The following is a 144,179-nucleotide window of genomic DNA, read 5'->3' as shown; positions in this document are numbered from 1 at the left end:
AAGTTTGGAAAAAGATGAGCTGATTCATAAACAAACAAACATAAAATGAAACATGCTTATTATATTTCATAAGATAATAGACGATTGTAGGCACGGTTACACATTGTGAAGCTTCCAGAGATATAAAAGGAAGTTTCGATGAGTAGAGTTATATTGTGGAATTTTTTTAAAGAAAAGAATATTCTGTTGGAGGCAGCTCAGGCGGCGCTTGGTCCCACATGTCTTTGCAGGTGAGCTTCCCCAGGCCGGGACAGCCTCCTGCGTTTTTAGGACCAGGGTTTAAGGGCAGCTGTTCTCCTTTGCCTCCCTTTATTTCACAAAAGAATAAATGAGTAAAATAATTGCACAGACCACTACTGACAGGCAGAGGACTTCTGATGTAGAAGGAAAGCAAGTTTTCTCACTTTGTAGGATTTCCTCCCTCCGACAGTTTAGATGCTCTGTTTCTGTTTCTGTTTCCTTTGAATCTGTGTCTCAGGGGCTCCCTTCTCGCCAGAAACTTGCTAAGGCCGTGGTAATGCTTTGCGAATGGAAGAAGATTTGTAAGGAAGTGAGTTGAGACGAGGCTTTAAAAATTCACCCCCAGGATACTTTTCAAGACACAGGGACTTCCTGATAACCGTCTGAGACCCAACCCAGCGGCTCCCGACAAGTGACAGAACATTAGAAACATAATTAAGCTTTTAAACTCTGAGTAGGTTGCATTGTCCAATTATTTCCCCTGGCCCTTCAAACTCACACACCACTGAACAAGCACAGATCCACATGTTCCAGACAAATACGTGAGCTTCGTGAGGAAGCAGACGAGACACGGAAAAGCCCTTGCTCAGAGCTGAACCCGAGAGCTGCTTGTGAAGCCCTGGGAATTAAGCAGAACAGAAGCTGAAAATGCCGAGAACGCGCCCCTGGAAACACAAAGGAGGTGAGGAGACCGAGGGCCCCTCGAGGTTCTTACCGTCAAGTGAGATGTCAATGAAAAGCAAAAAAGAAAGGAATGAAAGGCTTTTTAATGAACATTATTGAAAGTGTAAGAACAGTCAGTGAAGAGGCTTTCATTCCCCTCCTTTGGGAGCTGAGTTTACTGCAATAGGAGCCGCGGGATCCTTAGCGCTGCCCTCTCCCTTGCTGAATCCCTGGTTTTGGCACGTTGCCGCCAGGAAACTAAATTCTCTGTTTACCTTGGGTGCAAACTAACCAACCATGAGGTGTGGTGTGAAAGGAGTGGAAGGAGTCTCTTTAAACAGGGACCTAAATCTGCCCTCAAGGCACCTGTTAGGGCTGCATTGTCTTCCCAGTTCGTGTCCTCAGGCAGCAAAGAATTGAGAGTAAGCGCTTGGGAGGGAACGTACCTCTCTCGGAGGGCGAGCTGGGTGCGCTGTGAGTAGGCCTGGCCCAGCCTCACAGCGGGGTTTCCCTCTAGAGCCCCATGCTGCGGCTGCGGACCAGAGGGAAGAGCTGACTCTTCCCGCCCAGGCCCACTGCACATGGGTGAGGGCTGAGCGTTGACGGGCCTCCAGTGTGCGCCTCGTCTGCACGGAGCATGTTCAGTCTGCTGGTGGGTCTCTGACAAGACCCCTCATCTGCGCGGGGGGGGGGTCCCAGAGAAATCTCCGGACGGTACCTTGACTTTGCACCTGCACGCGGTCTCCTTATTTAACCACAGGCATCCTGGGGTTTGGTCATGATTAATAACCTGTTCTGATTCAGATAGGGTCCAGTTCCCTAGCCTATCCTCCCTGGCAAACCCAAGTCCATGGAACAAGTAATAATATGCCCCCTAAAATCAACTGGAGGAAAAAAATTCAGAGTAAATGAACACAACCTGAGAAACAGAATGAAGGGGGAGGGAATAAAAGTGTCTCCAAAAGGGTTAATGTATCCGTATTTCATAGTGGGTATTCACTAGATACAATCTCATTTCTAAAGGCGACAGGTTCAGAAATATCAGTGTTAACACTTAGTTGTTATAGAAGGTGACACTACTAGAATTAAAAACAGAATTATGCTTTTTCCTAATTATGCAAAACTACTAACCAAGCATAGACAATTAATTAGAGAAACAAACTCTTAGGAGTATGATACAGAATAAAATATCAAGAAATTGCATGCAACAAAAAAAAATTGCATATTGTTTAAATTGCTTAAAGAGTAAGGAGAAGGTAAAGTCTTCCTTGTCTATTGAACTTGTCTGATATAAGCTTGCTTTGTTCTCTCCTTGATGTCCTATCCGGGGTTCAATTCGGTATCGAAATATTTGGGGTTTTGTCAGTAATGAATCAATAACTTCCACTGTCCATCAAATCATTTAATACCTAGCATATTAATCACCCAGGTTCTAATAAAGTTGTATTTATATGACCCCCAAAGGGGGGGACATAGAACAGATAAGAGTCACTCAGGTGCTAAAATATGGTAGTAAAATGGTCTGGATGAAAGAACTATAACGGGAGGAAATCTGGGGCCTAAAGTCCAGGGAGGCTCTTTTCGGAGCCTGAGGGCTTTGGGGCTGGAGCCCGGGCTCCCAGTCTAAGAGCATCAGCCTCAGGCTGACTTGCTGAGTTCAGGATTGAACTGAAGATTTAGTTTTAGATAGACTGTGGAAAATTCTGCTATTGGATTATAAAATAGAAACAAATGCAATGCATTTCCATTCCGGAGGGTTCTAAAGGCTTCCGTGTGAATTGGCACACAACTTAGCGATGCATAGCTTAGGGTTTGGGGTCAAACGAAATGGAGTTTGAATGCCAGCTTTGCTGCTTAGAATGATTCTGAGGTAACGACTTAAATTTTCTGTGTTTTAGTTTCCTTAGCATTAAAATGGGATGATAATAATAATTACCTCAGAAAGTTGTTTCCGGGACTAAATGGGAGAGTGCAAGTGCCTGGCTTATAATGAGTCCTCAATAAATAGTACATGTAAATATTTAGTCAGTGCCTTGGACCTTCTGTGGATCGGTGCAATGTAGGATTTAATTTCTACCCTCAAAGATCTTCCAGGATTCCTGGGACATAAATCAGTTATAAACATCTGCAATTCAGTTATCATCTCAACAATGGGGCAGGGAGGTGCTGTGCCCATGGCATGTGACGTTCCCAGGCCAGGGATCAAACCCAAGCCACAGCAGGGACGGCCCTGAGTCCCACTGCCAGGCTTCCAAGGACGTCCTTTTTCAGGGGCAGGGGAACGCAACTCAACAAATTTTTATTGAACACCTAAAGCCCTCATACTTGCCAGGCGCTCTTTGAAGCTTGAGGGTGTGGCAGTGACCCCTACAGACAAGATTCCTGCTTTTGCACAAACGTTATAGCCTAACGTTTACTAGGGCACAGAGGCTGGGGCGGGGGAAGACAATATAAAAGTGTCCAGGTAAATGTTTAATTTCTATTTTAATTATAAATAAAGATGTTTAGGAAAAGGAGACAAAGACTGATAAAAAGGGATAAGGAAGGAAAGGCTATTTTTTTCTTCTTTTTTTCTTTTTTTTTTGTCTTTTAGGGCCGTACCCCTGGCATATGGAGGTTCCCAGGCTAGAGGTCCAATCGGAGCTGTAGCTGCCGGCCTCCATCACAGCGGGATCCAAGCCACATCTGTGACCTACACCATAGCTTGTGGCAATGCCAGATCCTTAACCCGCTGAGCGAGGCCAGGGATGGAACCCGCATCCTCATGGATGCGAGTCGGGTTGTTAACCCACTGCGCCACAACAGGACTTCCTAGGAAAGGCTGTTTAAATGTGGTCAAGGAGTAACTCTCTGAAGGACATTTGAGGAGAGACCCAATGATGTCAGGGCTATGAGGGAGAGGAGAATTCCATTCAGAACGAATATGTAAGGGAGAGTCTCCCGAAGTAAGAACAAGCTGGGTATGTTGACAGAACAGTAAGAAACCCAAGGACAGCTAATGCATGCTTTCTAATTGATTGAGAAAGAAACTCGAAAAGGAATAAAATAATATTATGAAATTGTAATTTAAAACTTAGGAGTTCCCATCGTGTTTCAGTGAAACGAATCTGATTAGTATCTGTGAGGATGCAGGTTTGAACCCTGGCCTCACTCAGTGGGTTAAGGCTCCGGCATTGCCGTGAGCTGTGGTGTAGGTTGGATCTGGCGTGGCTGTGGCTGTGGTGTAGGCCGACAGCTATAGTTCTGATTCCACCCCTAGCCTGGGAACCTCCGTATGCCACCCGTGCAGCCCTAAAAGGACAATAAATAAATAAGTAAGTAACACTCGCCGCACACAGCATTCATGAGTTCAGCATAAGCTATTAGGAATGGCTCCCATGCCAAGTCTTGAAGCAGGCTGTTAAAAATAGCTGACATTGCCTTTGTTTTCCGAAAGCCCATAGCCTAGTTTTATGTTTTCCTCGTCATTCATCTCTTCAGTTTATTTGTCCCCAATTTAGACTAACCAGGTAGACTCCATTTAATCCGGCCAAATCTATTAGCATAGCGGGGAATGGAGCATTACAGCCTCGATGGCAAAGAGAGCAAGGTGCGCAGGGGAGCGCACCGCCCTTCCGAAGTCACGGCCTTATTTTCAGCGGTCCGTAGGGAGGGCTGAGAAGGAAGCATGGTTTCCAAGTCTCAAGGTTTTAAGACAAGTTTCCAAGTCAATTTCAAACATTTTACAGTGAAGAAAAGTGTTATGAGGTAAAGACAGTTTAGTAGGCAATAAAACTCATGGCTGAATGAGAAATTAACGGAACGACAGCCTTCTCTGCTTGCTGCACCTTTATGCTTAGTTTTATAGAGTATTTTAGATATTTTTATGTTCTTTGTGTACAGTTGAGACTGTATGAAAAAGATGTAGGGAAAAAGAGAAATCAAGATTATGGGAAAAGGCACAGTCAAAAAGAGAATGTAATATTATCGTTAGCATAATTTAATAGTAATTATATGAGACCCATTTTATATCCTTTAATACCTTTGCTCCTTAAGATAAACTCAGTGCCACCAAAACACAGGAGCGCAGTAAAAACAAACTTAAGGCCAGAAATCCTGGCAGCTATAAAGGCTTAAAAACAATTTTAAAGAGACTGACAGATCTATAGGGGTAGATCCAAGAATCCTTAATAGCAGCAATCATTCATTCAGCAAACATTTATTGAGTAAAAGCCAGACAGTAGGTGAAAACCGAGTAGATGTACAGCCCCCTCTGTACAACACACCTACATGTATCATTTCATCTGATACTTGTTACAACCCTGCCAGGCGTGTGTTCCCCAGAGGAATGCACAACTCAGTGGGGCTCGTGCACAAGAGCGCGCTCACAGCAGAAATGCTAGACTGGAAACCCGGATTCCCTGCTCTTTCCCGTGTATCCCGGTCACCTTCCCGTTCATCGGGGCAAGGGCGATGCAAGGGCTTCTTTCAAGAACCTGAATTTTCGTTCAGAGTCACTTTCATCACAAAGGACATAGGAAGACTGACTATCTTGTACGAAGCCATTAGCGCCACGTGAGGAGCGACCTGCACGGAGAAGGGCGAGGAGGGTGGAGAAGGGGAGGGAGAACGGGGCTGAGAGGAGAAGTACCACGTTCGAGTGAGCGAGGGAGGGAGTGAGAGGAGGGAAAGGCGGTCACAGGGCGGCAAGAGAGGAGGCACCTCCGGGAAACTTCCTTCACTGCCACGCTTTTCAAGGGGGTTTGGTTCCGACCGAGTTAGTTTCTAAGGAGAAGCAGCAGCATCACCGACATTGCGTAATGTGCACCCACCATCCATTTGCCCTGAATTTTGTCCCGTCATCTTGAATCTGTTCTCACGGCTTCAGGTAGCACATCTAAGGTGCTAACGCCTTAATTTTTACCTCCAGGCCCAACTGCTCTCTGCCAGATGTCTACTGGGGAAAAAAAAATCAACTTTGATGCTGCCACCAAAGTTATAATCTCTGGGAAAACACCTCATTGTCCTTCTCCCTGAATCCTCTTGAATCTCTCTGGGCTCTAAGACGAAGAGAGCTCGTTTCCCAAGAATGGCAAGTCCAGCCCATGCGGCTCAGCACCCCTCCCATCGCTATGGCGGGTGTTACCACCCACACTTAGACGCTGTCCTCACTGCCTTGCCTCTTTCACCAGCCTCTCCTGAATTTACCAGAAGAGCCTCCTTCTTTTTCCTTTGGCATCTTCCCTTTCCACTCCAGTCTCTCCTCTGTCAGGAGAGGCCACTGTCCAAAGCACAAATTTAATCGCGTAATTTTCCAGGAGAAAAATTCATATGGAATACCCCACTCCGGGCAAGATCAAGCCCCAGATCATTAGCGTAGCTTTCAATGCGCTCAGCAAACTACATCCAATCTTTCTTAGCATCCTCAGCCCCTTACACTTTCAGCCAAACCGAATGTATTTAGTTTTGCTCAGTATTTTTCTCTGCAAAGCACTCATCAAGGCCCCGAATTATCTCAGGTATGCGTTGGTTGGTCTCCTCCCCGCCAGGAGGCAAGCGTCTAAGGTCAAGAACGCTGGTGACTGTGTTCCCTGCAGCATCTACCGTGCCTAGAACGTGACTCGTGATAGGGGCCCAGTGGATAGTTGGTGATTGTCTGACTGAACAAACATTTCTGAACAATTGCCTTTGAAGCCCAAATCCGTGCTGTCTCTTATTTATTATTATTATGCATATAATAAATTGACAATTACTTCCTTATTTTTCATCTCCACTTTCACTCTAAGCAGTAAAATTTAAAAACGGACTTGGGTTCCCGTTGTGGCTCAGTGGTAATGAACCTGACTGGTATCCATGAGGATGCAGTTTCGATCCCTGGCCTCGCTCAGTGGGATAATGATCCTGCATTGCTGTGAGCTGTGGTGTGGGTCACTGACGTGGCTCGGATCTGGCGTGGCCGTGGCTGTGGTGGAGGCCGGCAGCTGCAGCTCTGACTCGACCCCTAGCCTAGAAACTTCCGTATGCCACAGGTGCAGCCCTAAAAAGCAGAAAAATATAAAAATAAAAATAAAAACTGACTTAATGGGGGAGATCCCTGGCGGCCTAGTGGTTAAGGATCTGGCATTGTCACTGCTCTGGCTCTGGTTCTGTCCCGAGCCCAGGAACGTCCACATGCTGTAGGCTTAGCCAAACAGCAACAACAAGCTGACCTAATGGGGAGTGTACAAGGCCGGGTACCAGGGGGACTTGGGTTTGAATTCTAGCTCCGCACTGACCCAGTTACCTCGTCTAGAAGATGAGGAGATACGTCCTTCTCTGCAGAAATCCTAAATTGCGCGACGTACATGCGTTCTGCTGTGTATGCCCCTCCCTCCCCCCTTTCCTTCCTTCTGCCTCGTCCTCTTCTCTCTTTGGTGTAGAACCCGTTTTTGCAAGATGAAACCTCAGGTGTGAAGAAGAGGAAGAAAGGGGGACATTTCCACATATTATTATTTATTTTTGGGGGGTCTTTTTTTGTCTTTTTAGGGCCACACCCGTGGATGTGGAGGTTCCCAGGCTAGGGGTCTAATGGAGCTGTTGCTGCCGGCCTACGCCAGAGCCACAGCAACACCAGGTCGGAGCCGTGTCTGCGACCTACACCACAGCTCACGGCAATGCTGGATCCTTAATCCACTGAGCAAGGCCAGGGATCGAACCCGCAATCTCATGGTTCCTACTCAGATTCATCATTAACCACAGAGCCAGAACGGAAACTCTATCCACATATTATTTTTAAACTCTCCTCCTTACACAGCTAAAAACTCAAGTTCTGGTTTGGAAAGGGATTTTAGGGTTCATCTGTTCTCTTATAAAATCTGTCAGTTTCCTCTATAATTTCCAAGCCATGTGATTGTCCAACCTATGTTTAAATAGCTCTAGCAAGAAAAATTCTGCCTCCTGTTACTTTGTAGCCACCGAAAACCATTATAAATTACATACCACAACCATATATAAGTTGTAGCATCAGCTAATATTGAAGATAGTTTGCCCAGGACAATAAATTAATTAAGTCATCTTAGTGAGTCTATTTGAATGGAAACTTCAGTGTCAAGTTTCCTGTGATTTCTTTATCAAGGCCTCTAAAGTTGTATTTTTATTGGTATTTTAAAAATAAATTCCTGCAACATCAAACCTATAAAAGGTTCATCACAGACCAAATACCTCTCTAACCTTTTAAGCTCTCACAGTAAAAACTGTCCTTTTTATTTATCTAAGTTTGAGAAAGATACAAATGTAATCATAACCCCCAAGGCAAAATTTTATGGCAGTTTTCAGAACTCTTCACTATAAAAACTACTCAAACCTACAAACATAAAAGTTTCCAATAAAATTTGTTTTAGATACTGGCGATAAAACATTCTTTGCTTGCCTCTTAGCTCCAAATTTTGGAACCACAGCTGTCCAAATGCCAAAGATATATTCCATATTCTGCCAGCCACACATGCCCCAGACTTTAAACCTCCTTCGGTTGAAAAACACGAGCTACTATCACTCATTAAGTATTACTAATATTTCATATTTAAGGAATGTGTTGTTCCTGGGAATAAAGGAAAAATAATAGCTCCTATTGAAGAAACCACAAGAGCGTTACCTAAATGACCGCGGCGCCTAAAGTAACTATATTTTACTTTCAGAATAATGTCCTCATGTTTTCACCTAAAAGGTGGTTGTGATGTTTCACCTGAAACATGTTCCGTAATGAAACTTTCCGTAATAAGGGAGCAACGTGTGCCTAGAAGCCTGGAGGTGATGCTGAGCGCCCCGGGGGTGGTCTCTTGAGGGCGCTGGGAAAGGCGATTTCCGTTCCAGCTCCAGTGCCCTCCGTGCCACCCACCGGGAGGTGCTACCAGTGGCTTCGGCCCTCGCGAGGCCCGTGGAGGCAGCGCGCGCTGGACTCGGCAGTTGCACCGAAGCGTGTTTTCAGGCCCCCTGAAGTCAGTTCTTCTCGTCGGTTGCGGTTCTCGGAGGCGCCGCGCAAAACACAGAGCAGACCCGTCCTTGGACGTCAGCGCGCGGTCCGCGGTTCCAGGCGCGGCGCGCGTCTGCTGGCAGCGCCAGGTGCTCAGCCGGCCGCTTACACCCGGCGGCTTTGCAAAGGCTTGGACGCCAGACCCATCTGTGTCTGAACTTCAGCAAAGCCAGTTTCTGACTCTGTGCGCCCGGCAGGCTGAGAAATGTCCTCAGCTGTAAAAACGGGCACATGACCTTCCTCTTGCTCCTTCCCGACTCAGGGTGCCAGTGACCTCCCTGCAGACTCTTGCAATCTTACCCTTCGTTTTTCTCAAAGTAAATTCCTCCTTGTCATTCAGGTGCCGCAGAAAGCAGCCCTGAGTCGAGAGGTCAAGCCAGGGTCCATTTTCCAGCTCAGACCTGGCCTCACCTGACCCCTCCGAGGAGCTCTGCAGCCTCAATGACACCTGCTCCCCTCATGTGGCCAGATAAAATGTGACACCCAATTACATTTGAATTTCAGATAAATAAATAATGAATTCTTTTTAGTGTGTCTCAACTATTACACGAAACACACTTAACGTTAAAGAATTCTTTGTTGCTTCCTTGAAGTTCAAGTTTCGTTGACCATCCCGCGGTTTTAGGAGTTCCTCTGGGCACTCCGAAGGCCAGGCTGCTGGGCTTTCATCCTCAGGGCTGTGGGGCTTGGGCACAGGGATGAGGATGTGGGCGGCGGGGGCGCCCAGAAGCCGTCGGGGGGGCTTGCTTGGGATCCACGTCAATGCCAGCGCAGCGCCCCTCACACGTCCTTCCGCTGTGGAAACGTGGCCCACCTTTGTGGGTCTCCCACTGGAGCCTGCTTTCGCTCTGCACAAAACTGCCTTTTACAGCTCTTCCCTACGGCTTGCGGGTCGCACATCCGCTGCTCCGGCTCCCGGGGAACGGAACGTGCGAGCTCCGGCTCTCAGCCGAGGCCTCCCACCCCCGGCAGCTTGACCTGCAGCCAAAGGCCTCGACCCGTTTGCTGGTAACTGTGGCGTCTCAGCCACGGGTTTCCTCCTGCCCCAAGTAGCGGTCACGATTCTGTCAATGCGGTCGAGTCCCAGCATTGCTCTCCCCGCCCCACGTTCGCGGCCCATTCGCTTGCTTCCTCCTTGCCTGAGCGCTCACGGGCTTTCCTCCACCTCTGAAAGGCTTCATCCGCCCACTTGAAAATGCTGCCGTTCACCCCGTTTTCATCCCCCGACTCCTAGTGCATTAGGCCTGGGACTTAATGAAGACACTTTCCTAATTCATCAGCTCTGTCTGAATTTACCTTCTTCTCTCATCAGCTGCGCATTTCAGTCTTTTACCAATATTTAGAAAGATTCTCAACAGCCTCATCCTCTTTTTATCCTGCTATATAAGCTAAGACCCCCCCCCCCCAACCCATACCCATGCAAACACTTTCCTTCTCCATTCTTCTGAAATTTGATGAAAAATTCACGACGGGAACTCCCGTCGTGGTGCAGCAGAAACGAATCCGACTAGGAACCATGAGGTTGAGGGTTCAATCCCTGGCCTGGCTCCATGGATTAAGGATCCGGCATTGCCGTGTAGGCTAGAGGCTACAGCTCTGATTAGACCCCTAGCCTGGGAACCTCCATATGCCATGGGTGCGGCCCTAAAAAGACCAAAAAAAAAAAAAGTTACTGTGATATCATGTATATTGGGATAGCAAAACTTTCGCTTAGGACTATAAGAGCAAATTTAAATCATACTGAAATTAACTACATTATATATTGCTATAATGCATTCCCAGTGGAGAGTGTTTTAAGTGCAAAGAGGCTCTGATATATTGCAGTTTTACTTTAGGGATCATTAGGCATTTAATATGAAGAATGTTAGCTTGAAGAGAATAAAAGCTTGAATCTATATATTTAGTAATTTCTCATACTACAGTATAAATTAGAGGCACTATTCTTTTCAATGCTGAATCCATGTTAACATTTTTATATGGAAAGTAAGCACAAGGAAGAGATATAATTATTTTCATTAAAAAGTAGGTTTAAGATTAACCCTTGTTTCATATAATCTTTTATTACATTTACTTATTTTTTAATCAAAAAAACAAATGAGGCAGAAGATGAAACAAAATAGCAATTATCACACACAAAGACATGTACTTAACATACACATAGTGAAAAAGAGCAGTTATCACACACACATGTACATAAAACCTGAAATGACATGTTTACAAAGCGGAGCGGTTTTTTCTTGGAATTAAATAAAAATAACTACATGAGCAATTTTAAAACTGTAAACCATTTTCAAGTTCAACATTGTACAATTAAATGTGAGTTCATACTCATTTCAAAACAAGATGATGTTGGCTCCAGAATCCCGCATTGCCGTGGCTGTGGCGTAGGCCCTCGGCTACCGCTCCAGTTCCACCCCTGGGAGCCTCCGTGGGCTACGGGTGTGGCCCTAAAAAGACAAAACAAAAACAAAAAAGACGATTTTTACAGCAGCGTCTTAGTTCATTGTGCCACCATGATCAAAACCAACACAACCAAAAGCTGAAAACTGCGTCAAGAGTTCCTCCTATTCCACGTAGTGAAATCAAAGTAGAGCTTCATGGGTTTTAATCTGTTTTTCCTCCCTTGTCTTATTTCACGGTCTAAGCCATTTGGTATATTCATGCGGTGGGTGAACATAAATTTTCGTTTTCCTGTACTTGTTTCAGACATGCTTAAGCCGAGAGAGTTCGATTACTGCACACAGTTTAAGGTGCTAAATCATGATGCTTCTCCATTTAGTAGAATTGGATTTCACCAATCTTTTGCCTTAAATTTCATTTGCTGGCCTACGATATCCTCAAATGTTCCCAGTATAGTCAGATTTTTTTCAGGGAGGGTCCTGAGTCCTAGTGTAAGTTGTCTTTGTTGGGAGAGAGCCTCACACGATTTGGAAATTGATTATTTTAAACAGCTGGAATGAGAGAGCCCAAGGAATGCTTTCGAGATTAATAGTAACTAGTTGGATTTTCTTCTGGCTTAAAACCGAAACTAAAATTTCAGGAGATCGGAGAAGTCGTTTACAACTGGTGCTTTTTTACAGTGACTCAGAGGGAGATTCTCTTCCACAAATGGCCCTTTAGGATTTAAGTAGGACCTTAATGCAAGAAATTGGAGGGGGATCCAAGGGCCCCCTCTGCCTTTTGTATATCAGGCCTCAATAAGCATAAAGTTCTGCTGGTGAAAAGGTGTTTCTAAATCTGTTAATACTCCTAAAATATTTTCGAAAAATCTCTGTGTAGGTTAGGGAAGTGCTGGATCAGTTGTACCTTTGCCGTTTAAGCTTTTCACTCATTTACTTGTTCCCTCATCTAACACGCATGGATTGACTACCATGTGCCAGGCACTCCACTGAGTACACTCATGGATTGACTACCATGTGCCAGGCACTCCACTGAGTACCAAAAGGAAAGGAACTGTGCCAGAGATAAAAGTGCTTTAGCGGCACAGCAGGTCACATGTGCTGGTATGAGACCCAGGCTACATGCGCTCTGCCTGGCCAGCGTCCGTGTCTAAGAGCCAGCGAACACGTCTTTGACCAAGTGACCTTTGAGATGGGACCTAATTCCTGTGTCCAGGAGGAAGTGAGGAAGGGCAGAGGGAATCCGAAAGGCAAGATAGTATCTTCTTCGTGAAGATTAGCTTGGTGTTCATCCTTCCTTTCAACCTTTTCAAATAATCCTTTCGCAGTGGTCCAAAATAAACTGAGATAGAAAAGAAACCTCAAGCGCAGGTGAACTTAGCGTGCTCTGTGGTCTTTTTGCTGTTTGAAGGGCTCCTTCGTCTGGGTTTGACTTGGAAACAGATGGCATGTGGCAGGGACCTAATGAGATAGATGCTCCTCCCCATTTGGGCCTGTGACTTGGGGTCTTCTGTTCGTGAAGTAATCACTAAAGAATCAAATCAGTTGCTTGTATCTTAGGGCTCCTTAGGCTAAGAAGAGCCTAACTTCCTGATACCCAGTATTAGAATTTATGATGTCTGATGAGTAATGCTCTCAGTCCAGTCGGTGCTTGTACTTCTTATGGTTTATCTTAAAGGGACTCCTGTATAACTGCTTTTGTGCTGTTGCATTTGTTTTCTCTTGTAGAAGAAAAAAAGGCTGAGAGTATTAACAAGCCAGCTGTTAGCACTTCTTTGATATTTCCCTGTGGTCTGCTCCATTAGAGGAGCTAAGTTCTTAATATCAGTTGGATTTGTTAATCATTGGTAAACAGTGCTCTGTGAGTACCGGATAAGGGTTTCATTTTGTGCATTTATTTTACCACGGCAATTGGGATGTGCTCTTGTTTTTAATAGGTTTCTTTAAAAAAATGCCTAAAAGCACAATCTGGATTTCCAAGCCCTCCACCACATCAGGCAGAATGTTCCTTTATTGGCATGCTGAAAGCAAGTAAGATTTTCCATTTTTATTCCAGAGTTTCTTTCGGATGATCTTAGATGGTGTTCTCTATGCCGAACACCATGGGGAAAGGGCCATAAGAGGCCGCTGCTTCCACGACATTAACTGACACTTTACTCAATTAAGCATGTACTCAGAGTCTGCTTTATGCCACATGTTGTGTTAGGCTTCGCAGAAATGAAAGCAATGATAAGCAACGGGGGAAATGGCACCTAGAGGCTCCGAAGTGGTTGATCCTTCCATATAAAGTTCAAGGGCATTTGGTGTGACATTGGCTGTCCCCGAGGAGACAAAGGCAAGCTCCAAGAAATGTGCCATATTCAGCCACCAATGCCCAATTCCAGTCTCCTGAGTGGTAGCCCAAGTCTGTGATGGATCCATTTATGTCTTTACATCTCCCTCACAAGAAGGAACTATGGGGAGACCAAGAGAGATGGATCTAGATGTTTAGCCCTAAGGCAGAGACATGATAAGAATAATTTCTTTGGTCAAGGGTATCTTTAAAAGAATAAAGCTCTCCGCTCAGTGAACTCATTTAGAAAACGAACAGAACCCTCCACGGTCAGGTGTGGTGGCATCTGACGCGTGGCTCTAAGATCAGACCTCGAGGAGCCCGTGTCCCCCCAGAAGGCAGTTCATGAAGTGTGGGATGGCCGGAAACACGGAGCTCAAGATGCTGAGGGGACTGAAGCCTCATTTACCTGGGACAGGGTTGAATTTTATTCCTACTTCTCACTGGGGCAGAAGCACCAATGACATGCTAAGGCTTGCTTCCCAGAAGTGCTCCTAGAAGCCCCGTCAGGCAGTCCCAAGAACCTCCTAGAGAACTTGACCACTTCCTTGACGGGAAGATTTACAAGGCAGTAGATTTCTCTCCTCCTCCCTGCACATATGGGTCCACGGAGGACAACAAACCGAAACGATCCTGCTTCCTTGGAGCCCATGTGGAGCAAAGTCAGGCACAGGCAAATCCCCTGAGTTCCAAATGGCCTTCAACAGACATGTCCTGATGGAGCAAAGGTAGAAATCAGTAATAAATTAATGAGAATGTGCCTCTTAGTGGCAGTCACCCATCCGTTCCCTCTTAGAGCACCTTTTAATTATTTTCACTAGCGACAGAGTTTGGGGGTCACTGATTTCAGAAAAGAAGAAAACTTTTTCTGCTTTCGAGGCGGTAAAATACAGCATCTCCATTCTGCAGTTTGAAACAATCAGTATTCACTACCTGTGGTTGTTTCTTTTTTACATGCAGGGTGATGCCACTGCATCAGTGGACCGAAAAGACATTTTCTAAATTCGCCTTTTTTTCCCTCCGGAGGAGAAAGTGATGTGCCCTGCATGCCTCCTCTCTTCACAGGGCACCCAGTCATCCCCGAAGGAGGCAGAGAGGCGTGGATTACAACGCCTCGTTCCTCCACTTCCCGTCTTTCTGTTAGCTGGGCTTATGCCCAGTTTGTGCAGAGAGAGACTCATTGCCTCGCGGGTGATCTTCACAGCAGCTGGCTAACGCAGCCCCCTTAAGCATCTCTGCAAAGCTCTCAGATCTGCTTAGGAATTTGTCAGAATGACACATGTCACGAAAACCATGGACCGAATGTGGTACCCACTTCGCCCACCCCTTTCCTTCTTTCCCTCGACACCCATGACACCTTCCGAAGAGTGACTTTCTAGGGTTATACCTCTCATAGACGCTAAGTTACAAGTTGGGAAAATATACTTAAATTATGTCTCAAAGCAAATGAAGAACAACCAACGTAAGTCAATAATTCGTTGTTTTGATAGCAGCCCTGCTGTAATTGGGAGACAGAGGGTGGGGTCATCCTGCTGGACAGAGACAGAGCACAGAGCAAAAGCCGTTGTCGCAGAGCCCTTGGCTTGGCTGTGCGTGGCGAGCACATCAAATCCATCTGATCTCTCACCTGGCCTAGAAGGTCCAGACTCAGAAAAGGTGGGGGGTGCAGAAAAGCAGTCAAAGAAAAATAGACGGATGTGTTCTCATAGCAACTTACGAGAAACTCTGGCTCCATCACCTTGCGAAGGACTGCTCTGACTGGCCTTCTCCCTCCTGCAGCATAAAGGAGAAAGACATTCCAGGCAGCACCTGAAAACTCACGATGAGTGAGATAAGGATGACCGCAGATGCACATTTTTAGGGATTTTGTTGAACTTTACGTTTTCGAAGCTTCTCCTCACAGTGCCTCTTTCCCCTCTTTGAGGCTGTCAGGGGAGGTCTAGCACTCAGGAGAAAATAATATTGGCAGGGTGTTTAAACACAGTCTCGAGAGGAGGGAGACTGCGGGACGGTTATTTTTAAATGAATTACAGTGATCTGTGTGCACCAGTTTCTTTAGTGATGATTCTTGGCAGAGCAAAGCCTCAAACCCAGTTCAATGCGAAAGTCCCCAACAGAGGGAATGTGAGAAATCAGTGCAGGTAGCAGACTTGTGACGGAATACGCTGGTCATTCCGAGGTTTTCATGAGTCAAGTGCATCCGTGGCAGCAGATTTAGTGCGCACGTCTCAGTCCTGTCTTCTCATTTCTCAAATGTCAAATTCAGTCTCCAATTGAAAATGGAACCAGCTAAGTCCCCCAAAGGGCTTTGCAGGAAATGAACTCTTTCCCTTTTGCAGTGTCTTCTGAACAGGCTAAGGCAGCCCGGTTTGAGCAGAAACTCTTCTGGGGACAAAAGAGAACGCAGTCAAGCATATACCTGCTCTCACCAGAAACACGGACAGTGAAATAGGTTCAGCAGAATTTCTTTCAACTGATTAAGTTCTGAAAGGTCATGCACACAGACAGGAACCCAAAGGTCCTTCCCGTTCACGGGACCAGAATGTCACCGCCACCAGGTACAAGGCCAGGAGGCCACGAGGCTGGTGAAAGGCGCCTTCATTTATTTATGTATTTAAAGAAGACCCCCCCCCCCCATTTTTAAAGTGTTATTCTTTATTTTGTCAGAAGTCTGGAGGTCTTGAGAAGAAGGACACAAATTTAAGGCGCTCTGGTTTAGAGATTAAACAGGTTGCAAACTCAGAAGAGCTGCCCGAGGTAATTACGTGGGGTTTCCCTGCCCTGCAGTTTGTAAGCTCGATTTTGTTGCAGCTTCATCAGTATTTGTGCTTCACAGAGAAACAAACACCACCGCCCCATTTTTACTGTGTGTTTTGTTTTGATGCAACATTTAGCTCTTGGCCAGTAGGTAGAATATCAATCATACTTCTATTGGTGCAACCCAGCATGAAGGGGCAAAAATCCTAAGGTAAAGCTCATACATGACTTGGCTGATTCCAGCTTCTGTGATTGAAGTGCAGTTGACAACATACTTTTTTTTTTTTTCCTGGCCACACCCGTGGCATATGGAAGTCCCCAGGCCAGGGATCCAATGGGAGGCACAGCTGCAGCCTGTGCCACAGCTGCGACGGCACCGGACCTTATCCCGCTGCGCCAGGCCGGGGAGGGAACCTGCATCTCAGCAGCGTCCTGAGCCACGACGGTGGGATCCATAACCCACTGCACCACAGCAGGAATCCGGACAACCAAGAGAACCGGCATTGCTCCCCTAACTTCAATCCCAGTGATCTATTGCTCCTTACTGTTAACAGTCACTGCTGGTCTGCCTCTTGCAGCACAAGCAGCTTCAGCGCCACCTCTCAAGGTCTAAAGACCATAGCCATTTATCTAATGAGCCCCAGGAGGATCTCGGGTAGCTCAGCCCATTAAGCAAGCTGCGTCTCAAGCGAGGGCTGCTGAAAGTTGACCTGAAACTGCCAAAATCCTTTGTGGAGTTTTGTTATGAGTCATAAAACTCACTTCCTTCGTGGCAAATCCAAAGGTGTTTGTTAATTGTGTGTCTGCTCCGTGCCATAAGCTTCACCTCACCAGAGCATCTGCTCGAGCCTCATCCCGTTGCTAATGATCATTTTCTACTTTCCAGTCACTAACTTTGAGGAAGCACCTGTGTGACGAGTGAAGAGAGGCCTTTAGAGAGGGATCCTGAGAGCTGATTTCTACCCCCCATTTCTGCCGATTACTGTCCGAGGAACATGGAGGGAGGGCTCTGACCTCTGGAATTCACGTTCCTTATCTGCCAAACAGGGGCAGGGGGGAGGTCCTAGATAACACGAATGTGCCCCTGGCTTTGAATTCCAGTCACACTTACATATAAAGAAAAGCCTTTATTTGTATTATTTTACTCTAGCTTTTGGTGAAGCTGGACAATTTTGCATGACTTTTAAATCATTTATTACATATTCAGTTACCAAATCCTGGGACGACTCTTTAAAATTGGAGGAAACCCAAAACAACACAAAAAACTTAAAAAAAAAATCAAAAAACAAAAACCCTCGGAGTTTCCCAGCACCTTAGCTGACAGGATTCTGTAAGGTGCACAAAGTGGCCTCAGGCTTTATTGGTCATCCCTTAAAAGTCTGGATTTGCTGGGACTTGGCGTTTAATATTGTGTGGTTTCATTTTGTTTTGCGACAATACCGCTACCTAACGTATTGTCTTAATTTTCTAAATATGGAAATTAAGACATATTAATAACAATTTAATATGTTTTAAGCATGTTCCGTAGCAACCATATTGGAAGCTGTGGTCTGTTGTCTGTGCCGTCTTTACAGGATTTGACCTTGTCCGCTTCCCTCGTGCCCCTGCCCCTGGGCTTCTGGGTGTTCCCTCCTCCCGCGACTGTTCCTCGACTTGCGCTGGCCCCTCCTCTTCTGCTCACTTCAGGTGGGAGACTGTTCCTCGGGTTCCGTTCTCAGTCTTCCCTGTGGAATCTCTCTCTGGACACCTGTCCCATTAGTCATCGCTTTGGCTGCGACGAGCGCATCATTTTCAAAGTCGTTGTCCACGTCATTTCAAGAAGCTTTAGGGACTCACCATTACCTCTCGTGATCAAGAGCAGGGATAACCAAGTGTGGATTGTTTAGCGAGGCACCTGTGGTCCCAGCCTGCCTTGGTGGAATCGCTTCCCTCCTTCTCTGCCGCAAACATCTTACTCTCTAGCCTTTCCCGTGAGCCCTCAGGAACTCCAGGTTTCCCTTCCCCTCTCCTGTGTTATCTGCTTCCTCTGGAATGTCTCTGTCTTCCTCCCCTCTTAGAGATCTTCAAATGTCCTGTTCACTTTCAAAGGCCCGGCTCAAGAGCCCCTTTCTCTTTGTGGCCTTACTGGCCCAGCAGGCGACAGGAACGGCTCCCCGTACCCACCCCCTAACTCCATGTGTTCCTAGAGGGTCTTTATGCCTTTCCGTGGTAGGGATTGCATTATTTCAATTACATATCCGGTTGGTTAATTAATTAATATGTATTTAGTAGAGAAAAGCAGAAAACTATTTTATTACATTCCCTTCAAGCTGATTTGTTGATTGAATTAAATCTTAGGTGGATCCCATTATTTTTCTCATCTTTTTTCATGTGTGGAAAAGCTCAATGCTATTTAATATTTTTTGTTAACATTAAAGAAATATTTTAGGGCTGCACCTGCAGCATATGGAGGTTCCCAATCTAGGGGTCGAATCAGAGCTGTAGCTGCCGGTCTATACCACAGCCACAGCAACGTGGAATCTGAGTCACATCTGCAACCTATACCACAGCTCATGGCAACACCGGATCCTTAACCCACTGAGCGAGGCCAGGAATCGAACCTGCATCCTCATGGATCCTAGTTGGGTTTGTTAATCACTGAGCCACGAAGGGACCTCCTCCATTTAATATTTTTTAAGAAAAAAGAACATCTTTAATCTGCTATCCAGCGTGTAGTTTCTCTTCTCTAGCTTAGGCCCGCCTCAGCCTCAGAAGCCTGGGGTGGCAGGAGGTTCGGCTCAGACTGTTCCTCTTCCGCCTCTCCATCTCCTCCCCAACTCTCCCGGTGCTATGTCAAGCCCAGCCAGATCAGCAAGCGAGGTGGGATTAGATGAAGAGTAAAATCTTAGCTGCCTTCTGGTTTTAAGACGGTATTATCTCTCTCTCTCTTTTCTTTTCTTTTCTTTCTTTTTTTTTTTTTTTTGGTCTTTTTTAGGACCAAACCCATGGCATATGGAAGTTCCTGGCTAGGGGTTGAATTGGAGTTGCAGCTGTCTGCTTACACCACAGCCACAGCAAAACCAGATCTGAGCCACCTCTGGACCGAATACACAATACCTTAGTGACTCTATTTTTTTGAGCTACCGATTTTCGGTAATATATTCTTGGGGCAAAGCACCAAGGTAAAGCGTACTTGGCTTTTTCGAGCAACTGAAACCACTGTTGTGGCTGGAATGTAACTGGTAGAGAGGAGAGGGGCAGACGGTGAAACGAGGTAAGCAAACCTGAGACCACCAAGAGCCTTGGAGGTTGCGGTGAAAAGCTGGGTTTTATTCTAAACACAACGGGTAGCCGTTGGAGGTCTTTGGAAGGGATACGAACAACATCCAGAGATTATACTTTAAAGGCGTGCCTCTCGCTGCTACGTGGAGAATTTAAGATAAAGGGGGAAGCAGGGAAGCAAGCCCACCAGGCAGCAGGGGCTCAGGTCATCCAGGTGGGAGATGTGTGTGGTCGGCTTGGAGAGACGGCAGGAAGAAGGCGGCTGCTAGGAATGGTTTGGAAGGAGAACTGAGCGGATGTGCCAGCGGAAGGCGTGCGGAGGAGGATGGAGGGGACAGAGGTGAAAAGTGACTGCCAATCCGGAGGCCTGGCTGAGGGCGGTGTTGGCTGATGTGGAATCTACTGAACTAAGGGTACGTTTTGTTTGCGCTTCCGTTTTCTGATCTGTGTTGAGGACAGAAGGCTTACAGAGTTCTGTTTGGGTTACATTAAATTTGAGATATTCATCACTTCAAGCGGGGAGCTCAAAAGGCAGATCAGGAGTGCCTGTCGTGGCGCAGCGGAAATGAATCTGACTAGCTTCCAAGAGGACCCAGGTTCGATCCCCGAGCTTGCTCAGTGGGTTCAGGATCCGGCGTTGCCGTGAGCTGTGGTGCAGGTGGGCTCGGATCCCACATGGCTGGGGCTGTGGTGCAGGCCGGCGGCTACAGCTCCAATTCGACCCCTAGCCTGGGAACCTCCATGTGCTATGGGTGCGGCCCTAAAAAGACAAAAATAAACAAATAAATACATAAATAAAAGGCAAATCAACAAATATTTAAATTTGGAACTCCGGGGTCATGGCCGGAGATGGACGTTTAGTTGCCATGGGCCTGAATTCCCAGCCCGACGACTGAAGGGAGGCACCTGATGACAGGACCGGGACGGAGGACGGAGGGCCCAGGACCAGCTCTCGGTGCGGGGCGTGGAGAGGGCGGCGTCGGCAGAGGGGCCCGGGAACGTGCGACTGCGTCCGGGGCAGCCGCTCCTCCGCGTTTGCGGAGTGTAAGTAAGGAGACGGCCTCCGCCTCAGCCGTTTCTCACCCCAGCCCTGCTGAGAGTCTGAAGCAGTAAGACTGAAGAGGGAGGGGGTAGGTGCTTTTTTGAACCTATTGTAAGAGTTGGAGAAACGTCTCATGGTGCCGACATTACGGAAGTGGACTCCTCTGCATCGGTGGCGGCCACAACAGCCTTTGTTCGCCGTGAACGTTCTCGAAGGGAGGTGAGGCGCACACGCTGTTGAGCTGTGGGAGTTTGAGCAGGTTGTTTAATTTCTTTGCGCCCCAGTGTTTTCATCTGTGAAGCAGAGAGGACAAGAAGAAGACCTGTCTCACGGGACGAATCTAAGGGTTAGATTATCTAATAGATGTGGTACTTAAAACAATGCCTAGACGGTAGTGGCTCTGAGCTAAACATCAGCCACGAGCATGGCTGCGGTCATTATCTTCCGGGAGCTTGAGCCGTCTACAGCATACCCAGTGAAACGAGTGAAAGTTTTTTGTTTATTTGTTGTGATTTCTTTAATTTTTTCTTTTTTTTCAGGGACACACCTGCAGCATATGGAGGTTCCCAGGCTAGGGGTCCCAGCTGTGTCTGTGACCTACACCACAGCTCATGGCAACGCCAGATCCTTAACCCACTGATGGAGGCCAGGGATCGAACCCACATCCTCATGGATACTAGTTAGGTTGGTTACCGCTGAGCCACAATGGGAACGCCATGAGTGATAGTTTTAAAGTTCCAGAAGAATAGAGAGTTAAGTTTATTATGTTCCAGAGAGATCTAGTTGTGAACCAGGTAGAAAAATACGTTTTTCCTACGATTCTGGCGTTTACTAGAATGATGGTTTTGGAAGTCATTTAAATCACCGCGCTCCAGCTGTCCAGCTTGAAGAGTGCAGAACTGAAAGGACTAAAAGTTCTTAATGGTTTTCTCTAAATTTTATAAATGTTAAAATTTCTTTACTTCTCATGTCATATGATTTTCTTTCGTTTTCGTCTGCACATGGATGGAATCTACTGTATATCAAGCTAAAATCTCCACTTCAATAAGATCTGTGCAGGAGCTTGAGATCCTCCGGAGTAATTTTTGGGTTTTTTGTAGATTACAGATACCAAAGCTCTGATAAAACTGGGACTATAAATCTGTCCAAATATCCTGCTGGGAAGCTAATGCAAGCTCTTTAGGAAAATTCTAACTTTAGTGGCGTCTGAGGTAATTTATTTTGTCTATCACTCATTTGTAAGGTATCTTTAAGAAAATATATAGTGGTTTCAATATATTTTGTTTAAAATGGATAAATTTCAAACTATTTATCTGCCACTGCACATTCAGGGAATATATTTTTTTGGGATCTCAAGTTTGAAGAAATTATTTGGCTGAAGACACACAAAGTGTAATTTAATGTGCAGATATTGCGAGAGCAGAACCTTGTAAACCATGACCACTCTTTCCCTTTTCAAGTGTGTCACAGATAAGCTGCATGTAGGAACACACTTTTGGAGGCCCTGAGAACGCCTCTCGGTTAGGGGGGGACATCTGGGCACTTAGTCAGCCAGCCTTCTGAAGCCCTTGCTTCTAACTGACTACAGACAGCAAAGCCGTTTCCTCCCTCTTATTAGCAATGGGAACTTTTACCTAGAGAATTCAGAACAAAAGGTAAGAAGGACAGTTAATTATAGTCCAGGCCGCACATGCAGAGTTAATGAATTTTAATGCACATCAATTAATAACTAATTGGGTTTTGCCTGACTATAGATAGAGGAATTGGGAGATGAGGAGAAAAGAGGCCCTATTTTAATTGAAATACAACAATCATTCTGCTCTGGCTTTGTGTCCCTGGTTCTCCTTGTCTTTAAGTCAAAATCAGAAATAAAAAACTGGAAGCTTCTAAAAAGGTACACATGACTTTTCACATAAATATAAAATTCTTTATAATTCTGTGTGGAGCAGTGCTGTTTCAAAGCATTTTTATGTGACGTGTAGATGAGGTGGATGTTGTATTTTAGCTTCAAAAACAAAGGGGGGGGGAAGAAAATAAAGAAAGAAAGAGGAAGAGAAGGTAGAAGAGCTCAGAAGGTTTAAAATCTTGGTTTCATTTCTTACTTGTGAAATTGAAACGCATAAAATACCCGGAGTCTTATGAGTTGGATTCCAGTTCCCTCTCATCACAGCATAAAGCCCCATCCAACTTCCATGCACCACAGAGAAGAGCAAAGACAGGCAGTCAAGCTAGAGTCATCACTCCTGTATGGTATTGGCTTAAGGCTGGACAAGTATATTAATGGGAAGCATATGGAGGTCAGCAGTACACTGCGGCCAACTGTTTTCTCAGCAAAGGTATCACCATAATTCAATGCTGGGAGGAACATATTTCAACCACTGCTGCTAGAAACAACTATATAAGTATTTCGGGGGGGGGAGTTGAAGCTTCACTCTTATGTTGTACCACACACAAAAAATTAATTTGAAGTTAATCATAGACTTTCCACGTCTAAAATCAAGAAGCTCATACAAGAAAATAATAAGAGAATGCTTTAGTTATTGGAATGGGTGATACTTTTTTCAAAAGGACACAGAAAATATGAACCATAAAAGCTGATCAACTGCATTTCATTAAAAAAGTATTATCTTCCTCAATAATTAAAAATAAAAAGGCAAATCATAACCAGGGAGAAAATATTAGCAATGCATCTCTATGGCAAAGACTTCTATCCAAAATATGTAATGCACACTTACAAGCCAATAATAAACAAAGGTGGGGGGAGGGACCGACTGGGACCTCGGGATTGGTGTATGCACATTATTGCATATGGTCAGTGGGGACCTGCTGTGTAGCACCGGGAAGTGAACTCAAATGGGAATCATAATAATAAATATTTGCTCAAACGAGCAAAAACAATAGTGAATTTTTTTTTTAATTAGTGAATTTATTGCTGGCAGGCTATCCAGAAAAGAAATGTTCAAGAAAGTTCTTCAGGTGGAAAGAATGTAAGGAGTGTAGATTTACAGAAAATATAAAGAGCCTTGGAAATGGAATACACGAAGTCAACTAAGTTCATGCTTTTCTTTTTCCACTCTAAAGATAACTGAAGCAAAAGACAGTAGCAGTGTATTGTTTGTTCATAGCACATGTAAGTTAAATTATATGACACAGTACAACAAAGGATGAGGCGAAGACATTGGAAATATACTGTATTTACCCAGGAGACATCAAAATATAGGTCCACATAAATTTGTGAAAGTATTCTTATTGCAGCTTCCTTCACAGTAGTTCCAAACTAGAAACAAAAGCCAAGTGTGTATCAGAAGGAGAGAAGACAGGCTGGCGCATATTCAATGTACGACTACTGAGGAAGAATAATAAAAAAGGATGGCCTGCTGGTACATGCAGGTAGAGAGAGAAATCGCCGCAGTTTCTCAGAGAAGCTAGTGTAAGTGAATACATACTGGGTAGTTCCAATTATCTGAAGTTCAAGAATATACCAGACGGTTGGCAATGGAAACAGAAGAGCCTGTGGGAGAGGGCGGCTGACGCGGTGGAGGATGGGAAGCTTTCTGGGTTGTAGCCGGTTCTCTGATTGGGGTGTTAGTTACGTATTTGGGTGAATTTTTCAAAAGCCATTAAAATGCACACAAGAGCTATGAATCAAACTCTATGTAAACTTTACCTAAAAAAACCAAAAGAATGCTAAAATTTCCTTTAGCGAATATTTTAGAAATGAGACAACGAATATATTATGTACAAAAACAGCTTAAATAAATAGAATTTCCAATCTTGTATATTTTCCATCTTGTATATTTCAATTATCCATCTTCTTCATTCTGTGCTATAATTATCACCTCTTACCGTAATTGAGATTTACGTAAGTGTAAATAAAAGACACTGAATAGTACAGCTTAATACAAACTTACTTTTCATTTTCTGTTAATTTTTATAGAATATTTCTGAAGGGAGATATTTATATCTTCAGAATCTATTAAAAATTGAATGTTGGGAGTTCCCGTCATGGCTCAGTGGTAAAGAATCTGACTAGTATCCATGAGGTTGTGGGTTTGATCCCTGGCCTCGCTCAGTGGGTTAAGGATTCGGCATTGCTGTGAGCTGCGGTGCGGGCTGGCAGCTGTAGCTCCAGTTTGACCCCTAGTCTGGGGACTTCCACATGCCCTGGTCGCAGCCCTAAAAAGACACACAGAAAAAATGAATGTTTATTTATGACTGCTAACATTCATTCTTATAGCAGATTTTGACCCTGCTTAGGATTGTTTTTTAGTGGGACACTGTGTGGCGGATGTTGTGATTTTATTTATTCTTTCTTTCTTCCTCTTTTTTTTTTTTTTTTTGCTTTTTAGGGCCAAACCCTGCAGCATATAGAACTTCTCAGGCTAGGGATCGAATCGGAGCTACAGCTGCTGGCCTATGCCACAGCCACAGCAACACCGGATCCAAGCCTCATCCTCCACCTACACCACGGTTCCTGGCAATGCCGGATCCTTACCCTACTGAGCAAGGCTAGGGATCGAACCCGCATCCTCATGGATACTAGTCGGATTAGTGACCACTGAGCCACAGCGGGAACTCCTGATGTCATTTTAAAATTTGTTTTTACTTTCAGTTATTCATTTGATCACAGTTAACTTTCTCTTGTCGTCCTTGATGGGGCACCGCCTCGTGTGTTACAAACGGGTGACATCCCAAAGTGCAGTATGTCTTTCCTTCTTGGCTGTAGCTTCCCGTGTGGAAATATAAATGTTCGTAATTATCTGAAGAAGAGTGTTTGCATATTATTCCTTAAGCATATAATTATCTCATATTTTGGGAAGCATTTTATGTGTAGGCCTACAGCAAACTGTATGTTTTCTTTAAAAGGCAAAGTAGCTAAAAATGAACGTGTGGCAAATGTGCCAGTCACACCATGCTAGCTGTATTTGTTACTATGCCACTGTGCGACTCAAAAGCCACTGATGCAAAAGAAAAGTGCATGGTACTTGCTGTGTGTTTCTAATTGGCACAATTTGCTAATACAGTCCTTGACGCCAGAATTTTGTTGTTCACATATCTGATTTAATATAATTAAGCGGCAGGCACTTTTTCCTTGCAATTTTGGAACACCAGAACAAACAGAAAGAAAAGCTATGCCTATGAATACTAATTAATAGCAGTTCTTGCTAAATAGAAATTGTCTTTCTCAAAGGCAACCATGATAAAGACACTATGAAAAATGAATGCACGAAAAATCCACTTTTTAGAATTGATTCAAGGTCTCCTCTGATTCTCTCCTTCAACCCCCAAAGTATGCAGCAGCTTGAGCTTTGGAACTATGGATTAAACGAAAACCTTTTCTCTTCTCTCATCCAATTCCACTCCCAAGAATCAATAGCCACACTGGCCTTTTTTTTTTTTTTTTTTTTTTGCCATGACTGCAGCATCTAGAAGTTTCCAGGCCAGGGATCAAATCTGCACCATAGCAGTGACCCAAGCCACTTCAGTGACACTGTGGCCTCCTTAACCCACTGAGCCACAGGGGAACTCCCCCAGGCTGACTTTTAACGATTGGGAAGCTGCTCAAAAGAGCAGGTGAAATCTGAGCTCTGAGCTGAGACACACCCACCCTTCTCCAGGCACAGTGCTGTCTTTCCCCCTTTTCAACTTCTCCCCACTCAGTTCCCTGACCCCAAGCCCGTAATGACAAGGATTTGTCTTGGTGGCAAGACTTCTCAGTACAACCCTAAATGCACTTACTCATCCATTCACCAAGTAATAATCAGTGAAATGTCAAAGACCATGTTAGGTACTAGAAATAAAATATTAACCAAGATATGCCATGCCTTCGGGAAGTTTATAGTTTAGTGAGGAGAAGTCAGTCAGCTCTAACAATACGGAATGACAAGTGCCTCCCAGGGTGCTAGCAGAAAGCCTCAGGACGCTTAGAGAAGCCTTCCTCTCAGAGGTGACATTTGTGATGAGGCTTAAAGAGTGATGAGGGGAACTGAAATGCCGCGGGAAAGGAGAGCCTCTCGGAGAACTAAGGGCAGGTGGAGAGGCCCTGCCCACCCCACTGTGTACGACGTGATGTCACAAATCAGCAAGTGGCTGTGGAACTGGCCTGGGAAGCAGTCACGCTCCCTCCTTCTGAAATATCGAAGGAATTTCCAGCTAAATCCTGCCTCAGTCATCTGTGACCTGTGTCTTAAGAATAGGCTTCTTCCTCGTAGAATTGTTTGTATAATGATACTCTACCTTTTCTTGTTGGAAGATTTGGTCTGTTTTCTTTTGCTCTGTAATGAGAAACATGTTCTTATTTGACTTGGCAATCTGGAAGCCCAGAGCTATATTTAAATCTAAACCGTAGGGCCTTGTCATATGCTCCTGTTAGATTTTTCTTCGCCAACCATGTTTTGTTGAAGAAGAGTATGTTTTTTGACCTCTCCCTTTATTTCTAACCATCCTGTTCCGCTATGTGTCACCTCGGATCATTGCAAGTGTACATATGCAAATTGCAAACACTTATTTCTGTTGTACATTCCTGTAAGATATTCTCACATGGCCTTGATATAGTTTGAATGGCAATTGAATTACCTCAGTATCCTTGAAATAAAATGCACATTTACCTAATCACTCAAAAATCTCTTTGAAAATCACAAAGATGGCTTGTGGGCAACACTAACATTCATAAAACATACAAAATCATTATTCTTTACTTATCAAAAAAATAGCAATCTTTGCACTGATAGTGTTTATTGAAAAATCAGCATTACTGCATCCATGATGAAGCTTGCATGCAGAAAAGTTTAAAAAATTGTTTGCTACAAAGCACTCAGAATTACTCTTTGTACAAAATTTATTTCCATCCACTTATTTATATTATTAATGCATATCATGAATGAGTTATCTATAAGCTACATCCCATAATACATTTGCATTTCCAAAATAAAAGAAATATTCAATATGAATTTTAAAATATGTCCCCATCCTGATCATTCTTTTTTCCTCCACTTTTTATTATTTAAAACACATTTGTTCAATAGTTTAAAATCTGGAGAAGTTCAAGGAGCATCCTTAAAATGACTCAGTCTGTGCCACATCTTTTTGAGAATAAAATGTTCTAGGAGATCATAATGGAACAAACTGCTCACTGGAAGACAGCAATTACAGGACAAACGGTACAGTCATTGCGCTGCGTGCCGCCACAAATAAACTGAGGGTCCAAATGGCAGACGTAGTCCCAAATTAGAGTGAAGTCTTTTCAAAATCATAGTCTACAAGAAGGAAGAATGAGGGTTATGTTGAAAAATTAGATGTGATATTTTACGGTAAACCCTGAGAAAGAAGCTAGAATCATGTTAAATAAGCAGCTTGAGACGGAAAGCCCTTTTATTTATTTAGTTTTTCTATTAAAGTATAGTTGATGTACAGTGTTGGGTCAATGTCTGCTGTACATACATATATACATTCTTTTTCTCGTACTGTCTTCCATCCTGTTCTGTCCCAAGAGACTGGGTATAGTTCCCCGTGCTGTACAGCAGGGCCTCACTGCTTCTCCATTCTCAGTGTAAGGCGTCTACTAACCCCAAACTCCCCATCCATCCCACTCCCTCCCGCTCCCTTTTGTACCTGTTTCGGTTCTGATCACACACTCACCACTAATCATTCGCCTTCCTCCTTTTTCCCTCCCTCATTTTTTCCATCCTTATCTTTCTTTCCTTTACTCTTTTTTTCCTGCCTTCATTCCTATATCTCTTAGACTTACGAACGCATAGATACATGGGAATAAAAATTCAATAGTCAGTGTCACTATGACTTCGCGTTTTGTGCTCATTCTCAGTGTGTCTGCCTTCTATTTTTCCTACATTAGATAAGGTTAGACTCTTTCAGGCTTCATACATTTCTAACCGCATCCACATCGAAGACTCAACAGGCAGGAGCAAATCAATTCTAGTTAATCCCAGAAATAAATACAGAGACGTAAGACGCTCAAGAAAGAGCTTGGAGTCGTGTGCTTTCCCCTTAGTGACTTGAGTCTCACTGAATCCAACAGGAAGACATTCTTTGTAATGATCTTTTATTTTATCAAATCCTCATTTGTGGTGAAGCAAGAGATATTTACCTTTATCTATAGCATTTGCCTTATTTGCATCTTTTCCAGTTAATTTTCAAAGTTGCAGCTTGAAATAGATTTATTTTGTTATGTTGACATGTAATTTTCTTTATCCTGCTATCAAAAAAAAAAAAAAACCCCACTGGAAAATATGTTCCATCGAAATGGAGGCCCGTGGTCTTTCTGGTGGTTGAAGAGAAAATTTATATGCAGGCTTTCCCCATGCAACCTCTAAAATACATCTATCAGCAGTTTTACTGATCGACAGCCAAAGGTTTCTAACCCACATGGTGTTAATTTCTCGGCACCAGAGGACAGAGCCGGGATCCTGTGAAAAGAAAGAGTCATTTGTTTCCAGGAGAGCAGAGGGCGGCAGGTTCTGCACCCCGGGTTTCTGCCCATGCTCTCCCCGGCTGCTGCCCAATAAATAAGAAAAGATTAAAACCTTAAACCTGGAAAACTTAGAGAAAAATATTGGAACGTTTTATGTGAGCTTATAAAAATCCTCAAATGATTTACTTGGAGAGACACCTTCACTGCGTCCGTGCGCAGGGACTAACGCCGCCCGGGCCTGGGACGGGGGAAGCGCTGCTTGGGGAACAGGTTCCCCGGCGGCGATAAAGCAGGGCCCGGGCGCGCTGTCGCCTGTCACCCGCCCCGCTTTTGACGGTTCCTCACAAGGAAATGAGAGTCCGTATACATGTGTATGTCCTCGGACGGTTAGGACCCTGATTTTCTTTTTCCAGGACAGGTCTTTTTGTTCTTAGCGACTCCATTTCCCAGCAGGGTGGCTGCCACGAGTTTGTGTGTCTTGCGTTTAGACAAAATAAAAGAAGATTCTGATGAAAGGACCTGCTCTGTTGCCACTGACGTCTGCAGAGAGGAGATGGCACAAGGGCTTTGGCTCTGTCTGTACCCTCTCTGCCTTCTGCGCCGGCCGCTTGGAACGAGGACACCACGTCTGCGGAATCTCACACTCAGGCAGCCCTCCTTCTGGAGGTAATGCATCTCGGGGAGCTGCTCAGACGACCTTTTTCTCACGTTTGGAGCAAGTGGGCTACTGGGTTTTTTTAATTACTCGGTGAATTTTATTACGTGAATAGTTGTGCCATGATCATCACAACCCGATTTTGCAGCGTTTCCCTCCCAAACCCCCAGCCCATCCCCCACCCCCCAGCCTGTCTCCTTTGGAAACCATAGGTTTTTCAAAGGCTGTGAGCCAGTATCTGTTCTGCAAAGAGGTTCATTGTGTCCTTTTTTTAGATTCCACATGTAAGTGACAGCATTTGATGTTGGTGTCTCAGATGACTTTTGAAACAAGGTTGGCTGTGCCTTTTCTGAAGGTATATTTGCTGTAGTAGCAACCAGGGGATGAAGATGAGGGCTGAGTTTCAGTTTGGTCGCTTTTAAGTTTGGTTACTTATTTATTTTAGTAAATAAGCTAAAAGAATTATTGTCCAGAAAATCTGTGAAAGCAGCAGGCTGCACGTCTTCTTTATCAAGCCGAGTTGTTCACTAAATATTTCACACATTTTCATTTGCTCTTACAAACAAGTATACGGAGACGAGGAGCGGGAGGCAGAGATGTGGAAAACCCTCTCTCTCCCAGTGCCTGGCACACTTCTCCACCCATCCTCGGGTCACACACTGTGACGTCACTTCTTCACCCATCCTCGGGTCACACACTGTGACGTCATCTGTAAATGCCTTAAATTGTTTGCAACTGTGAATGAATATGGTGTCCCCACAAGCGTGAAAAAGAATGTTCCCAGGATCTGCCTGGCAGTGGTGTAAGTAGGATTCTGGATTCAGACATCTCTGCCTTCAGGAACCTTAGGTCCATCTGTGACCAGCCCTGCGATCTTAATCTCTCCAAGCCTCAGTTTCCTTTTGTTGCAAATGGGTCATTTTAAGATTTAGCTCGTAAGCTGTGATGAAAATGAGAAATAAAGCACTTAACATAATGCCTCACATACAGTGGGCACACAGTAATTTCTCTAAGCTTATCACTGGTTATTGATCTTCTACAATTTATTTTCTAGTCACCAGTGATGTATATTATATGCCCATTATGTCGAAGGTACCAAGAGTATAATACTGTAACAAAGAAAAAACTAAAGTAAATATGTTTTTAGGATCTTCCTAAAGATAGCAAAAGATAGTAGCAGTGGAATGTTAGGGAAAAGAAAAGACGGATTCTATCGATTGCTATTGGAAAGAAAAGAGGAAGAAGAGGGAATTCAAGAGGGAAGAAATCAGCATTTATCAACAGGAATTATTTTCCAAATAATATGTTTCTAAAGTAGAAAAAGGTTGTACATCTTTCACTTCACTTTTTTGAGCGTTAGAAGAATTGCGTCACGTGAAGGTGTTCATTCTTTTTAACCACAAGGCCATTGACACATCCAGGCTCTTAAAATGACATCTGGTTTACTGCCTATGTGGAATTCCTAAAAATATTTTGACACAAATGGCGGAAGAAAATTAAGTTGTAAGTTTGGGTGCCATTAACATTGTCTATGCTGCCTTGTTCACCACTCAGGCTCATCCATCCGTAGATCTGGCTGTGTACTCCAGAGGCTTTCGAGAGCATCTGAACACCTTTCCTCTTCCCTGTGACGTGTTTTGTGTATCGAGGGGAACTGCATCCCCTTCTTTTTTGCATTAACCTTTGGAGAGCTAAACAATGTATTGCCCATTTTGGAGAATTTTTCCAAAACGGGGCTCAGGTGTATTCTTTAGGCAACATGATGCAATGCCTTTGCTGTTGTTTTATTTTCCTTTTTTCAACCTTGTCTCTCTCTCTTCTCAAGATGCAGTAGTCTACATTTATCTTCATTGATCTCTAGCATTTACCTTCTTTTAGCCCAGGTGTGTAAGTGATCCAACTTCTGCTTCTGACTGTACAGTTCTGTATTATTTACTCTTCTCCTGACACTGTTATCATCCGCAATATCAGCTATTGCCGCTGTGGCATTTTTCCTCTGGGTCACAGTATAAAGCCAACCCAGTGTACAGCACAACTCTCTCTGGGGTGGGTCTTCTCTGGTAATTGTTGCATGTTTCCAAAAGATAAGCCTCAGTACTTTCTGTTGAGTATTTCTGTCTCTGAAGATAACAATTAGCCTCTTTAGGAGATAATTATCCTGGAACTTTAATTCTAATACTAAATGTAGCCGTCTTCAGAATCTTGTAAAACCAATCCGTGAAAGCCTTCTGCTTCCTCAGTCTATAAAACAGGATCAAACATGTGCATCATTTACTTGTGCAAATGCAGATGGTTTAGAAGGCATAAGCGTTCTTTTACCTTGGTGTGTATGTTTAAAAATCAATATCTGGCTGATAGTAGTAGCTCTAATTACTGAGGGTTTTAACTGGAAGGCCTAGAAATTTTGGAGAAGGTAAAACTTTAGGGAAGAGCAAAATTTTATAGAGTACTGAATTCTCTGGCCATGGGTTAAAAGGAGAAACTAAAAGAAAATAGAGGCGGGAGAATTTTGACTCTTAAAATTTTTGAAGGCAGTTCTAATAGTGTCTTTTTTTTTTTTAACTTATGGATAATTTTATTTTTATTTTTTACAGAATAAAATACATACATTTAAACAGTTACATTCACACAGATTATTATATCATGAGTCTTAAGAAACAGATTAAGTGACTCCCACTGGAGAGGTGGAATGGAAAATATGCTGAGACAAATAGGAAATTTATTCTATACTTTATCCCATTTTTATGGTTTTCATCTTTACTACTTAGTTTTATCTATTACATTTCAATTTTTCTTTAAAAATTAGCATTATATTAAAATTGTTATATTATGCAACTAAAATTTATAAAGAAAGCCTTATATACCATTAAATATTTTATATAGCATAATAAAAAGAACGACTTAACTGGGAAGAGTAACAAAAATAATACACCCTCTGAAAATAAGTAAAATGTAAAACGCATAAATTGTTTAAAAAATGGTGTAACTATATAAATATGTCCCCACAATTTGTTACATCTTATTGATTCTTCAATAAAGGCATTACACCATTCTAGGTGATGTGATAAACAAGACATTATAGACCTTTCATTGTACCATGGAGAGAAATGGTTATTAATAATACGATTGTAGACCTGTATTATTTAATTGTACAGTTGCATTATTTAATTATAATTATCATAAATTCTTTGATGGAGAGGAAATCAGAATCAGATGTAAGACTTCAGCATTCCAAGAATGATGTCAAATGACCCCCTTCATGGTGGATTATGCACTTATTTACTATGAGATATATTTCTTCTCCAGAGATTCCTTGTTTGTGTACCAAATGTAGATTTTTGGTTTGCAGTTATTCTGAAGTTTTGATATAAGAGTCTATATGTATATGAGATTGTTTTAAGTTGTTGGTCTCTTAATTGCAAGTGCATCTCCAGTGTCCCGCCTTTGTACCCACCTCTTCTCATGACTTCTGATTTTGATGGTATAATTGTGCAGGGATGATTTCGTATCTTTACTGTATATAAACCTTTACTGGTGAGCCTTGTCATTTGTGGCATTTTTGTTTCCTGTTGCTGTCTTGTCTTTTCTGCCTAGAGAAGTTCCTTTAGTGTTTGTTGTAAGGCTGGTTTAGTGTTGCTGAATTCTCTCAGCTTTTGCTTATCTGAGAAGGCTTTGATTTCTCCTTCAAATCTGAATGAGAACCTTGCTGGGTAAAGTAATCTTGGTTGGAGGTTTTTTCCTCTCATCACATGAAGTATGTCGTGCCACTCCCTTCTGGCCTGCAGAGATTCTCCTGAAAAATCTGCTGATTACCTTATTGGGGTTCTCTTGTATGTTACTTGTTTCTTTTCCCTAGCTGCTTTCAAGATTTTCTCTTTGTCTTTAATTTTGGTCAGTTCGATTAATAGGTGTCTCAGGTATTCCTCCTTGGGTTTATTTTATATGGTACTCGTTGTGCTTCCTGGATTTGAGTGGGTGGTTCCTTTCCCATGTGAGGCAAGTTTTTGGCTATTATCTCTTGGAATATTTTTTCTGTCCCCTTCTCTCTCTCTTCTCCTTCTGGCACCCCTATAATACGGATGTTGGTGCGTTTAACATTGTCCCAGAGTTCTCTGAGACTCTCTTCATTTGTTTTCAATCTTTTTTCTCTTTTCTGTTCTGCATCCGTAATTCCCACTAATCTGTCCTCCACCTCACTTATTCATTCTTCTGCCTCCTGTATTCCGCTGTTAGCTGCTTCTAGTGCATTTTTTAGTTCAGCTATTGTATTTTGCATCTCTTCTTGTTTAAGTTTTATATCTTGTATCTCTTTGGTCAGTGTTTCCTGTAAGTTATCCGTCTTTGCCTCCAGTTTATTTCCAATGTCTTGCATCATCTTCAGCATCAACAGTTTAAAGTCTTTTTCCTGGAGGCTGAGAACCTCCTCGTTGCTTAGCTGTTTTTCTGGGGTTTTTCCTTTCTCCCTCATCTGGGTTAGAGTTCTCTGTCTTTTCATTTGTATAGGTTTTTGGTGTGGTGACCTTTTTACAGATAATAGAGCTGTAGCCTCTCTTACTTCTGGTGTCTGCCCCCCTTGTGGCTGACGTCAGTATGGCAGTTTGCTGTAGGCTTCCTGATGGGAGGGGCTGATGCCTGCCCCCTGGTAGGTGGAGCTGATTCTAATCCCTCTGGTGGGTGGGGCTTAGTCTCTGGATGGGATTAGTGGCAGCTGTGTGCCTGAGGGGTCTTTAGGCAGCCTGTTTACTGAGGGGTGGGGCTGTGATCCCACCTGGGTTGTTGTTTGCCCTGGGGCTTCTCAGCAGCTGGCTGATGGGTGGGGCCAGATTTTCCCAAAATGGCCCCCTCCAGAGAAAGGCAACTGCTGAATATTCCCGAGAGCTTTGCCTTCAATGTCCTTCCCTCACAACGAGACACATTCACCCCTGTTTTCCCAGGATGTCCTCCAAGAACTGCAGTCAGGTTTGACCCAGATTCCCATGGAGACTTTGCTTTGCCCTGGGACCCAGTGCACGTGAACGTCTGTGTGCGCCTTTTTAAGAATGGTTTCCCCCAGTCCCGTGGAGCTCCTGCACACAAGCCCCACTGGCCTTCAATGCCAGATGCTCCAGGGGCTCTTTCTCCCAGTGCCAGATCCCCGCATGTGAGGGTTTGATGTGGGGCTCAGAACTCTCACTCCGGTAGGTGAGTCTCTGTGAACCAGTTATTTTCCAGTCTGTGGAGCTTCCCACCCAGGAGGTATGGGGTTGTTTATATCACGAAATCGCCCCTTCTACCTCTTGATGTGGCCTCCTCTTTTTCTTCTGGAGTAAGGTATGGGTTTCCGGTCCATTTGGGTGGAGATTGCTCAGTCTTTAGTTGTGAATTTTGTTGTTTTTAGGAGAGACGTTGAGCTCCAGTCCTTCTATTCTGCCATCTTAATCCCCTCTCTAATAGTGTCTTAATGAATAACAGACATTATTTCACAGGAAACACTCCATGTAGATTTGGATAAGTCTATTTATTTCCTTTATATATCTTACAACTGAACTGCTTGGTTTATTTCTAATTCTTTAGTAAAAGCTCTTTGTGTAGTAGGAGTAACCCATTATCATATGTGTTGGAGACATTTTAATTATATTACTTATCCTTTGATTCTATTCTGGTATATTTATTTTCTCTAAAAGACATCAAAAATAATCCAACCTCTCAGTCTTTTATAATACGTCTGTGTCATCTTGAATAAAATGTCCTTCCCTGCTCCCTATCTATGAATAGATAGATTAGACAGATAGACAGACAGATGGACAGACAGACATTGGTAGACAGGTGGGGAGAAGGAGGGAGAATTCTGGTTGTGGCAGAATAGAGAGATGAGTGGGGTAGGAGTAGGGATAGGATCAGTGTTAAGAATAGAGGTAGAGGAGTTCCTGTTAGAGCTCAGCAGGTTAAGAATCCAACTAGTATCCGTGAGGATGTGAGTTTGATCCCTGGCCGTGATCAATGGGTTAAGGATCCAGCATTGCTACAAGCTTTGCTTTGGCGTAGTTCACAGATGCAGCTCAGATTTAGCATGGCTGTTCCCTAGCCTGGGAACTTCCATATTCCACTGGTCTGGCCCTAAAAGGTTAAAAAAAAAAGGCAGCGATAGAAATAGACAGAGGTATGTAGTCCTTGGGAAATGTATTCTTGCAGGTAACTTTAGTCATAGGAGCTCAACTATGGCCGAACCATTCATTTATGCACTGATTCTTATGCCACTGTGGTATCGTTCTGGTTGTAGCTTTATAGCGTTTTATTAACTGATAGAGGAAGTTCTTCTCTCATATTCTTCTTTTTCAAGATTTCCTGTTTCATATTTATTATTAAATTATTTTGATCAGCTGAAATGAGATACCTTGACATTTCAATTGCAATTTTATTAAATGTGTATATAGATTGAGATTGTTTTACATCCTTGAAATATTGAGTCTTTTCAGCCAGAAACAATGTCTGCCTGAATTTTAAACGTTCTTAGTTTCAAATTCTACCTCTTAACTTGCTATTTAATATTCATCCTGTTAGTTTGGCTCCCTAAACATCAATTTTCTCAACTCATTTTGGCCTAAAATGACGTCTTACAGAATTATTAAAAACTCTAAGAGGAAAACATTTGATGTCGTTTTAGAAGATGAATTTAATGCTTAGCACAACAAGCCTATACCTTCCATCCAATCTTAGCCCCACTTCTACCGAAAGAAGGGACATGAGGGAGTGGGTATAGAAAGAGCATAATTTTAGACATTTATGAGCCACTTTCTACCCCATTAGTAGTTTTCATTATTACCCTAATACTGTGGTATTCACAAACTGTTCTGCTTGGATCTACCTTTGAAATATATCATTCTAGGAGTTCCTGTCGTGGCTCAGTGGTTAGTGAATCCGACTAGGAACCATGAGGTTGTGGGTTCGATCCCTGGCCCTACCCAGTGGGTTAAGGATCCGGTGTTGCCAAGAGCTGTGGTGTAGGTCGCAGACGTGGCTCGGATCCCGAGTTGCTGTGGCTCTGGCGTAGGCCGGCAGCTACAGCTCCTATTCGACCCCTAGCCTGGGAACCTCCATATGCCACGGGAGTGGCCCTAGAAAAGGCAAAAAGACAAAAAAAAAAAAGGATAAAGAAATATATCGTTCTATTTTTTTTAGTCCTTCTTACAAGGGAACCTCAAACCTCTGTAGAAAATGATGCAGCGGATGAAGTGACTGTGATGCTGGACAATGTTCAGTCACTCTCAGGCATGACCGAAATCGGCACATAATAGAACTTGAAGGAGTGGGGCTTCCAAGTTCTTCAAACAAAACAAACAAGTGACCATGGCAACAACACCCTTTTTTGGCTCTTTAATAAGTAGGCTGGGTCGTGTCTTCATTCCAGGCTTTGGATTTCCACTTAACTTGAACTTAAAATTATTTACTTCCTTTATCCTCCCCTAGCTCGAGCTCATGCTCCTGAGTTTCTCGTTGGGTCTGACCCGAGCAGGGGAGGCGTTCCAAGCATCCAGGCTGTGCCAGCCCGGAGAGGAGGGCTTGCTTTTCAGCCTGTCCTGTCGGGTCCTGCAGAGACGAGGCTACTGCCTCATCCTGTGGGCTCAGCTGCCACGATCAGAACTCCTCGCTACGGTCCCAGGATCCAGAGAGATTAACGGAGCTTTCTTGCTGGGGAAACTGTCATTATCACTAGTGGTTAATAAATAATGTCAGCAAAGGAGACTTACTTACTTCAGGCTCATGAAATGCCCAGCACGCTACCAGATATTGCACAGGTTTAAAGAAACCTTTTGTTATGGCCACACCCACAGCATATGGAAGTTCCCAGGCCAGAGACTGAATCCAAGCCACAGCTGCAACCTGCACTGCAGCGATGCTGGATCCTTTAACCCACTGCACCAGGCTAGGGATCAAACCTATGCCTCCACAGCAACCCGAGCCCCTGCAGTCAGATTCTTAACCCCCTAGGCCACAGTTGGAACTCCTAAATAAACCTTTTGTTTAGAAAAATGGTTTACTAAATTATTCCCATTGAGATGAAAAAATATATTACATTCAGAAAGGTTAAACCTTGCCCAAGTTCATAAAACTGAACTCAAGACTGTTAGTGTTGCTGCGTTTCAGTTAAATTCTCAGGGGTCTGCTTATTAATTTAGGTCAGGATATTTAATAGGACTTCTGCTTGCTGGAAGCTGGGAGGAGTGGGTGCCATCAGTGCCCAGTTCTTGATCTTCAGTTTTGTCCCTTGTTTTCTTATTACTCTACATCCTGCTCCAGAAACACCACACCCATTAGCAAGATCACTGTAGCCGTGATTTGCAAATTAATTGAAGCTGAGGTAAAGATGGGACGTTACAAAAACGGATTTATGAACTTTGAAGAGCATCTGTTTTGTGGAATGAGGTTACTTTATACAGCTTTCATTTGGGATACTTTAATAACTGCTGGGGTTTAGCTTTACTTGCTATTTAAACAGCTCACGATTTAGAAAGATTTTCACCATTGCATTTTTGCTGTTTTTCATAGATTTAATTTCTAGTTTACCCACGTAGATCTGATAGTGCCTCTTTAAATGTATGGCTGCACTTCACTGACAAGTGTTTATCTGTTTATGGGGGTGTTTATCTGTCAGTCCGTCAGCTGGTATTTATTGACGGCCCAAAGAGCATGGGCGTGTTTGTGAACAGGGAGCTTGCAGATTATTTAATTTTGAAAAATGGCACTTGTAAACCCTGGCCGACTAACTCTGTAATGAGAATATTGTTTCCCAAGACCCAGTCAGTGTAGACACTGTTGGAAACGCGTCTTTTGTCCTCCGGGGCGTTAATCACATGCGCTTGGTGACTCCCAGGAGAGCACGGTTGCATTTTTGTTGTTCACACGCCTATGGTGTGACCTGTAACAGATCACTCCCCTGCCACATGTGTGTGGGGAGCTCATGAATTGCTCCGTGTGGACATACTTGCCTCTGAATGTCAGAATGAGAATGAGGTCAAGCCTGGAAACATCCATCCACCTGCGATTCTTTACAGCTGAGACACTGGGCGAATCATGCAGCCTCACCTGACTTGGGTCTTCCTCTGAGAGAAATATTAACGGTCATTATATTCATAGTAACAGTGAACAAGGATTTGCTAAATTCTTACCATGTTCCATTCTTTGCTAAGAGTTTTAGGTAGATTATTTTATTTTTATTTGATTTTATTTTTAGGGCTGCATCCATGGCATAGGGAAGTTCCCAGACTACGGGTCCAGTTGGAGCTGCAGCCGCCGGCCTACACTACAGCCACAGCAACACAGGATCCAAGCCACATCTGCTACTTACACCATAGCTCATAGCAATGCCAGACCCTTAACCCAGTGAGCAAAGCCAGGGATTGAACCCACATCTTCATGGATGTTGTTTGGGTTTGTTACCGCTGAGCTGCAGCAGAAACTCCTAGATAGATTTTTTTTATTCCCCTTTTTAGGGCCACCCCCACTGCATATGGAGGTTCCCAGGCTAGGGATCTAACGGAGCTACAGCTGCCAGCCTGCGCCACAGCCACAGCAATGCAGGATCCGAGCCGTATCTGTGACCTACACCACAGCTCATGGCAATGCCGGATCCTTAACCCACTGAGCGAGGCCAGGGATTGACCCCGCAACCTCATGGTTCCTAGTCGGATTCGTTTCTGCTGAACCATGACAGGAACTCCCAGATAGATTATTTTAAAAGAATTCTGGGAGTTCCCATCGTGGCGAAGTGGTTAACGAATCCAACTAGGAACCATGAGGTTGCGGGTTCGATCCCTGCCCTCGCTCAGTGGGTTAAGGATCTGGCGTTGCCATGAGCTGTGGTGTAGGTTGCAGACACGGCTTGGATCCCGCGTTGCTATGGCTGTGGCGTAAGCTGGCAGCTACAGCTCTGATTCGACCCCTAGCCTGGGAACCTCCATATGCCGAGGGAGCAGCTCAAGATATGGCAAAAAGACAAAAAAATAAAAAATAAAAAGATAAAAGAATTCCTATAATAAGCCTCACTTTCACCACCATTATCATCTCCATACTCATCCTACCCACACCTGACTTAAAGCATTTCAGTGGTTTGTCACTGCTTTAGGATAAAAACTAAAATCCTTTGCATGACTTATGTGTTTCCATACCTCTGATGGTTTTTCGTTCCTGTTCCCCTTCGCTCTCTGTGCATCGGCCACACCAGACTTGCTTGCTTGCTTCCCTTTTTTCCATCGATTTCTTGAACGCCATGTTTACCTTCCTCCCATTGAAGAGACACTAAGGAGGAATATTTGCAACATGTACAACCAAAAGTTCCATATGATCAGACAGAAGAAGATTCTTAAATCAGTTGGGAAAAGAATATTATCTAACTTCTAAAAAAAGCAGGCAAGTCGCTACAAAGAAGCAACTCAAAAACTAGGAAACACAAGTAGAAATAAATATTAATGCTCAATTTCACTAGTTTTTAAGGAAATGCAGATTGAAACAATGAGATGGGATATTTGCCGGTGGGAGTTCCTAGCATTGACAGAAATCGTCAGGGAAAGAGAATTCTAGTATCTTTCCCATCCACTTGTATACATGTATACTAAGATGCCAGTGATGTGTCTTCATAGCATTATTTATGTATTATGAAGAAGATCTGCCACTCATGTAAGTGTAATGTATGTGAAAGCAAGAAAGAATCAGTGAATAACAGAACATTGATACGTTGTTTCAAAGTATGCTGGACATCACAGAGAAACACATTCCTGCAACTCCAGCATTTCCCTTTTTCTATTGTACTGGTGAAATATATAAAACCATATTCGCAATAAAGGTAGAAACCAGCAAATGTCACAGAAGTGTTTGGACCCAAACACTTGAGATATTCTGCCCTCTAAAGCAAAGTGCCAGATTGAAAGCTATGCATTCATCATTTAACAACAAGAGTACACGATGCAGTTGATGAGTTGATATGCCACCTGCGAGTGCTTGTCAAAAGCCCAAGTATGTACAGCTTGTAAATGGCATCATTCAAACTAGAACTGTAGAAAACCTTTACATGTAAGCCGTGAGGGAAAAAACCACACCACATACATACACGAATTCAAGTTTAACTCTGCCCATTTTTATACTTCTACTTTGAAATAATTACAGATTCAAAGACATTGCAAAAATGACAGAATCCTATGTATCATTCACCCAGTTCTTCCCAATGATTAGATCTTATGTAACAATAGGAAACTACCAAGACTATAACATTGATATTGATACAATGGTGGGTCATTTTATTACATGTGCCATTTAAAATATGTGTATTACATGTGTAGATTCTTAAAACCACCACCACATTCTTGATACAGCACTATATTCCATCACAACAATCTCCTCCACGCAGCCTTTACAGTAACACCCTTCTCTCTCTTTGAGCTCCTGTCTGACCCCTAGTAACCTCCCATATCTTCTCCATCTCTTGTCATTTTGATTTACTCAATCACTTTTATCTTTAGTTTTTTGAGCATTTGTATATATGAATCTTTCATGTACAAATTATTAAATAAGCATTAATATTTAATAAAACTTTCAGAAATAAGCATCACAACTCTCAAACCTTGTTAAGATGACAATGTTAGCTTAACTATAGCACAGAGAATTCTACCCAATATTCTGCGATGGTCCACGTGGGAAAAGACTCCGAAAAAGAAAGGATGTGTGTACACGTATAACTGAATCACTTTGTTGTACAGCTGAAATTACCACAATATTGTAAATCAACTGTACTTCAATAAAACTACAAAATGAACAAAAATTTGGTAATTCTAAACCAAAATTTGGTAATTCTATTGCGCTCATTCAACATATTGGATGAAAATGTTGACAGTGGCAATTACAGTCCTAACGAGGTACACATCCTCTTATTCAGTAAGTAAACCTTTTCAGCAGCTGAAATAGCTTTTATAATGAATGGATTCTATTATACTTCATCTATTAATCTATTTCCTCCAAAGACTAACCATCCATATATACAAATAAAACATGTATTTAGCAACTACTATGTGCCAAATGCTGCACTAATGTAGAATAAAGAAACACATAGCCTTGAAGAACCTAAAATACCAATAAGGGTATTTTTAAATATTCTCTTGTTACATTTTCTTTTTCTAGTCTCATTTCCTGAGAACAAAGTAACTACTGCATAACTGTTTTTGTATAACATTTCATTTTAAATATTGCGATGCCATAGTTTTTGACGGGCTGATAGGATGCAGGGGTGCCGCGAATATCCTCAGAAGTCTCCATTTGCCTCTGTTCATTAACTAAAGCTTAGACTATCTGTGTCCTGTTTTGGACCGGCGTTCTATTCCAATTATCATTGGATTTGTAGTTCAATTAAACCTTGATGGGCTGATCCACGGATGTATTCAATCATCCAGCCCAGAAAGCTAAACTCATTTTTGCACATGCAGTACCAGATAATCCAGATTTTCTCCATGTTAATAGATATTTGGGCATGGAGAGAAACATGCATCAATCTGTATTGGCTATATTAATACAAAGTAACCGGTGCCAGGGCTTCCTTTCCTGTGTAGATATGGCGTATGAGGAAGAAAATAACTAGGAAACAAATAGTCTACTCAGAGTAGAGGCAATATATTGCATTTATAAGTGAAAACTATATATAATAATGACCATGACATGTGTGCTCGTTTCATTCTATGAGGACATGTATAAGAAGAGTTAACATATATTGCAAGGATGTTACTGGAAATAGACTACTCCATAGGGAAATGGTATTATAAGATATTGAAGTGTGTTTGTTGTTTCTTTTGTATATTTCTTTGTTTTGTTTCTTTTCTTCCAAAGATAAGCTCTACAAGATAGTGGTTGAAAACATGTGATTTAGATTGATAGACAAGCATTTGATATCCAGCTCTACTATTTTTCCCATTTGTAAAATTTAATACTACTGTTATCTCTGTTTTAGAGTGGTCATAAGTGTTAATCAGATTTTCATTGCAAATGCTTAGCACAATACCTGGCATAGTGTAAGAGCTCAGTGAATGTTGGTGGCACTTATTTTAATTATTATTATATTTAGCACAAATATTTTGAGGAAAGCTTTAAAATTTATCAGTACAGAGTTCCCATTGTGGCACAGTGGTAATAAATCCAACTAGTATCCATGAGGACGTGGGTTTGATCCCTGGCCTTGCTCAGTGGGTTAAAGATCTGATGTTGCCATGAGCTGTGGTGTAGGTTGCAGATGTGGCTGGGATCTGGCATTGCTGTGGCTGTGGCTTAGGCTGGCAGGCTACAGCTTCAATTCTGACCCCTAGCCTGGGAACTTCCATATGCTGTGGGTGTGGCCCTAAAAAGACAATCAATCAATTAATAATTTATCAGTATGTAATCTCCATGGATATTCACAGTTCTCTCTTTAGAATTTCCGTAATGTTAATAATTCCAATGAATAACTTAGGTTATCTGTAATTAAAAATAATGGCCAGATCAAGGCATTTCACCCCATTCTTCTCAAAGCCAAGTAAAAACAATAAAGAGAATGGAAACCAGAGGGGAAACTCCATCTGCAGTAAAACTGGGAAAGCACAGAAAAACCACAAACTATGACTGAGCGCTGCCAAATCCAGTGGAATTTGTAGCAAATGAAGGGCAGTTTCTGAGAGGACATCAACACCTACCAGTCTTTTCAGCCTGCAGGCTCCCTGTGATCAGCCAGGCCTGAAGGGCCCCTGCTTTTGCCATAAGAATTGTTGATGACAAATTAATCAGTTGATCTAAGAAATAAATGGAAAATTTTAGTAGAGCCACATGTGAGGATTTTACCCAGAAAGCTCTAAGAGCTGTTCCACCCATTAGAAGTCAAGGAACAGTTAGTTTTTTTTTTTTTTTTTTGAGACAGAAAGATGTACATCAAATGATTTATTATTGACAGCTTACGTGACCCAAATCCAAGAGTCATCGTGGTAAGTCATGCGACCTTGTACGAGATCAAGAAGGAATTTTATCTTGAAGGAGTCGTCCTGCCCGTGCTAGGAGAATGCTGCTCTTTATGCCTGAGCAGGAAATCCTGCTGATGGGGGAGCTTTGGTCGACAGCGTGATGCAGAGACACAATGCACCATGTGGGGACAGAGGAGACCAAAGGGCAGAGATTTTTATGTGTAAGTTTCTCTTGCCTTGCCATAAAAACAGGACCTTTATTTCCTAGAATGAAGAGAGTGAAAAAGTGTGAGAGCTTCATCACAGCCCTTTGCATACTGGAGACACAGAAAGAAAAGGCAGAGTGAAGAAATCAGGGAAAAAGCCCTAGCGGAGGCAGAGGCTGTGGGCGGCAGTCCCTTGGACTTTGGACACGTGAAGATAAACAAACGCTACTGTGCACTGAATCTGTATGTTCAAGTTGGAACCCCCAATCCGACTACATTTGGGGATAGACCTTTGAGGATGTAAATAAGGTTAAACAACATTGTAAGAGTGGACCCTAGGACTGGCATCCTTATAAGAAGAGAGACGCAAGAAGTGTGACTGCACAGACAGAAGGCCATGGAAGGACACAGTGAGAAGACGGCTGTCTGCAGGCCTGGGCGAGGTCTTGAGAGAAATCACAGCTGCCCTTACTTTGATAGACTTCCAGCCCCCACAGTTGTGAGAGATGCATCTCTATCGTCTAAGCTGGTCTGTAGCATTTTGTTACACTCCCAATAGCCAAATTTGGAACAATTCGAGCAACCAAATAATGATAGTATTTTATCTGTAACCTACAGAATAAAGTAAATATCCCTGAGTCTATATTGGTACAAATAAGCGAGTAAATAAATAAAGGATACAGCTGCTCTCCAACAGAAGAGATCTAACTAATGAAGCTAGAAAGACCGAGGGACATACAGAATTATCATTAGGTAAACACCCTGGTTATAATTGCTACAGCAGGATCTACCTGTGGATGGAAAAGGTAATAGATGAAATTTTGAGGAGAAACAATATTTGCAGAGCCTCAAATATCTCTCCCAAGATATTGGTCAATTGCTAAGGGAAAAAAATAGTAAATTTGCATTGGAGAAACCTAGCAAGGAGTTCCTATCACGGTGCAGAAGAAATGAATCCGACTAGGAACCATGAGCTTGTGGGTTCAATCCGTGGCCTCACTCAGTGGGTTAAGGATCCAGTGTTGCCGTGAGCTGTGGTGTAGGTCACAGATGAGGCTCAGATCTGGCGTTGCTGCAGCTGTAACTCCCATTAGACCCCTAGCCTGGGAACTTCCATGTGCCGCGGGTGCGGCCTTAAAAAGCAAAAAAAAAGACAAAAAGAGAGAGAAAGAGAGAAACCTAGCAAACAGCCACACTGGCCATATGATTGGGGTTTACAGCACACGCTATAATGCATATAAAAGTCATTTCCCCTGACACAAGGCCGCGCAAAGGACACATCACCTGTGTCATTTTTCTGGCCAAAAAGCATAGCCTCCTTCTAATCATGAGAAAGCCTCAGACATTACGAAATAACGGACCATGAATATACGAAAATTGTCAAATCAAGACTTGGAAAGACTCAGGCACTGTGGCAGCTTGGTGAAGACGAAGGGCAAAACAACCATATGTACTGTGGGATTCTAACTGGATTGCGGAACTGAAAAGCGGTAGAAGGGGCACTGACAAGCAGGAAATTCCACCTTTTGAAATTAAAGAAGCCTCTTTGTCCTTACCTGAGAAACAGCACAGATGGATGAAGTCAATGTGGCGGTCACCATAGATCCTCCCTTAAAACAAAGGTGTTGGGATCAGACTCAGGAAATCTTAGAAGCTGAAGTATGGCTGGAAAATCTTATTCACTCATCTAGTCAACAACTGCCTACTGAGCACCTGCTGTATCACAGGCCTATTCTACACAGGGAAATAGTAAAAAAAAAAAACAAAACACACAAGTCCCTGCTCTCATGTAGTTAACATTCTGATGGAAGGAGAACGTTTGTGTTGAGAATACAAATAAAAGAGTTGCATATACCATTGAGTGCATTGAAGAAAGTAAAACAGGGCACTGGGTTAAACAGTAATAGTCAGGAAAGATCTCTTGAAAGAGTGGCGTTTGAATTAAGAGCTGGTCAGAAAATATGGAGAATGAGTACTCCAAAGAGGCATCAGCTGGTGATAAAGTCCTGAAAACTACTCCAAAGGATCTACCATAGCAGGTGCAAGGAACGAGAAGGCCGCTGTGACTAGAATTTAGGGAGAGAGAAGCAAGGTAAGAAAGAAGAAAAGATAAAATACCTGTGTCCAGTTCACTACTGTGACCTCAGATATGTCGGAATAAAAATATTGTATTGCCTTTTAATCTTTCCTGTAAATCTCTATGCTCTTTGAAAAGTATAAAGCTGAAGTTACCATGGATGTTCTTTTATGCTCTGGGGATTTTTTTTTCCCCTCTTAGTCACTGATCAGGATGGCTTTGAATAATTGCAACTCTCTCTATTCAGGTTTGAAGGAAGGTATATGTACGATTGGAAGTAAGGAGAATAGTTAAAACAACCTTTTATGGGATCTGGGAGATGTTGAGGGAACTGGGAGATATGTTGGCAAGATCAGCTGCCAACAGAGCAGGGCATGTTCTGCTTTGATTAGGGTGCTCTTCTTCAGGGAGTGTTTTCTTATCAATTGAAATGTATAAGAAACGTATGTGTCACCAAGGCTCTGGATGCAGCCATGGAAATCTGAGCACTTGTAAGATATCCTAGGAGTGGTATCGATGTGAGCGTAGCATTTGCCAACTCAAATCTCACCATTGAATAAACAGATGGAGAGAAAAATTATTGAATGGTATAAATGTCACCTTCACTTCTTAGATACAAGCGGAGAAATGTGTGCCTGCTTGCTTAGAAGATTTTTGCTGGACAGATGTATGCTCAGATCCAGCCTATTTATTAGGGAACAGTCTCTGCTCTCATTTTCAATTTTAATCACTGTGTCAATTTTAAAAGGGCAGTCCTCATTATATAAACATTTGGAAGTTATAAAGCTGAAAGGTCAGGGTGTAGGCAAGACAAGGATAACATGCCACCAGCTGGCGTACACATCCATGTGCAGAACTTTTCTCCCAGTAAACTCAGCCCTCGATACAAAGGCCCTAGGACATAGGAATCATTGTTTCGGGTTGTCTGTCTCTCCAGCAAAATGATTATACTTGCGTGCAGAGAGATATGTATATCTTTCTACCCAAGGACTATGGGCGGCGGAATTCTGCTGTAAAACCTTATAACAATCTGATCCGGTCAGACGTCTTCATGTAGAATAATAATCATAATTGCCACTGTTTATTTAGCATTAATTATGTAGTGACTGTTCTCTCTGTATTATCTCATCTAATTCCCAGCACATCTGTGAGGTGGGTTTTTTCATCACCAACATACAGAAACAGAAATTAGGATTTAGGGAAATTAAGCAGTTTTCTCAATTATTGTACAACACGTCTGTGGCAGATCTAACTTTAACCCAGGCCTCGGCAACTTCAGAACTACGTGTTAACCTCTGTACACCATCTCTTTTAATAAGTACTGCTTGAAACTCAAAATGGCTGAAAGACTTAAATATACGACAGGACACCATCAAACTCCTAGAAGAAAACATAGGTAAACACTCTCTGACATCAACATCATAAATATTTTCTCAGGTCAGTCTCCCAAAGCAATAGAAATTAGAGCAGAAATAAACCCATGGGACCTCATCAAACTGAAAAGCTTTTGCACAGCAAAGGAAACCCAAAAGAAAACAAAAAGACAACTTACAGAATGGGAGGAAATAGTTTCAAATGATGAAATGGACAAGGGCTTAATCTCTAGAATATATAAACAACTTATACAACCCAACAGCAAAAAAGCCAATCAATCAATGGAAAAATGGGCAAAAGACCTGAATAGACTGTTCTCCAAGGAAGATATACAGATGGCCAACAAACACATGAAAAAATGCTCAACATCACTGGTTATAAGAGAAATGCAAATCAAAACTACCATGAGATATCACCTCACACCTGTCAGAATGGCCATCATTAAGAAGTCCACAAATAACAAGTGCTGGAGGGGCTGTGGAGAAAAGGGAACCCTCCTACACTGTTGGTGGAAATGTAAACTGGTACAGCCACTATGGAGAACAGTTTGGAGATACCTTAGAAATCTATACATAGAACTTCATATGACCCCGCAATCCCACTCTTGGGCATCTATCCGGACAAAACTCTACTTAAAAGAGACACGTGCACCCGCATGTTCATTGCAGCACTATTCACAATAGCCAGGACATGGAAACAACCCAAATGTCCATCGACAGATGATTGGATTCGGAAGAGGTGGTATATATACACAATGGAATACTACTCAGCCATAACAAAGAATGACATAATGCCATTTGCAGCAACATGGATGGAGCTAGAGAATCTCATCCTGAGTGAAATGAGCCAGAAAGACAAAGACAAATACCATATGATATCACTTATAACTGGAATCTAATATCCAGCACAAATGAACATCTCCTTAGAAAAGAAAATCATGGACTTGGAGAAGAGACTTGTGGCTGCCTGATGGGAGAGGGAGGGAGTGGGAGGGATCGAGAGCTTGGGCTTATCGGACACAACTTAGAGTAGGTTTACAGGGAGATCCTGCTGAATAGCATTGAGAACTTTGTCTGGATACTCATGTTGCAACAGAAGAAAGGGTGGGGAAAAATGTAATTGTAATGTATACATGTAAGGATGACCTGACCCCCTTGCTGTACAGTGGGAAAAAAAAAAAATAAGTACTGCTTGAGCTGAGGGTTTTATTCAAGACACAGTAAATTTGTACTGCAGGAGTCAAGGAATCCTAAAGCATCTGAAGCTCAAAGGACATATCACAAATCTTTGACTTAACTTCATCCCTTTTACCTAAAATGTGCAATATAAATTGAAAACTGGACTCTTAGTTAAATATGGCAAAATAAAGATTTTTTTCTTATTACCTTTTGTAAATTCCTGGAAAATAATGAATATTTAAAATGCAGAAAATGTATAACTCAAAGCATACCTGCAGTCTAGAGCAAAAGATAGAAGGAAGATGAGATTTGACCTATTTTTTTAATTCTTTTCTTAAAATTAAGAAGCATTCTTTCAAGGGGTCTAACAGATTGAGAGAGACAAGAACTAGGGGTATATTTGTATCCTAAGAGAGAATGGATAAAACCCTATTACAGACCTTGTGTGAGTAAGTGTGTTGATCAGGTGTTTGTGCAATCATCATGCTTGTCTGGGGAGCCACTAGAGGGTAAAATAGGACCAGGGAGAAAAAGTATAAAGTGGTTGTCTGATCGCAGCACAGAGAACTATGACCTAAAGACTTTCTCTATTAGCCTCTTAAACACTAACAATGACAACAACAGCAACAAGAAAGCTATCCCTAGAGCAAGGAAATAAGAAATTTATTGAGTGTATTTGCAGCAGTAATTCCATGACAAAGCTGACTGGCTTATTTCACTATCTCCATTTCTCCCACTTGTGTCTTAACAATTAGCTTCATTCAAAATAATAATAACAAAAGTTACTATGTTTCATTAGGTCCCATTTGTTTATTTTTGCTTTCATTTCCTTTGCTTAGGAGACAGATCCAAGAAAATATGGCTACAATGTATACCAAAGAGGATTCTACACGGCAAGGAACCCATAAACAAAATGAAAAGACAACCTATTAAAGGGGAAAGATATTTGCAAATGATATGACTGATAAAGGGTTAATATCCAAAATATATAAACAGCTCATACAACTCAATATCAAAAAAATAAACAATCCAGTTGTAAAAGAAAAAAATAGGCAGACTTGAAAAGATAAATAAGATAAAGAGATGGCCAATGGGCACACATTTTTGTTCAACACTGCTAATCATCAGAGCAATGCAAATCAAATCCTCAATGAGATATCACCTCATACCACTCAGAATGGCCATCATCAAAAAGTCTACAAATAACAAATGCTGGGCAAGAATGTAGAGAAAAGGGAACCTTAGGACACTTGGTGGGGATGTAAATTGGTATAGCCGCAATGGAAACAGTGTGGAAGTTCCTCATAAAACTAAAATTAGAACTACTCTGTGATACAAATTCCACTCCTGGGTATAGATCCAAAGAACATGTAAACACCAATTCAAAAGGATGAGAGCACCCAGTGTTCAGAGCACCACTATTTACAACAGCCAACATATGGAAGCAATCTGAGGCCATCAACAGATGAATGGAAAAAGAATATGTGCTGTAATCGAACCCGCATCCTCATGGTTACTAGTAGGGTTTGTTACTGCTGAGCCACAATGGGAACTCCAGGGAAGTTACATAATAATGCACAGAAGTCAATTTCAAATGAAAAAGTGTCTACATATTTGAAAAAAGCAGGTGAGCATTCAAATGAACTGATGTACAGAAAAGAAACAAACTCATGGACTTGGAGAACAGGCTTGTGGTTGCCAGGGGGGAGGGGGAGAGAGAGGGATGGACTGGGAGTCTGGGGTTAGTAGATGCAAACAAATTACTGCCTTTAGAGTGGATAAGAAACTAGGTCCTGCTGTAGACCACAGGGAACTGTATCTAGTCACTTGGGATGGAACATTACGGAGGATAATGTGAGAAAAAGAATGTGTATATATATACATATATACATTCTATATATAATATAAAAGAACTGGGTCACTTTTCTATACAGAAGATATTGACAGAACATTGTAAACGGACATTAATAGACAAGGTAAAAATCTTAATTAAAAAAAGAATAGGTGGTATATATACATAAAATGGAATACTGCTAAGCCATAAAATGGAATGAAATTTTGCAATTTGTAACAACATGGCTTTACCTGGATGATATAATGCTTTATGAAATAAGTTAGAGAAAGACAAATGCTCCATGTTATTGTTTATATGTGGAATCCATAAAATGAATGAATTAAAAAAATAGAAACAGACTCAGATATAGAGAACAAACTCATGGTTACAAGTGGGGAGAGGAAGGGCTTGATAGAGGTAGGGGATTGAGAAATGCAAAATACTAGCCACAACGGGGGCAGACACCAGAAGTAAGAGAGGCTACAGCTCTATTATCTGTAAAAAGGGCACCACACCAAAAACCTATACAAATGAAAAGACAGAGAACTCTAACCCAGATGAGGGAGAAAGGAAAAACCCCAGAAAAACAGCTAAGCAACAAGGAGATTCTCAGCCTCCAGGAAAAAGACTTTAGACTGTTGATGCTGAAGATGATGCAAGACATTGGAAATAAACTGGAGGCAAAGACGGATAACTTACAGGAAACACTGACCAAAGAGATACAAGATATAAAACTTAAACAAGAAGAGATGCAAAATACAATAGCTGAACTAAAAAATGCACTAGAAGCAGCTAACAGCGGAATACAGGAGGCAGAAGAATGAATAAGTGAGGTGGAGGACAGATTAGTGGGAATTACGGATGCAGAACAGAAAAGAGAAAAAAGATTGAAAACAAATGAAGAGAGTCTCAGAGAACTCTGGGACAATGTTAAACGCACCAACATCCGTATTATAGGGGTGCCAGAAGGAGAAGAGAGAGAGAAGGGGACAGAAAAAATATTCCAAGAGATAATAGCCAAAAACTTGCCTCACATGGGGAAGGAACCACCCACTCAAATCCAGGAAGCACAACGAGTACCATATAAAATAAACCCAAGGAGGAATACACCAAGACACCTATTAATCGAACTGACCAAAATTAAAGACAAAGAGAAAATCTTGAAAGCAGCTAGGGAAAAGAAACAAGTAACATACAAGGGAACCCCAATAAGGTTATCAGCAGATTTTTCAGCAGAAACTCTGCAGGCCAGAAGGGAGTGTGGCATGATATACTTCACGTGATGAGAGGAAAAAACCTCCAACCAAGATTACTTTACCCAGCAAGGTTCTCATTCAGATTTGAAGGAGAAATCAAAACCTTCACAGATAAGCAAAAGCTGAGAGAATTCAGCAACACTAAACCAGCCTTACAACAAACACTAAAGGAACTTCTCTAGGCAGAAAAGACAAGACAGCAACAGGAAACAAAAATGCCACAAATGACAAGGCTCACCAGTAAAGGTATATATACAGTAAAGATACGAAATCATCCATGCACAATTATACCACCAAAATCAGAAATCATGAGAAGAGGTGGGTACAAATGCGGGACACTGGAGATGCACTTGCAATTAAGAGACCAACAACTTAAAACAATCTCATATACATATAGACTCTTATATCAAAACTTCAGAATAACTGCAAACCAAAAATCTACAATTGATACACAAAGAAAAATCAACTCAAATACAACACTAAAGATACTCATCAAACCATAAGAGGAGAGAACAAGAGAAGACGGAAAGAATAAAGAGCAGCAAAAACAAATCCAAAGCAATTAATAAAATGGCAATAAGAACATACATATCAATAATTACCTTAAATGTCAATGGACTAAACACCCCAACCAAAAGACATAGACTGGCTGAATGGATACAAAAACAAGACCCATATATATGCTGTCTTCAAGAGACCACTTCACTTCTAGGAACACATAAAAATTGAAAGTGAGAGGATGGAAGAAAATATTTCATGCAAACGGGGATCAAAAGAAAGCTGAAGTAGCAATACTCATATCAGACAAACTAGACGTTAAAATAAATAGTTTAAGGGATAAAGAAAGTCATTAAATAATGATCAAAGGATTGATCCAAGAAGAAGATATAACAATTTTAAATATCTACGCACCCAGCACAGGTTCACCACAATATATAAGGCAACTGCTAACACCCTTAAACGGACAAATCAACAATAACACAATAATAGTGGGGGACTTTAACACCCCACTTACAGCAATGGACAGATCAACTAGACAGAAAATCAATAAGGAAACACAGGCCATGAATGATGCATTAAACCAGATGGACTTAAGAGATATTTATAGGACATTTCATCCAAAAGCAACAGAATACACATTCTTCTCAAGTGCACATGGAACATTCTCTAGGATGGATCAGATCCTGGGCTACAAGTCCAACCTTGGTAACTTTAAGAAAATTGAAATCACATCAAGAATCTTTTCTGACCACAACGCTATATGACTGGAAATCAACAACAAGAAAAAATCTGCATAAAACACAAACACGTGGAGACTAAACAACATGCTACTGAACAACCAATGGATCACTGAAGAAATCAAAGAGGAAATTTAAAAATACCTAGCAGCAAATGACAATGAAGATACAACACTCCAAAACCTATGGGATGCAGCAAAAGCCCTTCTAAGAGGAAAGTTCACAGCAATACAAGCCCACCTCAGGATACAAGAAAAAGCTCAAATAAACAACCTAACTTTACATCTAAAGCAGCTCGAGAGAGAAGAACAGGCAAGACCTAAGGTTAGTGGAAGGAAAGAAATCATAAAGATCAGAGCAGAAATCAATGAAATAGAAACAAAGAATACCATAGAAAAGATCAATGAGACGAAAAGCTGGTTCTTTGAAAAGATCAACAAAATTGATAAACCCTTAGCCAGACATATCAAGAAAAAGAGAGAGAGGACTCAAATCAATAAAATTAGAAATGAAAACGGGGAAGTAACAAGAGACATCACAGAAATACAAAGGCTCATAAGAGACTACTGTATGCAACTACATGCCAATAAAACGGAAAACCTAGAAGAAATGGACAACTTCTTAGAAAAGTACAATCTTCCAAGACTAAACCAAGATGAAATAGAAAAGATGAACGGACCCATCCCAAGCACTGAAATTGAAACTGTGATTTAAAAACTTCCAACAAACAAAAGTCCAGGACCAGATGGCTTTGCAGGAGAATTCTAACAAACATTTAGAGAAGAGCTCACACCTCTCCTTCTGAAACTATTTCAAAAGTTGCAGAGGAAGGGATACTCCCAAACTCATTCTATGAGGCCACCATCACCCTGATACCACAACCAGACAAAGATACCACAAAAAAAGAAAACTACAGGCCAGTTTCACTGATGAACATCGATGCAAAAATCCTCAACAAAATCCTAGCAAACCGCATCCAACAATACATGAAAAGGACTGTTCATCATAGTCAAGTGGGATTTATCCCAGGGATGTAAGGGTTCTTCAATATCCGCAAATCCGTCAGTGTGATACACCACATTCACAAACTGAAGAATAAAAACCATATGATCCTCTCAATAGATGAGGAAAAAGCCTTTGACAAAATCCAACACCCATTTCTGATAAAAACCCTTCAGAAAGTGGGCATAACGGGAACCTACCTCAACATGATAAAGGCCATGTATGACAACCCTACAGTGAACATCATCCTTAATGGTGAAAAACTGAAAGAATTCCCACTGAGATTAGGAACAAGACAAGGATGTCCGCTCTCGCCACTACTCTTCAACATAGTTTTGGAAGTCCTAGCCATAGCAATCAGAGAAGTAAAAGAAAGAAAAGGAATCCAAATTGGAAAGGAAGAAGCAAAACTATCACTATTTGCAGATGACATGATACTAGACCTAGAGAACCCTAAAGACTCCACCAGAAAACTCTTAGAGCTCATCCATGAATTTGGCAACGTCACAGGATACAAAATTAATACACAGAAATTGACGGCATTTCTACACATTGACAATGAAAGAGCAGAAAGAGAAATTAGGGAAGCAATCCCATTTACCATCACATCCAAAAGAATAAAATACCTAGGAGTAAACCTACCTAAAGAGACAAAAGACCTGTACTCTGAAAACTATAAGACACTAATGAAAGAAATCAAAGATGACACAAATAGATGGAAAGATATACCATGCTTCTGGGTTGGGAGAGTTAATATTATCAAAATGACTATACTACCTAGGGCAATCTACAGATTCAATGCAATCCCTATCAAATTACCAAGGACATTTTTCACAGAACTTGAACAAGATATTTTAAAGTTTGTTTGGAAGCACAAAAGACCCAGAATAGCAAAAGACATCCTGAAAAAGAAAAATGGAGCTGGAGGAATCAGGCTCCCGGACTTCAGACTATACTACAAAGCAATAATCATCAAAAATGTAAAAATAAAATAAAATAAAAAAGTGCAAAATACTATGTATAAAATAAATGGCTACAGAGATAAATTATACAGCACAGGGAATATAGGGGGTATTTTATAATAACTTTAAATAGAGTGTAACCTATAAAATATTGAATCTTATGTTGTACAACTGAACCTAATGTAATATTATAAATCAACTATACTTCAATAAAAAATAAAATATGGTGATAACAATGAAATCAGCCTGACTGTTTTAATATCAAAAATAGACTTTAAAGAGTCTTACCAGAGATAAAGGGAACATATTACAGTTAGAAGAGTCAAAACCATTGAGAAGACATAAAAATCATAGCATATATGCACTTAGGAACAGAACTTCAAAATTCACAGAGGAAAAGCAAATAGAACTGAAGGAAGAAATAATAAGCATGGCTTCATAGTTGGAGGTTCTAGTACCATTCTGTCAGTAATTGATAAAACAAGTAGTTAGAAAAATCAAACAGGATAGGGAATATTTGAATAATACCATCAACCGTCTTGCTTTACTTGACATTAATAAACATTTAACCTAATAAATGGCACATATGTGCTCTTGTCCAGTATACAAAGGATGTGAAACAAGATAGAACATAATCTAGGCCAAGAAAAATTACCCTCAATAAATATTAAGAAAACAAATATTTCAGGGTAAGTTTTCTTGTCACAACAGAATTAAATTTCAAATGGCTAAGAAGAGTATTCCTAGAAAAGCGGCAAATAATCTGTAAACAACACACTCCTAAGTAATCTATAGATTAAAAGAGAAAGTCAAAATCCATAGTCAAAAAAGAAATCAGAAAGAAGTTAGATAATTGGAAAATATTTGAAAGTACCAGAATTTGTGAGATACAGCTGAAGTCATGAAAATATATAACTCTAAATTCTTACATTAGAAAAGAAGAAAGGTTGGAGTTCCCATCATGGCTCAGCAGAAACGAATCTGACTAGTATCCATGAGGACACAGGTTTGATCCCTGGCCTCACTCAGTGGGTTGAGGATCCAGTGTTGCCATGACATGGCTCTGATCTGGCGTTGCTGTGGCTGTGGTGTAGGCCAGCGGCTGCAGCTCTGATTCAACCCCTAGCCCGTGAATCTCCATATGCCATGAGTGTAGCCCTAAAAAAGATGAAAAAAAAAAAAGAAGAAGAAGAAAAAGAAAGAGGAAAGGGCTAAGTCATTGACCTAATATTTCACATTAAGAAGCTGGAGGAGAATAGCAAATCAAACCCCAATAAAATAGAAGTAAGGAAAAATAAAGTTGGAAAGGCAGAAATCAATGAAATAGGGAAAATTACAGTATAGAAAAATCACCAGTCATGAGTCAGTTCTTAGAGAAGATTAATTACATTTATAAACTGCTAGAAAGAATAACCTCCCCAAATGGGAAAGAACACAAATGGCCAATAGTGGTGATGAAAGAATAGCCAAGTTAGATTCTAGATACAGTAAAAATTAAGGATGAACTACAATGAAACAACTTTACACCAACAGATTTGACACCGTAGTTGAGATAAATGAGTTCCTTGTAAAAGCAAATTACCAATGTCGACACAAAAAGACACAGCTAATCTAGTGACCCCAAATCTATCAAGAAATCGAATCCATTGTTATGAGTGTCCCCGCAAAGAAAGCACCAGATCCAGATTGCTTCTCCAGTGAATTTTCCCACAGCGTCAAGAAAAATAATTTACCAAAATTACTTCAAAATTATAAACAAAGAATACTCACATTTGAGTCCGAGATCATCTTTATACTAAAACTGACTAGGATATGAAATGCAAAAAAAAACAGAGGCCATTCTTTTTCATAATCATAGATGCAAAACTTCTAAACATAATATTAGAAAATTTAATACAACAATATAAGAAATGAAGCTTACTTCAAAATATAAAATTGGCTTAATATTAGAAAATAAATTAATAAAAGGAGATCTATGATATCTCAATAGACAAAATATTTACCAAGTTCAGCATGTATATATAATAAATATCTCCCTTAATCTTTGAAAGATTATCTACAAAAATCTACCAAGCATTCTACTTAATAATAAATTACTGAAAAATTTTCTCCTAAGGTTGAAAATGTAATATGGATGCCTGTTATCACCATCTTAGTACTGCTAGACATTGTACTGGTAGCCCTAACTGCTGAAAAAAAAGGACAAAAAAATACAAGTTGTAAGTTGGAATGGAAGAATTAACTCTAACTTTTCAGACAACTTGATTGGCCATATAGAAGGAATCTACAGAAAAATTATTTGAATTTTTAAATTTCTAGAAATAGACATGGTAAGATATGTACAAGACCACCACACCAAAAATTAAGGCGGAATTAAGGAAGATTTAATGTAGGCAAGGTTATAATATACCATGTTCATGGTTTGGAAGAGTCATAATTATAAAAATATCAATTGTCATTTAATTGATCCATAGATTTAATTTACTGAACAGAGCGAAAACTGATGAGGTGATTATAAAGTTTATATGGAAATGTAAAGGTTCAGGAATAACCAAGTCTTCCTCGGGAGAGAACAAAGCTGGAAGTTAAAGTGCTAGACATCAAGATACATAACAAAGCTCTAAATAGAAAAATACGGTTAATAATGCAAGTAAAAAGAAATAGATGAATGAGGAGTTCCCGTTGTGGCTCAGTGGTTAACGAATCCGACTAGGAACCATGAGGTTGCGGGTTCGATCCCTGCCCTTGCTCAGTGGGTTAAGGATCTGGCGTTGTCATGAGCTGTCCTGTAGGCTGCAGACGTGGCTCGGATCCCGCACTGCTGTGGCTCTGGCGTAGGCCGGCGGCTACAGCTCCGATTCAACCCCTAGCCTGGGAACCTCCATATGCCGCGGGAACAACCCTAGAAAGACAAAAACAAAAAAAACCAAACAAACAAAAAAAAGAAATAGATGAATGAAACAGAAATGAGGGTAAAGAAAACATCATATCTTTTTTGAGCTACATGTCTATTTCTTGCGTTGCTGAAAAGATGCCTTTTCCATAAACGGTGCTGGCTAAATTGAATGTTCATAGTGAAAAATGAAGCATGACCACCACCTCACTTAACACACAAAAACATACTCAAAGACAAATGTTAAAGTTAAAACAATAAAGCTTTTAAGAATAAATCCTAGGAGAATATCCTTATGACTTTGCAGAGTATCTTATAATATCATATACTAAGGTAGACAAACACGAAAAGTGTTAACCATAAAGTAAAAACAATAAATTAGATTACTTTATAATTAATAACTTTTCCTGAAAAACACCAGTAGAAGAGTAAAAACAATAGAATATGTTTGAACTATATATATTTAACAAAATATTACTATCTAGAACATATTAAAAATCCAAAAATCAATATGAAGAAGATATACTGGAATAAATAGAAGCGAAAGTGTGCCAAATACCTGGAGCCACTTTACAAAAGAGAACATCCAAATGGCCAATAAACATACAAACTGCATTCACTTGTTAAATAACATTCAACCTAAAACTACAATATATCTTTACAGCCACCAGATGGCTAAAATTAAAAAACTTTTTTTTTTTAATGGAGTAACTGGAACTATCACACATTTTTGGTAGGAGTGTAAATTCACAAAAGAAAATTTGGAAACTTGCTTGACAAAACTGACAAAAACTGAGCACACGCACAGCCTATGATCTAACACCTGCACTGCTGGGTATTAACCCAAGTGAAAGGAATGAATTAAACACTCACCAAAAGACACATGCAACACTGTTTCTGGCAACTCTCTGCAAAATCACCTCAAACTCTAAACAGCCTCGTGTCCAGTTATCATAGGATGGGGACATAAATCGTGGTGCATTCATCCACTGGAAGACTAAAGAAGAAGAGTGAACAACTGTTAACTCAAAGAACAAGAAGGGTGCCTCTCTCACAAACAGAACACTGAATGAAACAAGCCAGTTATAAAGACCACGCAGACATTCCATTTAATCCAGAAAGCTACCTCGCGTGTCCGGAGTCAGCAATGGTTATGCTTGACAGGGCGGAGGGCGGGTACAAGGGGACAGGTGTCAGACCGAGTCCTCCAGGAAGCAGATGCTAAGATGGATTAGACGGCAATCATTTCTTGAAAGGAAACACTTGAAAAATGTAAGCGAATGGAAGCTCGGCGGCGAAGTGAAAGTCTCGATAGAGAGTCTGTGCTGCTCCAACACCTGGGCAAGAGAGCAGACCTGAGCCAGAAAGGCCTCCGAGTGTCACGCGGATTTGAGAAAGGCTGAGTCACTCTAGTGACTCACGGAGAGATCGCCGAAGAGATGAGTTCTCCACGGGGCAGAAATGGCCCGGCTCTAATGGCCCCACCGTGTCCCGTCGTTGGCTGGGGTTGCCCAGAAGACCTGAGCCTCCGCCGCCACAGATGCTAAAAGAGCTGCAGCTCAGGGCACCCAGCTCTCTGAACTCCCAGCAGCAGGAGAGCAAGTCTTTCCTCGAAGACAGACGGGGCACCGTCTCCATGGCTGCCCCGCCCAGCCCCATCGCTGCTGGGAAGGGGGCCTTCCCTTTACTCCAGTTCAGTTCCTCCTCCAAGTCAGTTCACGTTGAAGATGTTTTGAGCTGTGTGCTGGCAATTTGTATATTTTCTGTCATATGCTATGTTTTCATAGAAGAATTTACTAAAAAAATTAGTCTAATATCTTCATGTTTGCATAATATTTTATTCTTACTTGGGCCAGTTCTGGCTTATGACCTATTTTTGTTCAGCCCTGGATCTAAGAATGGCTTTTAATACTAAATAAGAAAAAGAAGGAGTTCCCGTCGTGGCGCAGTGGTTAACGAATCCGACTAGGAACCATGAGGTTGCAGGTTCGGTCCCTGCCCTTGCTCAGTGGGTTCACGATCCGGCGTTGCCGTGAGCTGTGGTGTAGGTTGCAGACGCGGCTCGGATCCCGCGTTGCTGTGGCTCTGGCGTAGGCCGGTGGCTACAGCTCCAATTCAACCCGTAGCCTGGGAACCTCCATATGCCGGGGAGCGGCCCAAGAAATAGCAACAATAACAACAGCAACAACAACAAAAGACCAAAAAAAAAAGAAAAAGAATGTGTGTACACACACACACACACACACACACACGAGTGACCGGGTCACTATGCTGTACAGCAGAAATTGGCACCACAGTGTCAATCAACCATACTTTAATTTAAAAAAAGACTGGAAAAAGACTGGATTATTTTTTCTTTAAAATTTTTTATTGAAGTGTAATTGATTAAAAATACTGTGTTATCTTCGGTTGTATAGCAAAATGATTCAGTTATATATATGTGTATATACATATATAATATGTATATGGTTTTTGTTTTTTATTTATTTTTTATTAAAGTGTAGTTGATTTGCGGCGGTGTGTCAATTTCTGCTGTATAGTATAGTGACCCGGTCATACATATGTATGTATATGTATATATATTCTTTTTCTCATACTCTCTTCCATCATGTTCTTTTTTCAATTTGTCGAGAGTCTGTGCTGCTCCAACCCCTGGGCAAGAGAGCAGACCTGAGCCAGAAAGGCCTCCGAGTGTCACGCGGATTTGAGAAAGGCTGAGTCACTCTAGGGACTCACGGAGAGATCGCCGAAGAGATGAGTTCTCCACTGGGCAGAAATGGCACTGCTCTAATGGCCCCACCGTGTCCCGTCGTTGGCTGGGGTTGCCCAGAAGACCTGAGCCTCCGCCGCCACAGATGTATTCCCCTGAATACACGCAAGGATGTGTGTGTGACAAAGAGCATGTGTGGCCCACAGCCTAAAATATTTACTATCTGGCCCCCTACAGAAAAAGTTTTTCCCACTTCTGCTTCAGAGGATTTCTCTAGAACTAAGATGTCATGGGGTTAAGGAAGTTTAAAATTATTAAAGTTCAGCATACTTTTAACTTCTTTTCTCCCAAGTAAAATTTTACTTATTTTAAAATATTACTATAGTATATTAATTCTGTTCTATCCTTTTATCTGCAAATATTCTATGTCTAAAATAGAGCTAATTTTAAGAAACCAGTCGATTTCTATGTATTAGGATTGTGAGCAACTTGAAAAAAATCTTCTTGGGGGTTTTCTGAGTTACATGACTTACATAAACTATGACTGCAGCATGCCATAGTTTTAGAAGTCAGCATATGCCACACACACATAACCATCCACCCCCATCACCCTGACACACACACACACACACACACACACACACACAGTGTTTCATGGGGTGAGGTCAGGCGCTTCCGTGGCCGTCTTGCTCTATGATGCTTTTCTTCGTCCTGGTCGCCCGCAGGAAACACAGCAACATGCGATAAAATAGCGTGATATGACTCATGAGAAAAATAGTTCATCACATGTTGGGCGTAGTGTACGCTCTTCTCAGCAAGAAAGAAAGAAAGGAGGAGGAGTCCCATGAACCCTGGAGGTTGCCACAAACCGCAAACTGCATCTCTCACTTTAGGAAGACATTTAAGCTCACCTGACCCCACGTGGCTCTTTCTGGCCCAGCAGCTCTTCCTGATGCTCGGCTCAGTTCCCGGGGGTCCTCATGTTCCTCACTGAAACACCCGGAAATGTCCCAGGCGCAACAGAGCCACAGCAAGGAACTCGCCCTGCGGATGTTTTGTGACTTCTCCCAGAGAATTTACCTCTGACTTGCCAACACGCTCGTGCTCACTTCTTCCAGACTTTTCTTTACAAAGGACACAATAGGAAAACATGTCGACCACATGGTCACAAGTCTTGTGTTAAAATACCTTGTCTGTCCTTGAGAAGACGAGGCATTAACGAGGAGTCGCGTCCCTCTTACGTACAATGAAATGAAAGTGCTTAGAGGATTTGTATCCATCTTCTGCTGCCGATACCACCAGTCACCTACTACAAACACGGGAACTCAGCACAACGCAGATCGACCCCGCTCACTGTCTAGAGAGCACACAAGACGGGTTCAGAGTTTCACCAGCCAAAACCCAGGTGTCAGCGGCATCTACGATTTCCGTCGATGGTTAAGCCTCTCGAGGGCACAGGGCTGTTGGCAGAACTGACACCCTCGCTGTTGCTGAACCGAGTCTTTGGTTTTCCTACAACTGCAGGTGTAGAACCCGCCCTTCTGAGAAGCTGGGCGCATTGCCTGCCGCGAGGCCCTTCGTGTGCAAAACCAGCAGGAAAGGGTCTCCTCCTATCAAACCCCCTCTTGCTTCCAATCTCTGACTGGCTCCATGTCCAGTCCCTAGACCCATATCTAAAGGGTTCAGGAGAGTAGATCTGGCCTCCCAAACAATCTCCCTTTCTTTGAGGCAATGGTGCTCGGGGTTCCCATCATAGTGCAGCAGAAATGAATCCAACTAGGAACCATGAGGTTGCGGGTTCGGTCCCTGGCCTCGCTCAGTGGGTTAGGGTCTGGCGTTGCCCTGAGCTGTGGTGTAGGTTGCAGACACAGCTTGGATCTGGCGTGGCTGTGGCTGCGGTGTAGGCCAGCAGCTGCAGCTCCGATGCAACCCCTTAGCCTGGGAAACCGTGGTTTATTCTGAATATGACCTTTGGGAGGAGGAAAAACAAGCGAACCACTAACTAGTCCTCTACTAAGTAGTCCACTTTTGTAGATCAAATAATAAGCGGCTACTTTTGTAGATCAATAGTAATACTATGTCAACAACCTCCTGTGTTTCTCTTTACAATGTCTGCTCAATATCACATTTCACACAACATTGAAGAAACACCTCTGTGTTCATTCTTCGTCAATAACGCATCCTTTCTCTTTTTCCCTTCATCCCCTGGGGTGGCGCGGCGCACAGAGGAAAGAACAAGACAACCCCCCCAACCCGGACACCTTTCGGGTCTCGTGGGACTGGCGTCCGCACAGGTTTTCACAGCGCAGCGGAGGCGAAACCAAGCTGCGGCCTCGGAGCCGAGAGAAGCCGTCCTCGCGGTGCTTGCGCGCGTCTAACCTCGTGTTGTTTACGAGCCTTTGACAAAACAAACGGAAACGATAAATTGAGAAGCAGCTCTGTACGACACAGGCTCTGTGACACATGGAGTTTACAGTCTTGGCGAGCAGCCCCCAAGGGGTTCCAGCGTTAGCTGGCTGGCATCTTACTTTGGAAACACCTTTCTTAGTCTCTCAGCAACAGTTAAGATGTCACAAACAACCCCAGTGTCTCCTTTTTTGGCTTCAGATAAAATCGCATAAGCATATTTAAACGTCTATCTTCCTCTGGCTTCTAAGATCCCCTTTCACAGGAGCACTTAATTCATGGCTCTGTGCTTCCGTAAGAGTCTCCTGTGTAGAGTTTTCCAAACTTTCCTAGAAACTCAAAAGCCTCCTGTGTAACACGATTCAGAATCCGGTCCCTTCCCAGGTTGTTTTCCATTATTTCATTGGTCAGAATGCGGGCGATTTTTGTTGCAGACACAGTACTTTCTGCTGTGCTGATGGTAACTTGTTTAAATTATAGTATGACGTAAAGACATCTCCCAAATTATTATTAACTTCATTAGGTTGATATAACTACAATAACAAACATACAAAAAATAAATATACAAAATACAAAAAAAATATATCCTACATACAATCTCATCTAATCCCATCACACTTTGAATTCTTTTTGTTGTTATACTGAACATACACTATTTGGTTAAAGTGCCAAACTTTGAATTCTTACTGCAATATCCTCAAGCAGTTGCCACTCGGTCTCTTCTTGAACACTGAGATGGAAAGAGAAATCACTAGAAAAGAAGTACTTCTCATACTTTTTTTCTTAATTTCCAAGCTTTGCATGTGCACTTCCCGTGCAAAACAGTGCATGACAATGCACGGAAGGTCTTTTGTGCTGGTTGTGAATTAGAAACCACGCAACTCCCCCTCTCTCCCCAGATATACACTGATTAGACTACATTCTGGATTTGGCCAAAGACACAAATAATTAACAGAAGCTAAGTGGACCAAACAAGGTAGAAACAGATGTAATATGTCTTTTTTTTTTTTTTTTTTTGTCTTTTTAGGGCCGTACCTGCAGCATATGGAGGTTCCCAGGCTAAGGGGTCTAATCAGAGTTGTAGCCACCAGCCTACACCACAGACGCAGCAACGCAAGATCCAAGCCACACCTGTGATCTACACCACAGTTCACGGCAATGCCGGATACTAACCCACTGAGCAAGGCTAGGGACTGAACCTTCAACCTCATGGTCCCTAGTTGGATTTGTTTCCACTGCACCACGACGGGAACTCCAGATGTAATTTGTCTTGATGTGACTTTTCCTGGGCCTCCACTTCCCAGAAAAGGCAGAAACTGACAGCCCTTCGAACCGAGTAGAATGATACCTGATCTGAGAAAACAGCCTGCTCGTTCTTACCACGAGCCTTTCTTATACTCGGGGTTTAACATCTGCTATGGGTGGAATAACAGTCCCCCCCATCCAGAACCTGAGCCTATGTTGAGTTTCCTGGGGAAACCGGAATTAAAATCGCAGATCCAATTAGGTTCGCTAATCAGCTGAAGGTAAAACGGGATATTGTTGATCATCCAAGTGAGCACGAAGTAATCACATGTCCTTTATTTATTTTATATTATATTTTTCCCTTTTAGGGCTGTGCTTGCAGCCTATGGAGGTTCCCAGGTTAGGGGTCGATTCAGAGCTACAGCTGCTGGCAGGATTGGAGCCACGCCTGCAACCTACACCAGAGCTCATGGCAACGCTGGATCCTTAACCCACTGAGCGAGGACAGGGATGGAACCTGCAACCTCGTAGTTACTAGTTGGATTTGTTTCTGCTGTGCCACAACGGGAACTCCCACAAGTGTCCTTCAAAGTGGAAACAACCCAGTGTCCATCGACAGAGGATTGGGTTAGGAAGATGTGGTATATATACACAATGGAATACTACTCAGCCATAAAACATGACATAATGCCATTTGCAGCAACATAGATGGAACTAGAGACTCTCATACTGAGCGAAATAAGTTAGAAAGACAAAGACAAATGCCATATGATATCACTTATAACTGGAATCTAATATACAACACAAATGAACTTTTCCACAGAAAAGAAAATCATGGACTTAGAGAATAGACTTGTGGCTGCCCGGGGGGAGAGGGAGGGAGTGGGAGGGATCGGGAGCGTGGGGTTATCGGATACAACTTGGAATGGATTTACAAGGAGATCCTGCACAGTAGCGTTGAGAACTATGTCTAGATACTCATATTGCAACAGAACAAAGAGGGGGGGGGGATGTATTCATGTAAGAGGAACTTGGTCCCCATGCTGTACAGTGGAAAAGAAATAATAATAAATTAAAATTTAAAAAACAACATCAAAAAAAATAATAAAAAAAAATAAAGTGGAAGAGGGAGCAGAACAGGAAGTTAGAATGATATGATGTGAAAAGCTGGCTTTGAGGGTAGACAGAGGCAGTCACCAGCCATGGAGTGCGGGTGGCCTTGAGAGCCCGGAAAAGGCCAGGGGACAGATCCTGCCCTAGACCCCTGACAAAGGAATGCGGTCCTGCAGCACCTTGATTTTAGCCCAGTGACTGGTTTCAGCAGTGACTTGGGTTTTAACTCCTGACAGACTTTTAACCTGCAGAACAAGATAATAAATGAATGTTCTTCTAAGCCACTGAATTTGTGGTCATTTAATTCAGCAGCAAATAGAAAATCAAGATGCCTCAATGAGGTTAGTTTAGGCTCTGAAATGGGAATTTCCGTAACAGTGTTTTATTAGGAAGTGTTCCCAGGAGAAATTGGCGAGGGGAGTAGGAAAGAGGGAGCAGGAAGGGAAGCAAGCCACACAGGGAGCCAGAGCCAGCCAGCTCCTGGGACCACCTTGGCTCAGTCCACACAGGAGCTCCCGAGACTGTGCAGGTCATTTCTCAACATCACCCTTAATCAGATGGCAACAGGACTGAGGTATTAGTCCCTCTCTGACCAGACGTTGCTCACACACTGCCCGGAGTGCTGGGGCCAGAGGAGCAAGCTCCCAGGCATGTTGAGATCTCTGTGCAGCTAAGAAAGTGGAATCTGAAAGGCTGAGCGCCTCTGCCTACTAAGGACACAGGTGCTGGCTGTTGGAAGTCAAAGCTGGCTGCCACCTTGTGTATATGAAATGCTGGAGAGACCTGAGGGGAAATGGTTTAGAGCTAACAGTGCCTGTTCCAGCTGCCTATGCCAGAGGGCTGTTTTCTTAAAATCGATGTATTTCCACTTAAGTGAAGGTAACACAAATTAGACGTTTCCTTGTTTTGATATCAAATTCAGCATCTGTAAGGCTCCATGTCATTGAGGAACGGAAAGCAGAATCAGTGCTCAAATGATGCTGAAAAGCATCTGCCTCCTCGGAGCTCTGCCTACTGCTAATAATGGAATCATCGTGGAACACTTTTTGAGTATCTTCAGCTTCCAGGAACAGCCCCTCTGAGAATCTAAGATAATATGCAACACACTTCTCAGACTTCAGTGGCTATAAGATTTAAACCAAGCTTTGGATTTTTAAGGATATAGCCTGACCATCCCACACCCCCCCCCACCCCGATGTCTCTGTAGTAACTGTTTATAAATGAAGCCATCGCATCGGGAGAATTAGCTGCATCACTGTTCCTCATGGGCATGCATCACCTTTTAGACCATGTGCTCAAACCCAGTTGTTCCCCCTGTAAATCTACCTCTTTCCCAACATCTTCCTTCCTTAATGACATCGCTCTATTCCGGCCTCCCAAGCTAAAGGCGCCAGACTGACTTCTTCTTAAACCCTGCATCGAGGTTGTCATTAAGTCTTGAGATAGCTTTGCTAGCTGTTTTCACTCTGTGTCCACAACTGTTGACCCAGTGTAAATTCACATTTTGTTTCTGTTGCTGTCATGGCCTAGTGTATTGATTTCAGCCTGACTATCAGAAAAAGCAAAAAACATCATTTTCTTTCCCCACGCCACTTCCTTGGTCAAGAATCTGCAAGGAATCATTTTCCATAGCACCAGGAATATGCCCAAAATACAGCTGAACACTTTCTGCATGAAGGGTCAAAAGCCCTGATCTATCTCTTATTACCGAACATTTTTCTGCTTAACGTCACCTTGTTTGCGTTGTAGCCTTTTCATGTCTCTTTGTTCAATGATGTATTTACTATTTATTTAATTAAACTATAAGCTCCCAAAGACAAGAGCTAGGCCTTCTCACTCACTGTATATCTTAGGCTTACTATAGGCTACTATAGACAAATAAAAGGTACTCAAAAAATAGACATTCCCCTCGTGGCTCAGTGGTTTACAAACCTGACTAGCATCCATGAGGATGCAGGTTCGATCCCTGGCCTCTCTCAGTGGGTTAAGGATCTGGCTTTGCTGTGAGCTGTGGTGTAGTTTGCAGACGTGGCTCAGATCCTGCATTGCTGTGGCTGTGGTGTAGGCCGGCAGCTGTACCTCTGATTAGATCCCTAGCCTGGGAACCTCCATATGCCACAGGGGTGGCCTTAAAAAGACAAAAACAAACAAACAAACAAAAAAACCATTGACTGACTTAATGGAGAAAGGAAGTAAAGACAAAGAAAGGGAAGGAGGAAGAAGGACTTACTCTGCTCTCCTCACTTGACCACCTGCTTCCTTCCTCACCCCCACCTCGCACACATTCGTCTAGATCATTCTTGTCTTTGCCTTTGTTTATGCTGCCTCCCTACCCTCTGTATCTCCTTGCTTTCTCTCCAAATCAGATCTGATCACAAGACAAGTCCCATCTCATCTCGGCTTTTCCTCATTCCTCCACCCATGTCCCTCCAACCAGAGACGGTTTTCATGTCAAACGTCTCCTGTAGTTTCCATGAGTATAATTTGGAGCATTGGTGACATGTCTTCTCAGGGTGCCATCTAACGGTTTGACGACTTGCTATTGCTTCTGCACACAGACGGTCCTCCACCTGCCACCAGAGCCCTTCTCCGCTCTTCCCAGCTGCTCCGCACTGTCCACCTGCATTTCCCAGGCTCCCTACCCTGAGCGCCCCAGAAGTTTAGCAAAGGGAGAGACTCATGGAAGATTAGGAAGGGGGGCAGGGGGCAGGGGGCAGGATATTCCTGTTTCCAGTGGCTCTTCTTGCAGGTACTCTATTTTATCCATGGCTCCAACTCCCGCCAGGCAGGTAGAGTAGCTCTACCTGCCCCTCAGATGCCCAGTTTCTGGTTTCCAGTAATATCATCTCTTCTCTTGTTTCTCTGTTCACTGGGAAAGTAAGGGCTTCCTGCCGTAGCTTATCTCTGGATCGCCCCCAACCAAAACCAGCTTAGCTCCTCAGTTCTTCTGTGCATATACCTGAAACGCCCTGAACTGACTTTCTTACATTTGAAGGACTTCACGTGGTTTCTTTTTCTCAGGCAAGACCCTGCCCATATGCTTTAACTATTTTCTGTGATATAAAATTTTCCTATATCCTTCTACAGCTGGTATGTTGGTTTTTGTTTGTTTGTTTGTTTTGCTTTTAAGGGCCATGTGTGCAGCATATGGAAGTTCCTAGATTAGGGGTCAAATCAGAGCTGCAGCTGCCAGCCTATGAACAACACACCACCACAACGGCCACAGCAAGGCAGGGTCCCAGCTGCTTCTGTGACCTACACCACAGCTCACGGCAACGCCAGATCCCGAAGCCACTGAGCAAGGCCAGGGATCGAACCCACATCTTCATGGATCCTAGTCGGTCGGGTTCATTTCCACTGAGCACCAACAGGAACCCCCTGATTTTTTTTTTTTTTTTTAATGAGCTCTCGGTGCTTATACCAGAAACAATCACCTGGAAAGTACTTCTCTGTTCTCTATAACCAAGATTCAAACAGCATATCCCCCCAACTCACTGGAGAACTGCAGTTTAGTTTTCTGCTGGGATAAAGCAAAGTCCTCAAACTGTGATTCTGACTAAGCCACAGCCATCAGGGAAAGTAAGTGTCCTCTGTGTGTTTCGCATTACACATAAAATGAGCTTGCTACCTTCCCTCCTGCTTTTGTGTACAACCATCTATAGTAAAAGCATTAGCTAAGACTCTAAAGATAAGAATTATATTGGAAGTTTGCCGTCTCTGCTTTCAAGCACCACAAATATAACCTGTGTATCAATTAATAAAGAAAATTCACTTAAATCATTTTACCCTCTTCACCAGGATGTGACAAAGCTAGAGCAGCACACATGTCTTTTAAGTGAATCTTTCTTCCTGCCCGGCCCACTACTGACTGCATCCCATATGTTGTATTTCCCACTGTCTTCTGCTTTTCCTAGTGGACAGTGCGGTTCCCGAGCGCCCGAGTATAAAGCGGAGCGATACCACCTCAGCAGAAAGGAAGACAAGCTTCTCGAAGATGGGAAAGCGTGGCCGAGAGGCACTCGCCCTGGGCTGCTCGGGAGTGGAAGTGTGGTCCTTGCTAAGTCAGTGAAAGGCTCAGTTTCCTCATTTTCAGCCTCCTCATCTTCAACATGCAGGACTAGACTGAAGGCTCTATTAAGAGCCTTCAGCTTAAAAAATAAATAAATACAAAGGAACAAAAAACCGGAACAGGTGACACTTCTTTTCTGATCCCAACACAAGCGCAGTCGCACATCCTCTGTGAACTGACAGAGGACTCGGAGGCAGAGATGTCAGCAGAAGACGCCAACATGTTTGTAATTCGTGAACCGCCTCGGTCATGGACAGCTGAGCACTGACCAAAGGGAGACACGATCCTGACAAGAGGTAAGCAAGTCCAGAATCCTCAGAGCTGCAAAAATGTAATGCTTAGTTAATGCTATTATACGATCTTACAGCTATGAGAATTCAGAGGGGTTTTTTTTAACCTTTCCAAGGAAATCGTTCTCTCGTTGGGAAATCATTTGAAAGCTACACAATCTCTTTCCTGATAAAAATCAAACAAAAATTAACCTGTGGCCTGCGAAAATTGTATGTATAATTTCTGGGTATCCATGAACCTAGTGAGGTCTATCCGTGCGACCCCCGACCAAGTCATTTGCCATCATTTAAAAGGTGAGTGACTTGGAGTTCCCGTGGTGACTCGGTGGTAGCAAACCCGACTAGTATCTTTGAGGATGCAGGTTCAATCCCTGGCCCTGCTCAGTGGGTTAAGGATCTGGCTTTGCTGTGAGCTGTGGTGTAGGCCACAGAGGTGGCTCAGATCTTGTGTAGGCCAGTGGCAACTGCTCCAGTTCTACCCCTCGCCTGGGAACTTCCATATGCCGTGGGTGCGGCCCTAAAAAGACAAACAAAACAAAACAAAAAAACAAGTGACAGACTTGATACTCAAATAATTTAAATGGATAGTTCAAAGACATCAAGATATTTAGGTTGCAAACTGTTCTAAAACACAGATCTCTCAGTTATTCTTTCACTTCAAACTGCCTCTTATTTGGCTTGGAAATGTTAAGATAATTAATATTATTGATAAAATAACTTAAAAGGTTATTAACTAACATTATTGATGTTAAAAAATTAAAAGTATCATTTGAACCCAGTGGTAAAATGTCCAAGACATAAGATGGAAAAAAATCACTAATGGAAGACTTGGAAAGCAGTACAGTACAGTACTTCCTTAAGGGTAGTATAGCTCAAAGAGCTTTCTAACAAAAGATCAGCAGATAAAGTTCATTTCAAAGTTCTCTTTTTCTACATAAACTGATCAATTTATTGAATATCCTGATGGGGTTCCACACCCAGACTGAGGCTGCTTTGAGGGGACAGCTCCTAAGATGAGCGCCCAAGATCTGTTCTGACTCAGCAAGTGCCCTCCCACGCCCTCCCGTTCCCCGGCTCTCCCCAGCAAACAGCTAGCCGACACTTTGGCCTGGGTCTCCAGAGAATCTACACATCTCCTATCAAATGGTTGTTGCCACAACCCCTGCTGGTTTTGAAAACACCCTGAGGTTTCCATTGCTCCACCCTCTGCTACAAATGAGGTCAGTTGTTTTGGGAGAAGACGCAGAGCTTTCTCACCGCCAGCCTGATTCTACTTCCAGGCAGAATGTATGAGCCGTGGCCCTGGAGCAGTGTGGGCACACTGGTAAGAGACACTGCTTTGAAGCGGAGTGCTGAGTGGAAGGGGCAAAGAGCAGGCCCAGCTTCCTGCTTTGCCTCTCTCGGCACGGAGACCTCCACCTCACAAGCAAGGGGGACAGGTCGAGTCTCTGTCCCAGGAGTTGGGGGCTGCGTGGAAGGGCCCCTACTGCGCCGGGTCATCCCTGCTCAGAACTTGGGTTCCACGACAGACAGCTGGGAGCAGGACGAGCCGCGCTGTTTTCGTGCCCCTCCTAGGACAGCAGCTCTGTGACTTGGAGCTGGAAGGAGAGGGAGCCCTACGTTCCTGGTCCCACACGTCTAGAGTGGCATCTGCATCTCGCACAGATGGGCGCACAGGAGAGCGTGGCTCTGGGTTCCAATACCACTGACCCTGGCTGTTCTTGCCGTGTTGCAGTAGCTTTTCCTGAGTGAATATGTCTTCATTTGCTGGATGCCTTGAGATCCATTACCAGAGACTTTAAGTGGCTGTGGTTTTTGTTGTTGCTTTGGTGGGTTTTTTAAATTAGTTTTGCTGGGAAGCAGGTCCACGGAGCTCCTTACACTGCCCCGCTGGAGGTGGCACCTCCACACTGTCTTATTTTATTTTAGAAAATTTTGAAATCCCTTGGGGGGAACAAAACCCTCTATAAAGGAAATAGTTTGGTCTTTATTTTATAGATAAAGAAATTGTTCTTATTTCACATCAAAATTCATTGATGAGAAGGGATTTGAACAGAGTCCTTACAAATGCAGACTTCAAAGCGCCTTCTCCTAATGCATTACACTATCAAATTTACTACTGAGATACAAAGAGAAATGCTCACTTCCGGAAGACAGATTTTGAAGTACGGAGAGGTATTATACTAGGCATCGTAGGGACCCGTCACCTCGTGTTAGTTTATGTTCTGAGTGTGGGAGGAGTGTGTGGCCACAGAGGTGACTGAATAGAGCTGTTGCTGAATTAACACAAGGGAGCTGCGGTGAGGGAAATTCTCCCAGCGTTGTCCTTTCCATTTTTAATATCAGTCCATGATCACTTTAAGATAAGACATAACAATTTTGTAGATCATGAGGAGAAATTCTGTGTGGAAATGCTAGAGGTAAATAGTCTGAAAAGCAAGAGTATCTAAGCAAAGATAAATGACACTTAAGAGCAGTTAGGTCACTAAGAGCGTTCATGGGTTGTATATCAACCTCTGATATTTCAAAACAACAGCGAGCACAAAAATAGATAAGCAACCAGTTTGCAAACACTATGTAACCACTTAAAACTTGGCTACTTATTATTTGCACATTTTCAAGAAATTTTTAATTAAGCTAGAGAGCCAAATTAAATTAAACAATGAGTATTTTACTTAATGTATAATTATATTGTTAATGAATTTGAAAACATGTTTTCTAGATAATGACAGCATAGTATATATCTAATATATATTTTATGTAATGAAATATAAAATTATCAGTATCATATAGAATGCATTCTGTGCTAAGGTGGTTGTATACCTGGAAATTTTGCTAAAATTATATATGTATATAAATATTTTGCATTTTTAGGGCTGCACCCGAGGCATATGGAGATTCCCAGGCTAGGGGTCAAATTGGAGCTACAGCCACCAGCCTACGCCACAGCCACAGCAAAAGGATCCAAGTCGTGTCTGTAACCTACGCCACAGCTCACAGCAATGCCAGATCCTTAACCCACTAAGCGAAGCCAGGGATTGAACCCAAAACCTCATGGTTACCAGTTGGATTTGTTTCCACTGTGCCACAACGGGAACTCCTAAAATTATATTTTAAATAAGAATTTAAAATAGTTCTAACAAATATTTTTGGTTTTGCTTTAAGGATTTCATTTTGAGCAATATTTTTAAAGTATGAAATTTTTTTTATTTTTTATTTTTTGGAAATGACACACTTTTAGGAGTTCCTGTCATGACTCAGTGGAAACGAATCTGACTAGGATCTATGAGGATGCAGGTTTGATTCCTGGCCTTGTTCAGTGGGTTAAGGATCCAGCGTTACTGTGAGCTGGGGTGTAGGTCGCAGATGCGGCTCAGATCCCGCCTTGCTGTGGCTGTGGCGTAGGCCGGCAGCTATATCTCCAATTAGAGCCCTAGCTTAGGAACCTCCGTATGCCAAGATGCAGCCCTAAAAAGCAAAAAACAAACAAAAAAAAAAACCAAAAAACAAAACAAAACAAAACAAAACCAGGAAGAAAGAAAGAACACACTTTTATGTGACTGAGGTCTAAACGCTTAGCAACTTGCAGTAAATGGCACCGTACTATCTGACGGCAGTTACTGAAGTTACTGGCATTGTCGTGAGGACATCATTTGTCCAAATACGATGCTCAGCCCACCTGCAAAAGCAAGTCCTAGAATCCTCCTTGTGGATGTAGATCTCTGAGCCCCATCCTGCATCCTTCAGATCAGGATTTCCGGCACTGTGACCTAGGAATCCACGTGTCTTTCTTCATCCTCCCCAGGTGATTCCTAGCTCTGTGAATACTCAAGAACCATGGATCAAACAACCAAATCCTACTACATGTATCCTGAACATCCAGCCTATTCCCCAGATAGCAAATATCATACGGGGATAAAGCAAAGAGCCTCTGAAGGCTCTTCAGAGATGAGCAGTCAGAGAGGTGAAGGGGTAGTCACGAATGGCAAACCTATGCCACCAGCGATTATCCACCACGGATGCCAGGATTCAGAGGCGATATGCAAAAAACTACGTCGGTGAAGCAGAATATAGAAATGGAGAAGCGCTTGTATTTGGTATAAAGAAAATACATGATCAGAACAAATAAAAAATGTTTAGTGTGTGAATGAGAGTAATTATAGTCCTCAATCAGTCCTGGCATATGATACAGTCGTTTAAGTTGGATATTTCTGTTTCGACAGTAGACGTATAAAAGGGATGAACGGCAGAAAACCCCCTGATTTCTCCTTTTTTATGTGAGGTTAAATGGGTAATGGCATATTGAAGAACCAGAATTTCCTCAAAGGTCATTTGGAGCTAAGCCCTCTAATTATTCACTTTTTACAGATACTAATTATATTTTCACTCATGCTTTTCAGTATTTCAAAATAAAATTGCTCTTCATTTTTATGCCAAAACATCTTTACAAAAGTTGTTACAGATTATTTCCAGTACCTTTTGCTCAGCCATTTGGCATCATCACTGTTCAGGCAACGATGCTCATATGGTAATAGTTAAGTTTGTTTTTCACTAGGGCCCTCTCATCCAAATTTTCCATTTCCAGCCTGCACATGCTGAACTCTAGAAAGTGTCTTAATTATTTTATTTGACTATGGGTATTTCTAATTCAATTAATATCAAATATGTTGGATATGTTGCTTTTTTTTTTTTTTTTTTTTTGCTTCCTAAAGAATGAGCTTTACTAATTTAAGATTCTTTAGAGCTTATTTTTCAGGTTATAGTTGGTCAGGCAGACTTGGGTTTGAGTTTCAACGCTGCCTCTTCTCAGCTGCGTGCCATTAGGAGAGTGTTATTAACCTCTTTGAAACTCACTTTCACCATCTTGGATTGTACGCTCCAGAGTTCCCCAGATGAAACTGGAAACTTTCCCCCACCCATGGAGGGAGGAGAGACCAAGGAAAGAGGCAGATCACTCTAGATCGGTAGATGGTAGATTTAAAAAGCAAGGGAACTTACCTGCAAGACTTATCTTGTGCGGCTGCAGAAGGGTCAATTTCCCCACCCGCCTGCCAGAATCTTAGAAGTTTATATTCAGGTCTTAGTGGGGTTCAGTCATGTGTACTGTCCATTTGGTCTTCACAACACATTGCTCTCAAGGGTCCACCCTTGAAAATGGCTCCCACTGTGGGAATGGTGGGCAGAACGTACATTCTGGGGACTGGGAGGGGGTGAGGAGCTTTCAATGGCCCAGGTGCAGCTTATGGGTCAACCATCAACCCCCAGTCACGTCTTCCCAATGACCACTTCCAACATCTCGTCCTTAAAATGAGATAGCACTTACTGTGCCTTGGTGTCAAGATGAAAGGAGTTGTTTGAAATAATGCACAGAGTACTTGGGACATAGTCATTACTTATTACTGCTGTCTAATAAGTAACCCCAGAACGATAGAACTAAACATTTCACATTGCTGCCCATTTTATAGATTAGGAATTTGAGGGATGCTTAGCTGGGCCATTCGCCCTGACAGTCCCTGATAAGGTTGCACTCAGATGTTGGCTGGGACGCAGTCATAGGAAAGGCTGAAGGGGCTGACTGTCAAAGGCAGCTCTCAAATGCTGACACTTAGAGCTGATCATAGGCCAGAGGCTTAGCTGGGCTATTGACTAGAGGGTCTACTCTTGTCTTCTCCAGCATCGTGGTATCAGGATAATCAGGCTTACGCTCTGGTTTCTGACTTCTCTCCAAGAGAGCCAGGTCTGGCCGTGAAGTTACAGAGCTCACATCTACAAAATTCTGTTAATTATATGATGGTCACCAAAGCTGGTCCAGGTTCAAAGAGAAGGAACTTTAGACCCCAAATCTTGATGGGAAGAAATTAAAACAATTTCTCTTAAAACTACCACTTGATCCTACAGATTTGAGATATGCATAGTTCATGCAATTTAGGTTAATTTTCTCTCAAGTTTTCACACTTATATACAGGAGTATTATATATATATTCCTGATATTAGTTATTATATATACTTCCACAGATAATTTATATATAAATTCTCCTAATGTCTACATCTATTGGTCAATAAATATATATACTAGAAGTATCTACCAATTATTAAAATAGATTAGTAGAGGGAAGGCAAGATGGTGGAAGAGTAGGGGGACACATCTAGAGGTTAAATGACTTGCACAGAACAGCATTAATCGCTGTCAGAAGAACCTGAACTCCAATAATGGCAAGAATCTTGTGACATAACTGGGTAAAACAAGAGCAAAGAGGAGAGTGAGAGAAGGGGATTTGGGGCTGGACAGGCGCTCCCGAGAGGGAACTGTGGAGGAGAAAGGGATCCCACACCCTGGAAAGTCACCTACTCGATGGAAAGATCAACTGAATCGGAGGGATCGCCAGATGCAGAGAAGAGCACAGCCTAAGTCTGAGATCTGAAGAGGAGAGTGAGAACCTGACAGATCACCTGAACTACTGGCACAGTCACCAAAAACGGAGATGCTTGGGTGGGGGCTGGGCACCAAGACCTCGGCTCTGGAGGTTAGTCCCAGGAGTGGTCTGGGGTGGGCGGTGTGGAGACTGCTTGGGGGACTAGGAACCAGTCGGTCGGTTTGGTGGGGCAGAGACTGCCTGGGAGACTAGGAAGCTGAGCATCACGGATGGAGGGAGCAATACGATAAGGGCTGGGGAATGGGAAGCCACATCAGATGGAACCTGGGAGAAGAGCTGGATCTGCAGGAGAGACAAGGCGCCAGTGTTGGGGAGGGGAGAGGAGGAGGGATGGGCCACCATAGAATACTCCCCATGCCACAGCGAGCTCACATGCCTGCCACCTATCAGAAAGCTGTGTTTCCCAGTGCATCCCCCCTCCCCCTCCCCCACATGCATGCGTGCTGGACCTGAGGCTGCCTGCCATCCCGGAGGGCTGGCCTCACCGTTTGCAGAAAGCTGACCACCGCAGGGGCTTTCCCTGCCCTGGCCTGCCTGCCCTCTGGAGGGGCTACACCCCCGCAGAGCAGCACCCAGCACCACCAGCCCCCTGGAAAAGGCCCACAGCCCAGAAAAGCTAGTACAACCTCAGCCCAGCTGTGCAAAATCTGCCTCCATTGCAGGGCGGTCCTGACAATTCCAGCTGCCCTGGGGAAGAGCCCCTTGGGTTCTCAGCAGCCCAGCTAGCCACTTCAGCCCTTGGGGGGTGCTGCACTCCCGTGGAACAGCTGCCCAGCACCACCTGCCCCCTGCAAGAGCACCCACAGCCCAGAAAAGCTAGAACAAGCTCAGCCTGGCTGTACAAAATCTGCCTCCATTGCGGGGTGGCCCTGCCAATTCCAGCTGCCCTGGGGAAAAGCTCCTTGGGTTCTCAGCAGCCCAGCTAGCCACTTCAGCCCTTGGGGGGGTGCTGCACTCCCGTGAACAGCTGACCAGCACCACCAGCCCCCTAGAAGAGCCCCACAGCCCAGAAACACCAGAGCAAGCTCTGCCCGGCTGTGTGAAATCTGCTTCCATTGTGGTGCAGATCTCCCAGTCCTGTCTGCCCTCAGGAAGTCCTCCTTTGCTTCAGAGTGACCCTGTCAGCCCTGCCCACCCCCAAGAAAAGCCACAAAGAAGATCGACCAACAACACCAGCCCTTGGGAAACATTCCACAGCAGTGCCAAGGCAAACCCTGCATGGCCACAGGGAGTACAACTCCACCAAGAAAAGGAAAACAACAAGCAAGATGAAGAAGCTGAGAAACCACCCCCAGTTAAACCAACAGGAGAACTCACCTAAAGCAGACAACAATGAAACAGATCTCTGCAGTCTGACAGACCTGGAGTTCAAAAGAGAAATAGTGAAAATACTGAAGGAATTAAGAGAAGATATGAACAGTAATGCAGATACCCTCAGAAAGGAACTAGAAAATATAAGGAGGAGCCAAGAAAAACTAGAACATTCATTTGCATAGACACAAACTGAACTAAGGGCGGTAAAAACCAGAATGAATAATGCAGAAGAACGAATTAGTGATGTGGAAGATAGAATAATGGTAATCACCCAATCAGGTCAACAGACAGAAAACCAAAGGAAAAAACATGAAAGCAATATAAGAGACCTATGGGATAACATAAACCAGGCCAATCTATGCATAATAGGAATTTCAGAGGAGTAGAAAAAAAAAAGGGGATGGAAAATATATTTGAAGAAATTATTGCTGGAAACCTCCCAAATCTAAAGGATACTGAGTTCAAGATACAGGAAGCTCAGAAGGCCCTGAACAAGTTGAACCCAAATAGACCCACACCAAGACACATTACAATAAAAATGGCAAAAGTTAATGATAAAGAGAGCATCCTAAAGGCAGCAAGAGAAAAGCAAAATGTTACTTATAAGGGAACACCCATAAGGTTATCAGATGATTTCTCTACAGAAACTCTACAGGCCAGGAGGGAATGGCAAGAGATATGTAAAGTGCTAAAAGGAAAAAATATGCAACCTAGAATACTCTATCCAGCAAGAATATCATTTAAAATAGAAGGGGAAATAAAAATTTTTCCAACAAACAAAAGCTAAAAGAATAGAGCTATACAAAACCCAGGCTAAAAGAAATATTGAAAGGGCTTCTCTAAACCAAAAAGAAAGGATTGAGGAAACCACAATCAGAGAGCAGTCACTCAAATAAGCCAGCATACAGATTTAATCATGAACATGTTTAAAACAAAATAAAATGAAAAAGGAAAAAAGAGTCATCAAAATCATAAAATGTGGGCAAGGGGTGTGAGGAAATAAATAGACTCTTTTTTTAAATTTTTTCTTTCATTTTTTTCTTGGTCTGTTTCTCTTCTTAATTTTAGTATAGTAAGGAAGTGTTTGAACCTACAGGACCATCAGGCTAAAACACATAACTATAGGAAGGGGTTAGCATACTTTAAAAAGAGGGCAACCAAAATCAAAACCAAACACTGCATTTGCAAAAAATGAAAAGAAAAACACTCAAGCAGAAAATAATCAGAGACCATCCAACCAAAAAAAGAAAGGAAGACTGGAGAATCACAGAATCAACTGGAACAAATGTTTAAAATGGCAATAAATAATCATCTATCAATTACCACCTTAAATGTCAATGGACTGAATGCTCCAATCAATAGACACAGAGTGGCTGAGTGGATAAAAAAGCAAAAACCTTCAATCTGCTGCCTACAAGAAACCCACCTTAGGACAAAGGACACATATAGATTGAAAGTGAAGTGGTGGGAAAAAATATTTCATGCCAATAGACATGACAGGAAAGCAGGAGTTGCAATAGTCATATCAGACAAAATAGACTTTAAAACAAAAGACATAAAGACAAAGAAGTACACTACTTAATGATTAAGAGATCCATCCAAGAAGAGGATATTACTATCATCAACATATATGCCCCAAATACAGGAGCACCCAGATACATACAACAAATATTAACAGACATAAAGGGAGATATGGATGAGAATACAATCATAGTAGGAGACCTTAATACCCCACTCACATCAATGGACAGATCCTCTAGACAGAAAACCAATAAAGCAACAGAGATCCTAAAGGAAACAATAGAAAAGTTAGACTTAATTGACATCTTCAGGACACTACATCCAAAAAAATCAGAATAACATTCTTCTCAAGTGCACATGGAACATTCTCAAGAATTGACCACATATTGGGACACAAAGCTAACCTCAACAAATTTAAGAGCATAGAAATTATTTCAAGTAACTTCTCTGACCACAATGGCATGAAACCAGAAATCAACCACAGGAAAAGAAATGAGAAAAAACCTACTACATGGAGACTAAACAACATGCTACTAAAAAACCAAAGGGTCAATGGGGAAATCAAGAAGGAAATTAAAAAATACCTTGAGACAAACAATAATGAAGACACAACCTCTCAAAATCTATGGGACACTGCAAAAGCAGTGCTCAGAGGGAAATTCATAGCAATGCAGGCCTTTCTCGAAAAAGAAGAAAGGTCTCAAATTGATGACTTAACCCTCCACCTAAACAAATTAGGAAAAGAAGAACAAAAAAAGACCTATAGTCAGCAGAAGGAAGGAAATTATAAAGATCAAAGAGGAAATCAATAAAATAGAGACTCAAAAAACAATAGAGAAAATTAGTAAAACCAAGAACTGGTTCTTTGAAAAGGTACACAAAATTGACAAACCCCTGGCCAGACTCACTAAGAAGAGGAGAGAAAGAACCCAAATAAACAAAATTAGAAATGAAAAAGGAGAAATCACAACGGATACTGCAAAAAATACAAAATACCATGAGAGAATACTATGAACAACTATATGGCAACAAATTTGACAATCTGGAAGAAATGGACAATTTTCTAGAATCTTACAGCCTGCCAAAACTGAATCAAGTAGAAACAGACCAACTGAACAGACCGATCACTAGAAATGAAATTAAAGAAGTCATAAAAACACTCCCTACAAATAAAAGTCCAGGACCAGATGGCTTCACAGGTGAATTCTATCAAACATATAAAGAGGAATTGGTGCCCATCCTCCTTAAACTCTTTCAAAAGGTTGAAGAAGAAGGAACACTCCCAAATACATTCTATGATGCCACCATCACCCTAATTCCAAAACCAGACAAAAATACCACCAAAAAAGAAAACCATCAGCCAATATCTTTGATAAATATAGACGCAAAAATTCTCAACAAAATCTTAGCCAACCGAATCCAACAACATATCAAAAAGATCATACAACATGACCAGGTAGGGTTCATCCCAGGTTCACAAGGATGGTTCAACATACACAAATCAATCAACGTCATACACAACATTAACAAAAGAAAAGTCAAAAGCCATATGATCATCTCAGTAGATGCAGAAAAAGCATTTGACAAAGTCCAACATCCATTCATGATCAAAACTCTTACCAAAGTGGGTATAGAGGGAACATTCCTGAACATAATCAAAGCCATTTATGACAAACCCACAGCAAATATAATACTCAATGGAGAAAAACTGAAAGCCTTCTCACTCAAATCTGGAACAAAACAGGGATGCTCACTCTCACCACTGCTCTTCAACATAGTTTTGGAAGTCCTAGCCACAGCAATTAGACAAACAAAAGAAATAAAAGGCATCCATATAGGAAGAGAAGAGATCAAACTGTCACTGTATGCAGATGACATGATACTATACATAGAAAACCCTAAGGACTCAACCCAAAAACTACTTGAACTGATTAATAAATTCAGCAAAGTAGCAGGATATAAAATTAACATTCAGAAATCAGTCGCATTTCTATGTACCAACAATGAAATATTAGAAAAGGAATACAAAAATACAATACCTTTTAAAATTGCACCTCAAAAAATCAAATGCCTTGGAATACACCTCACCAAGGAGGTAAAGGACTTATATGCCGAGAACTATAAAACTTTAATCAAAGAAATTAAAGAAGATGTAAAGAAATGGAAAGATATTCCATGTTCCTGGGTTGGAAAAACCAATATTGTAAAAATGGCCGTACTACAAAGCAAACTACAGATTCAATGCAATCCCTATCAAATTACCCATGACATTTTTCACAGAACTAGAACAAACAATCCAAACATTTATATGGAACCACAAAAGACCCAGAATCGCCAAAGCAATCCTGAGAAACAAAAGCCAAGCAGGGGGCATAACTCTCCCAGACTTCAAGAAATACTACAAAGCCACAGTCATCAAAACAGTGTGGTACTGGTATCAAAACAGGCAGACAGACAGACCGATGGAACAGCATAGAGAACCCAGAAATAAACCCAGACACCTATGGTCAATTAATCTTTGACAAGGGAGGCAACAACATCAAATGGGAAAAAGAAAGTCTATTCAGCAAGCATTCCTGGGAAACCTGGACAGCTGCATGCAAAGCAATGAAATTAGAACACAACCTCACACCATGCACAAAAATAAACCCAAAGTGGCTGAAAGACTTAAATAGAAGACAAGACACCATCAAACTCCTAGAAGAGAACATAGGCAAACACTCTCTGACATCAACCTCATGAATATTTTCTCAGGTCAGTCTCCCAAAGCAACAGAAATAAGAGCAAAAATAAACCAATGGGACCTAATCAAACCTACAAGCTTTTGCGCAGCAAAGGAAACCAAAAAGAAAACAAAAAGACAACTTACAGAATGGGAGGAAATAGTTTCAAATGATGAAATGGACAAGGGCTTAATCTCTAGAATATATAAGCAATTTATACAACTCAACAGCAAAAAAGCCAACCACCCAATGGAAAAATGGGCAAAAGACCTGAATAGACTGTTCTCCAAGGAAGATATACAGATGGCCAACAAGCACATGAAAAAATGCCCAACATCGCTGATTATAAGAGAAATGCAAATCAAAACTACCATGAGATACCACCTCACACCAGTCTGAATGGCCATCATTAAGAAGTCCACAAATAACAAGTGCTGGAGGGGGTGTGGAGAAAAGGGAACCCTCCTACACTGTTGGTGGGAATGTAAGCTGGTACAGCCACTATGGAGAACAGTTTGGAGATACCTTAGAAATCTATACATAGAACTTCCATATGACCCCGCAATCCCACTCTTGGGCATATATCTGGACAAAACTCTACTTAAAAGAGACACGTGCACCCACATGTTCATTGCAGCACTATTCACAATAGCCAAGACATGGAAATAACCCAAATGTCCATTGATAGAGGATTGGATTCGGAAGTTGTGGTATATATACACAATGGAATACTACTCAGCCACAAAAAAAAACCACATAATGCCATTTGCAGCAACATGGATGGAACTAGAAACTCTCATACTGAGTGAAATGAGCCAGAAAGACAAAGACAAATACCATATGATATCACTTATATCTGGAATCTAATATATAGCACAAATGAACCTTTCCACAGAAAAGAAAATCATGGACTTGGAGAATAGACTTGTGGCCGCCCGGGAGGAGAGGGAAGGAGTGGGAGGGATCGGGAGCTTGGGGTTAACGGATGCAAACTATTGCTCTTGGAATGGATTTACAAGGAGATCCTGCTGAGTAGCGTTGAGAACTATATCTAGATACTTATATTGCAATAGAACAAAGGGTGGGAAAAAAACGTATACCTGTAAGTGTAACTTGGCCCCCATGCTGTACGGCGGAAAAAAAAAAAAATAGATGATAGATTATTAAAAGATTGGTGCCAATTATTAAAATAGATTACTAAAAGATTGGTATATCTTTCAGAGGCTTAGTTCTTTAAACCTAGGTGTTAATAGACAAAGGCTCTAACGGGAAGAGAAGATCTTTAAATGTTAAGACGCTAATATCTATAGTAACCAAAGGAGTCTATGAAACTACCTTCTGAGAAGAAAACATTTAAACCAATAAACTTCACTTGTGACCGTATTCAGACATTGGTTTCCAAAAGAGCAAAGTGAGGCTACTTCATAAGGATTCCTGTCATATATCATGTGTGTTCTTTTTTGCTCAGCTGTATGTTAACTTTCAACTTTGACGTGTGCCTTGGTGTCCTAACACCCTAATTCTCCGTGGATATGCTACAGTCATCAATAAACCACAGAAAGTGAAGGCAGAATTGCGTTGATCACTGTACAGCTATAAATGTAATAAATTCGTGGAGTAATATTAAAAAAAATCGAAAGCAGAGCTCAGTGTTTCACGAGGACAGAGTCCTCACTAATGTGATGAGTGTCTGGATGGTAATTTAGATTGTTTATTCCCCATAAATTAAAAATGTGAGTATTCAGACCTGGAGCCTTACTGGGATGCCGGATGACATGGGGCCAGAGCTGCCCCCTCAGGAGCTGGGCATGTATCATCAGCCAAGCCTTGCGGTCCAGTGGACACAGCAGCAGTCCTGTGTGTGAATGGGGACAAAGACTCATGCAGGTCCAGACTTGAGCAGGTTCCGAGAGAATAAGAAAATTACGTGAATAGACTCCCATGAAAACCATCTCTGTTGTACCAGTGCCTTTCCCGTAAATCATGCCATCTAGAGGTTGGCTGCACTGGCACAGGCTGGTTGACTACCCAGACCTCCCTCAGCAACAAAGGACTCATTATCCCACCCACTGTCACAGCCTGCCTTCAGCTCTCGGCCCTTCAGGGGCTTTCCTTCGCTGAAAGGAGCCTTGTTTCCTAAGATCGCTCCCCTCCTTGAGCAGCCTACATTTGGCGACCACGGACCAAGGCATACAAAGATCTGGTTCGCTTGTCCCAGCTCAGGACGTCTCTCAGGAGCCCTCCTGGCCTTCGGGCTTCTCTGCAGGGCTGGCGGGGGCCCTCCGTCAGTACTGCATCACAGCTCCCTTCTCTCTCTGCCCAATCCTGCCTCTCCCCTTTCCCTTCCACAGACTCTGTTCTCAAGAACATGCTTCCGTACCTCTCTTGCATGTTAAATCCCTTTAACAGAGGCTGCCTCCTGGAAAGCCCAACCTGAAACAATTACCATCAGTTGACAGAGGAGGAAGACCCCAGGTCTGGTCCACGGATGGGAAGATGTGATACATCAGGACGTGTCGGAAATGTACAGCCGCCACCCTAGAGCCTTTCGCAGCGGTGGCCCCGAAAGATGGGGCGAGGGAAAGTCACTCAGTGTTCACAGGTGGGAAGAGTACAGTGTAGTGTTTACGTTTTGTGGACGCGGACTGCGGTTTGAGTCACGAATATGCACCGACTGCTTTGCCTGAAGGAGCAACAATCAGTGATCAGAGGCAAGAATCCGGAGAAGAGGCCAGCAGGCAGGGCACTGGCCGTGGCCACAGGGTGTGCAACGTCTACGTCTCACATGGACGCCCACTGACCTGCTTTCAGCACCAAAGAGGCACTCAGCAGCCAGCTGGGCAGGACGAGCCCGCCCGTGTCCATCAACGTACGTCCTCAGCCCAGGGCTGTGTTGGCATCATGCGTCACGCACGGTATGACCCTTGCTGCAGGGGCAGAGGCTGTAAATGGACTACCGAGCATGGCTTTCTCTCATCAAGAGTGACCTAGCTCCTGCCACGATGGAGTGCCCTCCCACCAGCAGCAGAGGGGCGCCTTCCCTGAGGAGACCGGCCAACCACCTGATGCCAGTGCCGACCATCGCTGGGGACCTCTTCCAGCTCGTGCCACCTACTCCAGAGTTGGCACCTGGGTTTTCCTCCTGTACCTACAGGGCCTCCTCCAGCACGACCGTTAGCGTATCTGCCTCCGGCCTGAACCATCGGCAGGGGATCCCTTCCGACACTGCCCCGTGCTAACAGGTCGTGTCTGTGTATCTTTCAAGATGTGCGGTACACGCGTGTTCAGGGCAGGCAGGATGAAACACCGAGCACGCGCTCCTGGGCGCTGAGCTCTGGTCCTGCGGGCTGCGCGGGCACCGCCTTGTGGGAGCAGGGCCTGCCTTCTCGCTGCGGCCGCTGTTAAGGCAGCACCTTCTTCCGACGGGTCTGTGGAAGGAGCCTCTCTTGGGTCTGGGTGACATGTTTGCGCTTCTAGTTCTAACGGCACGTTTTCCTCATTGTCCCTCTCAGTGATGTCACTGAAACATTCAGGTTTGATCCTCTCACCGGGCCAGGGGGTGGACACACCCTGTCGTAAACTGAGTGTCCAGAGTGTCATCTGTGGGGACGCCTTTCACCACCGAAAAGTGCTCAAAATCCAACACACCCTCACGACAGAGCACGCGAGGATCAGGCCGCAAGAGGAAGCTGTCATGTTTGCGTGCCGCCTCCCGAAGTGAGGGTCCTTAAACACACGGGGTTATTTTATTCCAGCGACTTGGAGGCTCTGGCAGCCCACCTGTTGCTCTGGCTCCTGGGTGGGTGGCTCCAGCGCTGTCTGAGCTTCAGCAGCAGCACAGGCCCCCTTCCTCGGCCTCCTCGGCTGGCTGTGCCCGGCCTGCCCTGGGCTGAGCACATTCTGCAGGCCGCTCCCACCTCCCTTTCTCTCTCGCTCTCACCCTCTCTTGAAATGTAACTAGTCTTTATTCAAAGTTGAAAAATGTACCATACTGCCTTAGTGCAGATTTTTTTCTGGTACAAAACACGTTGCAGCTGGTGAGAAGGCAATAAAAGATTTGATTCTTAAACTCGTAACTATAGATCATTCTTACAATATGTGCATATTCAGAATTTCGAAATGCCTTTTCTTTTTCCTAAATTTGCCCACAGTACTTGAGGTCTTGAAGCTAAGGCAGCTGTTCCAGAGAAGGAAGGAGAGGAGAAGCTAGCAAAAGTCAGGGAATTTCCAATTCTCCTTTGATGCTCACACACTGGGCCACCAGCCCGGCTACTTCTGTCATCAAAGAACAGCTTCTCGCTAGTCTGGATGGCTCAAAAGATCCCTACCCTATGACCCTCATTAACTATCGTAGCATTTGCATAGCAGTTTGGATTTACTGAATGATTTACAAAAAGAATCTTTTTTTTTACCCTTGTGGGTTGCATCCACTACAAAATCATTATTTACAGTGAACAGAAAGCTGTACCTGTAATTTACCATATATCTTTCCTCTTCTATCTGCCTCGTCTTGAAACGAATAGACTGATTTAACAGCAAAAGCGATATAAGAATGGGTACATATTCACAGAATGAACACCGCTTCTCTCAGCAGCCTGAGCGGAGTCGCTAACGATAGACTAGAAGAGAAGAAAGGCTTCGCGGAAGCCCCGCCGAGGTGTGGCCTCCCGGGAGGATGCCGTAGGCACAGCCTCCAAAACGTGGTGTTTATTCTGAACCTTCACTCCCCCAACCACACGACCAGACCGTCTTGCCACATACAAAGGGAATTCAGAACGGGCCGTGGAGGAGCGATGACACCGATTACGGCCTTAGGACTCGTTACAGGTCATGCCACGAATCCTCCTTGTTTCGCCCTTGAGAGTTTGGCCACTACCAGGGAACTGGAAAGGGAGTGAAAGAACCGAGGGGTGAAAGCCACGCACGGTACCGCGACGCCTCTCCACAGCCTCCTCCAGAACCGCCGTGGAGACCAGATCTTTGAAGGTTTCAGCCCGCTTCTCGCAGGTGCAACCTGGCAGCACTTGACTCAGGCCTGTGTTGCAAATCTCTCAGTTCCTGCCTGTTGGGGTTTGTTTTTTTTTGCTTTATGTTTGGTCGGGGGTTTGAGGCACTTACGAGTCTGTGAGTAATTATGCATCATTCAAAAGTGCAAGGGACTGTCAACGGGGACCTGCTGTGTCGCACGGGGAACTCTACCAGTGCTCTGATAATCTCCGTGGGGAAAAAGCTGAAAAAGAATGGATGAGTGTGTGCGTCCACCTGAATCACTTTGTTGTACAGCAGAAGTTGTCACGACATTGTAAGTCAACTCCACTTCAGTAAGGCTTTCAGTAAAACTTTTTTTAAGGAAGTTTTTTAAAAAGGTGCAAGGGGGAGGCAGTCTCTCACGGAGCGGCAGGTTAAGGATCCGCCACTGTCACTGCAGTGGCTCGGGTTGGAACCCGGTCGGAAACCTGTGCATGCCACATGCTGCAGGTGCAGCCAAAAAAACGGTGCAAGAGAGGCTCAGTGAACCTTCCCTTGACCAAGGGGAGGCAGAAGCTACAGAACAGATGTCCGCTCTTGTTGTCCAGCCAGTCCGTTCTGCAACGCGTCCCACAAGGGTCTGGGAAGGAGCCCCAGAACCGAGCGTGGCCACCTCAGTCCCCGCACTGGCTTTCCCTCCCTCCTGCTCATCCCTCCGCCGCCTCTTCTTGCTCCTCCAGCATCACCTGCCTCTGGTTGTACAACGACCCAGGAATCGACCCCCGAGGGAGAAAGCTTTGTCTTAGAGTCTGACTTCCGAGCACGTCTAAGACAAATTACCACCAGGGAAGCTGAGGCCGTGCTAAGCCGGAACGGAAGAGCTTCCCAAACGCGCAAGTGTGAGCCACTCTGAGGTGTCCTGTTTCTACACAGTCACCTGGGAACCGTTATGCGGTCAGGACTTACCCAAGTGAAATTGTATCTGAAGCTTTTAGAGAACTGCTTCGTTCCCGTCACATCGGATTCTCAGCCTGGAAACTATTCTCGGCTGGGTCTAAAACACCCAGCCTACGATGTCTCCAGGTCCGGAAGGATTTCACATTTGTGTCCTCGGGAGGCAGACAGGCAGCTCCGAGGACAGTGCTCGGCTGGCCTCTGAACAGAGGGAGGCCTCCGCGCTGCGCAGAGAAGCGCTGACGCAAGTCCCCTCTGATTTCAAAACACCTCCGCTCATCTCTGAACATTTCCCACCCAAGCTGAAGAACCTGCCGCCTCCAGCACGGCACACAAGATGGGTCCGGGGCTCACAAACGCGCTCCCGGCTCGCCCCGTGGTGCACAAATGCTCCCATGTGTGTCGGAAGACACAGATCCGAGAGCATCAGAGTCTCCACTGCCGCACGAAGGACTGGACAGGATGTTCCATGTGCATGTGATTGTCAACAAACCTTCGTCATTGGGATTTTTAGATTTGTCACAAATCAAACGTTAGCATGCCTGAAAATTAAACCCAGGCGTTTTTCAAATTTGCAGCAATTACCAAAAAAAACCCTCTCCCTTGGTATACATGACTCCCTTGCCAAGCGAATCTGGAGGGTGCTGAAGTCTTTGGACAGTTTCAAATGGACAGTAGTGATAATTATATTAATAATCGGAAGTTACAAGCTATATTCAAACATAAAATTTATCATTTTAAAATTACTGTGTTCTCTGACTAACCTGAATTTAAATGAGTAACGATGGTGAGATGATCAAGATTATTATTGCTGACCCTTCCTAAGCACTTTCTATGTGCCAGCATTTTGCTACGCAAGGCATATATTATTCCATTTAATTCTCAAACAACTGTATCAGGCAGATTCTGATGATCTCTCCATTTTGTAGCTATAATTACACAGCCTCAGAGGAACTAAAAAGTTCCACCGCAAGACCCAGCTTGTAAATCATGAAACAGCAATGAAGTTTATTCAAATAACCAGAATCGAAGGGGGACACAGTTTCATAGCTCTCCAAGCCACGATTTAGCAATGGTGGCTTTCAACTGAGAGGAATGAGATCAGATTAAATGATAACAACGGATGCTCTCTTAAAATAAATCCATTTCAGTTTATGGATCTGCTGACAATCTACTAGAGTCATTTTAATTTAGTTTTTTCCACTGTACCGACGCCTCACTGATGCACAACGTTCTGTTAATTCCCCCTATTCAGCTACACGTGTATATTCATACATTCTTATTCTATGCTCTTCCATCGTGAGCTATCTCAGGACATGGACCACAGCTCCCTGTGCTGTACAGCAAAGGCCTTGTTTACCCTCCTGCACATAATAGTCACCTCTGCTGATCCCCAACTTTGAGTAAAGTGGAGGATGGGGAGTCTGGGGTTGGGAGATGCGAACTATTACATGTAGAATGGATAAGCAGTGAGGTCTTGCCGCACAGCAGCACAGCACGGGGAACTCTATCCAATCACTTAGAACATGATGGAAGATAACACGAGAAAAAGAATGTGTGGCTGCATGACTGGGTCACTTTGCTGTATAGCAGAACTGGACAGAGTATTCTAAATCAACTGTAATAGGAAAATTTGTAAAAGGAGTCATTTTAGAAAGAGAGATTCATTTTTAAATGACTCATAATGTGTGCAGTGACACCAAACAACTGAAAGGGTCTTTAAAATATGTATTTCAATTATCAAAATACAGGGGGCCTCTCCGCATTTGCCGCGGGGCCTCGTGGCCTTTGGCTGAATCAAGAACATCTGCTCCTCGGCTTCAGTGAGCACGTCTGTGGCCCTGCTACCCAACACCAAGGAACAGACACAACTTTGAGCCTCGTGACACGTGCCTTTTGCCCTGCAAAGTGGTCACGCCAATCCACTTGCATTTGGCATCTCTCTCCTCACGCTGCCACTGTGTTTGATGCAAGTGCCCTCAGGCTCCTGGAGTTTACTCAGTGAAGGGGCTTTCTGGGCCTCTGTAGAATCCTTGGGGCTTTTTACAGTCAGCCCTTCCCAGCTGCTCCCTCTCCTCCTGGCCGGGTTCCGAGGAGATGATGCAAGGCTGTGAACTGGGAGTGCGCTTGGGATCCAGCTGCGGGGAAAGCCTGCAGGAAAGGTTACAGAGACTCTGCCGCGAAAACAGAGCTGTGCCTCCACCGGCTCTGGGCAGCAGGGTTAGAGGTGGGGACGCAGACAGCGCTCCGCGTGTTCTGTCCCAGATCTGCTTTCCCGTCATTTATGCCACACTGGGAGGGGCCTTTGACATTTTTCCCCTTTCTTGTGACCATGGTTCAGTGTCTCATCATAAAGTATTGCACCAGATGACTGTACTGTCTTCGGGACAGGCCCTCAGCGCAATTCTGAAGCGAGCCAGATGCTTCTGCCGAAGCCTCCTCCCTTTGGCATTGTCAATCCCTGTTGTCTTTTTCGTTTGGATTTTGAACCCCCGAACCTTGCCCTCTCCGGATGTCAGAGTGTCTCGCCTACGGCTGGTCTCCGGAGGGACCGGGCGCTGTCCCTTCCTTCTAATTCTGTCTCCTCGAATCTACAGACTTTCACTGGCATGTAAATCTCAGGAGGAGTCTGTCTGTTAACTGGGTTTAAATTTTGGAAAGGTTTTCTAGAGATAATCTATTACATCAAAAAACAAAGCTAACAAGCCACCTTTGACACGGGAAAAGATATATTTGTAATGTTTAGTTCCCCCTGACCCTCAGCCATCACCGCCCTGTCTGCCTTGCAGTGATGTCATTATATAATTTCACCACCCCTGAAGGCGGGTTTAAAAAAAAAAACTTCTTGGCGTCCCCGCTGTGGCACAGTGGGTTAAGAATCCACCCGCAGTGGCCTGGATCCCTGTGAAAGCGAGAGCTCCATCCCCTGCAGTGGGTTAAGGATCCGGCGTTACTGCATCATAAGTCACAGATGTGGTTCTGATCTGATCTGGCTGTGGCTGTGGTGTAGGCCAGCAGTGGCAGCTCCGATTTAACCCCTAACCTGGGAACCTCCATATGCCGAGGGTGCGGCCCTTAAAAAAAGAAACGAAATGTGATAACCTGACTGATTTTGAGTATCCTGCATTAGCCAGAAGTGACCCGTTATCCTACAAAACAAAATCGACTTGGCTCAATGTCTTAAACCAGAGGAAAAAGTATAGAAACGGGAGTCAGGGGAGAAAGCGTGTCTTGTTAGCAGCTCTGCCACCTTCAGCTGTGGGAGCTTGATCGTGTCACTTTCCTTGTGGGTAAGGCAGCTACGGTAAAGTCTCCCAGCGAGACTGCTACGCAGGCTAATAGGATTCTGTGACCGAGTGTATATAACGATCCTGGGTGGAGTTCCCCATCGTGGCACAGTGGAAACGAATCTGACTAGTTCCATGAGGACGAGGGTTCAATTCCTGGCCTGGCTTAGTACTCAGTAGGTCAAGGATCCTACCTTGTCATGACCTGTGGTGTGGGTTGAAGATGCAGCTTGGATCCGATTTGCTGTGACTTTGGCAGCTGTGGCCAGCAGCGTAGCTCTGATTTGACCCCATGAAAGTCTGGGAACTTCCATGTGCCACAGGTGTGGCCCTAAAATAAAATAAAGTTCCTTGTTTAATAGCATATATTCATGTGTGTGTTTAATTTTTTTGTCTTTTTTTTTTTTTTTTTTTTTGAGAGCCACACTTACAACATATGCAAGTTCCCAGACTAGGGGTTGAATTGGAGCTGTAGCTGCCAGCCTACACCACAGCCACAGCAATACGGGATCCAAGCCTCATCTGCAACCTACACTGAAGCTCACAGTAACTCCAGATCCTTAACCCACTGAGTGAGGCCAGGATTGAACCCATGTCCTCATGGATACTAGTCGGGTTCAGTACCACTGAGCCATGATGGGAACTCCCAGGAGCATATACTTTAGTTGTTTTTAAAAAGAGAGAAAACAAACAAACAAAAAAAGAAACTAAGAGAAAATCAGTAATAAAGAACCAGCCAGAGGCAAACAAATCTGTGCTCTTAAGTATCCTCTGATCCACGGCATGTGTCACAGTGTGTGTCCCCCATTAGGGACATACGAGCCTTCAGGGAAAAGAGGCAAGTCCACCCATTCGACATACAGAAGCTGGCATGGCGCGGTCTCCAGCCCCTTTTCAGCCTCTTCTCCCGAGGCTCAGCCTCCCACCCTGGCAATGTGTCTGGGCTCTCTGAACCCCCGGCCGTGTTACGTCTCGTTACTTTGGCATAAGCCATTCCTCCCACCTAGAAAATATTTTGCCGTCTCAATCTCCTGAAGAAACCAAGACACTTGCACACATGCATGTGCAGACCCCACACACACACACACACACAGACCCCAGCTCACTCTTTCCATTGTACCCACACTATGCCACAAAGATTCTAAAAACGGGCTAAAGGGTAAGTCCCCATATGGACTTTTATAAATGACCTTCGGGAAATAAAATCTCTCTTGAAATTATATGTAAAATTCTAAAAAAAAGGAAAAAAAGAGAAAAAACCCAAGGTGTTCCCACTGTGATGCAACAGGATCAGCAGTTTCTCGGCAGTGCCCAGGCCACAGGTTCAGTCCCTGGCCCTGCCATAGTGAGTTAAGGGATCCAGCGTCGTGGCGAAGGTCACGACTGCAGCTCCGATCTGAACTCCATATGCCACAGCCAATAAAGACAAATAAATGCAAATGTTTAAAGCATACGCTTTGGAGCTTTGGTCACAGTTTCATAAGGGTCTCTGACCCGAAACAATGCAGGAACACGTGTTGCCGTTCGGAGTGTGAGTCACCACTGTACTGTGTTCCAGGCGGCAGTCCGGTCTTACTCATCTCTGCTTGCCCAGCCTCTAATGTGTGCCAAGTGCTCCAGAGGTACTGGATGGACGACTACCTGCATTTGCAGGGAAGCGTTCTCGGGGTACTGGAAACTGCGGTCCCCATGCTATATGAGGAAGAGTGACGTTCGTGAAACGGAAAAGGCCATCTTTGCCCACCTGCCACGTGATAAATCCCGGTTGGTGCAATTTACAATTTGCTAATCATTAGTGCATTTTACGTACAAAATTAATTATAGCATAATAAAATCCAATTGCATTTGTTCTTAATTCTCCCCTGATCTGCATTCTGTTGTTTGTTCTCATTTGTTCTGATAAGGTCCATTGTCTCTAATGTTGCCTCATAAAGGGTAAGAAATAAATCAATGGTATTTAGCTTTTCTAACCATCTGGTCTGGCAAACATCCCAAAATTCACTTTTAAATCTGGGTGCAGTTCATGTATTTTTGTCTTGTCTTAGGGAACATCTCTGGAGATAGGAAATGAGAGGTAGGAATGCCCTTTAATTTCACTGAAGAATTTGACTTGTGGGGATATTGCTCTGTAAATACTGTGGGTTTTCATTGCATGTTAAGAGGTTCAGTTATACAACAAAGGCCAAGAATGGACAGTCTAAAAGCTCCCACTTAGAATCCTCCTTTGTGTTTTAGATTAGAGTTTTGCAAACTTTTCCCCGTAAAGGAGCAGAGAGTAATTATTCTAGACTTTGCAAGTCATACAGTTTCTGTGCCAGTCATTCAGCTCTGCCATTGAAGGGCAAAACCAGCCACAGAACATGTAAAGAAATGAAAGTGGCTGTGTTCTGATAAAAGCTCTTTACAAAAAGAGGTTACTGCTTAATCTCTGAGGCTGGGTCAGAAGGGATGATGCCCTCCCTCCGGGCTCTCCTGGGAGGGAGAGTTTCATGAAGAACAGCGCTCTCACAGTCTCTGTTGTGGCTCATCTGTTAAGGACCCAGTGCTGTCTCTGTGAGGATGCAGGTTTGATCCCTGGCCTTGCTCAGTGGGCTAAGGATCCAGCATTGCAGCAAACTGTGGCATAGCTTGCAGATGCGGCTCGGATCTGCCGTGGCTGTGGCTTGGCACAGGCCTGCAGCTGCAGCTCCAATTCGACCCCTGGCCCAGGACCTTCCATGCACCGCAGGTGCAGCCATACAATTAAAAAAAAAAAAAAAGAATGGTATTCTTTCACTCTGACTCCTAGAGCCTCCATGCACGAGAGTGCCGTCCCCGCTGATCCTGCTCTCCCGCTTCAGCAGCTCCTGCCCTTCCCTCTGTGACAGTGACACGGGGGAGGGTGCGAATGATGTGACGGCTGCTGTGTGGCAATCGGGTGCATTTGGAGAAGGACAGGAAAGAAGATGCAAGAGTGATTCCAGGTCTACCAAGCTGGGTGAGTAAGAGGTGATACCCTTACCAGAAAGGCTAAAATCAAATGAAGTAAAATACATTTGAAAGGAAACATGACTCTACAACATAAGACCGCTGCTACCATGAAACTCAACCCTAACGTACACCCTGGGTTCCCACGCTTCTTTCTTCTTATCGTGTTAGCCTGACGAACCCCCATCCTAGTTGAATTCAACTCTGAGTGTTCCGCTCCTGCACGCAGCTGACCGGCGCTGAACAAGTGCACAACTTTAAGTGCACATGCTCCCGTGTCAAACAGGCCTGATGCCAGGGACAACGAACCTTTCCGTAACCCGTTTACTCTCCCGCACATCCAGGGGACAGTTTCAAACACCCTCGGTCCTCATGTTCCCAATACCCCCGCCCTCTCAGCCCAGCTGGCGACCTTGCTTCCCGTTTAAATAGAAACGGAAGTTCCTGCTGTGACACGCGGGGATCAAGGATCTGGCATTGCCACAGCTGTGGCCTGGGTTGCAGCTGCTGCTTGGATTCGAACCCTGGCCTGAGAACTTCCATATGCCCAAAAAGTAAATAAGCAAATGAATAAATAAATACATGCATACAAACAATGAAAGAACAACTCTAGCAAGCTTGAAAGCAGGTATCACCACATCTAACTGCCCTGGGCATCCACGCTCACGCGCTGTTTCTAGGGGCTTCCTGCCGTCCTAACAGTTTGTACAACCTGGGACTATTCCAGGGCCTTTGTACAGGAAACCACATGTCCCTTCGCCTACGCCAGGCCGTAACTCTAGCAATTCTTTCTCTTTGTGGCAGCCCCCACGTCCCCCCTCCACTGAATAGTCTCCTCCAGCGTCTCTCCAGCGCCCACGAAAGAATCCTCTTGGGCCCTCACCCCTCCAGCCGCGATGCCACGGGTCTTCCTTTGAGAAGCGGTTAGTTACCCTTGGCCTCAGGGTCCGCTCCTTCGCCCTCGGGCCAGGGTCTCCTTAGCTCACCATCCTCTGCCCTGGAGTAAACCGCAGCTCCGTCCGCAGACCCCTTCTCTTTTCGGCCCACACACCTGCCTCGGTGATTCCCCCGGTTTCGTGACTTTAAACACCGCCTAGACGACGGTAAGGCCCCCGTTTACAGCTCAGCCCAGCCGCTCTCTGAATTCCAGACACGTGTGCAGCCTGCGGCCTAGTTCATATTTCCGTGCTGACGTCTACCCGGTCCCCCAACCTGCGGTATCCAGCACTGGACCCCAAACAGCCCAACCAGGTCCGAGCCTTCACCTCTCGCAGTGAGGAGCGTCCCCGCCTCCCTCTCAGCGGAAACCCCGACGTCGTCCCCACGCCGCTCGTCATGCCTCCCATCTCTCGTTGGAAAAACCGCCTGGTTCTACTTCTAAATACATCCAGGGTCTCCACTCATCTTCCTGCACCTACTGCTCCCAGCGTCTACAAAGCTGCTCTGATCTCTCAACTGACAACGGCGGTAGTTTCCGAACGGATGTCTCTGCTTCCACTCCTGCCCCCACACTTTCCAGGGAGGCTCAGCACCAGCCACACGTCCGCTCTGTTTTGAAAACCTTCCGCTAAGTTCCCATCCCATCAGCGTGCAGGCCGTCATGCCAGGGAGGCCTGCGGGGCTCTTGCCCTGGCACCATCCCCTCTCAGCTCATCTCCTGCTTTTCTTCCTCTCTGGCTCACTCTCCTCCAGGAGTGTGGGCTTCCTGAGCTACCCAGGAACCCACCAGCCATGCTGTGGCCTCAGAGCTTCTGGACTCTGTTTCCTGTGCCCATAGGGCCCCTCTCCCAGACAGACTCTCTCTCTCACTCCCTTCCAGACGTTGTAGCCACACTGTCGTCCCAGTGAGGTCTTCACTGACTGCCTTACTGAAGATTGCAACTCACCCCTTTCTGCACCTTTTCACCAGGTGGCACCCTTTCCGCCTGCTCTCCGCCATGGAGACACGGATGTGGCTGTGCAGTGAGGCCAAGTCCTGTCCCGTAGGAGCTGCAGCAGTGGCTGCAGTGAAAGGCAGCCAGGAGGGCATGAGGCAGGACCTGCGATGCACCCGACACAGAGGCCCACTGGCACAGCCGCACCCAAATGTAGCCTGGATTTTCCAACCTGTCTCCTTTAAAACACTGCCTCTCCTCTCCTTCTTTAAGGGAGCACGTGGAAGCCATTCCTTCATCTGTTTCAAGCCTTCACCCACCCCTTGATCTTCCATCCCCATTTCCCTCTTTTTAAAGTCTTTGAAAATGTGTGCTTGCGTTCCTGTGCCTTCAGTGCACAAGTGAAGGCTGTACTTGACTTCACCGATGTCTGTTTCCCAGTGCACCGGTTTGTGAGGCCTCTGGAAAGGGGACTTTTCCTGTGCAAGGGCCAGGACGTGCGTCATTTCGGTGGTGGGTTAGGTATGCCTGTGTTGGGATGTCTTAACAAGTGTGATTTTATAACACCTATTTTAACAACCCGGAATGACTAAGTAAATATGAAATAATATATCCCTCAATGTGTGCATTTGCATATTTACATGGTTTCAAAAATAAAGAGAAAATACATAATATTTGGGAATAAAATATGAAAATCATTTTTGCACATTACAGATGTCCTGATAACTCATAAGTGGTGAAACCATAGAAGGTCATATCTAATGAGCGAAAACATTTTTGATTTCACACTTCCCACATCTTGTCCTCTGTTTATAAGAATTACTTACGATGTTTGAAGATTTTAAGAATTTTTAAGTGGTAATTTAACCGTTGAAACTAAATAAATACCTCTTGGTACAGTTTGGTATCATTAAGCTTTCATTTGACAAAAAGGGATTCTGAAATCTTTTTAAGCTAATAGCTTAAAGACATGTCTCATAACACAAAGCCTGCATGATAAATTCTGTTGTTTTGTTTTTTAACCACTGTAAATAAATCCACTTTACATATTACCCACGTGACAGAGGGTGTTTTTTTGGGTGGGTTTAATTGTATATAACTAATTTTAGAATAAAAAATATTTTCAGGAATGTAATCATTTTTTTAGACACTTTCATGGACAGAGTAGAAGTGAATAATTTAAAAAAATATATATTTTTCCAACTTTCAAAATCCCATGTATTTCCAAATACTTTTAGGGAAAGTTCAAATTGTAAAGTCACCGCATTGGCATTAAACCACGCATGACACCTTGGCTTCCGTGTCAATTCAGAAAAGAGACAGAAAGCTCAGATAAGAACCCAGTTACTGGAACCCGGTAAAAAGTGGGACATGTGACCTTGACCTGACCAATCATGATATCAATCCAGTGTCTATGGCCACCAGTTCAGGTAAATATCCTCCCCAACATCCCTAGAATTTTCATGCAGAGGCTTCTGGGAACTTTTCCATTCCTGTAGGGCTCCCTGAATTAGGATGTGCATTTGAGGCTGTGTAACCACGTCACCTGCCACAGGGAGTACACCCATCTGTTTACAAAAACAAGTGTAAAATAATAAGCAGTATATAGTTACCCTCCAAACACTGTTCCTTTTATTTCTATGTTACAGCCTGTGCTGTGGCTGGAGAGCATGTGATCGTCGCAGATGGAGGATAATCCGGAAGAGTGAGAAAGCTGAGGGCCCTCCAGCCCACACAAACCAGATTACAGCCCAGGCTGGGCACACCGGAGATCCAGGGACCAACCCGCACATTGACATGTGGCAACCAGAGAGGTTCAGGTCCAAGAGGACCAGCTAGAGGGATCTTGAACTCACCGCCTCCTGCGGACAGACCAGATCTACAGCCACATATGGAAGAAACCTCAAAACTTTAGCTGAGCAACTCCAACAGGATGGATGAACAAGAAAAAACCCACCTCATGATGGGTAGGAGAGGCTGAGACACAATCTCAGAATAGACCACACCCCAAGCCACGCAACCCACAGTCAGAAGGGAACCTGCAGGCTGGAGCTTCTCCTGAGGAGCTGAGTGTTTGAACCCTGAATCTGGCAGCTCAACTCTTTTTTTTTTTTTTTTTTTGTCTTTTTAGGACCAGACTCACGGCATATGGAGGTTCCCAGGCTAGGGGTCGAATAAGAGCTGTAGCCACTGGCCTACACCACAGCCACAGCAATGTGGGATCCGAGCTGCATCTGTGATTTATACCACAGCTCACTGCAACACCAGATCTCTGACCCACTGAGAGAGGCCAGGGATCCAACCTGCAACCTCATGGATCCTAGTCAGGTTAGGTAACCGCTGAGCCATGACGGGAACTCCTCAGCTCAACTTTTCAGAGTTGAGAGGCACCTGAGATACAGCTCCCAAACATCTAGGTTTGAAAGCCAATGGGGTGCTTGTGTCCACAAGACCCCCCAGGCACTAGTCAACTGATAACCAGGTCATAAATGGCTCACGAGGCTCACTGTGGCCACACGCTAGAGCCAAGTGCAGAAGCAGCGACCGAACCACCCAGGCTCCCTGTCAAAGAGGTTACGAGCTTGTCTTCCCAGCTGCAGCCAAGGGGCAGGCTTCTGACTAAACGCACAGCCGATCCCCTTCCAATCCTCTCTAGAACCTCCGGAAAGCCGGCACTCTCTCCATGCTCCCTCTGTGCAAAGATATATATTTTGGCCACTTCTCTTGTTCCTGCTAATATTTGGTCTTTGACCTTGGTTCCTCATACAGAACTCCTAAAACCTCTGTAATTTCCTGAGTGATAAGAACATTTCTCATTTTAATGCGATGACTTTTGGTGGGCTTCGGGATGGGGCGAGCTCACTAAAAAGCCCAAGCCATTATTCAAAGTTTGGAACATTCAGCCCTGTTTCTCCATCCTCCAGGAAGGGGGAGGGACAGGAAAATGAGTTAGTAACCAGTCATGCCTACATGCTAAAGCCACTGTAAAAATTTCCAAAGTACAGTTGGTGAACACGCCCACGTTCCGGCAGAGCAGCGCTTCCCTGCTCTGCAGGGACAGACGTTTCTGTGCTCGCGTCTCTCCTGGCCCTCACTCTACGTGTCTCTTTACCTGGCTATTCATCTTGATGCTTTTGATCATATCTTTTATTATATAATAAGCTGGTACCTGCACATAAATGATTCCTTGAGGTCTATGAGTTGTCCTGGCAAATTATCAAACCCAAGGAGTTGGCTGTGACAACGCTGTTCCATAGCCAGTCTGTCAGAGGTACAGGTGACAACCTGGGACTTGCGCTTGGCACCTGAAGTGAGGGCATGAGCCCCTTACCTGTGGGATCGGATGCTAACTCCAGGTAGATGGTGTCAGAACTGGCTGGAGCTGTAGAACACCCAGCTGGTCGCTGTGGAAATAAACAGACACATCAGGTGTCAGAAGGGTGGTAAGTGTGGTGGTCACATGAGAGTGAAGAAGACAGTGCATTTCCCCCCGAAGGCAGGAGACCTGGAAAAAGGAGGTCTTGGTTACCTTGCTGGAATCCCGCAATCCTGGACCTGAATCTTGCAGAAATAAGAGCAGTTATAATCCCTTTGTTTCTAATGGGAGTTGGAGTTAGGTTTGTGTCACTATCAACTAAAAGAAACTTGATTAAGGAACAAGGTAAGAAGCTAAAGAAGTAATTAATTCATTATTAACTAATTCATGATTAATAATTAATTAATCAATGCATGATTAAGAAAGAACTCCCACCACCACAAGGAATCCAGAAGGGATCTGAGTTGCTTTGTATAGGGCGATGCCAGGTCTGCTCGATAAGCTGTCCTCATCCTCCCAGACAAGTCAGAGGGATTCCCAGGAGAGCCTGGTTCCTTTTTGACTGCCAAGGAGAGACACTCAGTCAATGTGTGTGTGATTCATTTTGAGCACATACGTTGGTCTTAGCTGGCTGTAGTACTGGATACTGCTTATGGGACCATTGTTCTCTGAATACAGGAAGTGGGGTCTGCAGTGAAAGGCAGATGCTTTCCTCAAGTTTGCCATCGTGACTGTCACATTCCTGAGGATAGAGCTGTACCTTTCAGACAAGTATGTTGAGGGTGGTTGTGGAGAAAAGCAACACTTAAATTACTGGATGAGCTCTCAAAGGCAGAGCTGTGAGTAACAGCTTTAGGGCATAAGAGTCGAATTCAATAGAGAGAATGACTCTCTAGCATTCCTCACCATTAGACGCGTTCAAGTAAGATTTTTCAGAAATACTTGCAGAAGATTCTTAAATTGAGAGAGGAGCAGATGACTCCCGTGCTGGTGTGGGAGAGTTCTACGCTGTTTGCAACTCTGAACTTTGAGTTTTCTGTCCTCCAAGAGTCACGCCTAAGTGTTCACTGGGCGAGTGATTTAGTAGTCACACAGAAATCTGAATAACTGGCATTTTCCTACTGTCTTGTGTTTGTGTAAATCACCCTTAGCTGTGTGAACAACTAGTATACTTCACCTCGATATACTCTATTGCTTTACCTTTAAAGACATCATGTCAGATGTTTAAACAAGTGGCTGCTATCAAGAAAATGGATCTCAAGACACAAGAAATAAATCATAATGACCTCCTTATTTGGGGAAAGTTTCACTTACAATAGAAAGAAAGAATAGGAGGGTGGGACAGTGCTTTTCTGAAAATTTTATTTTCCCAAAGACCCTTTTAAATTTGAATCGTTTAATCAACCATCTGATTCTGATCTCAAGTCAAGAGTCACAGAGGTCCATTTTATTACAATCAGAAAAACTCGCAGTCATTGAAACACTGATGGCAGAGAGTAAGGCTGTGCTGGGCGGAACGCAGGAGAAGAGGAGAAAGACCCCACTAGGTCCCTCATCAACTTAAGGGTGTTTTCCTTGGCCAGGACCATCCCAAGGCCAACATTGGGGAGGTAGCTCCTACTTTTGCACCTACAATCTCTGTTCCATCCCTTGCATGACCTGTGTGTCACTGAAACTCTTCCAAGTGTCTAAAGAAAGACCTTTTGGGAGTGAAATACATTTTTGCAGGTACTGATGTGACCCATGGGTTTGGGGTTACCAGCGACCCCAGTGAAGAGACCCTCGGGAAGGGACAGAGAAGGACAGACAGGAGAGCCTATAGCTGCCCTACCGCCGTTGCTCTGTTCGCAGTGAGGATTGAGCCATGCTGATCCCCTTGGGTTTTTTATCTACCAAAACAGCTTGGGCCCATCAGCAAATTGCAGTGGCATATGGTCCAGGTTTACGAGTAATCTGGCACATGATTAAAGCAAGGGGGATGTTATTTCAGCAACTACTGAAAGTATTGTAGGAGAATTTGGTGGGGTTTTTAAAAGTCAAACTGATAAAATTATAATTATTAGGGACCTCCAAGAATCAAACAATGTGGATTTCGTTGAATTAAAAGTTCCTTTAGAAATAGGAAGTTACTTTGGAAAAGAAGAGCCGGTGCCCTGCGTGCTAAGCAACAGTAGTTTCGTTTCTCTGTGGCCGAATCAGTAGCTTGTAAGCTGATCGTCAGCATCTCCGGGGCTGCACCTGGGGCCCGGGTTTCCATGAGGACACAGTTTCCGCTGCCCTGCAATCAGTTCAGCATCGCCTTGACCGCTGTCCCAAGGTTCCAGTGATGAGGGCATCGATTTCCAAGAGAGGTGTGACCGGAAGACAGGATCTATGGTAGAAGGTGTCTGGAATAACCTCACCCATGTTTCTCCAGCTAAGTCTGCAGCTGCGGCAGTGGCCCCGCCCCTGGGGACACAGTAGACTCATCTGTGGGGACGAGGAAGTCTTTCCCGGAGACTCAGATTTGCTTAAACTTGAATGAGGCTCTCGGGCAAAGACATTTTCAAGCAGGCACTCTGGTGTTTCCACAACCTCTGAATTAGAGCAACAACCACTGACTTAGGCAACACCCTGGTGTGCCCAGGGGTGCAAAAAAGTATAAGATGAAAACTGAACACATCTTCCTGGAAAATCCGTATTACTCAAAGATTTGGGGAGGGAAATTTTTCATTGTTTTTTGTTCCTCTTGAAAGTTTGTTATAAGATATTGCATTTATAATTCTAAGACAGATATGAATATACAGTAAAATAGAAAATTCATATGAAATGTTCAGGTAAAACCATTCCCCAATGCCCTAAGAGGAATAGAGTGTTCATTCACTCATCTTTTCATCTTTTCCTTCTTTCATCAGATGTCGTGAGACATGTTTCTGCCGTATTTTCTCAGCCTCTTTGCTGAAAACTCCGTCTTGTCCTGCTTTACTTTACCCCATCTTCCTGCTTGAAAAACAGTCACAGTGCTGCTAAGTGACTTAAGCTTAAGCACAAAGACCTAAAGGCATAAGCTGTTCATAGGGTCAGCTGAATGAGGACATGATGTGTTGGTCTGGGCACGCGGGACCTGTGCAGATTGGCACGCCGTTTGCACAAGCACATGTCCTCTAAGGAATAAGACAAAGAGGAACCTCATGGCCCCAAGGGGTTCATGAGCGGTCATTAGCAGAATATGCATCAGCAAAGAGAACCAAGGTGCAAACCTAGGCACAGCGGGTTGCTGCAATCAGGCAAGCCCTCTGCGGAAGCACAGGGAGGATTCTCCGGAAGGCTCTGCATAGCTAATTCAAATGCTAATGATTGTTAAGTGCCTAAAGATCCGAGTAAAAGCTTAACCATCTACCAGCTAAGTGACTTTTAAAATAATAAAAGAACTTATGACATAATAAAAACCACCCTATATCCTCCACCCAGAGCCCCTCCTCACTTGGTCTCATCCTCAAGAGCACCAGAAAAGCAGTGGGGCTTCTTGAGGCGGGGCTCTTGGTCCCTGAGACCTTGAGTCCCTGGGTTCCCACCTCTACTTAAGATAAATGCCCCTGTGTCTTGTTTTATGTTAACTTTTTTCCTTAAGTTTCACAGCACCTGTTCTTCAGCCCCATCCTGCTGAGCTGGTCTCGACAATCAGACTTTTTTTTTTTTTTTTTGGTCTTTTTTGCTATTTCTTGGGCCGCTCCCGTGGCATATGGAGGTTCCCAGGCTAGGGGTTGAATCAGAGCTGTAGCCACCGGCCTACGCCAGAGCCACAGCAACTCGGGATCAGAGCCGTGTCTGCAACCTACACAACAGCTCACGGCAATGCAGGATCATTAACCCACTGAGCAAGGCCAGGGACCGAACTTGGGCAACCTCGTGGTTCCTAGTCGGATTTGTTAACCACTGCACCACGACGGGAACTCCCTTTTTTTTTTTTTTTTTAATCATTTTTGGCCACCCTGTGTCATATAGAGTTCAGCCACACTGGATCCTTAACCCCCTGTGCTGGGCCAGGGATCAAACCTGCATCCCAGGGCTCCAGAGACAGCAGATCTCATTGTGCCGAAGCGGGAACTCCTCGTTCCCCAGACACTTTGAAGCGGTAATAGACGTAAAACCGTGCTTCCATTGAGGCTGCTTCAGTGTCTTCAGTATCTCATGTATTTGCTCATACACATGACTATATACCTAAATATTTATGTACTCGATTTAGGAATATATGTATAACTATGAGTTTATCTTTTCATCAGTAAAAAAAGATATTTGTTTAGAATCCTTCATGCTAGATTGCATCTATGTCCAAACAAGTTTAGCACTTACAGGTACAGTTAGATAAGCCTGGTTTAGAGTCTAATTCCCTCACAGATTATTCAGCATTTCAGCTGTGAGGATACTAAGCGGCAAATTGAGCAGCAGAGAAAAAAATGGTCAAGTTCTCATCTCATTCTACTTAATTTTGTAGTGCTCTTTAGAGCCAAACATAGCATGAAAACAATTTCAGGTTCTCTGGTTGTTCTGGGCTTTACAGTCTTACTTCATCAAGTTATTTCTCATTGGACTAAAGCTAATTAGCACGACAGAAATTCATGACCACATAATTCAGTCTGTGTCTAAAAGGGGTTAAACTTCCCTGAGCCTCTCGGCACATAGCATGTGAGAGACCAGCCAAGCTTAACTTCAGCCTTCCAGTCTTTGACTCTAAAAACAACATCAGCATTTGCTTTGGTAGCGTTCCAGCTGTATTTCCTCACTAAAGACCTTCCCCGCTTATCTCCCGTTCTCGCCTCAGGGGTAATGAAGGGTAATACAGGTATTGGTGCATCTTTACTCCAGCTTCCAGGGGAGACAAACATAGGAGTAGTATTTTACTCTCATCAAAGTAATGTTTGGAGTTCCCCTTGTGGCTCAGCAAGCTAAGAACCCAACATAGTATCTACGAAGAAGAGGGTTTGATCCCTGGCCTCACTGAGTGGGTTAAGGATCCAGCGTTGCCGCAAGCTGCGACATAAGTCGAGGATGTGGAGCAGATCCAGCATTGCTGTGGCTGTGGTGTAGGCCAGCAGCTGCATCTCCGATTCGACCCCTAGCCCGGGAACTTCCATATACTGCAGGTGTGGCCGTAAAAAGAGAAAAAAGAATCAAAGTAATTATTGCAAAAACTTCTGCTGATAAACCTACCCATGGCCACTTGGCTAGCTGCAGAATCACCATAGCAACATAGTCACCGCATCATGTCAAGACCCCTGCACTGTCTGGGCTTCTAGGAGGGCTTCATATGTATCCAGCAGTGGACACTGACACAGAAGAGCAGACACAGAGATTCATGGCTTTGGCTATATTGACCAAAAGAAAAGTCTCAAGTTTCAATTTGAAATATTCATGCCAAATACTTACATTATTTGAAAAACGCCACAGCCATAAATCAAGGAAATGTCCTGGGAAGTTGGACTCCATCCTTAGCACTGGACCAAAATCTGGAGAGGGCTCTAAAGGTCACTGATGGATTAGGAGGAAGTGGGAGAATCGGCGACACCAAGGTGGTTTCCAACCTTGAAAGGAATCAAGTCACCACCCTTATTTGGGCAAAGTGGGGTGAATTTTGATGACTCGTGTGGGAAGTTGTTTAGAACAACATAAGGGTAAGAACTATTTTGCAGACTGTGGGTGATTAAAGCAAGAGCATAACAGGAACCCAGCAGGAGGAAGGTGTAGGCTCTGCCAGAATCAGTGTAAGAGGGTTGGGGGTGACTTTCCTAGCTACCCCCTGAGCCATGCACATTCTAAGGGCATTAGAGTGAGTTTCAGAGAAGGAATGAACTACTTATCTCCAACAAATACTTCCCGGGCTGATAGAGAAGGGATTAGAGTCAAAGTATAGAGTCAAGAGAGCCGAGGTACAGCTGGCAGGAAAGGGGTGAAACGTCAGAGCCGGGTGAGGTAAGTGGGTTTTCTGATAGACATCACAGCCACGGGCTCCTCCTGCCCATTTGATACAGTGTAATATTTCCTAGGGACTAAACGACTTAAAATAATTTTGTGTCAAGACTTCTTATTCATGACTTGGGATTTCTGGGCAAAGTGAATACAACAGACAGTGACTGTCATTGGAGCTCAAGAGTTTACAAAATCAAGGGAAATCCAGGAAAGGCATAGACTAACTAGAAACCAGAGTCACTCCTTTCAAAATTTTACCTTCTTCCAGGGTAAGAGTAGATTTGAAATAGAAATAACTGCACCGTTTGCTGCATGCAAAAGCACCCTTGTCATTCCACCCCGAGAATCCACGTTTTACCCAAGAAGGTGGGGTCCCAAAAAGCACTCGTTCAAAGTAACTGCGTAGAAATTCTGTAGTTGTTTCTAAAGTACACGGAAGGCATATTCTCTCTTTCTCATAGTTTAACTCACCTTGAACCTGGCAACCCTGTCTAGGACTTCTTATCAATATTTTTCTTGGAAACCTATTTTTTAATCAGAGCTCTAACTTCAAAGTAATGTCACACATATTTCTTCCCAACAAATACAGCAGGTAAAAGGAAAACAGCGGCAGCCAGAGTTGCCATTTATCGAATGTTGACCAGATACCAGGTGTTGCCGGAAACTGAACTGTAATTACTAAGGTAACTTACCATTAATAGATGAGGAAGTTGAAACCTAAAGAAGCTAAAAAACTTCCCAAGATTGCCCAGTTAGGGTCCCAGGTCAGGGCTCTCGGATTTGGAAGTTCAGGGTCTTAGCGCTACAGTGGCCACCTCCGGGGTGCGGTCACTCCCCTCTCCCACAGGGACCTGTGCCACACTGGCGCGTGCTAAGGGAGGGGTTCAGACACAGCAGCAAACAGAGCGCTGCACCTTTCTGCTCTCTCGGAGCTTCCGGCCCACACTCCGCACCCTACGTCAGGGGCTACTAAGTGCACCCTGAATGAAAAAGAGAACAGGGCAGAAGTTTCGACAGACGAACCCCTTGTCATCTCTGCCCACCCCCCAAAATGCAGAGAGCCCCCTCTCCGTTACACTTGTTTCTTCCCTCGTGGTACCGCCACGCTGGTCTTGTCTTTTCTGAACGCGTCCTCTTCCTCCTGTCAACCCTTCCCCTCCCCAGACGGGCCCTAGATGTCAGTGTCTGTGTCAAAATCTGCCCTTGACGATAGCACACCCCTGGGAGCCCTGCTGAGAGTTCGGCTGGCAGGCAGCCTTTGTAGCTTCAGCTCCACGTGGGCCACACCAAAGCGTTGCTTCTCTAAATTCTTATAAAAATATGCCAGGCTATATCACACCCATCATCTCCATATTTTTATCCTCTTCAGTCACCTAATCTAGTATTTGGTTTAAAGTTCTCCTCTAGGAGTTCCCGTCGTGGCACAGTGGAAGCGAATCCAACTAGGAACCATGAGGTTGTGGGTTCGATCCCTGGCCTCACCTAGTGGGTTAAAGATCCGGCATTGCCGTGAGCTGTGGTGTAGGTTGCAGATGCGGCTCGGATCCCACATTGCTGTGACTGTGGCATAGGCCGGCAGCTGCAGCTCTGATTCAACCCCTAGCCTGGGACCTTCCATATGCCGCAGGGGCAGCCCTAGAAAAGACAAAAGACAAAAAAAAAAAGACTTCTCCTCTTGAAACTGAGCAGGGCTCTATGGGGCTCCTGGGCACACAAGCCTTTCTGTGTCCCCCATTTCTTGATTTTAGGGAATAAGCCAGCCTCCATGACCTTCCCTGGGCTCCAAAGGGCAGGTTCAAACAATTGCTGCTCAGAGAACGGAGGGATGCAGAGACCAGAGAGGAGCAGCCAAGAGACAACGGTGCAGCCTGGGGGCAGGTCCTGGTCCCTCCTCAAGGAAGACAGATAGCGGCATCTGTGAGTTCTTCTGCAGAACTAAAACCCCCAACAAATGGAAGAGGTTAATGAGGCCTTCTTTATCCCTGAAAGAAGCCCACCGGACCCCTGAGCACCAGCTTTGAACACAATGCAAGCTTGCCTCTGCCCTGACCCTTAGCAGCAGCCCAATTTTTCAGTCCCCAAACTATAAAAACCACCTCCCAGTCTCTCCTAAGGGGGGCACAGTCTTTGGGGCATTGACCTGCTGTGACCCTCCTTTCCTCAGCAAAGCCAGAAAGCTACATTTTTCTCCTTCGCCCCAAACTCTGTCTCCAGGTTTCTATTCCGGGCCAGCGAGCAGAAGCCAAGTTCCGGCAACACCCTCTGCTCTAGGTTTTATCATCATAATTAGTGATTTCCGCATCCACGTGGCCGGATCAGCCAACAGCAACCAGAGAGCATCTCCTTTCCATGCAGACATGCGCCACGGCCACAGCCAGGACTTGACCACCTCCTACCACCCAGAGCTGAGGCACCTCTGCAGTCTTAAAGTTCTATGTCCCCTCCCTAAGCAGTTGTCTGGTCTTCTAGCTCTCTTACTTGTAAGATACTAGAAGACCAGACAACTGCTAGAGAGTGGAAACGTATTGACTGTTCCATTCTCATCCGTCCATCAGCCTCCTCCTGCCCTCACTTCCCAGGTGGACAACAATCCAGCATCGGAATCTCAGTTCTTGGTCCCCTGCCGCTAGCATCTGCCAACCCTCACCTCAATCTGCTCAGTGCCACAATCCCCACTCCCTAAAATGAATGGGGATAGGGGGAAGAGAACATAAAGCAAAAAGAAAACATATCTGGGTCACTGTAAGTTAATGGTGTCCCGTGGGCCCTTAGTATTTCCTGGAAGTCCTGTAGGTGCTGCCCCTTGTCTCTCACTATCCAGGAAAAACCACTCCAAGTTTACCATCACAAGCACTTTCATGCTCACATTTATCGCACATGGAGTGATGATTTCTGTCACTACTCTTCACGTTGTAATCTTTGCTGGACCGTGCTGCCAACCGCCTCTGCAACCGTGTCCTCTGAACCCCTTTGAGCCCCGGAGACAACTCTCACGGGGTTTTATTCGGACTCTTCCCACGATTGCTTTCAGCCTCTTTAAGATCTGCCCCCTCTCTCTCTGCTCCTTAGGAACCAGCATGTCCCTAGAGTTGCCCCAGGGCCAGTCCTCCCGGTAATATACGCACACTGAGGGCATCGGCATCGACAACTGGGATCCTACAACAACTCCCGACTCTACATCTTCAACCCAGACCTCCCTCCTGCTTCCATGAACCACCACCCATCCCGTGGGAACTTCCCCTGGGAGGCCTGAGAGGCACTGTGAACAGAACGCGTCTCACACGGAACCCTTTCGTTTCCCTCCTCTCTGCTTCTCTTCCCAGCCGCCCTGTCTGGGTGAATGCCCCCCCGCCCCCCGCCCCGGCTCACATCACAGACCTGAACTTCACCTTTGACCCAACACCTTCTCTTACTCCTCTACCCCATATCTAATTTGTCATGATTTTCTGCTGATTCTATTCTTTTTCTTTTTTTTTTTTTTTTTTTTTTTGCTTTTTAGGGCCACACCCGAGGCATATGGAGGTTCCCAGACTAGGGGTTGAATTGGAGCTGTAGCTGCCGGCCTACACCACAGCCACAGCAACACCAGATCTGAGCCATGTCTGTGACCTACACCACAGCTCACAGCCACATGGCTGCTCAACCCACTGAGCAAGGCCAGGGATGGAACCCGTGTTCTCCTGGATGTTAGTTGGGTTCATTGCCCTGAGCCACGAGGAGAACTCCGAGTCTAGTTTTTACAATATTTCTTAGATCTTGACACCTGTGTGTATCAACTGCGACTGCTCGGTTTAGGCCCTCATTGGTTCTCTCTCTGTTTCCTCGAACAGCCTCTGGTACCTTCACGTGTCATCTCCGTAACCTGCGCACCACACCGCCACCCGTTTGACCTTTGTAAGTCCCCCAGGGGCACTTCTCCAAGTTGACCTGCCCAGTCCTTGCCCCCTTATGCCAGTACGCAGCTCAACAAAACTGCTGATTTGACCCAAGCTGCTTGTGCTTTGTTACAAGCCCCTTCCTCTCCCTAGAAGGAGCCTCCTCGCCAGCCTTCCTCTGAATCGCTCTCACTTGGCCTCGACAGCGCCGTCAGAGTCCTCCGGGCTGGGTCAGGGGGTCCTCCTGACACAACCCCCTTCGCTTCCTTCATCACCAAACTCGTTATCCTCCAGTGTGAATGTATAGCTGCTGTTCTCCTCTACGGCTGGGCTGTAAACACTGAGACATCTTTGCATCTCTTGTGCCTCACATGAGACCTGGCAGAGAACAGGCACTCGGTGAAGGTTTGTTAAATCACTTCCTGAATGGATATCAGCCAATTAGAAATAATTTTTACTCTATTAGAGTACCCAAGGGAAAAATGTTTTAAAAACTAAATAACATTTATTTTCTTATAAAGATTTTAGGTCAATCCAGAGATCTTTAAATCCTCCCGAATTTAAAATTTAAATTTAAAAAGAATTTAAAATAATTAGCTAAGTTTCTGCTCCATGGTTCAAAGCTTCCATTTCATGCTTCACCATGTAACACCTGTGGCTTAATTTTTTTCTTTACTATTTATTATTTGATCATTAAGTCACATCCTGCTGTCTGTTATGGTTCTATTAAGGCTGTGCTTGTGCACTATTTCAAGCTTCCAGAAATGCAGACAAGCCACTATGGGGATCCTTTTATTGGACAGCCACCTGCTTGCTGAGACATATGTGTCTCCCTCTTCTAACACTTGTGTTTCTGAAATACTTTAAAGCTAGACACTATTGTAAAGACTCTCAGTATTAGATTATCACCCTTCTTTTACACTCAAAGGGTGAAGAATAAGTTCTCTTTTTCTTGGTCCTTTTCTGAAATAAACCATTTTCAATTTCGTTTAAAAGCAAGATTGGAGTTCCCATTATGGCTCAGTGGGTTAAGGACCCAACGCTGTCTCTGTGAAGACACAGGTTTGATTCCAGGCCTTGCTCAGTAGGTTAAGGACCTGGCATTGCTGCAAGCTGCAGTGTAGGTCATGGATGCAGCTCGGATACAGCATTGCTGTGATGGTGGTGTAGGCCGGCCACTACAGCTCCAATTAGACCCCTACCCTGGGAACTTCCATTTGCCACAGGTGCAGATGTTGATAACAGCAATAATAAGGAGATGAGTAGAAAATGTTCAAATAGTGGGAAAGTGCTTTTGAAACTTAAAAATATGAGAGAAAAGATATAAATAACTAATAGGAACACTGTACAATAAAGGTGAGGAATTGACTCAGAAGTAGAGCAAAAAGACAAACAAATGGGGAAAAAAATCAGAAAAAAAAAAAAAAGATCCATCCAGGAAATTAACATCCAATTCATATGTGTTCTGGAAAAATTATCTTTAAAAAAAAAATCAAAGAGGAAATTATTGAGGACAGAATACAAGTACTTTTCCTATCTTCTAGAAATTAAGAGTATGTGTTTGTGATTTCAGATGGAAAGATTTCAGCAAGAATACCTGGGGAGAAAACGGAATAAAGAAAAGATTGCAAACGCTTTCAGAGAGACAAAAACAAGTCATACACCACAGATCACTAATCAGAACAGTTTTGGATTTCTCAACAGCAGCACCGGAAAATAAATCAGAAGCCTGTAAAAAAAGAATGCAGAACCTAGAATCCTATAGCAAGCCAGAGTACCAATGCTTGAAAAAATGGAATAGAGATATTTTCAGACATGCGAAGATTCAAAATACCAATATCTAAGGCAACCTTTCTTAGAAAGCTACTGGGGGATGCACCCCAACAGAATTAGGACATGAGTCAATGATGCAACAAACATGAAAGGGGCAGCAATGTGGGAGCCCATTAGAGGGACAAGATGCCTATGAAGAAATCCCAGGAGATCTAGTAGTTGGTAGTCAAGGAACCAGAACAAGCAGCTGGAACAAGAAAACTGAGAACTCCAGGAGAAATATAGAAGACTTGAAGAAAGAAATTGTTGTTATTATTATTATTATTTTACTGCCTTGCAGCATATGCAGTTCCGGGACCAGGGAGCAGATCCAAGCTGCCTTGGCAACACTGGATCTCTTTTGCCCACTTTGCCAGACTGGGGATCGAATCTGCACCCTGGGGCTGCAGAGATGCCACTGATCCTGACGCACCACAGGGGAAACGCCAAGAAAAGAGTAATTTAACTGCTAACTTATTGGATGTGTTTGGCCAGCTCATTCATAGGTTTTATGAATTAATAACTTAAAAGTGAATACATTTTAAAATAGTTATTTACTCTGGAAACAAACATTATTCAGGAATGAAAAATCACTTTATTATAGCAAATGGCTCAGTAGTAACATAGCCACGTAATAAGAGCCATGTAAATACTGACACTGACTTAAATGAAAGTGGGAGAGCAACTACATCAGAAGGATAGAAGAAAGAAGCAGCTCCGTCTGTGGTGCGGGGAGCGTGGGGGGGAGGGGGGCACAGACTGTTCCGTCTGCAGTAAGAAATCAACCGATAATCTCCAAAGGCTTTTAAGTGAGAATAGTATCGTGCTGTTTAGCCAAATGGGGAGACACATCATGAGGCACAAACGAAAGGGTTGGGGTTAGGAAGCGGAATTCAGGAATGGGAATGGGGCTGCTGGGTGAACACTCCTGTTTTCATTAAAATCTCTGTACACAGCTTACTTCAAATAAAATTAAGACAAACAGTTTGCTATATCAGAAGGAATATAAAAACTAAACATCTCTTAGCCTGCAAAGATTCCGGTGTTTCCGTGCAATCATGGTTCTTCTACCAGTGGCATGATTCCTGCCACCTCTTCTGGAGAGAAAAAGGGTCTTGTTTGGCCCTTTACCTGGAACCCCACCTGCCATTCTCCTGCTGGTACTTTAAGCACAGGTTTGACTCCTGAAAAAACAGGTAATTTATTTCCACAGTGACACGCTCCATTGCTCTGGTTACAGATCTGATCAGCTCTGGCAGTCTTCCTGCTACACGCTTTCTGTTGCAATTCCAAATATTCACTGTGCTGCTTACCTCTGGCCCCTTGAGGCTTCATCAGCTCAGAGCCACTGACAGAGACCCAGGTCACGGACCCTCAGTGCTGTCATCTGCAAACACTGCCTTAACACCCAACAGAGGAAGCACACTTCTTCAGGATTTTACTCTCAGCAGGAGCAACTCTGGAGTTAGCCCTTCACTAATGAAGAGGGTTTCCAGCTAGCCAGCTGGAAAACTCGTCAATACACTGTTCAACCCTTCCAATTCTCATACGGCTGCCACTGCACCCACAGCCTTCCGCTGCGGCCAAGAAGAAGAAAACCCACCCATCGTAAAACCGCTCCCACACAAAAATCCTGTGACTACAAGATCAGTTTGATCCTTCTGTGAAACGACCACGCCATGGTATGCGCAAGAATGAGTGGCAAAAACACATTCTGCAATACCGCAGAAAGTGAACTGTTTTTAATTTTATCTAAACTCGGTGAGCTCTTGCGAAGGTTCTGCACCTGCAGTCATCTGCCTTCTTGTGAACATGTTTGGATGGCAGCGTGTCTTGGCTTCTAAGTAGATAATTGTCTCTTAGAGTATGAGACCCAACTGGAACTAAAAATGCTTTTAAAATCTTTTGGTCGGAGTTCCCATCGTGGCTCAGTGGTTAATGAATCTGACTAGGCACCATGAGGTTGTGGGTTCAACCCCTGGCCTTGCTCAGTGGGTTAAAGATCTGGCGTTGCCGTGAGCTGTGGTGTAGGTTGCAGACGCGGCTCGGATCTGGGGTTGCTGTGGCTGTGGTGTAGGCCGGCAGCTACAGCTCCAATTCGACCCCCCAGCCCGGGAACTTCCATATGCTGCAGGTGTGGACCTAGAAAGGACAAAAAACAAAATAAAATAAAATCTCTTGGTGACGTTTGGTTTCAGGAAGTTCCAGGAAGTGTTCTTAAATAGCATTCAAGAACCTCCATGAGAGCAAGATGGAAACTGTCCCCAATGTGACCCCAAATGTAATTCAGACAATGGGTCCAAGGCCCCAAACCCAGTAAGTAATCCCCTCTAGTCCTGCAGAGTCAGGACCCAAGCCACAGAGCACATTCCTCTCAAAAGGTGACTGTCAGCTGTCCATTTGTGGGGTGTGCTTTCTGTCAGCCACACACACACCACAAGGAGGTCAAGTCACCTGTTTCCTGAAGTCTGTTTCCATCTGGTGACTTCCCCACAATTTTTGGAAACATCGTGTCTCTATTCAAGGCCGCTAGACGTAGTAATCATTCCTAGGGCCTCAAAAAGGAAAGCAAACCCACATCCAAGTGGGGAAAATGCCAGAATTCAAAGAGCTGACTCCTCTCAAGACAAGCCATTCTTATGCCTGAGAAGAGGCTCCAAGTTCATTATCTACTTCAAAGAGTCAAACGCTTTAACTTGATAGAAAAGTGAATTGCTACCCAGTTAACTGCAGCAGGGGTTGCTTTCCTCGTCAAACAAGCTCTCAGTGCTGCCGACAGGGATGATATCATAACAGAGCTAAGGAAACGCACAGACCCCTTGAGAGAGAGCTCGTCTCACCAGCCCGAAAGTGGGCACAGACGAGACAGCAAGAAGAAAACCAAAGAGCCATAGAGTCCAATCAAATTAACGGTGATTTGCAGAGAGATGTTCATATGAATCAGAGAACAGGAGAACATGCTCAATTTTTCCATGACTCATGGCAAAAGAAATTGAGAGCACAACTAGCCAAGAAGTTGAAATATTTCCCACGAGATATCAAGAAAAACATGACTGATCACTTGATTTTAACCACACTTTGGTACTGAGTTACACTGCTTGAGTTTAAGACATGGCAAGGTAATTTGCTCAAGATAACAAATAAATATTCTCAGAAAATATCCCAAAGAGGACGTTACGTCAAGTCACAGTTTGATCTTGCAGCTTCCATTTGACAGTGACAACAAGAAAGGAAGATTGGGTGTGGGGGGGTGTCCCGTGAATCATACGCTATAATGAGCTGAGCTCACAAGAGTCTCTGGTGTTTTCTGACTCTGCGGCCTACTGAGCAGCAACGTTTTTCAAGTGCAGGAACGAACAAGTGAAGAGTCAAGTCCACCATAGTGTCTGTACATTAGCAATGAGCAACAGCAGCAAGACTCCCCGTCCTAACCTCAACACGTCAGCCGTCGTCGCTTAGATTTAGGGTAAAGACGGCAGAGAGCGATCTTAGCAACGCCAAGCTGGTGGCGAGTCTAACGCGTCCCCACTTTGCTCACCTCTGAAGGAGAGTAGACCTAAGGGCAAAGGAGAGTTGGGGAGATGACTGATTTTTCTGAAATCTCTAAGAGATCTCTCGTCCTGATTTATAAATTCACTGGCACCTGTGACTAACAGTTTGCTATAAAGCAAAATTCAGCATAAGGCAGGTCCATCTTGAACTCTATCCAAAGGGGTTTAATTACTGAATCACACACACAAAAATCTTGTTATAAAATGGATTTACCCAAAAGGCAGCCAGATGGCCTAGTTCCAATGCATTAGTGAGGATAAAAAGAACGGCAAACATGTCGTTCCCTCCCCACCCCCAAGACGTTTGCTGTGTTGCCGAGAGGAGTCAAAACCCAGGTGATAAGAAGTCGATGCCTGAGCAAGGAGATGAGAGCGACTTGATGCCATCCCTACGGCAACTGAATAGAACCCCTTGACTAGGGTCTCAGCAGGCACCGAGGGAAGACACAGCTCCTCCAGACCACGACCACCGCTTCCGAAAAATGTGGGCGCCTCTTGCCTCCACAAGCAACTGTATCTTAGGAACAGAAATCTTAACTGACTGAAACCCTCTGTGTGGAACTTAGAATGGAAACTGGGTTCTCCACCTCCGCAGCACCTTTATTTTGGGCTCTGAAGCTTTGGAAGGACAGCAGGGAGGATAAACTGGCTACTGGTTGTCTCCTGTATTATTCATTTGTGTACCAAAAAAAAAAAAAAAGAAGAAGAAGAAGAAAAATAAAACTCCTTCTGGTTCGGAGGAAGTTGCACAAAAAGTATAGTGTGGCTAGGATGGCATGTGCCTTCCGGCTTCTGAAACAAAGGGACTTTCGTAAGATTTTGTGATGAAAAGGCAAAACAGTTGTCACCTGTTACCTCTGCGAAGCTTGTCACCCTAGCAAACTCCATCGGCCTTTTGTATAGTTGTATCCAATTCTCTGCATAGACCTCTCTGAGGGCAGGGGCTGTGTCGTATTTATATTTATTGCACCCTGCTCGACACAGTGCCAGCAATGAGTAGTTTCCCAATAAATTTGGGGAGATGAAAAAAACAGATTCATTAAATAATGATGACTATATGATGTAATTACTATGTATATTTTAAAAATTAAAACTGTATAGGCATAGCTTATTTTGGTGTAGAGAAGATTAACACTTTATAGAAAAAGATCTTAAAACTCCAGGTTCAATGTCTTGGCTTTAAAGATAAGGAAAATAAACTTAGGGAAATTTAACATATTAATTGACTAGAAGAGTAATAAGGATGCAAGATTTCAAAACATACACATACGATATGTGTGGATGCTGCACTGTTTCAATTATAGCCACCCTGCCTGCTTCTTGCTTAACCTCCAACTCACTTCTAGGTTCCATTCATGTATATTTGCCCAAAGAATGCAGATTCCTTTAAAATTAACATAAGTTAAACTTCGTTAGGTAAATCATATACAGAAATGGATTCCAAAGATACATTCAATATGCCTTCTCTACAGCACCTCCTGAAGACCCACCACATTGTAGTTAATGGGCTGCCTCACCTGAGTTGCATCCAGCTCAGACGGAGGAAGAGCCGAGTTTAGAAGATTCCATAGTGAATGGGGTGGGAATGTTCTGAAGTGGCCAGGCAGTCAAACGTCAAGTGCCAAGTTTAGAGAGCAATGGCTGTACGCCAAGCAAACATTTACTACATGGCACTGAACCTGGGAGAGTACAGCAGTGGTCCCCAAGTCTCCATTGCTCAGCTCTAACCTTACAAGAAGGGGAACAAGTGGCTTCTATGTAGTATCGCTTAAGGAGCCTCGTCCCACGTCATCTTCCCAAATAACGTCCTTAGATGCCTGAATCTTGTTTAGCAATTTATCTAAACAGAAATAGGCCTGGGAAGACACTCTAGTATTGAAATTTTGTCTTAGGTAGAAAGACTTAAGCTCTGGAGGAAGACAGATAAAGGTTCAAAGGCAGGTGTCATTAGCACTTTCTGGCCATGAAAATTTGGGCAAGTTAATCAATCTTTAGACCTTAGTGTTTTTTTTTTTTCCTAATCTGTAAAGATGTTAAGTCCTACTTTTCAAAGCCATTGCAAAGTTAAATTAGATATTGTATGTAACCAATGGATCACTGAAGAAATCAAAGAGGAAATTTAAAAATACCTAGCAGCAAATGACAATGAAGATACAACACTCCAAAACCTATGGGATGCAGCAAAAGCCCTTCTAAGAGGAAAGTTCACAGCAATACAAGCCCACCTCAGGATACAAGAAAAAGCTCAAATAAACAACCTAACTTTATATCGAAAGCAGCTCGAGAGAGAAGAACAGGCAAGACCTAAAGTTAGTGGAAGGAAAGAAATCATAAAGATCAGAGCAGAAATCAATGAAATAGAAACAAAGAATACCATAGAAAAGATCAATGAAACAAAAAGCTGGTTCTTTGAAAAGATCAACAAAATTGATAAACCCTTAGCCAGACTTATCAAGAAAAAGAGAGAGAGGACTCAAATCAATAAAATTAGAAATGAAAACGGGGAAGTAACAAGAGACATCACAGAAATACAAAGGCTCATAAGAGACTACTGTATGCAACTACATGCCAATAAAACAGAAAACCTAGAAGAAATGGACAACTTCTTAGAAAAGTACAATCTTCCAAGACTAAACCAAGATGAAATAGAAAAGATGAACGGACCCATCACAAGCACTGAAATTGAAACTGTGATTTAAAAACTTCCAACAAACAAAAGTCCAGGACCAGATGGCTTCGCAGGCGAATTCTATCAAACATTTAGAGAAGAGCTCACACCTCTCCTTCTGAAACTATTTCAAAAGTTGCAGAGGAAGGGATACTCCCAAACTCATTCTATGAGGCCACCATCACCCTGATACCACAACCAGACAAAGATACCACAAAAAAAGAAAACTACAGGCCAGTTTCACTGATGAACATCGATGCAAAAATCCTCAACAAAATCCTAGCAAACCGCATCCGACAATACATGAAAAGGACTGTTCATCATGGTCAAGTGGGATTTATCCCAGGGATGCAAGGGTTCTTCAATATCCGCAAATCCGTCAGTGTGATACACCACATTCACAAACTGAAGAATAAAAACCATGTGATCCTCTCAATAGATGAGGAAAAAGCCTTTGACAAAATCCAACACCCATTTCTGATAAAAACCCTTCAGAAAGTGGGCATAGCGGGAAACTACCTCAACATGATAAAGGCCATATATGACAACCCTACAGCGAATATCATTATTATTATTATTATTTTGTCTTTTTGCCATTTCTTAGGCCGCTCCTGCAGCATATGGAGGCTCCCAGGCTAGGGGTCAAATTGGAGCTGTAGCCATCGGCCTACGCCAGAGCCACAGCAACATGGGATCAGAGCCGTGTCTGCAACCTACACAACAGCTCACGGCAATGCAGGATCCTTAACCCACTGAGCAAGGCCAGGGATAGAATCCACAACCTCATGGTTCCTAGTCGGATTCGTTAACCACTGTGCCACAGTGGGAACTCCAGCGAACATGATGCTTAATGGTGAAAAGCTGAAAGAATTCCCGATGAGGTCAGGAACAAGACAAGGATGTCTGCTCTCGCCACTACTCTTCAACATAGTTTTGGAAGTCCTAGCCACAGCTATCAGAGAAGTAAAAGAAATAAAAGGAATTCAAATTGGAAAGGAAGAAGTAAAACTATCACTTTTTGCAGATGACATGATACTAGACCTAGAGAAACCTAAAGACTCTACCAGAAATCTGTTAGAGCTCACCCATGAATTTGGCAATGTCGCAGGATACAAAATCAATACACAGAAATCAATGGCATTTCTATACACTAACAATGAAAGAGCAGAAAGAGAAATTAGGGAAGCAATCCCATTTACCATCACATCCAAAAGAATAAAATACCTAGGAGTAAACCTACCTAAAGAGACAAAAGACCTGTACTCTGAAAACTATAAGACACTGATGAAAGAAATCAAAGATGACACAAATAGATGGAAAGTTCTGGGTTGGGAGAGTTAATATTATCAAAATGACTATACTACCTAAGGCAATCTACAGATTCAATGCAATCCCTATCAAATTACCAAGGACATTTTTCACAGAACTCGAACAAGATATTTTAAAGTTTGTTTGGAAGCACAAAAGACCCAGAGTAGCCAAAGACATCCTGGAAAATGAAAAATGGAGCTGGAGGAATCAGGCTCCCGGACTTCAGACTATACTACAAAGCAACAATCATCAAAACTGCAAGGTACTGGCACAAAAACAGAAATATAGATCAGTGGAACAGGATAGAAAGCCCAGAATTAATCCCATACACCTACAGCCAACTAATCTATGACAAAGGAGGCAAGGATATGCAATGGAGGAAGGACAGCTTGTTCAATAGGTGGTACTGGGAAAACTGGACAGCCACATGGAAAAGAATGAAGACAGGACACTCCCTACCACCATACACAAAAATAAACTCCAAATGGATTAAAGACCTAGATATAAGACCAGGCACTATAGAACTCTTAGAGGAAAACATAGGCCAAACCCTCACTGACATAAACAACAGCAACATCTTCTCAGATCCACCTCTTAGAGTATTGACAGTAAAAACAAAAATAAACAAATGGGACCTAATCAAACTTCAAAGTTTCTGTGCAGCAAAGGAAACCCTCCACAAAATGAAAAGACAACCCACAGAATGGGAGAAAATCTTTGCAAGTGAATTGACTGACAAGGGATTAATCTCCAAAATTTATAGACAATTTCTGCAACTCCATACCAAAAACAAACAACCCCATCAAAAAATGGGCAGAAGATCTAAACAGACAGTTCTCCAAAGAAGACATACAGATGCCCACAAAACACATGAAAAGATGTTCAACATCACTCATTATTAGAGAAATGCAAATCAAAACCACGATGCGGGTACCACCTTACACCAGCCAGAATGGCCATCATCAAAAAGTCTACAAACAATAAGTGCTGGAGAGGGTGTGAAGAAAAAGGAACCCTATCACACTGTTGGTGGGATTGTAAATTGGTGCAACCACTGTGGAAAGCAGTATGGAGATGCCTCAGAAAACTAAAAATAGAACTACCATTTGATGCAGCAATCCCACTCCTGGGCATCTATCCAGAGAAAACCGTGACTCACAAAGACACATGTACTCCAATGTTCATTGCAGCACTATTTGCAATAGCCAAGATATGGAAATAACCTAAATGTCCATCGGCAGAGGAGTGGATCAAGAAGATGTGGTACATAAACACAATGGAATATTACTCAGCCATTAAAAGGAACAAAATAATGGCATTTTTAGCAACATGGATGGACCTAGAAATGATCATGCTGAGTGAAGTCAGCCAGACAATGAGACACCAACATCCAATGCTTTCACTGACATGTGGAATCTGAAAAAAGGACAGACTGAAATTCTTTGCAAAACAGATGCTGACTCACAGACATTGAAAAACTTATGGTCTCCAGAGGAGACAGTTTGGCTGGTGGGGGATGTGCTTGGGTTATGGGATGGAAATCCTGTGAAATTGGATTGTTATGATCATTATACAACTACAGCTGTGATAAATGCATTTGAGGAATAAAAAAAAAAGATTTTAAAAAAGATATTGTATGTAAAAGCACAAGGTTATACTTGAGGAAGAAGAAGACATGAGCAAGGAGGAGATGACAATAGCTTAGGTTGGTGGGTAAGCATCCCATCTGAGTTTGGTTGTCTGAGTTAAAATGTTAACTCTTGGAGTTCCCGTCGTGGCTCAGCAGTTAACAAACCTGACTAGCGTTCATGAGGACGCAGGTTCAATCCCTGGCCTTACTCAGGTTAAGGATCTGGCATTGCCATGAGCTGTGGTGTAGGTCACAGACAAGGCTTGGATTCTGTGTTGCTGTGGCTGTGGTGCAGGCTGGCACCTGTATCTCTGATTCGACCCCTAGCCTTGGAACCTCCATATGCCGTGGGTGTGGCCCTAAAAAAGCAAAAAAATAAAAATAAAAATCTTAACTCTTAGAGGCTGTATAATTTTGGGCAAGGTACTCAACTTCTCTGTGCCTTTGTTTTCCCATCTGTAAATAAGGACTAATACTAGTACATACATCATAGGTTATATAGCTTCAATGATATCATAGAGGTAATACGCTAGTATTGAGGCTAATGAATTGAGTTGTTAGCAGGAGAAATACAGCAGATGTGAGTATTTGAGGAGATGGTAGGTACAGGGGAAGCAGGTCGGGGAAACAGGTAGATATGAAAGGGCCTTTGAAAGGAACGCAAATAGGAACCAAGCGGTTATTGACGAACGTGTCCTGATGTGTGCAAAGTTCGTATTTCTTTATTTCCCTTCCTCTCTCTAGAAATCTTTTAGTCTGATGTCTTGGACTTACGAATTTTGATTTGTCTCTTTTAGATTTTGATCTTAAAACAAGTATTCAACCCCTGGCTTTCTGCATGTATTTAAAATGAACAAGTAAGAGCATAAAATATTTACATCTCCACCCTTCCCAGGGAGACGAAAGCTGCAACGCCCTTCCCTCCAAAATGAGGCTAAACAGATGAGGCCTGCCCTGTGGCCCTGGAGGTGAGCACTCTCAGGCTGCAACAGAACAACAACAGAAACAAGTTCCAGCAGCGTTCAAACGCAGGACCTGACATAGCCAGTGGATTCCACTAACGAGAGTATTCATACCATGTCCTAAATTTCTGCCTCCCTTCTTCTTTGGGTCAGAATCTCCTGGTAGTTATCGGAGTGTTTGTTTGCACTTAAAAGGGCAGAAGAAAACGAAATATTCAGCTTGGTCCATTGCCTGGTAGAGGGAAATACTGCTGTCTGGGCCCAACCTGGGTTCCCAAGTAAGTGAGGTTAAACGACACACTTCGCTCCTGACCCTTTCGCGTTCAGTCAGACCAGGAGGCAGGATGATGCCCGTTTTTGCATCTCCCTCTTAAGACTCATCACACTTTACGAGTAAATGTACATTTGTTTTTATTTTATATATTTTACATACAGTAGAATGTGGAGCGCTTCCAGGAGCAGAATTAGATGAATTCTGGCAAAATGACACACCTGTGTACCCCCACCCAGTGGAGATACAGATTTTCTTTACCCTTTGAAAATTCCCTTTCCAGTCAATACCAACTTCCCATTCTTGCTCAACCCTGGTACTTTTGGGTTTTTTTAAAGTTTTAATCACTACAGACTAGTTTCGCTTGCCCCTGAACTTCCTACAGACATAATCACACTGTATTTATTCTGTTGTGCTGGTTTTTTCCAGCTTGGTGAAATATTTTTGTGACTCATTCATGATGTTGAGTGTATCATCATTTTTATTACTGCTTTTCCATCAAATAAATAAGGCACAAGTTGATATCTACTTTCCTATTGATGAACATTTGTTTCCAATTATTGGTTATTATAAATAAAGTTACTATGGGCATACATGCCCAAGTTTTTATTGCATATATGTTCTCATATATCTTGGCTAAATAAAAGGAGTGGAATCGCTGGTGCAATGGGTAGGCACAGCTTTAAATTTATTAAGATCTACTAAAATGTTCTAAATGGTTATTCTGCTTTACAGCTCTACTAGAGATAGGAGAGTCGGCTTTCTTCACGTCATGACCGACATTTGGTGTCGCCCGTCTTTTTTGTTTTAGCAAAAGGCTAGTGAGTGCCCTGGTTTCTCGTTCCGGTTCTAAGCCGCATCCCTGATGACTCACGGTGCTGGACGTCATCTCGTGTGTGTGTTGATCAGTCATATGCAGCTTTAACGAAGTGTCTGTTTTCCCATTTGTTACGGTTTGTCATTTTAATATTCATATATGCTGGATATGCAAGTCTCTTATCAGGCTAACATATGTATGGTGAATATTTTCTCTCAGTTATCATTTACCTTTTCATTTTCTAACGGTGTCTTTTATTTTTTCCTTTCTTTCTTTGTGTGTGTGTGTGTGTGCTATTTAGGGCCACACCTATGGCACATGGAGGTTCCCAGGCTAGGGGTCAAATCGGAGCTACAGCTCCCAGCCTACACCACAGCCACAGCAATGCAGGATCTGAGCCGCATCAGCAACCTACACCACAGCTCACGGCAATTCTGGATCCTTAACCCACTGAGCGAGGCCAGGGATCAAACCCACAACCTCATGGTTCCTAGTCAGATTTGTTTCCACTGCACCATGACGGGAAGTGTCTTTTCATAAGCAAAAGTTTTTATTAATTTTGGTAAGTCTAATTTCAATTACATTATATTTTAATTACACTATATGGAATTGAATTGCAATGCACATTGAATTATATTGTACATTGTAATTTATTCGCAATGAATTATATCACACGTTTTCCTGTCTAAAAACTCCCCACCTGCCCCAAGCTTTGAAGATGTTTACTCGTGTATGTTTTGCAGCGTTAGCTTTTACACAGAGGCCTGTGATCTATCTCCAGTTAACTTTTTACATGCAGGGAGATAGCAGTCAAAGTTTCTTCCCAAGCCCTCTGTTGAAAATGTCTTCCTTCCCCATGAGTTTATTTTCACTCCTGCGCTTCCTCAATTGTGAGTTCCACAGAGGTCGTCTTTGATTGGTTTGTCCGTGTAATCGTAGACCTCGACACAGTGTCTCTTATACAGAAACTTAATAAATGTCCACCAGATGACTACATTGTCTGGAAGCTGAAAGGAAGCTGAGTTGGTACTTAAGACTGTCCCGTTTTTGTATGCTTTTCCTTTGCTCTCTTCCCAGGCAAATGCAGATAAATTATACTTTTCTTTCTAACCTTATTTTATACTCTGTCCCTACTGTGGCCTGTATCATGTATCTCCCAAATCGATACATTGAAGTCCTAGCCCCCATGTGCAGACAGGGCTCTGAGGAGGTGCTTAATGCTAAACAAGGTGATAGGGTGAGGTCCTAATCCAATAGGACTGGTGCTCTTAAAAAACAGGAAGAGAGGGAGGCCCTCTTGCTCTCTTTAGGTGCATGTACCCAGAAAAACAATGTGAAGACACAGCAAGAAGGTGGCCATCTGCAAGCCTGCACAAGCCTGCTCACCAAAACTTGACCATGCTGGCTTCCTGGCTTCAGACTTCCAGTGCCTCCAAAAAATTTTCTGCTGTTTAAGGCACCCTCTATGTATTCTGTTATAGCCCCCTCCCTCATTTACCAAACTCCAGCATACTAGACTCCTTTATGTTCCTCAGGCTCATAAAATCTCTCCCAGACTCAGGACTTGGGGTTCCCTGTTCCCAGAATTCTCTTCCAGCTCTTCCCAGACTTTGGATCTCAATTCACAGGTTACCTCCTCTGAGAGCTCTCCTCTGGTAACCTTATCTGAAGGAGATGCCCCACTCTCTGTGTTACCACCCAGTTTGTATTCATCCCAGCACTTTTTTTTTCCATCTTCAGCCATTTGCTTATTTACCTATTTGTTTACCTACTTACTTAACTTTGTTAGTGTCTATCGCCTACCACCCCTTGTCCCCTAACATACACGCAGTTAACCCCTTCAGAGAAAGCAATGCATTCACTACTTTATTGTTAGTTCCTAGCATGCCTGGCTTGTTCCTGGGGTTCAATAAGTATGTTTCAAATGAATAAATGAATGACTGGTTAATGAAGATTTTATAATCTAAATAAGATTCTTACTTTAAGAATCAGTTTATTGATATTTATTGAGTGTCAGCATAACGTTTTAAAAGAAAGGTAAATAGTATAAGGATTAGGAACTTTTTTTAAAGTGCAGATTCTACTCTGCTAGTGGTTTACATATGACCTTGAATAAACCAATTAGCCTCTTGATTACCACATTTCAAAAATAGGTATACTGAGTATAATTAAAGCCCACAGCCAACATTATACTCAAGGCTGAAAAGCCGAAAACATTTCCTCTAAAATAAGGAACAAGACAAGGATGCCCACTCTCACCACTTTCATTCAACATTGTATGTGAGTACTAGACATAGCAATCAGACAAGAAAAATAAATAAAATAAATCCAAATTGGAAAGGAAGAAGTAAAATGCCACCATTTGTAGACAATGACAATATACATAGAAAAATCTCAAAGACACCATTAAAAATTATTAGAAGTAATAAATATAATCAGTAAAGTCACTGGATACAAAATTAAATGGAAAAGATATACTCTACCATGGATTGAAGAATTAATATTGTTAAAATGTCCATACCTCGCAAGGTAATCTCCATATTCAATTTAATCCCTATCAAATCACCATTTTTGACAGAACTAGAACAAGTAATTCTAAAGTTTGGATGAAAACACAAAGGACTCCAAATAATAACCAAAGTAATATTGAGAAAGAAGAACAAAGCTAAAGGTATCACACTCCCTGATCTAAAGCTATACTACAAAGCCACAGTAAACAGTATGGCATGGGCATGAAAACAGACACAGAGATCAATGGAACAGGACAGATTGCACGGAAATAAGCTCATGCTATGTGCCAACTAGTCTACAACAAAGGAGGCAAGAATATACAGTGGGAAAGGACAGCCTCGTCAATAATTGGTTCTGAGAAAACTGGGTGGCTTCCTGAAAAAGAATGAAACTGGATCACTTTCTCATGACATATACAAAAATAAACTCAAAATGGATTAAAGACTTAAATATAAGACCTCAAACCATAAAATTCCTGGAAAAAAATGTAAGTCATACACTCTTTGACACTAGTCTTAGGGAAATTTTTTTGGATCTGTTTCCTCAGGCAAGGGAAACAAAGCAAAAATAAATAAATGGGACTACAGCAAAACTAAAACGCTTTTGCACAGCAAAGGAAACAATCAACAAAATGAAAAGACCACTTACTGAATGGGGAAAATATTTCCAAATGACATACCCGATAAAGGGTTAATGTCCAAAATATACAAAGAAGTCATATAACTTAATACCAAACAAATAAACCAACAATCCGATTTTAAAATGGGCAGAATAGACGTTTTTCTTAAGAAGACATACAGATGGTCAACAGGCACATGAAAAGCTGTTTAAAATCACCAGTCCTCAAGGAAATGCAAATCAAAACTACAATGAGATATCATCTCATACCTATCAGAATGGCTATCATTAAAAACATAAAAAATAACAAGTGCTTGCAAGGATGTGAAGAAAAGGGAACTCCTGTGCACTGTTGATTTGATTATAAATTGGTGCAGCCACTTCTTACTAGAACAGTAAGAAGGTTTCTCAAAAAATTCAAAATAGAACTACGATAAGATCCAGCAATCTTATTTCTGTGTATTCATCTGAAGAAAAGAAAACCACTAATTCAAAAAATATTTGCACATTATTTAATGTTAATTGCAGCATTATTTAGAATAGCCAAGATATGGAAACAATCTAAGTGTCCACCAATAGATGGACAGATAAATAACCTATGGTGGACATATACAATGGAATGTTAGTTGTGCCATAAAAAAAAAAAAGAATGAAATCTTGCCATTTGCAATAACATTGATAGGTCTAGGAGGTTTTATGCTTAGTGAAGTGAGTCAAACAGAAAAAGATAAATACAACATGATGTCACATATGTGAAATCTAAAAAAAAAGAAAATGGAAAAACAAAATGAAAACAGACTTATAGACACAGAGAACAAAGTGGCAGTTGCCAGGGGGAAGAGGATGGGAGGAGGGGGAAAAAGGTGAAGGGAATTAAAAGGTACAAACTTCCAGTTTTAAAATAATCGCTATGGCGATATAATACACAGCATAAGGAAGACGGTCAGGAATAGCGTAATATTTTTGTATGGGGACAAATGGTTACCAAACTCGCCACAGTGATCATGTTAAAATATACTTAATGTCAAATTGCTGTACACCTAAAACTAGCATAACATTGTACATCAATTATATTTCATCATAAAAGGTAAGTATAATAGTGTTTATCCTGCCTGCATTAAAGAGTAATTCTGAAACGTGCGCAGATTCCGTGTTCAATTATATTTTATATGTTTATTGTAAAATACCTTATAAACACGAGGCATTGCTCCCTGTTAGGCGCCAGACACTTCCTGTTAGGTAATGACTTAAAATACCCTGTTTCTGGCATTGAAAACTGCATTGTCCCACACTGTAGCCACCAGCCACATGTACCTATTTACATTTAAATTAATAAAAATTACATTAAATTACAATTTTTGTTTCTCAATTACACCAGCCACCTTATACGTGCTCAAGAGCTGTATGTGTCTAGAGAGTATCCTGTTAGGTAGCACATAGGATATTCGCATTAGAGCAGAGAATCCTATTGGAAAGCACTTCTCCAGAACTTACCAGCTGTTTTAGGACACAAAACATCCTTGAAATAACCTGAAAACAACCAATACGATATGCGGGCACCCACCAAGTAATATTCTAAAAATAAAATAAAATGCTGAGGAACCACACCGGAAAGGGAGCACAGGGAAAAGCCAGCGTATACGGCGGGCGAGTTCAAGAAGGCCTCTGGAGGACGAGAGGTTTGAAACGTCTCTCGGAGGCGGCACATCAGGGAAAAGGACAGATGGGTCGCAGACGGGAAGAAGGGAGGCAGGGCAGAGGCTAGTTCACCGGGCACGCGAGGTTCTAAACCCAGGGGCTAATGGGCTTTTCTGCATCAAACACTCTTTCCGGCTGCTGGTGCTGACGTCTAGGAAAGGTTCGCAGGTACGCGGCACAGAGTCTCGGCCTGTGGCTCTAAGGAGGAGACGACGACCAGCCAAAAGGGACTTAGCCTACAAGGCCTGCTAAGTGACGCGAAATCGCAACGAAAGCTCTGAGGGGCTTTGTAACTGGGGAAGCGTGCTTGAATAAGGTCCCCAGATGAGCTGGACTTGGAGGAACAAGTAAGAGCTGGGTGAACGTGGGTGGTGTCTAGGGGAGGGAGCGGGGAGCGGAAGGGTGCTAAGGGCAAGACCGTGAAGCTGCGGATGGCCCTGCCGGATGGAGCCGAAGGCACAGATGGGAGAACGGGGAGAAGTCCGGGAAAGACGCGCCTGCGGATACGATGACGAAAAAGATACAGTTCCCACGCTATTACCTTCCAGGCAGCCAGGAATCTCTGTGGATTAGGGTGGGTCCCCTTGAGAGAAAAGCAAGGTGCTCGGAAAGCATATGTTGGAGAGGCTATCTAGCTAAGCCTTTGGAGGGGGTGGAGGCTGTGTTTATAAAGCTACCTTTAGAGGGAAGGCTACTGAAACCATGAGGAAGATAGGGCTGCACCTGCAGCATATGGAGGCTCCCAGGCTAGGGGTCGACTCCAAGCTGCCCCTGCCAGCCTACACCGCAGCCATGGCCACACTGGATCCTCAACCCACTGAGCGAGGCCAGGGATTAAGCCTTCATCCTCAGGGATACTAGTCAGGTTTGTTATGACTGAGCCATGACAGGAACTCCCAGGAACATAATTTTCAAGCAAAGGCAAAGACATACAGAGTTTCAAGAAACGAGGGGCATGTTGTATTGAGAGTCGTTTGTAACTTTGACTGTGAAGATGCGTAGGTTCAGCTGACTCTGAACCCTTCGAATGGTCGGGAGGAGACAGCTGGGTGCCGGGGTGTGGAGTGAAAAGAAAGCCCGCGATGGGGGGTAAAGATGCAGCCCCGCCCCCAGCACCTGGATGATGTTGGCAAAGCTTCCAGGAAGAATGCGGTCAAGTCTTCCAGTAAGTTTTCTTTTTTCCTGTATTTCCTCACTGAGTTAGCTTGGGAAATGGATCAACTTAGCTTTCTTGGTACTGTGGTAATTGTCATGGCATTGCTTGAGGCAGCTTTCGTTTCTTGTCAATTCACCCTCCACATAAAAAAATTTTAAAAAGCATTTAAAATAATCTACATGAAAATCTCAAAATGCCTATCACAGTCTCGATCCTTCCATTTACTGTTTAACTTTTCAAAACCTAATGTGTAGATTTGCATTCAATTCAAAGGACTTTGCGAATAGGAAAAAAAGTGGGATAAACATCCTAAAACAACACTAATTCCTCTAAGATCATGAGGGACTTTTGCCTTCTTTACATTTTTGTGTACTATTATAACTTGTAAACTTACATCATAAAAATATTATTGATAAGTAGTTTCACTATCGTATTGCATTGTATTTGAGTACAGAATGTTTTAGTGTTGGTATCGTTCTTAGTGCTTTGAAGAGAATTATCCAACATTCTTTTAAATGTCTTTATTACCACAGATTCATTTTAATTTTTTTGTAAGCAAAATGTAGTCCAGGTACAGATGGCTTAAAAATGATTTAATAAGCAGTGACCAAATCTTTTTTTTTTTTTTTGTCTTTTTGCGTTTTCTAGGGCTGCTCTCACGGCACATGGAGGTTCCCAGGCTAGGGGTTGAATCGGAGCTATAGCCGCCGGCCTACGCCAGAGCCACAGCCACTCGGGATCTGAGCCACGTCTGCAACCTGCACCACAGCTCACGGCAACACCAGATCCTTAACCCATCGAGCAAGGCCAGGGATCGAACCTGAAACCTCATAGTTCCCAGTTGGATTCGTTAACCACTGCGCCACGACAGGAACTCCCGACCAAATCTTTTGGCAATCTGGTTCTCTATCCACCATGAGATTTTGCAGTATTAAAAATGGTTTCTATCACACAGATAAAGCTGAGAGAGTCCACGGCTTTACAAGCTGCCAGTGAGTGACAGAAATGAGATGAAAACCTTAGTCCATCGTACAAAGAGCTGGGGAAAATGATTAACATTTTATGTTTTTAAAAAGTCAACTCAATTAACCTTCCTATTTCCTGACTCAGTATAATTGGCAAATAATATTATCGATAGTAATTAAAACTGCCAGCAATATGAAAGAAATCAGTCGTTTAAACAGTTTTCTGAAAGTATCACAAATGACGGAACAAAGGATGGGAGCAATGTTTCCTGAAACTGTAACACGTCTTCCACACTAGTACGAAAAAAATAAAATAAATGCTAAGAACTCTAGTCTTTGTTTCTCCCCAATAAAATGCCATCAGATTTGCCTTAGAAGTAAAACCAACCTGAATAATTTGTATTTCATGGCAGCTTTTGACTTTTCTTTTCTAAGAGAACAGAGGAGAGAAAGGGAGAGGTGTTCTGTGCACTAGCGGGCAGAGTTCAGCAGGATGTATCTTACTTTTTAAAATAAAAGGACTTACAAAAGGACTTGGACCCCTCACAAAACAAACGCACAGACACAGACCACGACTTAATGGTTTCACCCAGAGGGAAATGTGGGGGGAGGGATAAATTAGGGGCTTGGGACTCGCAGGTATAAAGCACTGTGTGCGAACAGATAAACAAGGCCTGCTGTACGGCATGGGGATTATATTCAGTATCTTGTGACACACTATAACGGAAAAAAATATATATATATATATACACATGAATCGCTTTACTGTACACCAGATAATACAACATTACAAATCAACTCTACTTCAATAAAAAAGTTACAAAGTTAATGGCGTTCCCATCATGGCTCAGCAGAAACGAATCTGACTAGCATCCGTAAGGACGCAGGTTCGAGTGAGTTAAGGATCTGGCATTGCCGTGAGCTGTGAGGTAGGTCGCAGATGCGGCTCAGATCCCAGCTTGCTGTGGCTGTGACGTAGGCCCGAGGCTACAGCTCTGATTCATCCCCTAGCCTGGGACCCTCATATGCCTCAGGTGTGGCCCGAAAAAGACAAAAAATAAAAGTTAAGAATTACCAACTACTTGATTACAAATTTCTTTACACACAAAAGAAATTAAATCTCTCGTGAGAGTTATCCAGTAAGGTACAGGAGAGCAAAGGAAAAACCAGCTTGTAGAAGGACATATAAGGGCATTTACTTTTAGTGATTCTTTAGTAAAAGTATGTACTGATGCATCTGTTTATGCACTAAAACAATGGGGAGAAACAGCATGATTGTACTAGCTAAAACCACCTCATTTATTTCATCTCATTCACACTAGCCTAACTTTTTGTTGAGTTTTGTTGCCTAGTACAGTAGAGATTCGAATAGCATCATTTCCTGTGTGTTAGTCATAACCCTCCTTTCCTCCGCTTAAAACGCTGGTGGCCAGATGCATAACCTATTGGGCCCACTGTTAGAATCTTCTGCTGGAACATTTCAGAGACAGATGTGTTGGCTGGTTTCCGGTTAAATTTAGTATTTCCTGAAGGAGAAAACTGAATAAAAATCATTTTATCTCAGATGCATTTCCAACTTCAAGTGACTCTGGACACGGAAGATTAATTTTTTTCATAGACAAATGCATCTAATGTCCTTTTAATTTTAGCTCCATCTTTAGAAATTGCAGCTTACAACTATTTTTCTCATATGTGTAGCATTCTTTGTATGTTTTTGGCTTATTTTGACACTGCCTCATAAGGAGCACAAGAGAGATCACGGCTTGGAAGCCTGTAGAGAGGGCTAAGCACTGAAAACCCTGGGGAAAAGGCGCAACATGAAGGCTTCTGTTCAGACGTCCTTTCTGGCGAGAGCAGAAGGCAGAACACTCTTGCACGGCTACTTCCTCTCGAGCAAGTGATTAATGCTGTTGGTAGAAAGACAGGCTCACAACATAGAGCTCAGCCACTCAGTCTCCTGTACCAGATTTATGAAGCCTGGGTCAATATAAATTGTTGCAGGAGAGCCCACAACCCTGTAATTCACTAGGGAACACGATGGAAATGAAAACATGGCCTTGATGTTGTCTTTGCTCACTATTTTCATTGGCAGATGCATAATTGAGTAAAAAACTATCTGGCGTTTAATGAGCAGGTAAAAGATGAAGAATAGCCCTCCTTGGGTCCCGTCTCTAATCTTCAGGGATGGCTCAGGCGTTAGAGACAAAGGTACGTTTTAAAGGGGCAGAGGGGACCCACGTTTCCTTAAAGCGCTCACCCACTTTTCCTGGCTAAAGTATTTATTTTTGTATTCTCACATTTTAAGTAAAAGAATCCTTTTAAAATAGACACATGTTGGGAAGATATTTTGCATATGAAAATCATGCCTTTCAACAGTATGTAATTGGACAACCCCAGGTAATACAGAAAGTTCTTGGACTTTGAAGTTTATTTTAAAGTTGAATGGAAACAACCATGCACTCTATTAGCTGCCTATAAAACATATCCACCTAGACGATTTTTAAAGGACCTTTCAGGCCACTAGACTAAGATAACGAAATAACTCATAAGCATGGAATCAAGTTCTCATTATCACCCACTGTCACCTAAAGGGCTCATTCCTTTGATTACATCTACTTCTTATATTATTCTCTTCATAAAAAGCTTTCGCACGTTAGCAAAATTGTTCTCATCAGTAAAGGCCGTGTCTGAATTACGTTTCTTCAAACGTGGTGTTCACTCTCGGTCGTTACTCTACAGGACCAACTCAGAAAGAGTTTATCGACACTGATTTGCTTTTCTAAGAGGCACGAACTGGACCCCGAAGGAGGTGAATGGCATTTACTTTCCACTGCAGTTATCGATGGGAAGGAGGAAATGAAGAAGAGACTCGGGCAAAACATCCCAGTGAAAAACAAACGGGAAATTTGGTAGATGATCGTGTCCCATCAACGTGGACTTACTACAACCTGTCGCGTGATTTCTAAGGTGCTGCTCTGTCCACGAACGGTCTTCTGAGAGTTGGTTTAAATTTTAACAAGACTGTCTGCACAACCTAAAAGCAAAGTGAAATAATGCAAATTCTACATTTCCAGTTGTGTTCTCTGTGGGATAAAAATGTCAGATGTCCGGAAACAAATGCAGGGAGAATTTTTTTCTTTTCACTCGCCGGCTGAATTGAGTAGCAGGAGTTGTAAATATGCCATGATTTGAGTGGTATCAAAAGGATCCCTGTTTAATTGTATTTTTAGCACAATTATTTCTGGAATTCACACAGTCAGTCGCTTTTTCGGAGGAAAGTATCTCAGTAGTCTTTACTTAGGTAAGAAAGTCAGTCACTGAGCTACCTCGTGACAAATTAGTTTATGAGATTAACTAAATAGTAATTTGATGGTAATAGTGTTCGCTAATACCTGGGACAGTCGAGGACACGTGGCGGAGAAGACCTGGGTTACAAGGAAGCCACCACAGTGTCGGCAGTGACGCAAAATGAAATGCCTTTCCCCACACAACACCCACAAGGATAAATGGCCTGCTGCACCAGCCTGCCCAGGGTCAGACATTCAGGTTGAGACAGGGAAAGAAAAATGTTTCTGCAGGTACAACTCTATCTACGCATACACATACAGAAACATATACAGAAATATGTAAATATGTGTATGTCTGCACACATGCATAGTATAGGTTTATATAAATGTATGTGAATACAGCCGAGACGCTGGAGACAATACGAACTAAATGAACAAGCATGTCCTGAAATCTGAGGCATAAATACCTGCACCAAATTCATAGGACGCAAGTTCTTAGAATTATCTTCCTCAAAAATTACATTTGATTAGATTTACACAGGTATATCTCATTTATAACATCTTTCCAAGTATTGCCATTCTTGTTCAGTGATTTTATCACTAATTATTATTTATTGAGTAAATGCATGATTATTTATTAAGGGACTGAATTAATTATTATTTATTGAGTGCTCACACTATGCCAGGGACGACTGGCCGAGCATAAAGGGACACCAACCTGCCCTTGAAGAATTCACTGGATAAAGAGAAAAGACAAATGCACTTGGCCTTAGCCTTTAAATGAGGTTATTGTTGCCTATGTTACACCAAGAGGATGCTTGTGTGCAAATGCGTGTGTGCACGTGTGAGTTCAAGCAAAAATACGTCCGCCTTGACCATTTCACTCTGTCACAAATTCACAGAAGTTTGGACCTCCAAAAGGTGAGATTCAAGTCACATGTCATGCTGGAAATTTGTATTACTGGCCTTGCATAATTAGGAAAGCATCCCCAATGGTGTTTTGTTTTTCCTTAATTCTTCATGTGTAAATGCTTTCAAACACACAACACACAACAGAGAAGAGTCTTCACAGATACCTGTATGTACACCATAAGAGTAAACATATGGTAACATGTTTTATAATGATATTAAGCACCCCTGACATGTTTACTGTGTGTCAAGCAGGAGGCTTGACATATGTACCCCACAGACCCTTCCCTTCCCTCAGCTCCTCGGCCACCAGAGGTCAACAGGATCTATCAAGAGGTGCCTACGTAAGAGTTGCCGTGGCACAGTGAAAACGAGTCCAACTAGGAACCACCAGGTTGCAGGTTCCATCCCTGACCTCGCTCAGTGGACTAAGGATCTGGTGTTGCCATGAGCTGCGGTGTAGGTCGCAGATGAGGCTCGGATCCTGCATAGTTGTGGCTGTGACATAGGCTGGCAGCTATAGCTCACATTTGACCCCTAGCCTCGGAACCTCCATATGCCACAAGTGCGGCCCTAAAAAGCAAAAAAAAAAAAAAAAAAAAAAAAAAGGACAAAAAAATTTAGGGAGTTCCCATCGTGGCTCCGCAGTTAACAAACTGAGAATGCTGGTTGGATCCCTGGCCTTGCTTAGTGGGTTAAGGATCCGGCGTTGCTGCGAGCTATGGTGTTAGGTCACAGAGGTGGCTCAGATCCTGCATTGCTGTGGCTCTGGCGCAGGCCGGCAGCTACAGTTCCGACAGGACCCCTAGCCTGAGAACCTCCATATGCCAAGGGTGTGGCCCTAAAAAGCAAAAAAAAAAAAAAAAAAGAAGTTCCCATGTCAAGAACTGAGGTCTTCTGCCAATAATGTGCGTCGTCCTAGAAATGAATTTCCGCTCAGACCAAAGCTCCCCGCGCACATGAATATGACATCCCGGCCTCGAGGGCCAACCTGTCCCAGGCGGGGGCTGGCAGAGCGTCTTGCCTCCCTATCTGCACTCACACAGGTCCTCAGTCACCAAATCCTGCTGGCTCTCTGTGTGATACACAGTTGTTCCAGCATATCTGACTTTCTCTACTGCCATCACAGGCTAAAATCATGATACCTGAAAACTGTGCGTGCGTGCGTGCGCATGTGCGTGCGTGCGTGCGTGCGCTTCTTTTTTTCTAATAGTGCCATCTGGCGATTGACTCAATATTCCTCAAAGCGATCTTGTTCTTGAGATTTGCGACAGAAAAATAGAAAGCTATAATTTAGAATTAGGAATTTGTGTGGTGGGTGCAGCCAATTGACAATAGATAAGGAATCTGAGAGTGTTGAGTCTTTCAAAATTGTTAGAAAAGAGATCTCAGTTGGTATGCGGAAAAATTCTGTTTTCCACCTGGCTTTCAATAAAATGGATTTATCTGAAATTAAAACTCACAAAAATTTTTAAATGTAATTATGAGAATTAGAGTAATTTTTACCTTAGTTCCATTCTCAAAGCATATGATATGAATTTAAACTGTTACTTGAAATATATTTATTTCAAGAAGATATTTTCCCAGGATCAATTTATTTAATTTTTCTGTTAAAGTATAGTTAATTTACAATGTTGTGCCAATTGCTGCTGTACTGCAAAGTGACTCTTTCACACACACACACACGTTTCTTACATTGTCTTCCACCACAGCCATGGTTCACTGCGCTACACAGTAGGCCTCCTTGCTTATCCATTCCAAAGGTAATGGTTTGCATCCACTAATCCCAACTCCCCATCCACCCCACTCCCTCCTCCCTCCCCACTGGAAACCACAAGTCTGTTCTCTATGTCTGTGAGTCTTCACAGGCTTAATTCTTAAATTCATTCTCTGTGTTAGTGTAGGAGGCAGAATAGTGCTCCCCTCATCCAAAGATACCTGGGGCCTGTGAACGTATATACTTTACCTGTCCAAAAAAAAAAAATATATATATATATATATATGTATGCAGACACAATTAAGATTTAGGTCCTTGAAATGAAATTATTTTGGATTTTCGAGGTGGCACAATCTAATCATTCCGTAAAAGCGGAAGAGAAAGGCGAAAAAGTCGGGCACTGAGATGCAGAGTGAGGACGACCTGTCTCGCCATTGCTGGCCCTGAAGATGGAGAAAGGGAGCCCCGAGCCCAGGAAAGTGGGCGCCCCTCGTGAGTGGGAATGACAGTCAGCTGACAGCCAGCAACAAACAGGGACCCCAGTCCTACAACCTCAAAGAAACAGATTCTCTCCATAAGACAGCCTCCACAGGAATGGAGCCAGACGTCTGACCCCCACCCTGCCCAGGACATGTAAGAGAATAAATTCCCATTGCTTTAAGGGTTGAGAGTTACGGTAGTTTGTTATAGCAGCAATAGAAAACTATAACAATTTGAGATAAAAAGCTCCTTTAAAGGGTAAGGGTTATGTTTCTGTCTTTTTTACTGTGAGTGAGTGGTCAAGAAGTGCCCAGTAGATAGCCAGTAATCAATAAATATCTAACTAATTACCTAGTTAGGTACCATACACTGTTCTCATTTATTTTGGCTTTACTCCGTAGGGAAATCATCTCACTAGATTTTAGGAGAAGACTAGAATACACTGATTAAATCCTAACTTCTAACTAGCTTAAAAATGCAAACAAAACCTTGGGAAAAGAGTAATTTCTTATGTAATTAGCTAAATGCAACTGCGTGAATGGAGAGGGTGGGCCCCTCCAATGTGATGCTTGATCTCATTTTATTTGATTAGGCAAATTGTGGACCAACAGCATGCAACGCATGATTATACTAATGTGGCCTCCAAAATGTGAATCTCACTGTAACCGTGGCCTTGAGGCCTTTAATGTTGAACCCGTACGAGCGAGTTAAAGCAGCTCAGAAGAAAGCTCCTCGCACACACAAACGCGTTAATTACACTCTTTTGCAGAGGACAGCTTAACCCTCTACACAACCAAAAAGAAAGAAATGGCACATCAGTCGATCCGTAAATATGAGAAAAGTAGTCAAACCACTTAAATGCAGCAATTCCAAAAATGCATACTTGTATGATTTGGGAAGGGAGGGCTGTGATGGCAGCCCAGCCTTCCGAATGTGTATAACGCCAGTGAATTACACACTTAAAACGCTTACAATGGTAACTTTTACCTAACATACATGTTACCACACTTAAGAAAGAAAGAAGGAAGGGAAAATGTGGAGCAGAGTGTACCAGTTACCCGCCCCGCAGGAGGAGTCTAAACACTTCTGCCCGTGGCATTTTGGTATCGGAGACGCCAAGGAAGATACAGCGCAGTCGAGCAGTGGCGGCGCAGCACGTTACAGAGACAGCAAGATGGGCTTCAGGAGGGCTGGCAGCCCCCACGAGTGGCGGCTCTCTCCCCGAGGAACCCGCGGCAGGACAGGGCAATGAGGAGCCCCACGGGACTGGCCTGCAGGTTGTTCCTCAGGTTCCAAGGGTCTACCTTCTCCTTTCCACCTTTCAGAGACTCCTAGGGTGTTGTGTCCAGGGAACTGCAGTTGCAAGAGGGAGGGTGTGGGAGAAATGGGACTGCTCAGAACAGAAGTCTGAATCATCATTTTTTAACGCATTAACAAATAGGCAGTGAGAGCTTATTATGCGCCAGGCCCTGCTCTCTTGTCTTCTTTCTACCTGCGCAGTAAGCGACTTGGACGGAAGGAGAAAGGAGGGAGGCGGGAGAGGAGGCAGCACTGACCCCACAGTCTCAGCAAGAAGCTCGCTGCTTCTCCTAGTGGCTCCGCCCAGGGCAGTTAGCCCCTTCCCTGCATAAGGTTTTAGAACGATTCACATTTCTCCTTCATGTGACTTATGATCTTGCGTCTTCTTGTTCAGGGTCGGTGTCCACTTGCCAGTAAGACGGCTGAGACCAGTCTCTCCCGCTCCCCGTGGTACCCCATCGCCCAGGGCAGAGACGGGCATGAGGCAGGCACTTGCTGGTCCTCACTGACAAAGCTAAAACGTGCTAGTTCCATATGCACTTGCCTCTCTCTCTGCCTTTCTTCTTACCATTTTTTTCCATCCCTGGTGCAACTGCTGCCCCGTTTTCGACTTTCTTGGTTGGTTTTCAGCTCCTTTCTCTTAGCAACAGGACCAACTTCCTGACCCCAGGCACTGTTTGCATTCCTCTGGGCGTCTTTATAGCCGAGGCTCCTATGCACAACTCAAGCCCTCCCCTCTACCTCCCGGATTCCAGCCCAGGGGCATCATTCCCGCCTCCTCCCGGCGCTGGCAGAAAACCAGAGCACTGGGGGTGGCGGAACGTTTGCAGCGCCTTTACCTAGACGGCAATGTTCCTGAGCTGCTTCGTGCAGGTCAGTGGGGAAAACGGAAGGGTAAGACTGATGTCCAAACAGAATTATCACCTGCACCAGTTCATCATCACAAAACTAAAAAGCAAAGTTGAGACCTAGTTGTTCAGCTGTCCACTGGGAAGGGTGACTTCACCATATAATCCTTGGAAATGAAGACTCTGAAGGAATCGCCCTGCGTTTTCTTTCCTTTCTTGGTCAACATTACCTGCCTCTGACTTCACGTGAAAGCAATGATCTCCATCACAGCGTCCTTCCGCTGACCCTGAAAACAATTCCCTGCAGAAGCCTCCTTTTTCCCCCAGGAAACAGCTCAGCCTTCTTAATCTCATCATTTTTATGGTATGTTGTTTTGTTTTGTTTACACTAAGAGGACATTATATTTTTCTGTGGCTCAGCTTATCTGGGACGTGGGTGAAGCCGTGTTCGGCCACAAACGGAACCATGTGAGCCTGCCCCGCTCCCTCGGGACACCGCGTGGCAGCGCCACGAGAACCTCGCGGTGGTAGAGTTTCTCGAAGGATGTGCCCATAGGAAACAGGCCTCGTTCAGCATCAAATCGCAGTTCATGTGACCAGGGTTTACTTGCTGGTGGGCCACTCAGGATGCAGGCTACAAGACTGTCTCCCCGAGCAGCCTGAGAAGGCCGCCTCGCTCGCCTTTTACCCCCCCAGACCTCGGTCTCCCACTAAATTTGCATAGGTTTGGGCCCGGCCGGCCAGCGCTGTGTGTGTAGTATGCAACCAGGGGTTACTTACTAACGAAAAACAATGACTAATACATGTGCATGTACTCTGGAAAAGGATAAAATGATACCTAAGTGCTAGTTGTTAATGTCAGGTGCCACTGTCTTTAAACATGCTGGGAAAGCATTATTTTCAAACGTCATGTTTTATTCGCCTCAGGTGAATAATCAAGGGCGGCTTCAGGATCATGAAGCACCTAAAAGTTCATACTGCGAGTCATGCTGAGCATATTCTTCCCGAGGAAGGACTGTATGTGTGTGTGTGTGTGTGTGTGTGTGTGTGTCTGCACATAGCCACGCAAAGTAACGAAAAACATGAGTGACAGGACACTATTCCTGTTGAATGTAGAGAATCTCATAATTTTTCCTAAAAGCTCAAAAATCTGTTGGCACGTGATAATGTATTTCAGCGGCAATCTAGCTAGAGTCTGATCCTTTTTATTTCCAACATTTTAGAGCTTATCAACTTTATGGATGTCTTATTCAATATCACTATCTGAACAACAGTTGAAATGTCTTATTCAATATTACTATCTGAACAACAGTTGAAATACATGTTAGTTTTATTAACTTTAAAATCACTTTCTTTCAAAATACGTTTGTAATCTGTGAAAAAAAAAAGCAATTAACAGGTGGGAAAAGCTTGCTTGCTGCTTAAGTTCTATATACTATTACTTCGAATCCATTCATCCATGTTGGAATGGCTGCAAAATGACACAAACGTCTGCAAATTTTCAGAGGCTTATTTTTATATTAATTTTAGGGATCATTTTGATTTTCTTAAATTCAGCCAACTACCTTACGTGACAGAAAATCGTAGTTAGCAGACAACTGAAATTATGAAATCGAAGGGAAATTATGAGACGCCATTGAAAGTGGAAGAGCAAGCCCCTCCACTCTTAAAAACACAAAAACGTCCTCGGTCATTTTCTCCATTTATGCTCTAATTCTATAAGGTTGCTCAGCCCTCCTCTCTCTCTTCCTTTTTCCTCCATTTTATCTCCCTTCAATTTAAGGGCGTGGGTGAGGGGAGAATTCCTCTAAGACGTGTCATAGCAGAGACATTCAGTTTGGTCCAACCTCTACGGCAGAATTCAGATCTGAGATTCACTTCACGTGCAGGAACTCAGCAGAGGGTTTGAATGCATGACTTGCAAAAGCCCCTCCTCACCTCCCATTCTTTGACAAAGGCTGTCATGCTTTTTGGTTCAACACAAAGAGCAGGAGAGGAAAGGCAGTTTAGTTTTCCAGTCACCCAAATACATACGCAACTAGAGTACAAGATATTTTGAATTTCCTGGTGTTTCTTTTAATCCTCATCAACTCGAACCATAGTTCCATATTATTCACCATATTATTCACACTGTGCTCACAGAGACACTTGCAGATTAGAGAGCAGAAGCACGCTCAGCCCTTCATACTGTCTCCCGCTTCCAGTTTTGCCTCCTAAAGTTTACTCTCTGCTGAGCAACTTGAGCCTTTTTTTCTTTCCCATGTAAAGCAGAACACATTACTCTCATACTCAAACCCTCCAAAAGCCGGCCGCCTCTCACAGCCAGCGTAGGATCTTACCTCCTCACGTGGCCCTCAAAGCCCTGCATGCTCCCTGCCCTTCTCCTGTCACCTCTGGCTCCTTAGCCTCTCTGCCTTTCTCCGTTCAACTTCTCGTTCTCACTGAGCTCGTTCCTGTCCTGGGACCTGGGGATGTGTGCTCTTCCCTCTGCCTGGAAGCTCTGCCCTTCAGAGAGGCCTTCAATGACCATCTCAACTGCAAATCTTTCCCACTCAGTTTTTATCTCATCCTGCATTATTTTCTTCACAGCACATATGATATGATATGATAAGTATATATACACATACATATGCACGTGTGACACTTTACTGAGAGCATCTCTCTCCCATTGTTTATTTTGTTTCTCCACTTGAATATAAAGCAGGGACTTCGTCTTTGCCACTGCTTCCCTGACACCCAGAGTGTGGCTTTTAGTAAATATAACATATTAAAATCGGGCTCTTTTGGTTTCATTTGTAGCAGAAGTCTCAAAAGTCCAGAATAATGTAACAGAAGTGACATCCTAGTGTGCATTGTACTTGCTCTTCAGGTTCCATACACTGAGACTGTGAAAGTAGTTGTACAGTCAGCCCTCGGTGTGCACCGGGGGTTGGTATCAGGACCCCCACAGATACTGAAAACCCTCAGATGCTCAAGGCCCTTACATAAAATGACGTAGCCCCACTGGCCCACGGGATCCACAGCTCCGCATCCTGGATTCAGCCAATTTCGGATGGAGTGTGGAGCTGCAGTACTGAGGGCTGACTATACTCACACTAGCCAGGCACCTCTAGCTAATGTGAGGGTCAGGCCAAAGAATTTAGACCGGCAACAACGAGAGACTTAGGTAGAGGCCAGATCCCGGAGCTACCAGGCACAGGAGTGAGAAGCCTGGTGGAGACGGGGAAGGGGAAGGAAGTACTGTAAGCCAAATTATTCAAAATAGTACTCCTTTGAATCTTTAAAAGTTACCGAAAAAAAAGAAAGAAGTGTGAAGCAAGAATGACTAGTTCTAACTTTAAACACATGGCATCTGTTTAAAACTGAGGGGATATGTCTTAATTGAGGTAGTAGAAAAATAAATGCTCCCATAATTCAAAGGGAATTTGATTTGTGACAAGCGCAGACATGTGATACCAACAATGCACGATGATGCGCCCCTTGAAGCGAGAGGTGGAGTTACCTGTGATACACCCTTTCCTGGGAGGCCTCCTCTTTAATCTCTGATTGCTTCCAAAAGTCCTGCTGATAACACCGCTTTCCTGCTTTCGACCTTCAAACCCATGTGGAATGACTCCTTTTCGTCCTGAAGCTAATAGTCAAAAATAGTGAACGTGGCCCCACGCTTTCTGAATTTTTTCTAAATCATCCTGCCTGAGCTCCTCCTGCTCCTCCTGGCTCTCCTGTCTGTAACGCGTATCTCTCGGTCCTCAAAGACGCCCCAGTTTCTGGTAGTTCCAGGGCATGTCTGTCCACCATCCACAGCATTCTTCTTTCCTCCTCCCTTTGCATCCTTATCCTTCAAAATTCCTGCTTCTTCCAGTTTTCCCCGAAACCCTAGACCACAGCCCTTACACAGTCAAAATGCTCAACCCCCAACCCTAGACTCACACAGTCAAATGCTCATACCATTGGTTACACCGATTTACTGGTTTGGGTATTTTATTTTCTCTACTAAAGTGGGGGCTTAACTTAGTCCTTGCTTCGCCCCTACTGACCCTGGTATTGTTTAGCCCTCCTCTGGCATTTGATAATGATGTGTCGAGTCTCCTGCTGTGGAATACCTGTCGTGAAAGGCCATCATCACGCATGGAGCCAGACGACGCGATTAAGGCCGTAGGCACAGAGACAACCTCATGTCTGAGTGGCGAGGTTGGCATCAACGACATTTGCGGACACGGAGTGTGCCATGTGTAAATGCCACATGATTTAGGACAACATAGCACGATAGTTTTAAAGATGTTTGTAGAGTCCTTTGCAAAATATCTGTTGCTCAATGGTCACATTAGAATGTCAACTTATTTTTGTCTTTTGTCACTCGTGATCTTTTAATACCCTCTGAACTGATTTTCAGCATGACAGGCAGAAAGTATTACAGGGACAAAATCTAGGTTAACTTCAGGGCTTATGCAAACAGACCAGGTACATGCTCTAGAGGCAGCAAAAAACTGCCCATATGCTTTCTCAGCCTTGTGCCAGGTTTATCATCCGGCAAGAATCTTCCAAGAATTTATCCCCTGGCATGTTTCCTTTTATGGGAGAAATCTCAAGTAAACTGTGAAGCAATAGAATGAGGACAAATGAAATGCCTCCACAACCAAAACTGCTTGGGCAATGGCAAGATCTGAATAACTCGGGCAGGCAAAGATCTCAGGTCGAACGCTGAACTCAGCCTCTACATTTTCTATGGCATCAGACACAAGGAAACTATTTAATGAAAAAAGACTCGTTACAGTCTCTGTGGCAGGCTGAATAATGGCCTCCCAGGAGTCCACAGCACTTACCCCAGAACTGCCGTAGTGACCTTGTGGTGGAGGGCTCTGTAGGTGTGCTCGTGTTAAGAGCTTGAGATGAGGAAGACGTCGGAGAATATCCAGGTGGGTCCAATGTCATCCCAGTGGTCCTTGTAAGAAGGAGGGAGGAGATCAGAGAGGCCAAAGCTGATGTGGTGACTAAAGCAGAGGCTGGAGTAATACGCTTTGAAGACAGAAGAAGGAGCCACAAGCCAAGGAATGCAGGCAGCCATTAGAAGCTGAAAAAGGCAAGGACATAAATTCTCCTCTCAGAGACTCCAAAAGGAACAAGCCCTGCTCACACTTTCTTTTTTTTTTTTTTTTTTTTGATTCAGTGAAAATGATTTTGTACCTCTGACCTCCAGGTTTGCCAGAGAATAAACCTGGGTTCTTTTAAGCCACTAAGTTTCTAGTGATTCTTCACAGTAGCTATAGAAGACTGCAAGCCCTCTCCTCTCAATTTAATTGATACTCAAAGTGACTTCTTCAAAGTTAGAAGCTATAAACATAGGCAGGAATGACGCTGGGTTGAGAGTCATTGGACTGATTTGTGAAGAAGTTGAGGGAAATACCTCTAAAAGCCGCGTCATCCCTTCCATTTTATCTGTGACCTTAAAGAAACAATTTGAGGAGCAGGGTATTGGTTATTCTACCAGCTCAACAGATCTAATAATTCTGAAATCACTTGTGGATTGGCCCTGCCTTATGATTTTGAATTAGAATTTTAAAAATTATTGATATAGCTGTGCCATTTGGGTGCTTTCTAGGAGTGGCAGGAACACAAAGACACAAAGCATCATTAGAGCCATCATGACGTCCTGGTTTTTCGTGCTGTGTCCTATTATTTTAATCGTATCAATATCCCTAAAGATGGAAACAGTGCACCTCCAGGTCATCATTTAGTCTTTGATATTCTTTATAAAAATTATTTTAAATCCTTTCAAACTTTCCATAACATCCAGCCCCTTAGGAAGAATCCTAAGATGTTCATTACAGAAACCCTGGAATATTCTCCCATTTTTTTTAAGCATTAAAAATTTGTTGAAGATTTTTTTACACTTGAACATATTGTTTAAAATATAATCGTTCTTCCCATGTGACAGCCTCACACAAACAAGGTATTTAAAGAAGATGAAGGTCTGTCATTGCTGCTTAATTAACAGAGACTTTCAGAATTAGAGGACGTTAAAAAAGAACTCAAAAGAAAACTCGGCTTGATAATGGTAATTGTCTCATTTCACATCAGAATTTCAACTAGTAAAGTCTATTTGCAGGTGTCATCTGCCAGAGGGAGTCAACTCTCTCCCTAGCTACTTACACAAATCAGATGGGGGAGTACACGAGCATGCTGGGAGGTTTAGATTTGCTTCTAATTTAGCACACGATGTAGCAATTTCCGTTTTCTCTCATCCACGACTTTGAAAGCTCTGTTTCTTTGTTTTGAATCTAAATTGTTTAAAATTGCCTTGATGTTTAGCGCATAAAGGCAAGGCACGTCTTTTGGATAGTCTACATTCTAGGAAGTCAATTCATTGTTTCTAACCACATGTACTTATACCCATGTTTCAGTAACTTTCACAGTTTATTTTGGATTAGCCATTGACATTTTCAATCTTGAGTATATAATTCACCTAAGATACAAGTAACTTTACAGTAATTAGGAGATAACATTAAGGGTCTATTTAAAGAAAATTCTGAAACAGTTTTCTTTTGCAAGGGGGACAGTGGCAACTGTGAAAGGTTAGCAATTCTAACACAGTCCATAGCCTAAGCTGCGTTTAGATTAAGCAGTGAAGGAGTTCCCGTTGTGGCTCAGGGGTTAGCAAATCCGACTAGGAACCATGAGGTTTCGGGCTCGATCCCTGGCCTCGCTCAGTCAGGTGCCGTGAGCTGTGGTGTAGGTTGCAGACGTGGCTCGGATCCCCCGTTGCAGTGGCTGTGGTGTAGGCCGGTGGTAACAGCTCTGATTGGACCCCTAGCCTGGGAACCTCCATATGCCACAGATGCGGCCCTGGAAAAGACAAAAATTAATTAATTAATCAATAAAATGTTCTCCAATGAATACTTGCAAAGGGAAACACAGGCATAGTGACTGTCA

At 43.4% G+C, this 144,179-nt stretch overlaps 1 long non-coding RNA gene across 1 annotated transcript; it reads right to left on the bottom strand.

Annotated features, from left to right (window-relative positions):
* Positions 1-38,735: 38,735 nt before the first annotated feature.
* Positions 38,736-143,952, bottom strand: LOC125137888 (uncharacterized). The gene is made up of 7 exons (XR_007137525.1): positions 142,073-143,952; positions 98,934-99,006; positions 45,470-45,523; positions 43,706-43,971; positions 43,447-43,542; positions 39,910-40,039; positions 38,736-38,844 (listed from the first exon to the last, which is right to left on the bottom strand). It is a non-coding gene; the product is annotated as an uncharacterized LOC125137888 (long non-coding RNA).
* Positions 143,953-144,179: the final 227 nt, after the last annotated feature.

Source organism: Phacochoerus africanus, chromosome 10, assembly GCF_016906955.1.
Source record: "Phacochoerus africanus isolate WHEZ1 chromosome 10, ROS_Pafr_v1, whole genome shotgun sequence".
Taxonomy (NCBI): Eukaryota; Metazoa; Chordata; class Mammalia; order Artiodactyla; family Suidae; genus Phacochoerus; species Phacochoerus africanus.
This window is presented reverse-complemented; position numbering and strand designations above follow the sequence as displayed.